The sequence below is a fragment of the Lucilia sericata genome, unplaced genomic scaffold (genome assembly GCF_015586225.1).
Source record: "Lucilia sericata isolate MDLA Ls3-8-SP2 unplaced genomic scaffold, ASM1558622v1 Contig000018F_arrow, whole genome shotgun sequence".
In the NCBI taxonomy this organism is placed as follows: domain Eukaryota; kingdom Metazoa; phylum Arthropoda; class Insecta; order Diptera; family Calliphoridae; genus Lucilia; species Lucilia sericata.
Genome location: NW_023994057.1, coordinates 765,254 through 909,432, shown reverse-complemented (window position 1 = coordinate 909,432; position 144,179 = coordinate 765,254). Strand labels below are relative to the sequence as shown.

Here is a 144,179-nt window from a genome sequence, read left to right as displayed (position 1 = left end):
ATGATTAAATTGTGGTAGCAAAAATATCGATTTATATAGTATAGGTCCACTTTCCGAAATTCACTGGAAATTTAAGACACACGATTTAATGGTGGGTATAAGAGATTCGGCACAGCCGAATATAACACTCTTACTTGTTAATAATTATAATGCAATTATTTATTCTTCAATACGTTTTTCAATTATAAATAAATGTGTCCAAGCAATTTTCCAGCCAATTTGTGGTAATTAACATTAATTTAAGGAATTTCCTTACTTCAATACATAAAAAGGATTTAAAATTCCTTCATTAATTTTCAACTGTAGTTATACTAGTTAAAAATTTCCCAGTGCATTCCTCCTTATATACAGATTTCCAAATTTAAATAAATCGTCCGTATGTACTCTTGTTTACTTTAAAGGGAGAATAAGCAAAAATCACTTTTATTTTTATGTTTCCTTAAATAATCAGGTAATTTTTTTTTAATATTGGATTTTTTATTATCTTCTGTTGAAATGACTCATAACATTTAATACTGATAAGGATCACATTAAACTAAAAGGTATGAACAATTGAACAAATTGAAAATTGGCTATTTGTTTTATGATAAAAACTCATAAAATTCTTTTTAGAACTACTGTGCTAGTTTGACTTTAAAACACAAGATCTGAGAATTCCTCATGTCATTAAAATTAAAAAATATTTACGAAATAAATTGAATGTTAAAAATGGAAATTAAATTGGTAAACAGCTATAAGCGTCAATTAATTTCCATTTACTAATTTCTCAACTTGTGTGTATTGTTATTTTTTCGAATATTTATTCGAGTTCCGCGCAAAACCCGATTTTCTGTTAATATGTATTACAAAAAAGGTCTCGATACACGAGAAGATACATACATACTATTTTTGAATTGAGTGGAGCTGACATGAGTTGAAATTTGTTTGTTAATTCAAGTTTGTATTTCAATATTAACTATTAAAAAACCGGCTAATATCGAAAAATGTTTGGAATTCATAAGAAAAGAGTAACTACAGTCAGAAACCATTCCATCTACCAGCTCTGCAAAATGAAATCCAACATGATTTAGAACTCTTCGATATCATCAAGAAATAAACATATCGACGAACTATATTATTTTTCGAGAATTAATCTTTCAACTTCTTCTTTTTTACTTTTGTTTTGTTTATAACGTCGGCTATAAACTGTGGACTGATTTTCAGACTAGGATATTCAACAGACCATATCTTCACTACACCAGTACAGATTGTAAAAATATTTATTATGGAGCAATCGGGATCAAATATGCCATGACTTTATATACCCAGAATTTAAGAAGAATGGCGAACATCGGCAATGAACTGAAACATAAACAAATTTCATAAGGACCGATCCACAATCGGCCTTACCCACATACATATATCCCCATTTTTTATCATTTAAAATAAGATATAAGATAGAATTACTCACTCTTTCTATTGACCCAAGTCCCTGTGTATAAGTGGCGAATGAATTGAATTTATAAACATTATAATTCGAAAATTATTACAACGTGAACATTACAGCAGAATTGTTGGTATTTTCCGTTATTAATCGCTTTAAAAATATGTTGGAGAATTTATTTAGCCAGCTAAGGATAAATAACGAGGATGTGTAATCATGTTTGGGTGATCAAAGATTCCCACTCATTAGCTGACTTTTTCTGGTTTAACAATTTTGTCGGTTTTGGTGTTAAACCAGAGATCACAAATCTTTTATGAAACGTGGAAATAGCTGTGCGAACCGCAGAGGAAAATTTTAATATTTTGGTGGTTTTTCTGTCAAAAACATAAGAAATTTGTCCAGTGATAAAGTAAATAATTCGATGGTTAACCTTTGCTTAATTAAGATATGTATTTTATGAACATAAAATGTAAATGCATACATATATTGAAATAATAAAAAACTGAAAAGTTCGAATTTTTAAGACATTTAAAAAAGGTAAAAAGCCATCAGTTCATTATTTCTTTTGTTTTGAATATTTTTAGTTCGCGTATATTTCTTAATTCATTTTAAATGAAAACAAACAAAAAGGAACTAATACTATGCCCAAAAATTTGTATATTCCGCGAATTTAAATATGTAGCTGAAATTAGAAGTATCCCAAATTTTAGTTTTTAACATCTGTTTAGTCAATAATTAGGAAGAATTTAGACATTTGAGTAAAATGTAATAATAAAAATGTATGTATGTAAAAAGAGGAAATATTTAAAATATGTTTTTTGTTTCACATCGGAAAAAAATATGTCTTGTATATTCCGTTCTAATGTCAATAATATAAACAATGAGCTCTTACAGGTAAATAAACGCGATTGTTGAATCTTGCGAGTAGATAGATTTTTTATAATGTGGAATCAAGGATCTATTCATCAAGAGAAATGGAAACATTTCGCCTACCAATCCTTTGCAATAAAACAATAAATCATGTTTTTCAATAACAAGCATGAAGTGGGCTTGCTCGAATGTAAAAATAAGCAAACAATGTGTTAAAGGCGAGCATTTTTTCAACGCTCTTGCCCGCACTGCAGCACACGTTATGGTGTAACTTGTGCTATAGTGTGAGTAAATATTTTTTTACCTGTCAATCAAATTCGAGTTCGAAAATATTTGCATTTGTGCGAAACTATGAATTTCACACATTTTCGAAATTGCGCTAAAGTAAATATTGAAACTGGTCACCTTTGAAACAATTGAAATTACAAACTATCGAAATGTGACAAGAGTTTGGTCACTACCGTGCTACTTACTCTCACTGTTGAGAGTGTTGTTTACCCAAAAGAACTCTCTTTTTCTATTACTCTGGCTTGTTGCACTTGTTTGATCTGTTGCGGAAAATTTCACACACATGTGTGAAATCTTTATGAAACGGAAAAGCCATTCGGGATTTCCGGTTAGTGAGATTGGAAATAGCACTGGGGAATGCCATCATTAAGACATTCCATATGGTGTTACGCATTTACTTAGAGTTAATTTTAGTACTTTGCATTGCTAAAGATGTCTATTGTCTCGCCTGTTTATAAGCAATTGCAGTAAGAGAACACTTAGGAAAGATCATTGATGTACGTCTTGTCACTGGCTAAGATTAGCAAGAAGACAAATATATGCCAAAATGCTACAGGTTCATTTAGGATCTAAATTAAAATGCAATTATTTGTACTTAGTTGTCAAAAGTAAGCGAATGTACCAAATATGCAGAGACTCTCTTATACATATTTATTTAGAACTTGTCACAGCAACATATGGGTTAATCCCAGATGTGTCGACATTAACAAGTCATGCCTCCCATTGTGTGTCACATGTAATTTCCCATTTTGCAGGTATTACTGTAGGTTTATCTTCATCAACCTTGATGATCGCCTTTGAAGTGAACATGTGACAAATATTTTTATTTCCAAATTACCGTATTAATTACAATTACATGCATCACCAAAATATATTTCATTGTTTTAAAAATTCATTATTATATGAACAAAATTAATGCTTAATTTGGCGATAAGTTAGTTATTTTGTTTAAATGGTTTTGTCGGTTTTGGTGCGGAACAATTTGCATTTATTGAACAAGGTTTCGGTTTGTGTCTTCCCTCATAACAATTTATTTCTTGCACTAAACCTTGATCAGATCATTAGGTTATTTCCTATTGATATGAAGAAAAGTGTTAAGAGAAAAGAATAAAAATAATTCTGAGAAGAACACTTTAAAAAGACATCTGTAATTGTAATCAAAATTCAAATGAAATACATATTAATAAGTACATTACACATGAAGAAAAGTCCTATGCACCCAGTCCTATGAAAAGTCCAGCACGGGTTTCCGTTATCCGGATTAACTTAAATTTAATTTAACACCAGTTTGTTTAGACTCTAATGAACAAAACTTAACCCGTCTGAGGAAAATCGATTTTTGGACTCCTCTAATGTAATACATCAAAGCGTACTTATATCAGGGAGTTTGTCAAACAAACATTTAATCCAAAGGTAACAATGTTCTTAAAAATTTTTAGCACAGACGTATACGGATTTATAAATTACTTGCATAGTTTTCCCCTTTCCGATAGCACTTAATGTATATTATTACACAGTTACCAATCAAAAGGAATGTGATAGCCTTGAGCTAAGAGTAAATAAAAAATCGTGTTCGCCTTAAGATACATTTATTATTCCTTAAAATAAATAAAATAGTCATTTTGAAAAAACTTGTAAAGAAGGAGAATTTCTTGAAGATAAAATCGTATCTGTATCTACACACATTAATATGTTTGTGTATGTTTATGTGAAAAAAACGAGGTCAATAAAACTAATTTTCTCGGTCCCTTGTTTTATATGGGTTTGTTTCATATCACTTCTGTCTTCTTTTTACTTACATTTATTGACGTAAATATATTTTGCACAAAAATCACAAACACATACCAACCATATAATAATATCAAAATACATTCATATTAGGGAAGTTAAAATTTACTTTGTAAATATGTACTATTCATAAATATAACTATATATTACATTCTATACCAATAATTTTGACAATGATTGCTAATAATATGTAAACCTTATCACACTAACCTAATTTAACGAGAGTGATAATGACCATAAGCCTGTTGTAGTGTAGCAGATCAGAGTGTCTGGTGAGAATGGAAGACACAGCTCCCAGAATGACAAGCTAACACACTACCAACTAGCCTACCGGGGCACCCCCTTCTCACACTAATTCACAATAATTATTTAAATTTTTAATTATTTGAAATTATCTTAATATTGCAATATTTCACTAATTTTAGAGCGCATTGGAACCATCCTAATGTATATGTATATTAGGATGGTTCCAAAAGAAAAGATGCTGACGCAATTAATTTAAAAGTTTAATATTAAATTCATCACAAAAAAGTTCTTTGGCATACGCTTTGCATGACGTACTTAATAATAATTCTTGTAAATTTTGGAATTTTTTAATTTTAATTTGAATTAACCGTTTCGAAAAAATTAAATAAAAAGTAATAATAAAATTGTAACAGGATCAAATTTTTAAAAATTTTATTATATCGCAAAAATACATAATGTATTAATTTAAAATTATGAAAAATAACAAAATATTCCTGAGCTTATAACACTATGCGACACTATTTTGGGGGGTGAAAAATTCCTTCGCAATTTGAAAGTATGCCATTAGTGTATTCAAACCATAGAAGCATTTTTCGCATTTTTCGGTCAAACTTTTATGCGAAATTCAGAGTCCGTCTAATGTACAATTGTATAAAACGAAGTGTAGAATAAAAAGGCGTAAACAAGCTTTTGATGTGGATGTTATAAAAATACTTTTAGTCTGTTATTGGAATTAATGTACTTTATTTAAGGGTCCATCACCATAATCATTAACACAGAACGATGTAGATTGTTTGAATTGTATTCAAGAATGTATTCGTTATAATTTGTAGTAGACATATCACATTTTCAACATACAATCAAATTCATTATGGGTATTTCAACATCATTTTCATGGACTTCATTAACACTAAGGACTTTAGCACATTGAACTTAGTTAATGAAGCTGACTTCGTCAATAAAATCAGAGAAGAAGTATTAGATATAACTATATGTTCAAAAGAGCTTATAAATGAAATTTAGGATTGGAGAGTTTCGGACGAGCACTCCTTTTCAGACAATCGGTACATAAGATTCAAAATACTATGGCTCTAAGACTAATTGGACAATGTTTGGGACCTTACTACAGAACCGTTTAGGACAACACACTTTTCAATGTCGAAATAAAGAGGATATAGACGCCAAAGTAAAAACGTTCAAAAGCGATTGAATCGTTCGAGGACAGCTGCCCTCTGCGAAAGCGGAGATCAGCCCTGAGTAACTGGATGGATCCAGAACATTGGGAAAACTCTTCGCAAACTATGTAAGGGTAAAATTTATAATCAAACCTGGAAAACCTATTTATGCGACACCTAAGTCCTTCCTCGGTTAAAAGCAGTAAAAATACTTCAAATATAGACAGCATGTTTATGTAAAGGGACGATCGTTGGAAACAGCGTTAAACGAAGTTGTCCACTATATAGGTGAATCCTGCGATAAAAAACTGTATACAATGGCGGTAAGTATTGACATCGAAGACGCTTACACTCTTATCCAATTCTGAGACCAGTTTTATGTTGATTTATGTGGATCAATTATGATCATGCTAAGGAACAGATGGATAAGCTGCGAGATATACAATATAATTATCAGGAAAAGGGAATTTCCGACGAAGACTGAAATCTGCATTTTCACAAGAAAGACAAAGTAAGTATACTGAACCCTGTTTCCTGGACAAGTACTTAGGTGTAATCCTTGACCGGAACTTAAAATGGAGACACTCCATAGAGAATATAATTAACAAGGCACATTGGTGATGGGCATTATGTAGGATAACCATAGGCATGAAATGGGGCCTTAGTCCTACTGTGACACAATGGCTTTATAAAAGTGTAATTAGACTGATTCTAACTTATGCTTCAATAATCTGGAGGACTTCTTTTGGACAAAAAGTGTAATATCAAACTACTGCAGGGAGTTCAGCGTATATGTTGCTTGAGTATAAGTGGTGCTATAAGTACTACGTCAAATAATGCTCTGGAAACGTTCCACTCATTGAAACATATGGGGAATTTCGTATAAAGTCACCCAACTTTTAAAATCGATGTCTTCCGATTTGGATAGTTAGTGCTATGGGATAGGCCAGACACAATTTCCTTTAAGATCTTTGTGGTCACTTAGTGGGATGCAAGGGGCATATGTAAAAAAATTATATTTTAACTCAAAAACTTTGCTTTTGGAGTTAAAATATTATATATATATATATATATATATATATATATATATATATAAAACGTTGAAACGATGATTCCAGATAGAATGTCTTAGACAAGAAGAACATTAGAACAAATACCCTTAGGAATCCGTTGTTACACAGATGGCTCTAAATTGGGGCGGCCATAGGGCCACATATTTACTGAGAGCCAGAAAACAATTATTGCGATATCACATGATATTTACATGGATTGTAGAAAAGCTCTAACCGAATAATCTCCCAGAGGTTAGGATTACATCTTATGGTTACCAGGCCACTTGGGAGTAGTCGGCAACAAAAGAGCGAATGTAATAGGTTTAAAGGGAAGAGTGCTCGATGTAGTTAACCTTACCTATTGTCAGGCTTTAGCCGAAATTAGACAATTATCTTAGGAGTGATATTATTTCGAATATAACAACCTTCACGAACCTTAAACTTCTTAGGTCCAGGAAACTGATTATCTGAATATCGGACGATAACACATTCAGTGAATACCTTATATGTGTATATATGTACTTGTAGTTAAATAATTCATGTAAGATCAAATAAACATTTATAAAATTTCAGCTTACGAATTTTATGTCAAATCTGTATGTGTAAAGTTCACACTGTGAACGCACATTTAGGAATGTTTTATGAACTGAAATTATAGAAGATTTTCCAAATTAAAGCTATGTATGTACTATGTCAATTAAGCGTTGCGTTTTGTGGCAAAGATTAAAAGGATACTAAGATGTTAAAGAAATGTGACATTATGTAGGGACCGTTAATAAAAATTACAATGCATGTCAGCCTTTTTCAAAGCAAACCAAAAGGAAAACAATAATTCAGTAAACGATTTGTGTAAGGTCCTCTTCAGAAACAATTTTTGAGATCTCATGAGCAATTATGGAAAAAAGATTGGGGAATAAAATAGTATAAAAAAATAGTTCAATACCTCTTACAGTTTAGTCATATTTGCGGTTTGAAAAGGGGGGGCGGGATGATATTGGGAAAATAGCAGTTTTTGTAATATTTTGGAAAATACTATTAATTCTATACTGTTGTACATTTTAAATAAAATGTTTTCAGGAAATTATAGTACAGATAATATAAAATATATTTCCGAAGTTTTATTCAAATTAGGAACTGTTAACCCATAAGCTGCGGAGATCAAATGTGAAATTTTGCAATATTTGAGAATTCTCAGTTTACCATATGGAAAAATCTAATAAAAATTACAGGAATTTATAGTATAAAGTCCGATATTCAAATATATGAAAAACACTATTAATTTAAATCCCACAAAGAGCCGATATGTAAGTACATATGTATATAATCATTGTACCCTTCAAACACTTGAAAGACAAAACTATTGCGGACTCGCGTCTTCGGCACTTCTTGCTGATACTCAAATATAAAACAAAATAAAAAACAAAAAAGCATAAAATAAAACTGAAAATATACAAAACCAATGACATATGACCAAAGAAAAAAAGTATCTATATTGGTTTTGCATTTGCAATTTGATCACATTGCGACTTCAGCGGTAGAAAATATGTGTAGAACATACATACATTAGGGTGGTTTTATCTCATATGAAAAAACATTTTTGGGAGCACCCCAGTCAGTTTTTAAGATTGCCAAAGTTTGTGCACAATTGGATGATGTTAACCGTGCCACTGCGGCCTCAAAGTTTTGAAATCACGATTTTTTGGCAGTTTGGCGACCCATATCTCTGAACTGCTAAAGCTATTTTCCCGTGTCATACATCAAATTAAAGACCATACTGTTTGCAATAATTTATATTTTACGCAATAAATCCGCAACTAGTACTGAAAATGAAAAAAGAGCTAATGTCCCTTAAAACGTGAATAGGTACCCCTGAGAGGGAAGATGCGTTATTTGTATTATTATTGCTTTTAATTTGGAATCTCATTTCATTTAAATATGTTTGCTATTGTATATCGTTAGTTTTAGACCCACAAGAAGCACAAAGGGACCTCAACCAGACATATTGAAGTGGTTTCAAAAAGAATGGTCGGCGATTAATAAATCCAAGTTCGATGTAGGCGAAAATGTTTTGGAACTACTGCCCAAAGAAAATACAACTCTTCTGTAACCAGTTTAAGCCGACTTCCCAAGGACAAGAGGCCCTAGAAGCACTTTGTGTTTTCATCGTCCACGCCCCTAAAGCGTGTTTAGCGGCAAAACAAGACCTAGACCTCATTGAAAATCTATTAAAAAACGAAAGCATTGACAATAAATATCAGAAAAAGGAGTGTACAAAATGATAAATCACCTGTAGTATCATAGTTCTAAACTTGTTGCCCTGGCATTGTTTGACCCAACAGTGCAAAACACCGTAAAGAGCCAAATGGCGACAAAAATCAATCAGAAGAAAATGAGAAGTGCTCCAGAAATATGCGACCCAAACTAAAAAACAAATGCCGAAATTCCTAGAAAAAGGTCTCTCAGCCCTAATTACAACTGAAACTTTCCTGTTGTTCAAGAGATTTAACATTTAACACGAATTTCTGGATAAAGATCAACTTGGCCGCAGAACATCAACTACCAGGAGGGGCAAAGGATGGTAATCTACTTGAATGTTGTGAACGACATGGCAGAGCGAGGATTCAATCTAGCTCATAACAGATTACAACCAATTACTTACAAAGGGCGAGCAGCAAAAACCACATTATGTCAGTCACTTCGCTCTAAGGGGTATATAGTCACGGTTTTAGGGACATTGGCTTCATTATCTTGAATTTAGTACTACTTACATATTTTTTATTGCATATAAAATATTATAAATAGTATCGGCTTCAATTTTATGTATTACACGGTCAAATATGTAAAACCGTTCTAGACATATGGGTCGTCAAAGTCGCCAAACTGCCAAAAAATCGAGATTTGCAAAACTTTAACATCTTTTAATCGTGCTCAAACTTTAACAATCTTAAAATCTAACAAAATGAAACATTTTAGGGGGGTGCCCTTAAAGAAATCAGACATCGATTTTTTAAAACTACCTTAATATACATAGTATGTATATGGTATGTGTACAACGCTTTGCAACGTGCACATTAGTGTATTCCAAAAATGGAAGTTTTTTCACTTAGTTCATTTTGAGATTCCATTTTGAAAATTTTTTGCCTTGACGTCAATATTTGATGAGCTGAATTAAAAAAATTGTCCTTTTTGGTATCCTATGAAATGCCATATCAAGCATTACATGTACATATATGTATGTATGTACGATTAGTAAAGTATTTCATAATTTCATATGCTTTTCATTGATTTATAATATATCATAACGAGTATATTAAACATAAATATGAGCACAAAAGCCCTATTCGGGAGGTTCAGTTGTATTGGGGCTAGGTGAAATAATGGAACGATTTTAACCATTTTCAATAAGCTTCGTTCGGGATAATAAGAGATAGTATACAAAACTTTATTGAATTATCTTCAAAATTGGCTTACATGTACGGACGTACCGACGGGCATATCTAAATTGATTGGAAACAAACTTATCATCTCCACTAAAGTGGTGTAGGGTATAGTGAATTTGCTTTCGATCTTTGTAAATAACATTTTGAATGTTGTTGTTTAAAGTATCCTAAACATTAGTTTCGAAAAAAAAATCAATAAACTTTTGGTATAGATTGACGAAAATTGACGATTCGCCATTTGAAACGCCTCTCATGATATCAAAACTTCAAATTATACTTTAGCGCAAACCATGAAAAAATGGAAAAACCTTAAAAAAGGACCTTTTTGTCCTTCGCCCTAGCCAACCAAAAATTGATCTCAGGACAACAATTTTGGGAAATGGAATCATAAAAACGGGGCCACCCTAATGTACATATAGTAGTAATTACTTTTGACCTTGTTAACAGTGATTGGAATAAAGTTCAATGATAAAAGTAATTGATTATTGCTGTCATATTTTCTCCATAATTTTTTTTTACTTAGTCCTGTGCGTTAGTTAGTTAGTTGATTAGTGCTTATTTTCAATGAAAGTTTCTGGAAGGATGTTTGAAAGTAATAGTATCTTGTAAATACAAATTTATTTATTTATAAAATCGCAGTATTTACCAATGAATTAATTTGTTTATACTTTAATATGTGCGTTATTATAATTCTTTCATGTTATATTTCACAAATATAGTGGGCGTGGCACTTTCCATATACAGAAAATATTAAATTTCTGAGAAAATAAAAAGTTAGAGTCCTCCAATTTTGTAAGAACCACATTAGTAATAATATGAATATTTTTGACAAAAATGGGCGGACAAGAAATAGGATACCAGATTCCCCCATGTGAACTAAGTACAAAAATGTCAACATTAGTATAATAAATTGGCGGATTAGCAATAGAGGGCGTGAAACCCTTCAAATGATTAATGTATATCTGGGAAAATATTGGAGCTGGAATAAATACCTAAAAGTCGTAAATCTGGGAATATATAACAGCTAGAAATTTTTTTATGGGAATATGGTTTTTAGTCTAGCGGAGCATACTAGGTAAGCTAGTTTAAATATAAATAAAAAAATTCCATTGTCGATATATGTATGTATGTATAAACTGCTCACTTATATTTCGTACAATTGTTCCAAGGACATTAACACTGACCATAAATCAACCAACAAATCATAAAGAAATAATTGAATATTCAACAAAAGAGAAAAATATGAAAAACAAACAAAAACAACTGAAAAGTATGAATCCCAACAGACTGAAACAACATAATGCAATCAACGTATCGTTCTTCAATCCAACCTATGAACCAACTTCTTAATTCAACAGCAAAAAGTATCTGTTCATTAAACGCATTGTTGTTTTGTCGGTAACCCACGGTAATAAAATTCATAGAATTCGCGAATTCTTCGAAAAATTAGTCAATGTGATAAAGTTTTTACAATAAAGTAAATACAATACGAAACGAAAAGGGACGTCACAAAACAAAACCACTTGTAAAATGTACTTGAAGTTACTTGAAGTATGTATGTATGTATATCATAACAACATCAGGTGGAAAACAATGAAAAAAGGAACAGCGTGGCAACAAAAAAATAAAAAAGTTATCGTATATACATACATACGTACATAAACAACTACCATAAGAAAGAATAAGTAAATAACAAACAATGGGATACAGATAGACCTGGTTCATACATATTTTGAAAACAAAAAAAAAAAAAAAACTATTCATAATTTATTTTAATTTTGTTTTTTTTTTTACATTTTAAATCAAAACAAAAATGTTATCATCAACAACAAACTGTTTAAAGTAATTCATAAATAAAGCAGCATTTTCCAAATGAGATAGAAAACGGTGTGGACACTCAAATTCATGTTGAGATGTTGGCAAGGTATTTACAGAATCAAATTAAATGAATTTTCCTAATGGAATGGTACTCCTCTCAAGTTGTATTAGGTAGGTAAGTGGAAGGTACGCCTGTCGCTTGTTTCTACCATTATTTGTTGTACTCTTTCCTATTGACATGTTGCATTTGGAATTCATGACTTTAGAGGAAATTTATTACGATTCTTGAGGCATAAAATACAACAGCACTTATAAAATTAATAATAGATCCTGGTATCACAATTCGCAGTTTTCCCTATTTTTTTGGCTTTAATATAAAAAATAATGACTGTGTACACAAATCAGTTGAAATAGTTTTCATTCAATACTACCCAGCAAAAAATGTGTGGAAAAAGATGTAGAATTTTCATCACAACTAGTAACCCGAAGTGCTTCAAATTCGGGTGTAAAACCTATGAATTTTTTTTAGCGTGTCATTGGAGGGATGTTGTTCATTTTTGTCAGCTTTGAACTACATCTGATCTTATTTTTAGAAGCAGTAAAAATCCGATATTTGGATGTCAAAAATAAAACACATTCTCTTAATAACACGCTTATGTAAATTTCACTACTCTTTCACCAAATCTTGATGTACTTCAAATATGTTATTTGTAATGACTTTTCCACATCTCTTTCCTCACTTTTAACTGGGGTTTCATTTGTAAGGAAATATTCGGTTTATAAAAGTGAAAAAATATGAAATCGCATTTTAAGATGTGATTAAGATGTAGTTTGTAAAGTATGACATCAATTATTTTTTGCTGGGTAGTTAGACATTAAGATGATAGTAATAATCAACTGTTGATTTAGAAGTCTTCAACACAAGTCAGTAAATATTAATTTTGTTGGCACAATGCCACAGTAATTGGATTCAACAGATAATTTACATACACTGCCCCAATATTCATAAACGAGTAATATTTTTTTAATAATTATTATTTTACACATTTTTATATTTTAGTCCTGTGATTAAATACTAAATACTTGTGCCTATAATATTCAATTCTTTAATTGTATAAAAGTTACGAATATTGACCGTTTCTGTCTCCAGACTTAAACTTTAATTTATAAAAGTGCATTCTGAAAAAATTTTGGACGATAGGACTACGTTAACTGGTGCCACCAAAGCTCTTAAGTGGAAAATGGTTTTGCAATAATTTTACCACTTAATTTATACTCAATTATCGTTTCAATAAGATATAAAGCACAAAAATCGGTCAAAAATTGTATATGTTATTATAAATTCCTCAGATTATTTAGTATCACAAAACACTTAAATGAGAAATATTAAAAAAAAAATTAGAACTTTTTATGAAATATTCTAATAAAAGTATGTGATTACATTAAAAATATTCATATTAACTTAAATGTGAGTTTATTATCATCATTAGATAGGGATATAGTCATTAATGGTTTTTTTTATTTTATATTTTATTAATCAATTTTTAAAATTTTGATCAAATCTCCATGTAACTTATCGACAATAAAGGGAAAAGGGAATGGACAATAAAGGGAAAAAACAAGTAAAGAAATTAGATCCACATCCCCCACAGATAAGCAGAATACTTGCGATTTGAATTTTGGGGATTTCGAAGAAAAACACTTTTTGTAATATTTTTGAAAATTAGCTTTAATTCCTTACTGTTATGTATTTTCAGAATATACCTTTTCAGAATATAAAATTCCAGATAATATGATACATATGCACATCTGAAGTTTTAGTAAAATCGAATAATGTTAACCTATAAACTGTTAAGCTCAAAATCAAGTTTTGCAAATTCGGAGGTTTTCTTGAAACCATAATGAAATATTATTTTGTTTTCAACCAATTTAAACGAAACTTAGGAATAATATATAAAAAAAGACCCGTACTTATGATGACATTGGAAAAATCAAAATTAACCCTTAAATGTAAATATATTTTTATAATTATATAAAATGTGCGTAATATATGAACCAATTATTCAATGCCATTTGCGTGCAAATGGTGGATGATAGAGAAAAATAGATCTCAGATTCGGGTGCAGCAGCTAAAAATACATTAAAACCAATCAAATTGATTTAAAAAGTTTTTATACATCTTCATTTCGTTGGCTTGTGTAATAATAAGTCAATATAACGCTTTGAAATTAAACACGTAAGTGTTCTATATTCGGCTGTGCCGAATCTTATATACCCTTCACCATAGTGTGTTTACAATTTTATTACAAGAAATCATACCAGTTGTAAAACGAAAAAGTACCAAAAAGTCCCGCATTATATGTTCTCCTTTAAATGGTATAGAAAACTCAAAAAGTACCTTTTGAAGAACGAAAAAGTACCAAAATGTCCAATTTTATAGGTCCTCATTTACTCCGGTCTGTACTTACATGATTAATTTCATGTTTCTAGACAATAACAACACACAGCTTCATTCGTAACGTGTTGTACTTACTCTGTTTTGTTTTTATAAACAAGCAAAATATGTACAAGAACAAAGTTTATCATATGATGATGCTGTTTGTTGTTGTTAATTATTTTTGTCTAAACATGCACAATAAATCTTAATTTTTGATGCAATTTTCAGAGGTTGTCTCGGATTTTTGGTCATACCTCCGTTATTTTTGGACCGATTTTGTGGACTTTAAATTGCGTTCTTCCCGAACGGATGTATGATAGAATTATTGAAGATTCGTATCTGGCGAATATCTGACTGATATATACCCTTCTCACGAAAGTGAATGGTATAAAAATCAAATCAACCCAACAAAAATACATAATTGTATAGAAACCCTCAAAAAAACATTATGACAAAATGTAACAACAACATCAAATCCATGATGTTACAACAGAATAAACGAAAACACCAAAAAAGGGTTTCAATACAATTATGTATTTTTGTTGGGTTGATTTGATTTTTATACCATTCACTTTCGTGAGAAGGGTATATATCAGTCAGATATTCGCCAGATACGAATCTTCAATAATTCTATCACACATCCGTTCGGGAAGAACGCAATTTAAAGACCACAAAATCGGTCCATAAATAATGGAGAATTGTATAGAAACCCTCAAAAAAACATTATGACAAAATGTAACAACAACATCAAATCCATGATGTTACAACAACAGAATAAACGAAAACACCAAAAAAACTCATTAAGTGGAAAAGCATCAACTCCCCTCAAAACAAAATGCAAAAACAGAGACGTCACTATAACAAAACAAAGAACGCACTAATACATTTCATAAACAACACAATTGACACCCAACAACAAAATGAGATGGCCTGATGAAATGCAAAACTTTTGAAACAAAAAAATGCCGTATAATAACAACAAAAGCGGTTGTAAAGAAAGTACAATAATAATAATATATACTTAAGAAAATATCACATTTAATATTCATGACTTCCTTACTTGTTTTTTTCTTATACATAATTGGTTACTTTACAAGATAGTGATGGGTGTTGGCGGCAGCATCGTAAACACTTTTTTGTAATTTGTACTTGTTTATCACTTAATTAATACTTTAAATTAATTTCATTTTTAATAAATTATTATGAAAAACACAATTTTAAAACGCGTCTCTATAAATTTTAACAAATTTGCAACCGCTTAGTTTAATGATTAAAAGAGAACTAATAAAAAGTAGAATATCCAAATGAAAGGGAATAGCTAAAATGTCAAAATGCTTAATTAGTTTTTAAAATCCTTAAGGTATGCTAAGGATTTTGCGTGTTTAGTTTTTATACATACATTCATGGACATTTCTGAACGATGCGCAATGTTATTATAGTTGAAGAGAATATAAAAACAGATAATGTAGCCTATCTTAAGTCTGATTTACAGATAATTTTGTACTATTTTAATACGTTTTTATATATTTATTAATTTTACTTTAATAATCATAATTAAAGAATTTAAATGATTACTGTTTTCTAAATAGAACTGTAACATTTATGTTAAAATATGTCTTAACATATACAATATGTTCAGGCAAACTTAGAAAACGATGCTTATTATATTTTAGGTTTCTCTTTTATTCGTCTTCTTCTTTTTTTGATAGTTCTCCTTTAGTCTTTAAACTAAGCAGATACAAATTGTTAAAATTTATAAAGAAGCAAGTAAATATTTACATAGTTTTTTGAATAATTTATTGAAAACAGTGTTAATTAAGTGAAAATGCTAAAGAAGTGTTTTAGTGTTTTCTCCCATAAGAAATTAAGTAGTTTCGGATTACTGCCGCCACCCACTATTACTTCGTGCAGGCAATAAAATTTACAACAAAGCGAAATGTATGTATATATGTATATAAAAAATAAGTGCGGAAAATTATTTGTTAGAATTTAGCAAATTTAACCACTTTTTCATAAACGTACATATGATTTTCTAGATACAAAACTTTCTTATTAATGTTGTTGTTGTTTTTCTCCTTCCCAATATTTGTTGGTATACATAGCATTGTTAGTGTTTCAAAGGTTTTGCATGGCATTAGGCCTTTATAATTTATAAAAAAAGAAGTAATGTTTAGTGTTAAGTGTATAAGTGTTCCTTTCCCCCTAAGAAGTTTCTGGAAGCTGTTACCACCCACCATTAAGTTGTTTAGCGATTCATTTATAAAATAAAATAATGAGAACTGTGCCGAATTTTAAACAGTCAGTACAAATTTTATTACAAAAAATCAAAAAATACCAGTTTCAAAACGAAAAAGTAGCAGAAAACTCAAAATGTACTTTTTGAAGTGCGAAAAAGTACCAAAAAGATCCTTTTTATAGGATCTCACTTAATCCGGGCTCTACATGCTTAATTTCATGTTTCAAGTTCAATAATACATATTATAGAAAATTCAAAAAGTACCTTTTGAAAAACGAAAAAGTACCAAAAAGTCCCTTTTGATATGTTCTCACTTAACACTGGCTCTACGTACATAAGTTCATGTTTATAGGTTCAATAATATAAAAAATTCAAAAAGTACTTTTTAATGAACGAAAAAGTACCAAAAAGTCCCATTTTATAGGTTCTCACTTAATCTCTAAATACTTAATTTCATGTTTCTAGGCAATAAAAACACACTGCCGTATGATTTTATGAATGTTTTGTTGTTTTTATAATTTCTGTCTCAGCATGCACCAAAAATCTCAATTTTTGATGAAATTTTCAGAGGTTGTCTCGAATTTTTGCTAATATCTAAGTTATTTATGGAACGATTTTGCTGATTTGAAATAGGAAACTTCTCAAAGCATGTCTGACAGAATTGTTGAAGATTTTGGTCCTGAAGATATCTGGAGTCTTCAAAAAATTGATTTCGAAAAACATAGAGACGGACATAGCTTAAACGACATAACTATCTATAAGACTCGGAATATATATATTTTATAGGGTCGAAAAAAATCAGAAAAGTGGGCTTATTCGTTTTGACTACTAAAACGTGCAAAAAAAGAAACAAAATTATAACGCTTTAGCAAAATTAATCAATTAGTACAAACTGGGGAATTTTCGAAAGTTAAATGAAAGTAGGCACAGGGGTCTTGGGGTCTGAATATTATGTATGTAAAGCAAGATATTGCCGTCAAATGGCTTAATCGACTCAGAAGTGATTCTATGTCGATCGTTATACTTTAAGATGTAGGATAATTTGCATAAATGTGTAAAAACATCAGCATAAACCCATAACATCCTTCCCACCGTGGTGGTGCAGTATGGTTTGGTTGGTTAGGTTGATAGGTGGATGTAACTACATTAAATACGAAGAAATATACCTAGGCCACTATCAGGCCTGTTGTGCGCTCCTTTCCATGGAAAATGTTTTTGGTAAGAACAAAAACCTTATAGTATTACTTACTAAATGTATTAGTGCCCGCAATCCTATGTGTCCACTCAGAATACGTACCATCATACTAACCTAAGACTTGTTCATTTTGAGGAGGCCCTCGCTGCTGCAAATGGGTTTTCGTTCGTCAGGTTAACTACCTCGAGCTCCCTACCCTTTTATATTCTAGCATATTTTAAAAGTTTCAGGCTTTAATATTCAAATATGTACGTATTTCAGGTTTATTAAAAATATATTTGTATGATTATCTACTTGCAGTTATCAAACTGGAGAAAATATTACCGGGAGTAGAATCATCACCAGGAGTTTCTGAAGGTAATTTTTATTTTTTTTTTCGTGATGCACTTTATGTGTTTAAATAAATTGGTTTTATTTTAGAATGGGGCTCTGGTTGGAAAGGCACAAATTTTATAGTCGAAATCGAAGAGGCTGCAACGAGTTCTCCTATAAGTTCAGATTATATCAGCAGCCGAGAAGATATTTCCAGCACAGTGACAATAAATACAACAAATATGATAACACAAGGTAAAAAACCGATTTTTAAATATGTATGTACATACATATGTATATTTGACCATGGCATCTCATAATGTCCATGGACGCAATGACACTGTTCATGTTTCGTACTTTTATCTAGCCTTCTTCGGAATGTCGTTTAATAGCTACATATAAATTTGTTATTTATGAAATATCTAGAAAAATAAGTTTCAAGCAAACATAAATCATAAATTCATTTTAGTAATAAGTAAGACATAAGTAAGTTTCCAAACTATAGTGGATTAGTTTGGAAACATACTTACTTATATGTTTATAAAAAATATTGATTTTGTTTGTATGTGTCTTATTTTGTTAATTAGTATCTTGAAGAAATCAAAAAGAGTCCTATTATTTACCTAATTTTACACTTAACGGGTTCCCGTTATTCGATTGGGCTAAAACTTAACACCAGTTAGTTTTAGACAGTAATGAACAAAATAATATTCTAATGTGCATATACATATCGTCATATGAAATCCAAAAAGCCCTAAGTTACATTGAACAAATTTTTCAGGAGAAGCAAAAAAACGTCTAAAATGATAAATAAACCAAAAATGTTTAACATTTTCTCTAGTTAAGCTTATTTCTTATTGACAAATTATTATTTGAAGAAAAAGTTGCGGTTTTACTTACGGTGATATGAAGCTTACGCCCTTGAGAATTTGTTTTTTCTGAAACCCAAAAGGGCGTAAGTTACATTAAAAAATAGTAAGTTTTAACATTTTCAACTAAATTCAAATCGGTTTTTGTTGGTCAAATAGGCCGAAACATGGAAGGCATAAGGCTTCTTTGTTTTCATAAAGATTTTCGGAAATTGGAATTTTTCTTTGAAAAAATTCTAAAACTGTTAAAATAATCTCTAAATTACAATGATTCGCTAAAAGCGCCATTTTTATTTTATTTGATGCCAACTTATAACATTTCACAGTTTCGAAGTTAAAAAGTCAAAAGAATTTTAAAATTTTCATGAATTTTAAGGTAATTTTAGAATATAACCTTTTAGAATTTCTTTGATTGATTTAATTGTATATTGATTTTAATTGTAGGAGTGTAAAATGATCAGGAACATGTATTTTGATACGGTGCATCATAATCAATCAATCAATCAATCAAAAAGTCGATTTTGATTTTTTTGTAACGTAGGGCTTTTTGGATTTCATATGACGATATGTACATATGTATAACACAACACACATGCATACTACTATTTTAAACGTCGAAAAAAATCGTACTATTTTAATGAAAATCTTTCTTAATTTATACAAAATCTATATTTTTTGGAAGAAATCCCTATTTATGTATACATATATTCTATAAATTTACGAAAATGTGGTCCCAGAAAGAAATCGAACATTTGTAACAAATTATCGAAATTAATAACTTGTTTGCTCTCGAAGAGTACATGAATTGGAAGTGTGTATGTATGATTAGTTTTTAAATAAAAAAATAAAAACGGAATTTGTATAATAATCTGATTGAAGAAGAATTTTCAAGTGATAAGAAAACTGAATGAAATACAATCCTAATAACGTTTACATATGAACGTATAATCTGTTGAGCTAAAGAAAACAACGGAAAACATCAAACATATTAAATATTTAAATATAGAGTCATCAAGACTCAATGACGGCGCCTTTTGTTCCTAAGAATTTTGGTCACGTAAAATTATTTACTACAAAATTAATTTAAAATGTTTATTTTCATCTAAATCATACATACATATACATACACATACATACTTTTTTATGCTGTTTATCTTTTAAGGTCCAAAAATTATTGTACGAACAGAAGAGATTTTAATAGTTGGCTTAGTGTTAATGCTATGGGTTGGTGCAATTGTTTTATTCTTTAACCGTTGGGGTAAAATACGCATGTTAGAGCCGTATCAGCCGAAATTTCAACAACAACATCGAGCTTCCTGCCCTTTATCCGATATAGATCCCATACCTCATCAGGTAAATCAGTAACAATCGAATGAATCCAATGAATTTTTTAACTATGTACATAGTATTTAACAAATTGAATTGTAAGGTATTTTATTTTCACACTTTGCTATTTTCGTTTACCATTTTAGCGCTCATCTGTTTCACGAATGTCAATGGGTTTTGTTAACAATGTAAATATGCCATCCTGTCAATTTTCTGCCTATAATCCAACGATATACTCAAAAGGTAATTTTCACACTTTTTCAACTATTTTACACTTAAGGGTTTGCGTACTCATCATTATCTACCAACAAAGAATGTTCCATTATAAAACAACTCATTTTTCACAAACAACAAATATTTACACAATCGTTTCCCCAACCGCAATACAGATTTTGTTTGCATTTTTGTTTGTTTCAGTGTAGGTTTGCATTAAATTTTCTTAAACAAAATGTAAAGTTAGAGTTTAAATTCAATTTGAGTGGTTAATATGTAGATTGTACAGTACAGTAGAGTGTCCCGAGGAACAGCCTTTTCAAGAATTTCATGTAGGAATACCTCTCAATCGATGCGTATTAATGTATGAACACGACAAAATTTAAAATTATTATTTTTTTTGAATGGTCCTAAGTTCCCTACTAGCGATTGAATATTCTGACCCCAGTATAATTTGTGAAAAATAAAACAACTTTGATATTTTTGAAATGAGTCTCAAAAATTCCGTAATTTTGCGCTGATTACAAGAAAAATAATTTGAAAATTTTTGTAAAGTATTTTTGGTCCACAAAATGATTTTTAGTGGGTTGGGCATATTATTTTAGCTTTTAATCAAATAGGTGTAAAAATTGTCGTAATTTTAAGTAAGAAATATTTAGAAATTTTTTGGTCCATGTCGAACTTTATGAGGATCTGTGCTTATTGACCCCATATAAGGCCCCTCAGAAAATTACTTTAAAGTTCATAACTTGATACAAAATTCCACTATCTTTTCCAACGAAATTCGGCATATACAAGTTTTATAGAAACTAAAATCTCTCTATCAAATTTTATGAGAGGTCAACAATTGACCATACCTCCCATATAAGGTCCTCTTCAGAAAATAATTATAAGCCCCAAAAACAAGCTTTAAAACCACGCATAGCAATAAAATTCAACATGAACATAGGAACTATAATCTCTTTGTCCCCCCAGAAAATGACTTTATGGATAGAAATGCAATTCAACATAACAAGTTTTATTGAAACCAAAATATTTGTCAAATTCTGTGAGTATTTGTCCATAATTGACCATACTTTCTATATAATCCCTTTTACCGAAAATAATCATATAAAATAAATCGTTAAAAAATTTATTATGTATATTATCATAATAAATGTCGCCCTGACGTTGACAATACTATTTATATACGATTTAAAAATTAAGAATAAATGAGTAACAAATAACAAAATGTTCGATTCATATAGTAAAGGACCACTTTCCGAAATTCACGTAAAATATATGGTATATGATTTGATGGTGGATGTAAAAGATTTGGCAGAGCCGAATATAATACTCTGAATATAAACCTAATATTTATCACAATAAAAAATTGAACAAAACATACAATTTTGTACTTAAAAATCAATATGTTGATATATTTCTGTTAACTGGTTTATAAACTCTATTTGACATCAATATAAACACAAGGGGTAAAAATGGGCGGTTTATTTATAGTGGGCGTGCCATCTCGTATATAAATTATATACAAAAATTCGTTTGTTTGGGAAACTATTAGAGCTAAAATTTTCAAATTTTGCACGAAAAACTTTAACGTCCATGTGAACATTTGGGGGGGAAAATAGGCGGCTTTTCAATTGGCGGCCTTTGAACCTCCTATATGTATTAAATACAACAATTCGTATATCTGTTAAACTATTAGAGTTCATAATTTCGGCACCCCCCATATGAATTAGATTATTAAAATAGATTACATTAAAATCCAAATTAATATTTGGAAAAATTGACAAACTTGCAATAGTGGGCTTGGCATCTCACATGTGAAATAAATACAAAAAATCTTTTATCTGAAAAACTATTAGAGCTAGAATCTTCATACCACAATGTACTTTTAAGGATAAAAGTGCTTTCACTATTGTGTGCACAAAAAAGGTCCTGTTTCTAGATAAAGTGCGAGCATATTGAATTTAAATTTTATTTGTATTTTGTTATTGTAGCAAAAATACATGTAAAATTTTTACTCAAAGTACTCACACGCTATCTGGAAACTACACATATAACTTGCTTATGAATACAAGCGTAAGTGTGTAAATTAAATAAATAATTACGATTAATATACCAATACATTTTTAGAACCATATACATAAGAGTAACTAACATAGCAAATTCGCAATATATTTCTGTTGAATTATGTACATATTTATATGTTACATACATCATGTGCATATTTATAAGTGTATGTATGTACATATGTATGTATATCATTTACATAAAATATCACAACAAAATATTTAAGTTTGTTTTTAATTAATTTTTACTTATTGTCGTCATTCAGTACATTAAATGTTATAATCTTTTCAGTGTAGTGCAGTGAAGCATGTGAGTTTTGTTAAATAAACTTAATAATACTAAATACACTAGCATTTATTTGCATGATGGGTCGGATGTTTGTGAATGTGGGTATTTGTAATAAATATAAAGGAACGTTTGAAAATCTCAACCTTTTAAAAAGGCAAACATTAAAACAATTTATTTTAATTCACCAGTAAAAAAATTCTTGACTCTCAAGTTCCATTATCTTCTAACTATACATATGTACATGCATATTTACATTTCATAGGGATGTAACCTACATAGTTTATATAATTTGTTAACTGTTTCAGTTCTTATTTAGTTTGAGCACAAACCGATTTTGCTTTGAAATTTTATTTCTGGCATTTCGATTTTTTATTGCGTTTCTGCTCATATTTGTAACACCTATAAATACTTGTTGAGTCGACTAATTTTATCAAGATAATTTCATAAAATTTGCCACATGTGGACGAAGCTTATTGAGAATGATTAAAATCGTTCCATTATTTCACCTAGCACCCATACAATTTAACCCCTCAAAAAGGCTTTTGAGCTCATAATTATGTTAAATATACTTGCAACTCGCTACAAAGTGGTAAAATTAAGTTTTATGCAAACTTCGATGACCTTGCCGAATATCGTTATGATAGGGCTTCATTTGACCGTAGCCCCCATACATAGCGCACTTCAGAAAATTACTTAAATGTCCACAATTAACTTATAAACACTAATATCGAAATTTAGCACAAATAAATATCCAAAAAATTTTATCGGGATCGGTCCATGTTTGCCCCTAGTTCCCATATAAAATCCCTTTCAGAGAATTTGTTTTAATAACATTAATAACATACTAACGTAACTCCGAAATTTCGCATTTAATTTAGATTTTTCGAACGTAACATTGCAAAATTCAATTACAAAATTTGTATCATCTAATAAACAAAGAGAGTTAAATACATAAAAGCTTGTAAAAATAACACCCTAATGTACATTCATATGTATATACATATGTACATACGTGATAAAGGAACATAAAAATCATTGTTAAGTTCATCATGAGAAATCTGAGATAATGCTGTTACAATTACTGGCATTTTAACAGCGCAACGCAGATGAATACGTAACTATTTGAGCACCCATCATACATTTGTCTCTGAGTTTCTAAAGTAATTTAATAGTTAAAGAATTCCCTTTTATTGCAGTAATTATAAGAATTTTTGATTTCACCATAATTTGTATACCCTTATTCATCATTATTGATTACTTCCTAACGATCACCTCATTTTCAATTTAAAAAAATCGTTATTTGTTTCGAAATAATAAATATGAATTGTTTAAAAATGGTTTGCTGGTATATATCATTCATGTACATATATTGTGTATATATCTTTCATTTACTACAAGACTGGTATAATCCAGAAAAAGTCGTTTGAGAAAAATGGCTTTGAATGTTTAATCACATTTTACTATTTTATAAAATAACTTTAAACAAATCAAGGGATATGAAAAATTAAACCAGAATCAGATAGAAGAGGTTTACATATATGTTTTTCATTTAAATTGAAATTTAATTTTTATTTTTTCTAATATTCGTAAACTCATGAGTTTTAGTTTTAACTTTTACAACAAAAAATCAATCTTACACCGAAAATAATAAACATATTTACGTATTTGAAATTTTATAACCTATGCATATGTCGTTTTTTAACTGAGTAGCCCTCGAATTTTTAATTATGGCAGTCTTATAGTAAATGAACGATATATGTATGTAGTATGTATGTATCTTTAATACCCTATAAAAAATAGGTATTATTCCACATCCGTTTCCGTTAACATTAGTTTGATACAGTTTGTATATGTATGGAGGAACTGAGAAGGGAATCTGTGGTGGCTCATCCATAACCTAATTCACTTCAAAACTACATATTAAAAATGGAAATATTACATTCAAATTATAAATTTTATTTACAATTTAGTTATTTTATACAATTTACAATTGTAATTAAATGTTGTAAAGAAAAATTAAAAGTTTACATACATGTATGTCGCATTAAAATTATAAATATATCGGATAAACATTGTCCTCCTCACTTTTGACTAAATTCTATCGAAAATCATCATTTAATAGTAAACTTGATCAGAAGTAAATTATCATTACTCGCAAACTATTATAGATATTTGGCTATGTTGTACAGTGTACATACATAGGTTGGTATGTACAATAGAGGTGTCTAAAAAATATCGATTTTATTTGGATGGGTCTTATTTTCTTCATTAGTGTCTAAAACTAAATACAATACAAACAGGCCTTTTAATAATTAAAATTTTTAATTGTATTTTTAGGTTATTCAGCACACACTAGACCGCGACAAAACTCGGTTTTTGTGGGCCCAAGCCCGAATCAATTTTTAATGCCAAAACCACCACGAAAAACTCGATCTGCCATGGATTTACATTCGATGATTTTAGATGAAACCGCAGAGCAAGTATAAAAAAGAAAGTGCAATTGCTATTTGATGTGATTATTTTGGGAATACATGTATGTACATATGTACGTACATACATACATATGTATATTGTAATAAAGGGAGCACATTGTTGTTAATATTTAAGATACCTACTCAATATTACATTTGATAACTGTAAAAGAAAGTCTTGCCAATAAGGAACCATTACTACAAGGAAAACATTTTTAAGGGCTCAACTATTTACTATCTCTATACTTAAAATTTAATTTATAATCTTTAAAATTACCTCTTTTTCTACTTGCTGTCTTTAATAATTATTAAATCTTTAAAATGAAATTTTTAACAATTAGTATTTTCTCATTAAACCTATTTATTATACACAACTTTTCTTCTATGTATATCACACTCTTCACTTATCCGTACTCAAGTATTGTACTTTACTTAAAATTAATTAATTAATTAAAAACGTTTTCGCAATCTTAGAAATCTGTTAAATCTGTAGTTGTTTTTTTGTAAACTGTTGTTATCTTTGAAAAAGAAAAAAAAAACATTTTTAAATTAAGAAAAATACCTTATACCATACATTGATACATAAAAATACTTAAGATAAGCTTAAAGGAATATGTAAAATTATTTATCGAACATTTTTTATATTTTTTACATGCATAATTTTTCGTTATGTATGTGTAATAATAACTATTTACTATATACATTACATACATATGTATCTTCATATACTTATTTATTTCATATATACTATACATACAAACATACATACATACATACATACATACATATGTATGTATGTATATGTCATTATATGATAAAAAAAACTTGTGGATCAATTATTATATAAACAAATATACTTACTATATACATATAATATATATTTACACTTATAAAGAAATACATAACAAAAAAATATAAATTAATATTGTTGTCTATTTATAAAATTTTACTCCCTGATTATATCAATCAATAATGATGGTTTCCTTCATCATATTTTTTATTAATGAATTTTTTACTTTCAACATTAAGTTGAGTTATGTATCTTCGATAAAAAAAACAAAAGATCAGCTAAAACAATTTAATTTTAAAGGGTCTACACGCAGAATATAGGTATTATAATTAGAGTAGACATTCAACAATATAAACAAATGCAATAAATATTGCAATTTATGGCTGCCGCAAAACGTATTTATTAATTGTTACAAGGATCATAAATAATATCCTTAAATTAACGCTCTAATATACTACTATTCATGTTGGGAGATGTTTATTCTCTGCGTGTATACTTGTAAAACAAAGCAAAAATAGGAATGTCTAGTAAATATTTGTAAAATTGTTTATTACTTACTTGTTTTACAAATACTTACTACTTTCCCCCCACTTTTATAATCAAATTTTTATTCGTTTTACAAACTTTGATAAAATGACAATTAGATTATGAATCATATAATTTTGATATTATTAATTAATTTGTAAAGTATTATTATTATTATTATTGTGCATAAATAAAACTATGTAATTATAATTTGAAAATAATTATAAAAACAGCACTGTTTCTATGAATTCATTCATCCATTATTTTTCTTTAGGGAACAGTGTACAAAAAAGGCAAGGGCAAAAAGCTTTACTATAATTAAAATATATACAAAACTTTAACAAAACTATTTTTATGATCAAAATAATAAAATACAAATAGATATACATATTAATAAATTAATTAACTATTATAATAAGTACATGCAGTGCCAATTAAAATATTTTTATAATATCTATATGAATGTATTTATTTGTTACACCTATGAATTAATTTATAAAAAAAAGCATTGAATTTAATAAAAATCATTTCGAGGAAAATTCAACACTAATCGAAGTTTAAATTAAAAAAAATCTATTGATATCGTATTCCAATTTATATGAATTTTACACGTTAATACTCATTTCTTTAAAACAATAAAGATAGAAAGAAACAATTTTAGATAATTATGATATTTTTTAATTAAACCATAATTTATGACACTGTATGTACGTACAAAAATATCAAATTGAAATAATTATATTTAGATAAAAAATCGAATATTATATAGCTGTAGTGTACAATGTTTATACAAATTTAGATGAATAAACTGGAAAACTAAATTCTCGTATTATTTATATTTACATATTTATACAAATGTATGTATAGCACATCTCGGTATTCAATAAATTATTGAACATTTAAATTTGTAAGATCAAAATGCATATACATAAATATGTACATGGATATTTTTGTATGCGTATATTAACTATATGAAACAAAAAACAAATACATATTTTATATACACTCGTACATACATACCTATTATATAAAATATAAATACTTACATATAAACTACAAAATAAAAATATAAATAAATAAACAAAATAAAATACATACATGTATATTCAAAATTATAAATATGGACTCATATCTTAATAGGACAAACCAATAAATAATGAATTTAAATGTTGAAAATATGCTACAATAAGACCAGAGAATGCATTCGAAAATGTCAGTCATTTTCATTAACGTCTAAACACATGGTTGGCTCTAATTCGTCTTTCGTATGAATGTATTCATTTTATAATAGAGGGAAGACAGTCCTTTAAGTGTCTCTTTTTTAAGCGAGCGCTGAGACAGTCGTCACTTTACTGTCCCCAAGTAATCTAGAAAAGTAAGTAATCTTATGAAACTTAAGTGGAAAAGTTCATTGCCATGTATTGACTCCTTTAGACTAGCTATCTGACTATATTTTTGTTATTTATGGAGTGATGATTGACAAACACATCTTAGATTTGCTAGTCAATTAAATTTGCTAGTCAGTTAAATTGCTAGTGCTGAACTGACTCCCCGAACTCCTACCAGTATTGAATTTGAGTCCATAAAATCACAAAAAAAAATAATGATAAGTTCTCTTTTGCAGTTTCTTTAAATCTATAAATTTTTTAAAGCAAAAATGCCTTATTTCAAGGATTTTCCATTATACATTGTATCTATGTTTGCCTAAGCTAATAATGAAAGCAACATTATGTCGTGCAATATAACTTTGATATAATGAGTAAAAATCTTTTGAAAGCTCATAAAACCATCAACAAAAATAATCAATGCTGCTGAATTCCAAGCCGTAAAACACATGAGTGAGTGAGTGAATGAATGAATGAATGATAACGAAAAAGGAATATGTATAAAACATAAGCATTTTTTAACGATCAAAAACAGACATCATAAAAAATTTACACTAAGAATACACAAAGTGTTTATTTTATCACAACAAATTCAGAAAGTAGAAATAAGAAAATACTGTGTATTATATACAAATGTATTAGGTCAGCTCTTGTTATTAGTAAAATTTATATACTATGTACATAAATTTCAATACGAATAAGAAAAGAGGATTTCATCTTAATTAGTCAAAAATTTCTATAAAGATCATAAAAAAATCTTATCGATTTCCTCCTTTAGGAGCCAGTCTAATGTATAAAGCACTTAAGTACAAATGGCATTCTCATGAAATAAAAAGAAAATGTATTTTTCATTTGGGTCATCAGAAAGATTTTTAAATGTATTCTATGTAACATGTTGGACATAGCATGTCCAACTCTGGTTAAATACTAACTCCCACTTTATATCATTTTGTGAATTTATTTTTATACCCTTCAGTTCAAAATTACGCCCAATATTTAAAAAAGTGTGCCGTTTCGAAATGCTAGAATAATCTCCAAAAATGTGTTATGCACCACTATGCATAGGGAAGAACATTTTATATGTATGTAGTCTTTACAAAATCACATGGAAAAAGTTATTTTATTGTTGGTATAGGTGGTATTAAAATATCGGCGGTAAGAAGTTATGTACATACATAGATGAGAAGAAACACATGTTTTGTAGAAATGTCAAACTTTTTCTTTTTGCAAAATTGAGTGCAAAATAAATCATAAAAAATATTTTTTGATCACATTTTCATTTTTGGTCTAAAAGTCGTCGTCTGAACCATAGTGTACTGTTTAGGAAATTCTACAAATACATATGTACCTATGTATGTATGTATGTACATAATTGGTTAGTTAAAGGTTTGTTACAAGTAAAATTTATTTAAATTCAGTAAAATTTATTCTGTTTTTAACTTCTTTTAACTTTGAATTCTTGCAATGAATTTAGAGGTTTGTATAATTTTATTGTCTAAATTTGTCTTTCTGAATGTTAAAAACTGAAGCAAATCTTTTTTTTTAATTTAATGACCTCCAATCAAATAAAACAGTAAAAAAACACTTTGCCTAAATATTTCATTCCCAGTGAAGAAGTATACGAAATTTTTAAAAATTTCTGGCACGTTTTCCCTTTAAAGAGCTTTTTACAAAACATTTAATTTTCTTTAGCAAATCTTTATTAAAAGGTTATTATTACACCATAGAAAACATTTCCAAACATAAATGACACTAAAATAGAATGGACAAAGTTGTCCCGTTCTTTGTAAGAAATGAAGAAAGAACCTCTTCGTACAAGGGAGGGTTTTTGTAGCATTTGTTAGAGCAATATGTTTGTGTAGAAAAAAGGTAATTTAGAAGATGACAAATGGGCTTTATCATTAAACGAGACTTATTAAAAACTTAACATGATAATACGGGAAGTGATAATTTAAAAATAAGACTCCATTTAATAATGTTTTTATTTAATGTCATTTTTACTAAAGTTAGAAAGAATAATATGCATTCTAACGTTATTAACGTTTATGGCTATAACCGTTTAATATACATATTTGATTTTTCAACCAGGGAAACATCAGAATGTCCTTAAAAATAAGCGCTAATAAATGTGTTAAATATAAAAGCATAAGTAAGTAAAATTTTTTAGATTTATTCGGAGAATTTTTTCGAAGTACATAAGTATGTATGTATGTATATCCATTAAATTTCATGTTTATTAAATTAATACAGTTTTTGGGTCTTACTCTGAAACAATTTTTACATTAGCTGTTTTCTTTTCATACATACATACATTCATATTTATTATGAACACTCAATTTTATTAAAATAAATTACCTTTATGGTCACTATAAAAACTGTCAATTCTTCTGTTTTTGTGTACCATTAGATTCTCATCTACTTAGGTATGTTTCATTTAATGTTTTTAGGTCCAACATTAGAAAAACAAGTACCATTTCATGGAGGAAAAAAGTAGCAAAAAGTTGTGGACCTATTTGAACACATTTAAATAACGAAGCCTTGGTTCAAATGCTTGTATATATGGATGTAGGTGCCTCTACTTTGAACTCAAGGTTTTAAAAGTAGATGTAGAATGTTTCTATTGAGTGTTTCAAACAAACACCAGACCAAATATGTATTAATAATAAAAAACCCCCACCTTTTGTTTATAGCGATATAGGGTATAATAAATAACTAACTCTAACTATCAAACAGACAGTTGTACATATACATACATCCATACAATTTAACCTAACTTTGAGACATTTCTTATCCCTCCTTTTTAGTGTTTGTTTTTGATTAATATGATTTCATAGTGTCAAATGTTTTTCTATAGAGTAAAATAACACAAATGCATAAATAGTAGGGCGACTTTCAATTTAATTTTGTTAAAAAGGTTGAGATCTAATTTTTATGAAGCAGCGTCAAACCATCCACGAACCATGCTTTTGGATTCAATTGAATGATAATTTTTATTTTTGAATCCAACTATTATTAATGCAAAAAATTAATTAAATGAAGTACATATTTATGTATGCTTTTAAATATTACATAATGCTTTTGAATTCTAAAACATTACTACAAATTGAATAACTGAAAAAACAAATACATTCATTCCGTTTCTGGGTCTTCAATATAGAACCCCATTCTTACTTTTTCCACCAATTATGAGCCATCCGTGTAGCAACGGATTTCTACGGGTATTTGCTCTAATGTTCGGCTAGACCAAGACAATCTATCTGGGATCAGTGTTTTGAAGTTTCCGACATATTTTGTGGCATGCGATCGGGTATGTCCGCTGATTGTGTATAGCCTTCAAACGTGTCGCCTAAAGTTATGGGCCGTTCGGCTGTAAGTGCCGCCTGTATATCTTATATATGTATGTCTCAATGGGTTCCCAGAGACCTGGTTGAGGCATTACTCATGGCATCCCTTATACCCAAGCACTTTTTGTCTAAAGAAGCAAAAGCTAGAATTGGTCTAATTACACTTTTATATGGTTCTCTTTTCACTAAATTGACACTATAGAGTTTATAATTTTTCAATAACATTCGTTGTCAAAGTATATACATACGTACGACAAAATGCCACCCTGTGTTACCGCGAAATATCTTTTTCCCGATAGTTAATCATACATCTTGTAGCTTATCCATCTGTTTCTTAGCATGTGGTGGATCAAGCTACGAAGCACGTGGTCAACATAAAGCTTCTCTAAGGATTGGATAAAAGTATCAGTGTGCACGTTATGTACGTTAATGATGCTGTGTACACCACCTTAGGTATTTTAGTGTCCTTGTCGGGCAGCTTTAGAAGCGAAATAAGCCCTACCTTTGTTCTCGGAAGAGTTTTTCCTACGGAATGGCAGATAGGTGGTGGTGACTATCTGCCTTCTCACAGCTATAGTTTATTTCAGCTGAGGGAGGGCAGACGACTGTCCACCACCTGGGAATCTTGCATTCTCCGCGGACCAAAAAATGGAAATAGACGAATAGGGAAATAAAAATGTAACAGTTACAGTGCAGGCCCTAAATAACCCAGTACCGGCGACAGGTGTTGCAATCGTGAGTAACGGAGACCGTTGCGGACAGTGCGTCAAGTGTACAGTACGCCATTGGCAAAAACATAGAAGTGAAATATAAACTCTAATAAGCTCTAAACTACCTCAGCCTTTAAACATATGCGAAAGTTCCAACTCTGAATCCTCAGATGATAATAGCAACAACATCAATCATAGCGAATTCAAAAGGGATGAAATAAAAAGTGTCCTTTAAAATTTACTGAAATAAACATGTCACGTCCGCGTACTAAGCCAACGATGTGTTATCACTGAAATAACCTAACTTCAGTATAGGAATTATAACAAGTAAGAAAGTATAGTCGGGCGTGGCCGACCATATGATACTCTACACCAGTTATGAATATTAAATGTGATTTATTTTTCATAATATCGCATTTATCTTCAATATTCCCTTGTTCCGATACATTTAAGCAATTTATGGATGAAAAACTAATTTTCTGAAAGAGGCTTTATATGGGGGCTAGGGGAAAATATGGGCCAAGCCCGATAAAATTTTGCGAATATATTTATATTTACATAATATTCTATTGTGCTGAATTTCATAGCGATATTTGTGTTTATAAGTTAATTTGGGACATTCAAGTTATTTTCTGAAGGGGACTTTGTATGGGAGCTAGGGTCAAATGGGGCCCGATCTAAATGAAATTTGGCAGGGTTATCAAAACTTCTATAAAACTTAGTTATGCCGTATTTTATCGATATATCTGTATATTTAACATAATTATGAGCTCAGAAGCCCTTTTCGGGGGGTTCTGTTCTATGGGGGCTAGGTGAAATAATGGACCGATTTTAACCATTTTCAATAGGCTTCGTCCTTGGGTCAAATAAAACGTGCGTGCCAAATTTCATTCAATTATCTTGAAAATTGCGATCTGTAGCTTGCGCACAAGGTTTACATGGACAGCCAGCCAGCCAGCCAGACGGACGGACGGACGGACATAGCTTAATCGACTCAGAAAACGATTCTAAGCCGATTGGTATACTTTAAGGTGGGTCTAGGACGAATATTTTTATATGTTACAAACATCAGCACAAATCCAATATACCCTCCCCACTAAAGTGGTGTAGGGTATAAAAATGAAAGATACCTTTTTTGAGATGTCTTTGGCCAAGAACAGGTTTTGAATTTATTATCCTTATATAAAAACAGTACTGAACTATTGTTTTAAGAATTATGAGACTATTAATTCGGGACCAAGATTAATGAAATAGGTAGGATAAGTAGTTTAGAAAATATACGATATTAAAAACTTCATGTTTTTAAGAGAAAAATCTTTAAAAATATGAGGGTTATAGGAAAAATGTGGCCCGATGATTGGCCCATTATTATAACTTGCCAATAACTAAAGTTAGGAATTTATGGATATATTTAGGGCCATTATTACAACTTGCCTTTAATGTTCGTAATAATAAAAGGTAACTTTAATTAAAGTGAGGAATAAAGTGAACTTTAAATATTTCCATTATTACAAAATCATTTTTTATTATACAAAAACCGTTGCATACTTTTAGCCGTTAATAATATTTTTCATATGAAAAATGACATTGAATTTATTTTTCATTCATATTTAAAAAAAATCCTAAAGCTTACATTAAAAGATAAAGGTAAGGTGATCTTCCCGTGAGCCTATCGGACACTTTTAGCTTAAGTTGACTTGTAATAACGAAAAATACATTATCTGTACGATAACTTTCTAACTTTAGTTATTGGCAAGTTATAATAATGGTCCTTAAAGTTCACTTTATTCCTCACTTTAACTAAAGTTACCTTTTACTATAACGAACATTAAAGAAAAGTTGTAATAATGGCCCCTACAGTATAATTTCTAGGTACATAAAACACAATTTGTCTGGCAGCATTATTTGTTTGGAAAACATGTTCTGGTGTGCGGCTTAGCTAAGCTAAGCTGCCTATGACACAAACAAATTGGCAGCACTTTTTCTATTGACCAAGCTGCCACATCATAACAAGTTATGAAAGGTTTATATTACACCGTCCAACAATAATTTTCACACATGAAAAAATCTATGTGTACACGAAACTGTGGACCATTATGCCCCTGTAAAAGGACCTTAAATTTTAAAAGACATACGATTTCAAAAGATCAAAATATTAGCATTATACACATATAAATATTTAAAATATTCGTTTGAAAATGAAAGTCCTGGATGGATAAAGTTTTTGTAGTTCCAAAGATAAAGTGGCATTTTACGAAATTAAAAGCATATGAATTATACACTTATTTAATGTCCTTTACAAAAAACCACCATTGATGTTAATTGTTTATATATTCCTTAAAATAGATAAAGTTTTTTCCAACATAGCTAAATGTTTTCTTATAATTTCAACACATAATTTTGAAGTTCGTTATAAAAAATGAAAATTGTACTTGAGGGACTGAATAAGTTGTTCGTTATAAGCGATTGTGACTGTATCTGAATGATTTTTATGTCGGGATATAGGTAGATATATAATAATTTAAATATAAAGGATTTATAATGTAATCTTAAATATCTTTCGTGTTATCAAATTTGGTATTTTATGTTTATATTATTCGAAAAGGTTTATGAAATGCTTTAGTTAAGAATTTTTTCAAATTTATTTCATTTTGCACGTTTAGTTTTTATATTCATATATAAATTGTTTGATATAATATATATGTATATCAAGTATTATTAGATTCTTTAAAAATACTATCAATTGAAAAAACACTATTCTTGACGTTTCTGGCACAATTGTCAAAATATTTGCAAGCACGCTCACCCCATGTCTATATTAGACAAATATTTATCACTGCACTTGACAAAACGTCGGCAGAAAAATTGTCAGTTTTTTGTTTATGTTAATACATAGGGGTAACAAAACGCTGATTTTATCACGACAACTCACAGATAATTTTATTGAAATAATGCTATATTTTATAAAAACAATTAAAATTAAATGCAAATTTTGTAAATAAACACTAATTTCACTAAAACTAATGTTAAAAATAAATTTTAATTGCACAAAAACAAAATTCTAAACAAATTTTACAATAAAATGACGTTTGTTATCAAGACAACGTTGTCTAAACAATTGTTTAGACAACACTGTCATAACGGCGTTATAACGCTAATAAATGCCGTCTGTACCTGCTAATTTTTTATTATGATAGACACGGGGTCAGAGACTCGCACAACGTCACAGCCGCCGTCGCCGAAAATTTTTCAGCTTTATACGGCTTGAAAATTTCGCCATATTTTGTAATTTTATGGAATTTTATGATATAAAATTAATTTTTTTTTTCATTTAAGCAAGTTTTTTTTATTTAATAATAAGCCGCTCATTGAAATTTGGCCGGTGTAAAACTTTGCTCAACGTTCGGTGTATATGATTCGCCTCAGATATTTTCGTGTTTACGCGCCTAATTCGAGTCGCTGCTTACTTCAAACACTTCAAACAAGAAAGTGTTTGCTACAAACACGAGATACGAAACATACATTGCTGTTTGACAAACCTCTTAAGAGATGTCAATTGATGTCAATTTTTCCGACTGCGAAAAGAAATTCTGCTAGAATTTTTTCGCGCTTATAAGCTGCAGTTACACACCACGCATAATTAATATATTTTGACTTGTTAAATGAAAATACACTATTTCAACTTTTTTGACAGAAGCCCATAACGCGTTGCGCGTACAACGCGTGTTGTGTACTTTCACCTTTAGCCGGTTTACAGTCGATTTTAAGTCGTCGCCGAGATTTTTGTGTCAGTCGCCGCCGCCGATAATATTTGTCGGCGCAGGGTTTAGAGCACGCTACAAAACGGAAAAAGCAATTTTTACACGAAAATTATACAAAACATTTCAGCGAAAATATAAAAAAGAATAATTAAAACGAGTTCATTTATTTTTCTTATACAATTATTACAACTCGAAAAAAGTTACTGTTCCACACTCAGAGCGGTAGGTTGAGACAACAACACCTAATTCCAACACAACGAAAGGAGAAAAAAACAAAAGTAACGCAAAAATGCCGAGTGATACAATTGCCAAAGTATGATAATGATGTTTTGTCGTGGTTAAATAATTTTTGTCCATTTGTTGCTTACAATTTATTATTTTGTTGTAATTTATTTATTATAGGTTCAGGAATATAAAGATTCTCTAATCAAAAAAGCAGAGCAATTAATAATTCAAGGCTTCCCGGAGAAAATTGTCGAACTTAATGAGCTTTTGGATACACCCATGTTCAGTGAACGCAACTTCACTGAAGTTCATCAAGATTTAAACATTCCAATCCCAGATCCAATTGTTGTTAATAATAACGGAGCAAACGCTAATGAAAGCAATGCCGCAACTGCCGAAGACGGAGGTGATGCTGACGAACCATCTGCCAAGAGGCCACGCACTGACAATTCATTAAATTCCGGCACTAAAGTTATGTACTTGCCAAGCGGTAGTGTTCCCTGCAATTCGCCGTTATGCGAGATGATTAAAATCGTTAAACCAATTATACGCAAATTGGTGGAAGATTGTAAGTTTCTAATCAGAAATAGGTACCTAAATGTAAAAACTAATGAGATATGTTTTTACAACAAATTTTGTAACTCATTTTTATAACCGCGGTTATGAATTTATCTCTTAAAATTCTATTGGAGAAGTTCTCGTGCGAAGGGTATATGTATATAAGTTTGTCTTCCGGTTTGTAATTTTTACAATTAATTAATTATTCGATTCCATGATACAACCATAGAAAGGTAGAATCAGTGGGGAGAGTTGTCAATTCTTTGCCTTGTTAAGTAAAACAAAGAAGAACTAAAAAGAGAAAAACTTCAAAATCTTCAAATGAAAAACCACGAAAAATACCATGAAATGATTCTTGAACGGCACACGCAAACAGCATTCTACACTTCTGTATCCTGTTTTTGATTTTGACTCGTTTTGCGATGTTTTTTATTCAAATTATAAAATTATTATGATTCGCTCCCATAAAATATTTATATGTAATTTGAATATATAGATATAGTGGTGTCCCTTTTTGCTATGTAGTCTGCCACACATCACAAATATCTCATATATTATACGTCGTACACGTTTTAATGTTATTATAACTTCTATAGAGAGTTAAATTTTCAACATCTTAGTTAAATATTTTTGCATGCAATTAGTTTTTTTCGAGCTGAAGTACATTTATTTCAAATCTTAATATTTTTAACGCCGATACAAGTTATGTCGCAATAATTGTTTGTAATAAAAGCTAAAGATACATCATTAATTTCTGTTATATCTCTTATCTGAAAAATGGGAAAACAATGCACTTTAGCTCGAACACAACTAATATATGTGCATATATAAAAATTAAAATAACATCAAAACGCGTAAAACGCATCATAATAAGCGATATATTCGCTAAAACCTAAGGAGAAGCTATGTGTCAATTTTAATTATTCTCATTTTAGCCTAATTATAATTAGAAAAATAATGAATTAAATATGAAAAATTAGTAATGAATTTGAAAATATAAAGACAGTTAACTTGATACCCATGTTGTATTAAAATAGCATAAAACGATTTTAAAAATGAAGAAAGTCTTCATTAATAGATTTTTCGAGAGTAAAGTTACAATAAGATTAAAAAGAATGGCACAAATTGCTATTTTTTTTTTAATAAAAATATACTCCTTGCAGTAATAAGATTATCCTATTTTCCTTCCTTTAATATTGATTTAAACATTAATATGTCAAAAATTGCTTATAAACCAAGATTTATTATTAGGAGAGAAAACTGAATTTTCCATAAGGCGCGATATCGAATACAAATGTTGCGTACAAACTAATGTCTTCCATTGTATTAAAATAAGTTTAAAAACAGGCCGTTTAGGGTCGTAAATTTTTGTAGCATCAAACATTATTGAGTAAAACAACATACATTTCCATATAATTTTTATATTTTAGCTAATCTCCTCAAGATGTGGATTTCATTTATGATTCCTAAAATTGAAGATGGCAATAATTTTGGTGTTTCAATCCAAGAGGACACATTGGCTGAAATTCAAACTGTTGAATCTGAAGCGGCAGCGTTTTTCGATCAAATATCCCGCTATTTCCTATCAAGAGCTAAGGTAGTTTCAAAAGTGGCCAAATATCCCCATATTGACGATTACAGACGTGCAGTCATTGAATTAGACGAGAAGGAGTATTTAAGCCTGTGGTTAGTTGTCTGTGAAGTACGAAATCGGTATTCATCTCTACACGATATTGTTATTAAAAACATGGAAAAACTTAAAAAGCCACGTTCCTCAAATGCCGAAAGTCTTTACTAACTATGCTGTATGCAATTCGATGGATGAAGTAAACAAATCTATGGAAGCTCGTAAAAATATTCTCAAACTCTGTGTATAACCAAGAGATCAAAGATTGAGGATTCTACATTAAACTCGTAAGAAGATATAAAACCCAACATGAAAGAAATACAGTTCTTTACAACTTTTAGTTTTAATAAAATTAAACAATATTTTCTTCAATTTAATTACAAACAAAACGAAAAATAAATTCAACATTTTAATTTTTTCCATCTTCTCCAGAATGTATTAATTGTTTATTATAATTTGTCAAGTTAAATTTGGGTCCACAATAATAGTTACCAAAAATACAAAAGGTTTTACATTAAAATTAAAGAATTTTGTTTGAATAAAATAGGAGGCTGAAGGATTTTGATGATCAGCATCTTGATCAAACTTTTCATTTTTAATTTGTTGATACATACATAGTGGAAGATTAAATGTTAAATTAGTGTCAGAATGTTGATGAATTTTATAAATTATGTTTTAGATCAAATATATTAATGCTGTGCTGTATTGCTAAATATATTGTTAAAATGTTGCGATATTTACATATTATCTAGCTCTACTTTTAAAATACACCTTACGGAATTTTCTAAATAATATATGAACTAAAAATATTAAAAAATACTAAGTTTGGTTAATTCGTACTCGTAATTTTCTTTAACAATATATTCTCGTTAAATTTTTTAGGTATTTCTAAAGTATTTCTGTCAATAGTCCTCCATTAACGTTTGCTGATCCAAAAAAAGATTATTTCGGGCGACCCCCTTTCAGCCTTATTATTTTTCCTTAGATAGAAATTAATAATTACTATTCATTAAAATTTTTCAAAATAACTTTTTTTCATCTTTTTTGAAAAAACCCGCTTAAATGTTTTTTTTACAGTAAAACGGGTTTTAAAACAACCTGTTTATTGTATATTTACAAATTAAATTTGTGACAAAAATGTCTGTTTCAGCTAAACTTTGATGATTTATTAACAAGGTAGAATATTTTGTGAAAGTAACCGTAAAGGCTGCCACATCCTTAGAAGGATGTAAGTACACATAAAAGCATAATTTGTTTCATTAAAAATAATATTAATCTATGAATCAATCATCTTTTTTCGTATTTGTTATCTATTCGATCAATATTGGAAACTAAACCATATAAGTCCCTTTTATTGTTGTATTTTAATGATTTTATTTACATTGCGGGATGTTCGTAGTATGTTCTCCATTATGTAACACAATGAGACAAAATAAATTAAAATAGAAATACTTCGGAAGTGATATTATTTTTCTGAATGGTGGATCAGAGTAGAACAAGAATTTGTTTTTGTTATTTGAAAGAAGAAGCTGAGGTCTTTATAATGACATACTTATGTATATGATTTTTAAGTAACCTGAAGAATAATATGTGCATTTCATCAACAAACATATCTTTGATTAAAGTTTTGCACCGTAATTTATAAATTGATATTTTTCTTAATACAAAAAAACTGATTTATTGAAAATATAGGCCGATCCCCATTAAATTTGGTGTTTATATAAAAGTTATTTATGCTGAATTTCATCGTGATATTAATATAACAAGAGAATCAAGGATTTGGAGTCATTTGCTGAAGGAGGATTTGCATGGGTGCTAGGGTCAAATAAGATCCGATCAATAAAAATCGATATAAATGAGTTTGCTATAATCCTAAGTCATACTGCTGATTCATTCAATAATACGGACTTATTTGTCCCTAGTCCCCATGCAATACCTCTTTCAGAAAATGACTTGAATTCCATAATTATCTTATTAATATTAATATCACGATGGAATTCAGCATAAATAACTTTTGTATAAATGTAAATTCATTCACCAAATTTTATGAGGATCGGCCCATATTTAACACTATCGCCCATATAAAGCATCTTTCAGAAAGTTAGTTTTTGAACAATTTTGTATTAAGAAAAAGATCAATAACGTAGTCAATTGCTAACGGATTTTTAAAAACAATGTTGCGTTTGTACATGATTAACATTTGGATGAAATTGGTACCAATGTTAGTACTATTAAATAGTAGACCAGACACAAATTTTCAGCTCTATCCGTCCAGAACTGCCGGACTTAGAGGGGGCAAAGTTGGACATTTTGGTCATTAAATCGGTTAAAATTTTTTTTGTATGAAACTATCAATTCAACCTTAAGATAAAATATAGCCGGACATTGAGATATTTTAATTCATCACATTTGAAATTATTTGTCATAAATCTGTAATAATGAAAATGCAGCAATAATATGTTTTTGTTTATTAAATAAATTTATTTTTATGTTTTTTTTTTTACCAAGTAAAAGTGAAACATACTATTTTTTAATTATATTACAATTAAATCAGTGCTTAAATAAAAGAAACAACATAATAATTTACATATAACTTATGTAGATAAAAAAGTAGATTAAAATAGCAACAAGGAAGGTGCTTTTTATATTAAGTAAATTAGTTAATCTAAATAAATTATAAAACATAAAAAGACACTTTGAATTTCACTTAAGGTTAATATTTACAAACATTAAACAGGCATTTAAATTATTTAACTTAATATTGGATTGTTATTTATTTTTGTTTTGTTTTTTGTTGGACATAAAACTACCGCAACACATATTTTCAAAATATTTAATATTAATGTTTGTTTTATAAAAGATTTTAATTTAATTAATTTATATAATATGTTTAGTTATTTATATTACACATATAAATAATATGTCCGTATGTAATACTTGCATTACATTTTCACAAGAAACAAATTGAAGTACGGTTTATACATACACGGTATATACAAATTTGGGTATTCTCGTATTTTAATATACAATTTTGCAGTTTTTATGTTGTAATAATCTTCAATTTCGAGTAAAAGTTAATAATATTTGCTAACACTCCTGTAAAAAATAAAAAAATTTAGGGAACTAATGTTTAAAGAAAATAATAAACTATGAAAATACATAAATTCAAATCTGTTGAATGATTCGAAAATAATTATAATTATGTGATCTCAACTGCATAATTCTTTATTATTTATATCAATTCGAAAAATATTTATTTTTTTATTAAATATAATATTATTAAATAATATAAGAAATTCCTATGGGGCAGTTTAAGGGTAATTTGTTTTACATAAAAATACATTGTAAATAAATTATAAAATATCTACAACTTTAAAAGCTTGAATTTGTTTAAATTAAATTTAAATGCAGAAACACAATCGGAATAAATCGAAGCATTAAGACATTGCTTTGGTAAAGCAGTATAGATTACAATATAGGAGATAAGTAAATATTTTTATCGATAAAAATTTCGTATTATTGAAATTTCGAGCTGCCACTGTTCAGTCAATATCAATCAATATGTATGTATGTGCTTCAAACTTATATTATTTCTACAATACGTTTTTAAATTAAAGAATTTAAGTTTAAGCCTTCTATAATTACAAAAAACTAAACTAGATTATTACATTTGAATTATGAAGTAAAACCTTTATGTAAAAATGGCACTGAATTAATTAATTTGTGTGTTCCCTACTTCTTAAATTTTTTACATACATATTTAAACGTCGCAGTCCATCGTTCCGAGTTCTGCAATCGGTTCAATATCTTTTTCAAAAGCTAAAAAAATATAAACTTTGAATGAAATTTGCTGTATATCTCTAATTAGTCGCAGGCAGATGATGTACAGATAAGTATGTATATAATTTATTTCGATTTCTATAAGTAAAATTGTTTGTTTTTAGCGCAAAGTGCCCCAATCAATGACGCAGGCCTCATCAATGTTTGTATCACAAATATTGTAGTAATAGTTGTTGTTATTAGTGGTACTGGTATTGTTATTGTTATTATTGTTGTTGATTTGATTAAAATTATTTTCATAATCAATATTATCACTAGTAGTCGTAGTCGTAGTAGTAGTTTTGCCAAAGCATTTTTTGGGTGGCTTAGGCGTTGAGTGTTTTTGTTGTTGCAATAGGTCCCACCCAACAGTCCCTTGTTGTTAGAAAACTCGTTGGTTGTTTTTAGAATTTAAAAAAGGCTTTTCTTCATTCATCTTTTCTAAATTACCACTCAATGTGGGATCAGGTCTTCTTCTCTTGAAAAATCCACACTTCCACATGGCATAGGTGAAGAGGGCCAAGACCAGCAGACCTCCAATAATGGCTAGAATTATAATCCACAAAGGAAGTGAAGTGTCTCTCTGTTGATCTATTAATTCTGGATATGCCCTTGTTTCCACCTGTAAAATATATCAAAATATAAGTTGTATAAATGCTTATATAAAGATAGAAGAAATTTGGTGGTTTGATAAAGTTGTGTTTACTTACCAGGATTGGTTCCACTGTTCGCTTCTGTTCCACTCTAAATTCAAGAGGAATTTGTACATGAGCTGTCGATATAATTCTTACTGCATCTGCCCTTGGATGTTCGGAGACAAGAGTTGAATTCCAGAGTCTTGCTTTAACATACACATAGATTTCAGCACCTGGTGGCACATTGTAAACTTCGCATTGTATTTTAATACAATTTGCTGTGGCTTTGTTACAATCCAGTTCGACTATATCCCTTTTTTTGTTCTTATTATCTCTTATGTCCATAAATCTTTCTGGTCGTATGATTCTCGTTAATGTGTCCCTTCTCAGGCGATTTAAGGATGAAGTTTCTTCAGTGTTTACCTGTTTGCTATATGAGGACTTTTCCATGAAACTTCGGTGCCCAAAGTGGGACTTATTCATTGGTCTCATCATAAAGGGTGCTGGTCCTAAGAGAAGATCATCAACAATGTGACTTGATTTCGATTTGGTTGTTAGTTTTAATGGATTAATATATTCTGATGGCACAAAACATTCTCCTTGTCGAGCGTTTTCAATTACTGGCATTTCTTCCAAATAGAAGAGCCATTTATCCCGTTTGTCCTTTTCACTGAAAACCTGATAAGGCCAATAAATTGTCAATTGAACTTTCGGAGCCTTCCAAGGTCCTTCATTATAGATCTAGAAAATATAAATAAATATGCGATTGATGTTTGGTAAAGATAATTATTTGTACAAGTTTTCGCAAAAGCTTACCTGATACGTATGTATTAATTGTGAACCAACATCTTCCATTTGCATCATGGAATTATCGAGCTTAACTTCGCCACTATAGAAACTCTGTTCTGGTCTAGCCCAACCCTGTAAAGTTAACTGGGCTCTCTTTACCACATGAACGTCTAATTGCACTTCTGGTTTGCGTTCACCAATTAATTTGGAAGTCGTATTAGCAAATATATTAAAAGTTAATTGGCGCTCATCAAGTTCTAGTCCGCTAGGATCAAAACGTATTGAAACTTGAGCTGCTGTACCTCTTCGCATGGGATTACCCAGACTACAAGCAACTACCGTTTCGTTGTAGCGATTGCAAATTGCGGTGCTCTGGAAGGTTTAATACAAACGATAAATAGTTGTATACTTGATAAACATCATAAACTTACTGTTTTTATAGCAGCTATATAAGATACACTTTTTTGGTGTACAACAAAAACTTGTGTCTCGTATGCAGAATCTGCTGAATTGGATACATTAATATTTACACGAATTTCTTCTTGATTACCTAATATCAAGGCATAGTTTTCATCTGCAAATTAGAAGTAAAAAATTAAATGCCTTCAATGGAATTTTATTAACTAGTAGTGAGTCACTTACTCTCCATATTTAGATCAATTTCGGCAGTGAGTTGCAAATTACTCTCGCAAATGTCGTCATCTCCACAATCTTTCTGGAATGTGCCTTCAAATTCGATATTAGCCTGAGTTTGATCTAGTATCGGGTTTAAGGATATCAGTGCCGAATCCGGTAGTTTTGATTCAACCAGAGTATAGTTTAATCTTAACTTAATGGGGCTTTGAATGTCACGTGTATTTTCTTTTATATACCCAGTAACTCTTTGGCAGGAAAGACGTCCATCGGTACGAACGGTAACTTCTCGTTTGATAACATTGCTTCTCTTGTTATCGCGATCAAAGAATACTCGAGAAAACTTTTTATTAGGCGCAAATGTTTCAGCTTCCACAGTGTACATCAGTTTAAGATCTTTGTTAGCAGAAGCCTGCTCATATGGATCAATTGAACAACATGCTTCAAAGGTAAAACAGGTCAGATTGGTAAAGTGATCTGTACTGCACCCTGGCTTAGTGGGATCAATATTTTTCATTTCATTACTTCTCCATTTAGTTTGTATACTAATAATTGGACGAGACAGCAATGCTACTACTGCAGATGAATTATATGCTCCTACAACAATATCGGGATATGAATTTCCATCTAAATCGGTGCCACCGGTTATTGAGCTGCCAAATGTTTTAATGGGTCTGGGAAGCAGTCCCAAATCATTCGACTGAATGCGCTGCGACGGTTTGCTATTTAAACCATTTCTACTTCCCAAATAAATATAAACAACTCCATCGTCCTCATATGGTGCTCCAATAGCTAAGTCCTCGCAATTATCTTTATTTATGTCACCTATATTGGCAAGAGCTAAACCAAAACGGCTTTCAAATGATCCTGTCAATTTGAGTGTTGGCTTATATGGTAAGTTGTCTTTAGCATTTTGATAGATGTATACAGCACCGCCTTCGCTTTTGTTGAAGTAGAAAGGCGCTGCGACTATTAGATCAGGTTTCTGGTCACCGTTGATGTCAGCCGTGGTCAATTCGTATCCAAAGCTAGATGCGAATTGTTCACCTTCAATGATCATGTGCACTGGTATGGGATTTCTATTGTCTTTATCGAATATTATAACTTGACCGTGACCATTTGAACGTGGTGCTCCAGCAGCATACGACATTCGTTCGCCAAAGTAACGACCTCCCGTCACAGCCATGCCTAAATAACTGTATTTGTCGACGGGCGAAGATGTGTCCGAATGATCACCATAATACATATTTTTATCGCGTTCCAAGTATTCGCCACCAATTTCCGTAACGAAAACAGTACCCCGCCATGTAAAGGGGCCGGGAGTACCTAAGACCATAGTGTTATCGTCCAACAGTGCCCCCGAAGTGCCCACCTGACAAAAGCCATAATCTTCATGGGCTCTAAGAAATATAACATGAAACATGTATTATTATTTGTGAGTGATTTAAATTAAGTTTTTTTTTAATTTTGTTCTGTTTTTCTCGAACCGAAAAAAATGTCCATATACAAATTTTAATATAATTTAATTTTAAGGCCTTATTCATAAACAAACTTATATTTTATAAATGAAAATTTGTTTTATAAACCCTTTATAAAATAAAAATCTGTTTATGAATATGTGGGTTAGTTTATAAAAGTTTGTATTTTTATTTTAATACATCTAATAATTGGATAATTCTAAAAACTTAAAATGTACTAATGTTAAAATTGTACAAACCTTTGAACAGTTCGGCCTTTACATGGTTCATAAACTTCATCGTAACTCAATTCATTGGTTAAAACATAACAGAGTCCTTGACCATAACGATTTTCGCGCACTTTTGTTATGTAGCGATGAGCACAGACTAAAACCTAAAAAAACATAAAAAACAAGAGTTAAATTTGCTAGTTTTAAATATCCTTCACCATCAAATATACAGCACACTTTAGTAGTTAAACAGATTTCTAGCTTTTTGAAAATTTACTAATTTGGTTAAATTGTTAATATTCATACATAATATGTCCATGTCTATATTATGGTTCATGTACATATATATATACATATATATATGTAAGTAGGTACAGAACGTATTACCCATGGCATAATAACGGTAATGCAGCTGATTATTTTTTATTTTTGTGTAGAGTATGCTTTCTGTCAAAAGTTGTTATTGTTTATATGTTATGTTGTTTACATTTAATATGATAGTAAGCTAATTCTGGTACAAAGACAAAATACCTCTTGTTATACCCTACACCACTTTAGTGGGAAGAATATATTGGGTTTGTGCTGATGTTTGTAACGCACAAAAATATTCACCCTACACCCACCTTAAATTAAATTAATTAATCGATTTAGCTAGTATGTCTGTCCGTCTGTGCGTCCATGTAAACCTTGTAATCAGACTCAAGATAATTTGATGAAATTTGGCACATACGTTTCTCGATCCAAGGGCGAGATCAATTGAAAATGGTCAAAATCGGTTCATTATTTCACCTAGCCCCCATACAATCGTACCCCCCAAAAAGGGCTTTTGAGCCCATAATTATGTTAAAAGTTCTAGTATCTCTACAAAAATCAGTAAGACTTTGTTTTATATAAGTCTAAATGATGTTGCCGATTTTCGTAATGATCGGGCCTTATTTGGCCCTAGCGGCCACACAAAGTCCCCTTTACAAAATGACTTGAACATCAAAACACTAGTATTACAATGAAAATCTGCATAATTAACTTTAATGTTAACGTAAATCCCTCTATTAAAATTTATAAGGATAGGCCCATATTTAACCTTGCCCCCATAAAATCTCTTCTATAAAATCACTTTTTTTGTCAACAAATTGTTAAAATATTTCGGAATTAAGCTAAAAACTATTTAAATACTCTATTATTAAAATTAATCCTAATAATAAAACATACACACTGTACATTCTCACTTGTATCACTTTTGTATGTGATGCAGTCGCCTATCTAAATCTGCCAGGTATTACCTATCTAAAAAAAATTTATGTACATATATGTATCATAAAATCAAAGTACATAGTTCATTTTGCTAATTTTTAACATTAATAAGTATTTGGGAATGTATTCTGTAAACGATATCTGAAAATAATTTTGGCATAATTCTGATTTCAGAAACAACATTTTTGAAATTATTTTAGTATTGCAGTAAATCGTGGTAGTATTGATCATGGTGAAGGATATGATCGAAAACTCACCTTGCCTCCCAAACCTTGACTGCGAACTGTAACGCCCAGCCATTGGTCCTCTTTGATTTCATCATATGATGGTTCGGCCAATTCCTCAATATCATCGCTATCGAATGCTATTTTCAATTTGAAGGATAAAAGAAATAAATTTAGATATTTAAATAACTAGCAAATTCAGGAGAATTTCATTAAAGAAAAATAATGATTTTTTAACATTTACACAACATTGATGAATCAAAAATAAAAACAATTAGATTACGTTATTATGTTATGTATGTATGTGTGTGTTCTTCATTTATATGTTTTATTTACAATATTAATTAAAATTTAATAAGTAATTAGTTTTTTTTATTATTAAATTGCAATTGTGTGTATCGTGGGTATATATGTATGTGTTGTTGTACATGTGATTGTTTAGATTTTCATTTTATTCCATTTACAAAATTAACATACATTCTTGTTTCATTTTGATCAATACAGTCAAATGTAAAATGTGCATAAACAAAAGATAAATAAATATTTAATTATTTTACAAATACATTCACAATGATTGTTTACATATGTACATTAGTTTTATTTTAAATTATGGTATTGTTTATTTGAAATACGCAGGTGCAAAGTTTTACAAATGAACAGTAGAAGTTGTATAAGTATAGTCTATTTGTATGCGATATTAGATAATATTTTAATATTATTATAGTAATAGTATAACTATATATACCTACATATGTATGCTAGTACCAGCTTATAAATAATTTTCTACATTAATATTTTATATATGTATATATTTATATACATTATCCCTACCACTTATTTTGGAGGGATATCTCGTAAACGACACGTTTAAATATAAAAAGCGAATGTAATATGCCTCTCAACCTAAAACTTATTTTCTGGACCAAAAATACCGTAAAACTAATTTACAATTAATTTTCCCGTAATCAGCTCAAAATGATGGAATTTTTAGGACCTAAGATCAAAATTTTCTATCTCTGGCTTTGAACTGAGTTCCCTTTCAAAAAAAATATTTTTCAACTTAGTTAGAAAATCATAAGAGTATCTATTTTATAATTTTAGGATTTGCAAACCTTCTAAGAACTTATACCGCTATTCTAAAAATGATCAATGAATAATTATGCACTTTTTCTGTACAATATTACTACTATTATAAATAATTGATTGGTTATCATAGAGTTTTGTTATACCCATCATCAAAAAGATTGGGTATATTAATTTTGTAATTTCTTTTGTAACATTTCGAAATATTGATAGTACTTAGAACCACAAAAGTATATATTCAGGATGCTTATTAAATTTTAAGACGATCTAGTCCGACCGTCTTTCCGCAAGCACAAAACGAGAGAAGCTAGAGAGTTGAAATATTTCATAAATATCTATTTATTTTGTTCCAGTTGGCTGTAGTTAGGCAAACACAAAGAAATCTGATGACAATGTTATGTTCGAAAATTCGAAGTTTTTTGTAAAACTTTTACATTTTAAGAACATTTTGTACATTTTAAGACCATATTTTGAGATATTTATTGCATATTTAATGTTATTATTTTTGATTCCCTGTATATTACTTTCATAAAAAATTTATTTTGGAAAAGGTACCATTAAGACAAAAACCCAACCCAGGTATTTAAATGTTGCTTTAATAAGAATATGTACATTAGAGGTGCCTAAAAAATATCGATTGTGTTTGGATGGGCCTTATTTTGTTCATTAGTGCCTAAAACTAATTGATGCTAAATTTAAGTTCAATCGAATAACGAGAATACCTGCCTGAAATCGATGAAAAGTGTCAAATTTTGCAAATAAGTTTTCTGCTCAGGTATCCGTTACCCGATTTGACTAAAATATTACACCAGTTAGTTTCAGACGCTAATGAACAAAATGAGACCGATCCAAGCAAAACTCACAATTTTTAAGGCAGCTCTAATGTACATAGTAAGTAACAAAGAATTCCATGAAAGCTGACACCCAGAGCAAGAACACGAACTTCTCTCAATCCACCACACAAACATCATAAACTACAGTATGGTGGATGCAAAAATGATTACTTAAATGACAATTTTGCTCTGAATGCTATAATTTTTTGTTTATTATATATATTAACATATATGTATGTACATATGTATTTATTTATTTTTTGTAGGGTCCCTTTTTATTTGTCTCACTTAATGTGTCTGATTTTGTTCAATGCCAAGGCAGAATTGTTGAAGTTTGTGCAAGAAAGACTTGAACAATACTGCCTGTTTAATGCATGATCACTTTGCTGTTATTAAAATGTGTTTTTATTTTCATAAAATTTGTTTTTTGTTAAAAAGTCCATTCACATTTCGATTCTTGTTCTTTAATAAAAAAAATGTATTTAATTTTATTTTAACTTATGAAGGTTAAAATTGAAACAAATACTTCGTTATTTGTGTAATTATAAATGTGTATTACTGAATTTGTGCAATTTAAAATGTATGCCATTAGTGCAGACAGAAACAAGAAGTTGCGATTCAGTTTTTTTTTACTTTTTGCATATCAAATTAAGAGCTTACATAGCAAAATATTTATAAATGTTTGCAAATAAATTCAACAAACTGCAGAAACCTGTCACTACTGTGTTTTTTAATTGAACCAAACTACAGTAACACATTCGGTTAAGTGGGGATTACATTATACGCATGATTTTTAATGTTTTGCCAAAATCTTTTTCTAAAAGAAAATAATGACTTTTTTTGTTTATTTATGAAAAAATTAGTTTTTAACTCAAGATTCTTCCAAATCGATTTTTTGAGTTGAAAATCGAATAAATTTACAAGAACATTTAAAACTCGATACATACATATGTATATAGAGAAGTTTTTCTAATTGCATTGTAAAAACAAAAATAAATCAAAACTTATGGAAATCCCAGCTAAACCAATGGACGGATGATTTCGAAAAGCTGGAATTTTCTTCCTGTGTATAAAAAAACCTTAAAAAACTTATGTGCAAACATTTAAAGATTTTTTTGTGCACCCAGAAGCGACAACTGTTGAATTGCATTTTTATATACATACATACATATACATGTATTAATATATATGATTAAAATGCATGCATCCAGTATGTATGTACAAATGTGTATATGCATAAACAAGTAATCGATTCAAACAATTGAACCCAGTAGGTCAAATTGTATTAACATAAGGCGATAATGTAACATAACAGCACATTATCCTCTACGTCTCGACGGTTGGTACAACTGATTTCAAATTGTTTGGCTCGAGTACTTTTTATCAAAATTATCGAAAAGTTCTGAAATTTTGACTATATATTTTAATGCCTTCGAATACTGTAAAATAATAAACATCTGCATTTATGTTGAAATTTATCATTGGACTTTTTTTCGAAAATAAATTTTTTAGTGATATTTTGAAAACGTGACCAATTGGGTATTTTCGTTTAAACTTACATACAAACTAGTACTAAAAATTTATTACCTCGTTTGGACATGAAAAAAGCTTAATATTCGAATGAAATAAGTGAGGGTATGAATGAATCCACAAAGATGGAGTGAATGGAGGGAGCTGCATTTACGGAGAGTTTTAGTTTTGCATATTTTGTTTGCGCATTTGAATTGAAAATTTATGAACTGTATTCAGTTGTTTACACAGCTTATACTCGAATATTCATATTTATGTACATATGTATGTATGTACATTAGGATGGCCACGTTCGTATAGAGAAAAAATAAGATGATACGATGTTCCTACCGAAAATGAAAGTTTTTTTAAGATATACCCAAACAAAAATTTTATTTTTTTAAAACTACGCAATTTTTGAGACCCATTTTGAAAAGATTGCAGAAAATGTTCTTTTTTTGCTTTTTAATTTTTTTTATTTTTCTCTTGTTTAGTACATTGATGGACAGGAAGGGGTAACAACCAAAAAATTTTAAATCTTGTAAAGAAATATCGTTTTTATAGCAACATTAGTTTGTATTTTATTCAGTTTTTTATCTCTCCTGTAAAATTTTTAAAAGTATTGTTACGACCTTTTGCATTTCATGTGACGATATGTATATATTGGGATTCACTACATTCTCAACAAAATTAGGGAGATAACTTTTGGATGATAACTGATTGTTGAAATATTAATTATTACTTCTGGTCCATATATTTTTTTATAAAAATTTTATATATGTATGTATGTAGATGATTCCTTTCACATTTGCACATTCTTCGATATATAAATAAATAAATAAAAAATACGTTTCAGTAGTATTTTACCCTTCACAGAACAAAGTAGATTCATTATTGAATTGTTTAGATTTATAAAATGTATACAATCGACTCAGATTTTTTTATTTTATTTTATACAAAATTCTCACATTCTTTAATATTTTCATTCCATCATATTTTTACTTCAACGAATATCATATATGTAATGTGGGAAACATTCACTTATACATAATATACATACAGTAAATGAAAATACATACATATGTATGTATGTGTGTATGTCTGTATGTATGTAAATTTTGTTTAAATTTGTTCCATACTTTAAAGTTGCTATTTAAGAATCAGAGCAGAAATGTGCACTAGTTGCATAGTTATGCGTCTACATATTTACTGCAATTTGTATATTACTTGGCATCATTCCATAAAAATGTGACAAATTAAAATGAATTTAAAAATAAATATATTTATTTGTGTCTAGAAATTAAATACGATTTAATCAAACAAAAAACAAAGAATTAGTTACAAAAAATAAAATTAAGAAGCCACTACTGTTATTGAAAAATAAAACTAAAATTAAAAAATTAATTATTTACAAAAATAAATAAATCATGCTTAATATTTAGTTGATGAGAATCGTTTCAGAAAGTGCGTAAGGTGTTAAAAACTGAAAAAATATCAACATTTTTATTAAATAATTTTTCGGGGTTAATTATGAAAAACAAATAAAGCACCCATACCACTTACTAGGTTCATAGACTCCTTCAGGCGCTACGAAATTTTAGAATAAATTTTAGATCACATTTTGTTTTCATGTTCGTAACACAAACATGTTTTTTTAATTTGTATTATTTTTAGCGATTTTAGTATTTTTGTAGCAATTGTAATTAATTGTATGAAGAGATCCATTAAATACCAAGTATTTTTTGTATGTAGAAGTTTTCATATAAAAAAATTAATATAAAACAAAATTAAAACCAAAAAGAAGAGAAAAAAAAAAGAAAAAATAACATGAAATAATATGGTTTAAAATTTAAATAACAATAAATTAAGAAAATTTAAGCAATTTTAGCAAAAAAATTTGGGCTAAGTTAACATTTGTTGAGCGTTACAGCCAATGTAAAAATGTAATTAATTGTATTTTATTGTTTTATAATTTTGAAAAAAAAATTGCTAAAATTTACTTTAAATAAAATTTAGAAGTAAATTAATACAATTTGTAAAATATTTTTAATTGTATTATTTACACATGGAAACTAAGTTATAAAGTAATAATATACGTATAATATATTGAAACTACCTAATATTTATATAAATTTAGTCACAAATACTAAACTAAACAAAAAAATTAATATTTTAAGGATTTTGTTTACATAAATTCTCAAAGGTAAGGTTTCTAAAGCAAAAAAGGAAAACATTTCTAACTACTTAATAATAAATTGACAAATATTTATATGTATATTATAATAATTATAAGTAAAGATTATTTACAAAATCTTTTTAACAACGAACAATAAAATAAATATTAATAATACTAGCACGATCTGATATAGTCGCCATTTTATCGAGCCTTAATTACATTTGTATTCTTAGTAGTTTTTATTTAATTAGCTAAATTAAAAAAAGTCCAGTATCTAAGTCACAGCTTTTATTTATTATTAATTATTATTAAATACTCCAAACCGCTTAAATAAATATTTTTAAATTCCTTCACCTAAATATCCGATATGATGCAGGGATGGAAATTAGACCAGAAACCACATTTGATGATGAAATATTAGATAATCGACTTATAGAGTTTATTTTTTATTGAATTAAAGTGAAAATTTGTTGAAATATTCATTATTTTAATTTTTGTTTTTACTCATAAATATAAGGTTTCTGGAAACTATCCACCCCAGTTCTAACAGTGTTTATAATTAATTTAAAGATTAGATTTCTAGTAAATAAATTTCTAGAAAATATACTTACATCTTCGTCCATCTGTAATTATCTGTTCACAATCATCAATATTTTGCGTAATGGGACATTTATATAAAGCACCGGAATGATTTGTACCAGGTTGTAAATTTTTATCTAAAGGTGCTCCAACCAGAAGCCTAAAATAAAAAAAAAAATTAAAAAAAATACATTATTAGCACTCATTACATTCAATACAAAAACAACTCATTTACTTCAATATGCGGGGTTACTAAACTGAATACCCCAAAAATAACTCAAAATATTTAAGATTTAATGGTTTTAAAGTTAAGAAACTATTGAAGTAGACGATTGCTATGTTCATAAAATTATGTACTCGAAAAATATACATATTTTTATTACATTCTCGTTTTGTACTAAAAAAGCCAAAATAAAAACAAAAAACCCACTTGAAGCTATTGAGATAAAACCAAATAAATAAGTTCAAATAAAATACATATGTATATATGTGTATGTATATATACATGCATATTAATTTATTTTCATCTATGAGAAATGCAAAACACTTGCATAAACTTAAACGAGTTTTGTTTCTGTATTTGTTGGGGTTTTATTTGGGCGTATGGTTAGTACTTTTAATCTAAGAGCATGAATGGCCAATGCACTTTTGACAGTTGCCAAACATCATTGAGCGTATGCCACTCAATTGTCAGACAGAAATTTAAAAAGGAATTCCTTACCCAATCATTTGTACAAAATTAAGGGCATTTTTAAAAATTATATACAAGCATGTTATTTCTAAATACTTACACACTTAAATACTTTAAAATTTAAACATTTTCCCAAAGTAAAGATTAAAATAATATTAAAATTTTGAAACTATTGATCGTTTTGAACCTGTTATCAATATTGTAGATCTTGCAAAAAAGCAAGTCAGTTTTTTTTATGTTATTTCTTTAATGGGTTGAAAATTTAATTGACGACGCCTAAAAATTCCTGTTGGCGATTCACAACTCCAACTTTTTTGTGACTAAAACTCTACAAAATATATGTATGTATGTTTCCACGTAGTTTTAAATCAATGCAGATTTCATTCGTAATCAAAAAACACAGAATAATTTATTTATAAAAAATTTATATTTGCATTCCAAACTAAAAATTGACACACGTTTTAACGCATCATGTTTCTAAAATGACATTCATACAAACATACATACATACACACACACATACATACATACATACATACATACATACATACACATACATACATACATACATACATACATACATACATACATACATACATACATACATACATACATACATACATACATACATACATACATACATACATACATACATACATACATACATACATACATACATACATACATACATACATACATACATACATACATACATACATACACAAATATATAATTGGAGTCGTAATAATATACAAAAAAAGTACTTTAATGCAACACTTTTAATACAAACAACACTCTCATAATCCATTCTTTAAATCTTCCCAAAAGAACATTAAAATAAACCAACGCAAACACTAAAACTGATTTACACAAACGTGACATGAACTGAACTTCTCAAGAGTAAAAAGAAATCAACCATAAATCAACAGGAATAAAAAATAAACTCTAAAAAATGTTCAAACAGATTGTTAATCCTAATGATGTTATTGGTAAATTGGCCAAAACTACTCGTACTTGCAAATACTATGTACAGCAACAAATGCAAATAAAGGTAAAAAGAAGAGTTAAAGAGTGCAATGGCAAATGATATTTGAAAAGTGATTGTCATGGCGACCTTAAGGGCAGAATATTTTAAGGAATAGTTCCTCTAGCTAATCTCTAAGTTAAGAATGTATGAATGTTGCATTAGCGACTTGCGTATGAATAATCGAATATACGCTACAATTTATAAATGTATTCGTTTAACATGAAATCAATGTTACAACAAGTATCGAATAATTGTGAACACTATTATGCATTCGTGTTAGAGCGTGGGCTGCCTTTACAAAGAATCAAACTCTATGCCCCCTTAAGAACTAAAACATACAAAGCTTTCGGAAGAGGATGATTTTATAACTAAAACAAAAATCAGTAGGTGCAGAACAATGCATATTTATTGACCTGTAGGTCTTTAACATTTACAAATCGTTGTTTAGTTAATGCATGGTTTAAACAACAGCCATCATGTCTTTAAGTCAATCGTTGGCCATCATTAAATCAAGTTTGCCTACTTCAGTAACACTTTGGTGTTTCTTTAATTTTTTTTCTTTGCATTTTCTATCGTAGTTCAGTTTGCAATAAGCAATTCTCTGTGCTGTAAAAGAACATTTTAGGAAGCTTTGCAAAGTACTTTATCACTTTCAACGAAAATAAAAGGAGTGAAAATTATTGTTGGTTTAATGATATCTAGACAAATTTCGAAAACATCCTGCCAGTCAATTGTATACATTTACTTTAAAATAATAAAAACAAAAATAAGTATTTTTTTTTAAATGAAAACCCATTTTCATATGAGTTTTTAATTATTTAAACCGTCATGTTTTAGTGTGTGGGTGCCACCCACCCGAGGAATATGGAATGAATACATGTTAAAGTGAGGTTTACCGTTGCATTTCAGGTTCGTTGAACCCTCAAAGTTTGACAAGTTTTCAGGTGTGTTGGCTTTATATTCGTGCCATGTCATTTTCCCTTTATTTTCTGCTATAATTGAAAAAGTTTTTTTCATTCTTCTATTTATGTTTTGTTACAACTTTAAATGTTAATGGATAATTAAATTTTCTTCTTTTGTAACAACATTGTGCAAATGCAAATTAGCCGGTTGCTGCAGATTTATTACTTGACAAGATTACAGTTTCAACGGAAAGTTTTAACTTGTAAAACGTTAATATATTTTTTATTTTCCTACGCATATTCAACAACAAAATTTAAAAAATTGACCAAAACGCGAGATGCATGTTAGTATAGTTTTCTCCTCTCAACAGGATTGTCAATTCGGATGCAACGGTGCTAAAGCAAGGGCGTGGCAACATATACCTTGTATCTGTTTATCTGCCCTTTGAATCTCCGACACTACAACCAATCTTGGATCTGATGAAACTGGTGATGAGTCAGAAAGGAATAGTAAGAAATTAATAATAGGTTGTGATGCCAACACCCACCATGGAGATTGGGGTAGCAGGGGACAAGCACTCATGGATTTCTTCAATACTAAAGACTTAATCACATTGAACTTAGGTAATAAAGCTACCTTCGTCAATAGAATCAAAGAAGAAGTATTAGATATTACTATATATTTAGAAGAGCTTATTAACGAAATTCAGGATTAGAGAGTTTCGGAAGAGCACTCCTTTTCAGATCATCGATATAAAATTCAAAATACTTCGGCTACCATCAAAGCCGATTAAGTTTCGGAATAAGTCTGAAACTAATCTTCGGGACCTTACTAAAGAACCGCTTAGTACAGGACACTTTTCAATGTCGAAACCCTGGGTATCAGGTAGGGTGATCGACTCGATTTTTCAACCGGTTTTAAAACCGGTTTTTTCTGCTTTACCAGTGTCGGTTTTTTCTTAATGTTGATTTTTCGAATATCGAATAACCCGGTTTTTTTACTTTTTAAAAACCGGTTTCGAATACTTTTATTTCCTTTGTATTCAAAGATTATTTAAATGAAATTTTTAAGTAAATAATAATACAGCTAAATTTTAAAAATATTTGAGTCGAGGAACTAGCGTATATTTTTCTAAAGCTCCTTTGGTTAAACTTTTTTGATTTTCCTAATTAATTAAAAAAAAATATTTGTAAAATTGATAACTGTTTGATAAAATTTTATCAATCTTAAGATTATATTCCAATTACAATAATTAATTTACGGCTGAAATTTTATGGAAGTGTTGGAATGCCTATGCAAATTTCATAAACAGGGCTTTTAAAATAAGCTAGGATTACATAGTACCTTATGTTTAACAGAAGTGTCCCACTTTTTTCCTAATTTTTATACCCACCATCAAAAAAGATGGGGGGTATATTGATTTTGTCATTCCGTTTGTAACACATCGAAATATTGGTCATAGACCCATAAAAGTATATATATTCCGGGTCCTTATTAAATTCTAAGACGATCTAGCCATGTCCGTCCGTCTGTCCGTCCGTCTGTCTGTTGAAATCATGATAGGGACCACACGAGAGGAGCTAGACAGTTGAAATTTTGCATAAATATTCTCTATTGTTAAGGTTTGTTTGGTATTGAAAATGGGCAATATCGGTCCATTTTTTCGGATAGCCCCCATACAAGTGGATCTCCAAAAAACAGCTTTAACGGGCATAACTGTTTTATAAGTAGGAGTATAGCGATGAAATTCGACATAAAGAAGTTTAATGTGAGCCAAAATCTTTCTACAAAATTTTTTGAGGATCGGCTTATAAATGACCCTACCTCCCATATAAGGTCCCCTTATGAAAATTACTTTAACACTCATTACTGGTCCTAAAATGCAAGTATAGCAATGAAATTCGGTATAAGTATGTTTCTTACGAACCAAAATCTATCTACCAATTTTTTTTAAGGATCGGCCCATAAAAGACCCTACCCCCTATATAAGGTCCCCTTTAGAAAATGACTTGTAACACTCATTACTAGCCTAAAAATTCGAGTATAGCGATGAAATTCAGTATAAGTAAGTTTCTTACGAACCAAAACCTTTTAACGAATTTTTTTTTAGGATCGGCCCATAAATGACCCTACCCCCCATATAAGGTCCCTTCCTGAAAATGACTTAAGCACTCATTACTGGCCCTAAAATGCAAGTATAGCGATGAAATTCGACATAAATAAGTTTCATGTGAGCCAAAATTTTTCTACCAAATTTTTTCAGGATCGGTCCATAATTGACCCTACCCCCTATATAAGGTCCCCTTTAGAAAATTACTTTAACACTCATTACTGGTCCAAAAATGCGAGTATAGCGATGAAATTCGGTATAAGTAAGTTTCTTACGAATAAATAAATGACCCTATCCCCCATATAAGGTCCCCTTCTGAAAATGACTTTAACGATCATTACTGGCTAAAAAATATGAATATAGCAATCAAATTTTACACAATTAAGTTCCTCGCGAGCCAAAATCTTTTTAATAACTTTTATGTGGATAGGTCCATAATTGGCCCTACTCTCCCTATTGGGTCCACTTCAGGAAATAGCTTTAACGCTCATTACTGTCTTAAAAATACGAGTAAAGCGATGAAATGCTACACACGTAAGTTTCTTACGAGCCAAAACCTCTGTACCAATTTTTTTGGATCGGCCCATAAATGACCCTTCCCTCATATAAGGTCCCCCTCTGCAAATAACTACAATGCTCATTACTGGCTTAAAAATATGAATGTGACGAAAATTGACGCACATAAGTTTAATGCGTGCCAAAATCTCTCCACCAAATTTAGGGAGGATCGGTCCATAATTTAATTTTCAGAAAATTACTTAAACGATCATTACTGGCTTAAAAATATGAGTTATGAAATACGGTTATGAAATTCGCTCCGAATTTCATGCGGAATGTGTTGGTAATACACAAAAGGTTCCCTTCAGGAAAGAGTTTTGGTGTTTCTTATTTAAAATACGAGTATAGCGCTGAAATTTTGCATAAACAAGTCCTATACATAATCTATGTACAAAATTTTATGAGTATCGGTTCATAATTGACGCTCACGCTTTAAGAATTGAAATAAAATATTTGTTTTTTTTTTTTAATTAATATTTTGGTAGTTCAAAAGAGCTCTGGCCATAATTGACTTAAGCCATATTCCAAATATCACCCTGATGTTTATAGGGGAGCATTCCTTTTACGGCATACGGTTTGATGGTGGGTATATGAGATTCGGCACAGCCGAATATAACACTCTTACTTGTTTTATATTAATGAAATAATGTAAATCAGATGACTAGATCTATAGTTATAATCTCTTAAACTGTTAAAATCATTTCGGGCCATGTTTTATTAATCAAATTTAAACATAAACATTAAGTTTTTCAAATTAAAATATATTTTTTTATTTATAATGAAAAACCGGTTAACCGGTTTTTTCTGAATTTGAAAAAACTCAACCGGTTTTTTTTAAATGTCAACTATTCGAACTATTCGAAAACCGGTTTTTGGAAAATGTCGAATAATCGATCACCCTAGTATCAGGGGAGATCCGTATCCTTGAGAAGACTCTTTGCAAACATTAGAGAAAATACCTGTAGGAATCCGTTGCTACACGTTAGGGGTTCTATATTGAAGTCCCAGAATCAGAAATATACTACCGTTTACCTAATCACAATACTAGCTTCCAGACAGAAGTACGAGCAATAAGGGAATGCGTAAATTGGATTAGGATAAATAAATGGCGTCAAAGAAGTTAATATATTTAGTTTTTTTATCTATAACCATATTGCCAATTGAGCGAAATACATATATTATACAAAAATATGTTATTCTTTACAAATTTTGCATTAATATCCAATGAGGCCATTTCCTACTCTATATGATATGCAAACTTTTTACTCTGCAATATGAATAAATATAATTTACGTTGTTTTGCTAATTTAATTAGCAAACACAATTCTTATTAAAACATTAAATAACAACTTTTATAAACATTAAGCTTTTTTTCGGAACCTGGCGAGCCATAGTATTATTTTTTATTTCTAATTTACTTTAAAAATAATGACTTTTAAAAAAGTTCCAAAAATTTAGTCGAGTTTTACATTCTATGTACATATGTATATGCAGAGGTAAAATGTGTTTGTTACTACCAAAGTATAACGTTACTACCATTTCCTTTTACGCTAAATTCAACAAAATATGAATGTTTTAAATATATGTATATATTTGTTTAATTATTATAAAATTTCAAGATTTGTGTCATGAAACGGCGTTTTTCTCAATATTATAATTTTTGTATTACGACTGTGTTTAAGTAAATGAGCGTTGTTAAATATTTAAGTTCCGATTATATATTTTAACTACAGGGCGTTTTTTATGATTTTGAGTTTTTTAATGAATAATCTTAACAGCAAAGATGCCTTCTACTACATTTTAAAATATTTTAAATTTCAAATCTTAAGGATGAAATGTAAGCATATTTTGTTTGCCCACCACTGCTACATGAGGTACGTACATACACAAAGTACTGCTCAAAAATATAGCGCACTTTCTGTTTATTATTTTATCTTTTTATACCAGTAAAAAAAATTTAGATAAAACATTTTATTTGCGGTAAATTAAAGCATATAGTCCAGTTTATTAAAAAAATATTAAAATTTATTTTAAAATAGCAAAATAACTGCGCTAGAAAATATTTTACGAAACAAGTCCTTAATTATTGATTCAAAATTATAGCGCATTTTAATTTAAATTTGCAATAATATATTCTTATATGAAATGTTTATCAATATTAGATCTCGGGATGATAAAATACTTCTGCCCCTATATTTTAAGACCCATTTGGTCCCAGTTGGTATTGAGTTGCCTAAGTGTAGCGAACATTTTGGGTTTTTTTTAAGAAATTCATTTTTTTGCATTTTACAAACAATTTATGCAGCTATTTTAAATTCTGAAGACATGAATCGTTAATCAGTCAATCATAATATAATTTATAAACATTGTTAACAATTTAGTCAATGTTATTTGAGAATATTTCCGTGATAGATCCAAAATTTCTAAATTTCGCGCGATAGCACTGAGCGTTTTTAATATTTGAACTAGGCCTATGTTTAAATAGGCCCAATAATATGCTCATATTTTCTACAAAAGGTTAAAATTTAGTGATCCTAGTATTTTCATATCCTTAAAAAAAAGATAATTGGCCAAGAGAAAGGATGCTAAGACATGCACATGTGCTAACTGAAACAGCATTTCAGAAAATGGAAAATAGAGGTCAATTCGAACGAAAACTATTATTTTTATTTAATTAGTATACAAATTTGTTATCAAATCGATGTAATAGGATATTAGATATTAACGGATTAGTTCTTAGATTAGTTTAGCTTGCGTAGAATTAAGCATATTCAGATCACAGTAATGATGTGTTATTATTCCATAGATGATTATTTAACATTGAAAGCAAGTTTTTTAAGGTTTTATGGTGAAATTTGATAAAATTATTACAATTTGTATCATCACAATTTTAAATCTGCCAAAAACTGACCCATGTTAGAGGGTCAGACTGTTGTTTACTTGGGAAAAAAATTTTAAAATTTAATTTCAAAGTTATCTCCAATGTCACTAGATATAATCCTCATTAAAAAATTGGACTATTGATCAATTAGGGGTATATTTTGACATAAAGTAATTTACTAGTACTACAAGTCACATTTCAGCAAAAATAACCAAAAACAACTGCTTAATATTTGTCACTTCAAATTAAATAGGACAACAGCATAGACAACTGTCCTTTCATAATAATAAGTTGCAATTTTTCAAAATTAATGAACATTTTTCAATATTGTTTCAACTTATTTCAAAGAGTGCGCTATAATTTTGAAACAGTTTTTTATGGTTAGTTTTGTATAAAAAGCTCTATTACCGCTATTTTGCCGTCTTACGCTGAATTTTGATACTTTTTACATAAACCGGACTTCGTTCTTGAATTTGCCATCAATCATGTTTTTTCTAACTTAATTAATTGTAATAACATAAAAAGAATAAGAACCTAACACAATGTGCGCTATATTTTTGAGCAGTATTTTATGTACGTTTGTAAATATGTATGTACTAATAAATATATTCCCCTATATACAGACTAAGTATTTGTTATTCCTTTAAGGCAAAGTTCCGACAATAAATTTGTTTATTTGCTTTTTTTGTTGTTTTTGTTTTGCCTATATACATAAATACATATATATGTACATCTACATGTACTTGTTTGGATCCCACACTCTGATTGTTTATTATGCAGTCATGTATTGTAGTATTGTGCAAATTTAATATGCCGCCCTTAAAAAGAAATATTGTACTCGTTCTGTATCCTAGAATTTCGAAATAGACGTTTATATGAATGTGTGTGAGTACTTGCATCTTGTGAATAAATGTTCTTTGTTATTGCTGATTTTACATGTAGTTGCTAATAGTATGAATAGTGTAAATCGTGCTTAAATGATTAGCCATATTTCCATAAAGTTGTGAAAGAATAATTCTCATACAGATAACTAATGATCCAATAGTTGATGAATACAACAATGCAATATGTATTAATTTGCAATTTCTATGAATATTACACTCTTTATCTTTGCGAATAGGGATTTTCTTAAATTACGGTATTATAGTCGATTGAGCCTTATCGAATTTCATAGTATTTTTTGAAAAATTGTATACTTTTATCTCCTAAATGTCCAGGTAATACCCTCACTCTAAATCAAACAATCAATCAGTTTTATCTACGACTGACCTTTAGGTTTATGCTTACGTATAATTATTGTTAATTATAACTAATGTTACTCATACGTTGTAAAAATAATTAAAAATAACGATATATAAAATCATACGTGTGTATGTTCATAGAGTACATACATATGAATATGACTATTGTGTACATATGTATTTAAGTAAACGTTGCGGAATCTCTGTAAATATTATCATATCAGTGTTAAGTTTTGAATGCCACAGCAGATGGAGGTGATTCGATTTGTTCATGTAATTTATTTTATGGATGTATGTATATATAATAGCTTTATTCGAGATAATCAATTACTAGTAATACATGCAAAATAAAATGCTCATAACCGCAACGTAAGAAAAAGATCTGGGGGTTATCAGTAAAAATTAATAACATTCAAATTAGAGTTTATTTATTTTAAAATTTGCAATGTTTTATTAATTTTTTCATACAAATATTTCTTGAAATACATATATAGACTTGTGTAATTATATTAATGAAGTGATAATTTTGTGCATAAATTATAATATTTGCAAAAATTTAGGAGACCCTTGTGGTCTATTTAGACTCAACTTTTTGTGTTATAAACTGTTCGAAATGACATTCATTTTTTAACAATTTCCTAATTTAAAACCTAAATACCATTCGTAACATAAACTACACAAGAATTCTTCAAAATATACAAATACTTCCTATGACCATGACCATACCAATATCAATCACAATGTTGTAATATTGATATTGGTAAAATGAATTGCAAGTAACTGAATTGAAATAAAATTTCAATAAAAACACAACGACACAAAACAATGAATGACAAAATCTCTACTATACTGAACACAATGAATGAATTTATCCATATGTATGTCTGTCGGAACGAAAATGTATTATAAATAAATGCATTGACAAAAAAAAAAAAAAAAAAAAAAAAACATTACGTACTTACTACTACGTAGTATTTTTTTATAGTTTTCGTATTATTATTACTAGACTTGCATCAATGCAATTTTTGTTGTCTACATAAGTCACCATTTAAGGAAAATTGTTGGTGTGGTGTTTAAGTCAATCACTTATGTTAAGTTTAGTAAGTAGTATACGAGCAACAACTATAATCGTAAACACCTCAGAGGAAACAAAACCAACAAAAAAAGTACAAAAATAGGAGAAAAGTTAAAACAACAATACTTGTCAACACGTTTTCATGCAGTGAATCTTATAATAACATACATACATACTTACATATGTATTCGATTCGTAATAGAGTAGACCAAAATTTTACATTTTCCAAAAACTAGGTTTCGAATAGTAGAAATTAAAAAAATAGTTTAAAGGTTTAGCCGTAATAATACTTAGAAATTAAAAAAAAAGAATTTCCAGCTGTAAAACCAATCCAACAGTTAACTATTGGAGACACCAAGTTGAACACCCTAATTCTTACAGATTACATTGCTATGTAGATATAATACTCGAATTATTTTCTAAAGACTTTAAAGTTTTATTCCACACACCAGCTCCTATATACATTAAACCGCCTCTCAAAATAAAATATTAATTTACCAGCTGACCACGGGTCGTTGGATCGATTCCCATCAGAGACTTTGGTCCGTAAAGAAGTGCACAATAGGCCCGATTTAGGTTTAGCCTTAACCATTGTTTCGTTTTACAATAATACCCAAAATATTTCGATACTAGCAATGGCTGTTCGTAAGATGGACCAATTTCAAAAATAATACCCCATATTTTATATTTTATTTCAAAAAGACACTAAGAATTCGCTTTCCCTACAAAACGAGTCGGTCTAATATACATACATACGAGTACATACATACATATGTATATACGAATACACCCGCTCAAATTTAATCGAGTTGGTGGATTTGTTGTGGAAATTATAAAAAATTGCAAATTTTTTTTAGTTTATTGACAATCAATAAAGGCTCCATAGCGTCTGCGGTTGCAATCTTGTAGCACACGTTAGTTCATACATATGAAAATATTTATGTACATGTTTATGCTCATATGTATCTAAATAATCTCCTTTATTTGTATCTACAGTATGTGTAGATATGTATCTAACATTGATTGTCTCTATTTCGTTTTGAGTTCATTTGAAATTGATTTGGCTTCCATAAATGACTTTTCTCGTTTGAAATTTTCCTTATTGTGGAGTATTTAAACTTTGTAAGCTCCAGTTTCTTGTGTACAACCGCAAGTTTATAATTGAAAAAACAAATGTCGACAGTTTTCTAACTAACTATATATGTATATTTATGTGCATATGTATATATTCGTTCCATTTTCTACGAGTTTCAAATAATTATAGGGTTTCTTAATAGACAAAAAGCTTGTCTATTTTAAATTTCTAATATCAAATATCTTATTCTGTTAAACAAAGTACCTAAAAGTTCGTAATTTCATTTTTATTCGTATATGCTTATAGCATTTTTAGACTCGAAGATTTCACTTCAGAAACCCTGCTATATAAATTTCTCCATGTTGAAAATAATGTATTATTGTAGACAACAAAATCTTTCCGTTTGCGGTTATATGGGCTAATTTGTCATCAATTTAAATAAATCAATATTTTATAATTGTAATCGAACATTAAGTTATTACTTTTAATACATATTTATAGTTACATAGACTGAAAATTAGACCCACCCTTAAAAATATATACATATATGTATGTACATTTCTCTTAAATGTTTCAAACATTTATTTTTTATTCAATAATTATATTTTTGAAGTACTCTAAAAAATACCATCGAATTAATTATACAGATGTTGGGTTATACTGATTTTGAAGAAATAATAAAGATTTATTTTTGTTGAAGTTTGAAAAATCATCTGAGTATTAACATTCCGTCGATGTAACTCAAAACAACGCACAGTGGTATAGGAAAAAAAAAAAGAGGGAAATAATTCGGTAACTTCTAAACGGTTAATCCGATTTTAATGAAATTTGGTGTGCACAAAGAGGAGGTGTTGTCGAGTTTAGGTTTTGAATTTGGACCTTATAGGCCAACCAGGGGCCCGGCGGGGGGTCATCAAATTAGGACACCTCGGCTATGTTAAATTTTTAAAACGATCCTATTTCTTCATTTGAGTTCCGATTTAAAAAAAATTTCGTATATAGAATCTCCTCATCGAGCACTATAAAAAATGTTGTCATAGCAGTAAATTATCTCTTATAGTTTAGGAGATATTCGCATTTGAAAATTAAAATTTTAAAATTTTTACCGTCCTTACTTTAGTTTTTTTTGATAATAGCAGGTCCAAATATTCCCGATTTTCGCCATTTTGTTTTATTCGCTTAACAACAAGTTTATATATCAAGCAGTGAAAGAATTATGTAAAAATCATGACTGAGTCCAAAGTTATAGGCATTTTAATTTAAAAAATTAAAAAAAGGCGATTTTTTGTCATTTTTTTGGGAAAAAAGTATCTTTTTCTTTTTAAGTTATCTAAAAAGTTTCTAAGAAGATGTATATAGAATTTATACTTTTTGGAAAGCTGACTTTACATAAAGTACGATAAATGAAACAAAACCTAAAAATTTTTGATACCGAGGGGACCAGGTCCATCCAAAAAAACCCTATTTTTTATGGAAAATTAAATTTTGAGCAAAAATTCTCAAATCGCATAGTCGATATCAAATTATAGTGACCTGTTTTATATGACCCAATATGTTCTTAATCATTTTGTAACGGGTTTCGATAACCCCGCCCCTGGTATGGATATAATAGGCAAAAAACTAAAAAATCCCATTTTTGGGATTTTTTAAAACTTTTTTGGGAATTCCGGGATTTCTAATAAGAAAATTCGAAATTTTTATTTAATTTTGGATTTTGAGTAAAAAAATCTACCTAACTGTAAAATTTCATCAAAAAATATTCATAAATAAAATTTTTATTGCAATTAGAAAAATTTGTATCTTCGCAAAAACTGAATAAAAAACATTTTTTAATTTTTTTTAAAAAAAGTATTCCGCGAATTTTTTAATTTTCAAAAATTATATACAGTTTTGAAAAATAGACAAAATTACCTTTCCATTGATATATAACATGCCTACCTAATGTTTTTTAAGTGACAAATTAATTAGGGAAAACTCAACATCTTTTAGAAAATTTGCCTAGCACTATTATTTTCATCCATAAGGTTAACTCTTAAATTTGTTACATATATACAAAAATTCGCGGAATACTTTTTTAAAAAAAATTAAAAAATGTTTTTTATTCAGTTTTTGCGAAGATACAAATTTTTCAAATTGCAATAAAAATTTTATTTATGAATATTTTTTGATGAAATTTTACAGTTAGGTAGATTTTTTTACTCAAAATCCAAAATTAAATAAAAATTTCGAATTTTCTTATTAGAAATCCCGGAATTCCCAAAAAAGTTTTAAAAAATCCCAAAAATGGGATTTTTTGGTTTTTTGCCTATTATATCCATACCAGGGGCGGGGTTATCGAAACCCGTTACAAAATGATTAAGAACTTATTGGGTCATATAAAACAGGTCACTATAATTTGATATCGACTATGCGATTTGAGAATTTTTGCTCAAAATTTAATTTTCCATAAAAAATAGGGTTTTTTTGGATGGACCTGGTCCCCTCGGTATCAAAAATTTTTAGGTTTTGTTTCATTTATCGTATTTTATGTAAAGTCAGCTTTCCAAAAAGTATAAATTCTATATACATCTTCTTAGAAACTTTTTAGATAACTTAAAAAGAAAAAGATACTTTTTTCCCAAAAAAATGACAAAAAATCGCCTTTTTTTAATTTTTTAAATTTAAATGCCTATAACTTTGGACTCAGTCATGATTTTTACATAATTCTTTCACTGCTTGGTATATAAACTTGTTGTTAAGCAAATAAAAAAAATGGCGAAAATCGGAAATATTTGGACCTGCTATTATCAAAAAACTAAAGTAAGGACGGTAAAAATTTTAAAATTTTAATATTCAAATGCGAATATCTCCTAAACTATAAGAGATAATTTACTGCTACGACGACATTTTTTATAGTGCTCGATGAGGAGATTCTATATACGAAATTTTTTTTAAATCGGAACTCAAATGAAGAAATAGGATCGTTTTAAAAATTTAACATAGCCGAGGTGTCCTAATTTGAGGACCCCCCGCCGGGCCCCTGGTTGGCCTATAAGGTCCAAATTCAAAACCTAAACTCGACAACACCTCCTCTTTGTGCATACCAAATTTCATTAAAATCGGATTAACCGTTTAGAAGTTACCGAATTATTTCCCTCTTTTTTTTTTCCTATACCACTGTGCAACGTAGTTTTTTCACTTAGATTTTAGAATTTGAAATGTTATTGCTATAGCACTGATGATTTTCTAATTCTAATATTGAACAAGCAAATTGTTATTATTTTGTTTAAATAATTATTGAAAATGCTTGTTTAATTTTTAAGATTTTTATACAAACATACAATCAACTCAGTATTTATTTATGCATTTCCATTTGTTGATAACTTTTACAAGATAAAAAAATTAAATAAACACTGAAAACATAAAATTTTTAAACAACAACTTCTAACATTTTTGTATACATATGTATGTATACATATATGTATATGGATCTAATGTAAACAAAGAAAAAAAAAACAAATAAATAATAAATAGAAAACCATTATAACATAGAAATAAAAGCTGGCTGCTCTTAAAGCAACATGCTGTTTAGTTTAATTCAGAAAAAAAAAAACAAAAAGCATTTTTTGGATTTCAAAAACGCAGTTTTGTTAATGGCACGCTTACAGATAAAACTTATTAAAGTGCAACACCACTTTACCTGCATTACTGCCAAGGGTATTCATTGTTAAAAGCACCTCAATGTTTATGAAGTATGATGCATTTTATAAAAGCAACCAACAAATATCTGATTTGGTTACTTTGCTCTCTTTTGTTGGATACTCGTAATAAGAAGTACATTTTATGAACCAAGAGTACAGTTATCTTTATTTTTATATTTCTTCTCGGAATATTGTAATTTTTGGGGGCGTTTTGTGTGATATTCAACTGCTTCAAGGAGGCTTTTGCATCGAAGTCATGCATACTTTAACACAACGAGAAAATCTAAACGAAATGAAAAACCGGGCCACCAGTTGTTTAGTTGAAGTTATTTATAACACCACTATCACCTCCAACAAACAACAGCATCTGCAGCCGTGTGGCATGTCAAGGCAAGGTAACATTGGGCGATAATTGCAAATGCACAACATTATCAGGTATTTTTTCTTTTTTCATTTTAGACACACAGCACGAGGTTTCTTAGTATTTTTTTAAGATATAAAAACAACTCACATAGTCAACAGTGTTAGACTTTTTATCTTACCACATTGAATACGAAACAAATAAAAAAGTTTAATTGTTGTAAATTAAGAAAATTAAACAAAAACAATTCAAAATAAATTATGATTTGTACATATTATGTTACTTTCTTAAACTGAGATTAGTAAACTTGATATTGTAATAGACAAGATACAAATATTTGCTAAATGGCGCCAATACCGACCGATCTATTAGGATTTTAAGAATGGCTCAATGACCAGGTAAAAAGTCATCAATACATTATTTTCATGCAAGATTCAAGAACAAATATTTTTTATTTCATTATTAATAATATTAAATTTTTTTATAATCGAAAACAGATGTAAAAAGATAGTGCTTGGGATTAAATAAATGCACAATTAATATTATTGTTGTAATTTTTTTGAAAGTATTAGTATTAGGAGTATTAAAACATAAACATTACACACATCTATGAACACACATATGTACACAGAGGAAAAAAAATATACACGCCTGGTACCAAATTGACACAAAATGTTTCAATAACATCCATTGTCAAGTATATCCATACATACAACAACAACATGTAATGTAGACCACGCAACTTTGTCAACATTGCAACAATTCGTTGTCGCAATCTAAACTTTATGCACATCCGTTGTCTAAATGTTAACAAACGTGGTAAGCTCACTATTGACATCACATTTTGAGCTTACCACGTTTGTTAACTTTTAGACAACGGATGTGCATAAAGTTTTAGATTACGACAACGAATTGTTGCAATGTTGACAAAGTTGCGTGGTCTACATTACATGTTGTTGTTGTATGTATGTATATACTTGACAAAGGATGTTATTGAAAAATTTGGTGTTAATTCGGTACCAGGCATGTATATTTATTTTTCCCTCTGTGTATGTATTGAAAATTATACATAAGTATTTATTCAATTCAATTATGAATTTTTGCCAAAAATGTGTATTTAATTTTAATTAAAAATGCTCCACCCTACATTTAAAAACCCCACCTTATTAGAAATGTTTGAATGGTCGTATTATTTATAACTGAAACGAAACATTTTGGGATATTTCAAATATGCAATGAGGCGCAACAGAACCAAATACGAATTTTAATCATTTAGAAGATATTGGTATTCAAACAAACATACTATTTAAATTTAATCGCTAATTTCAATTCAAACAAAACTGAACAAAACTAATTGCCCACATAGTATAGAAAAAAGAAAATCAACTAGATTATTGAAAAGTATGTCATCAATGCAACTGTTGAACCTAAATCTAAATAAATTTATATGTATGTATATACAAATGTACGTACATATGTATGAATGTATGGATGTGTGCAAAGGTATCAACAGCTTTCTCTTGGGTACGTAGGTAATTCTGGATTTTCAATATCTGTATATACAGAAAAGCCCACGCAAAATTTATAACAAGATATTGGAAAGTCTTAAGTAGTTTTAACTGTTACTAGTTTGTTTGTCTCAAATTAAAGCAAAAATGTCAAATATTTGTTTAAATTCGAGTCATCAGAAAGGTATAAACATTTCAACACCCAATAAATATCTGAGGTTAAAAGTTTATGTAATGAACAAATATTTATAAGTTATTTATACCCAATTTAAAATTTAGTACAACAAATGTGCCAATAACATTTAAAACAATAAAAGACACTATAATAAATATTATTAAGTGAAACACAAGCAACTAATAAACCTTTGGACAATGTAATATCGAAATACTTTTGGGATTATATTTTCCCGGATATTAATATACATCTGTGACTTTTTACGTATCCAAAACTTCCTATATGTTAGCAATATATAATATAAAATTGGTGTGAAATGGTTACCTTGAAATTCACGAAAACCAGTACAAAAGTATCAGAAATAAAAACCTCAGAAGAATTCTTAAAATTAATATTTCCAATTTTAAATGCAATCAATCTAAAAAAATCCCTTCGGATTTCTTAACGCAAATACAGGAAGATATGAAAAAAGAAAATAACATGTTGCAGTTATTTAAAGATGCAACCAGACAAGTAACCAAACAAAAAATAAAGCAAAGAACAAAGTACGAGTATTTTCAGTTAATTGCATAAATTACAATAATTTGTGGAAAGCAATAAATTCCAATCAAATTGCTTCGGGCCACAAAGATACATGTATCTATCTATGTATGTATATGTTCAATGTAAATCAAGTAGATTTAATCGAATGATATTCAAGGAATAATAAAGGTGGAATAAACTATGCAATACGAGTAATGGTAAAAAGTGTTATAAAGAGAACCAGCTGTAACTATAAAGACCGTAAAAAGGAGAACAATGTAAGTAATCTTCATGTTGCCCAATAACATGACATTTGTAACAAATGCTGTCTGTTTACATCTGTAATCTACTAGGAACACGCATATAATTTAAAATATTAAAAAATTAAGATTACTTGGTTAATTGAAAAAAAAAAAATATTAAAAAATAAGGATTACTTGGTTAATTGAAAAAAAAAAAAAATATTCCATTAAGACTAAATAAAGCAAACATGTTTACATTTCTGAATGATTCATATTTATGCAACAAAGAAAAATTTATGCAAAAATCATCATACATATTTAAAAAAAATTTTATTGGAGACAATTAGACAATCAAAATCTCATCTATGTATCCCTTTAAAATATTTTCTAAAAACTAATTTCTATAGCCACCAACAGGCTGTAAGAAAAGTTTTGACTGCTCCATAATTTTGTCTCAAGTAATTAGTAATTTTCGTGGTCGACTGTTTGTAAATATGTACATAGTGTCATGTGATAAACGTTATTGCCACAAAAAATAATTGAAAATATGCAAAACTGAAAAATTAAAGAGAAAAATGAACAAAGTCTTACTTACATTGCATCGTTCATAAATAAAAGAATTTGCAAAGACAAATAGCCTCAAGTAAAATAAACAAACATCTGAGCTATGTATGAATATAAGTATCGGCAGCAACAGCAAATGAAGATAATGACAACGTAGTTGACGAAGCTGACGATGATGCTGCTGTAGCTTCTACTTATACTTCTGATGTAAATGCTGATGCAAATGCTAATAAAACAACAAACGAATTGCAACTAATAACAGTGAAAAATATTAATTTTTTAACATATATACTCAAGCATATGGTACATATTTACTCTCATATCTATGTATGTATGCTTTATGTATGTCTACAAAAAGTCAAAGTCATGTTAATAACATTTGCAACGACTTATTAACATTTGTGTATGAACACATGTGTACAGAAAAATAAGTGTATATATTGAAATTTGAAAAAAGTAATACTTTGGAAATACATAGTAGAACAGTTAGAAATTACGACCTTAATCAGCTCAGAAAATGATTCTGAACCGATTGGTATACTTAAGAGGGGTTGGGCCATTGAGTCCAAACATCAGCACAATAATATAACCTCCCCACTATAGTGGTGTAGGTTATAAATACATTAAAAATTTATTAAATTAATAAGCTTGTGTTTTCTGTTTTTTTGTATTCCGTTTGTAACACATCGAAATATTGGTCATAGACCCACAAAAGAATATATACTCTGGGTCCTTATTGAAAACACGATAGAACGGAAGGAGCTATAGGGTTTGTTTGGTATTGAAAATGGGTCATATTGGTCCACGTTTTCGGATAGCTCCCATACAAGTGGACCCCCGAAAAACAGCCTTAACGGGTATATATGTTTTAAAAGTGTTACTATAGCGGTGAAATTCAACATAAATAAGTTTCATATGAGCCAAAATCTCCCTTCCAAATTTTATGAGGATCGGTCCATAATTGACCTTACCCCCCATATAAGGTCCCCTTCAGAAAATGACTTTAACGCTCCTTACTGGATTCAAAATATGAGTATAGCGATGAAATCCGACATAAGTAAATTTCTAACGAGCCGAAATCTCTCCAACGTAAGTTTCTTGCGAGCCAAAATCTCTTAACCAAATTTTATGTGGATCGGTCTATACGTAAGTTTCTTATGAGCCAAAACCTCTTGGCTGACCTTTATGAGAATCGGCATATGATTGATCCCCATATAAGCTTAAAAATACGAGTAAAGCGATGAAATTCGACACACATAAGTTTTATACGAATTAAAATCTCTACCAAATTTATTGAGGTTCGGTCCATAATTGACCCTAACCGCATATAGAGTCCGCTTCAGAAAATTACTTTAACGATCATGTCTGGCTTCAAAATACGTGTACAGTTTTGAAATTTAACTTTTATAGGAACTTAAATCACCTTACCGAATTTCTCTACCCGCCCATATAAGCCTCTCTCTAGAAAATTACTTTAACGCTAATTACTGACATAAAAATGCGTGTACAGCGATGATATTCGATGTAAACATGTTTATATGAATCAAAATCGGTCTAAAAAATTTTATGAAAAACGGGCAGTTAATTTGATGAGTGATCATGATGTTAGGGGAGCATTCCTTTTATGGTACAGCCAAATATAATACTCTCACTTGTCAATTTTTAAATGTAAAATTGTAAAATAAATTAAATAAGTATGTATGTATATTTTGTAAATCACCGTATTATATTTATTTTATTTTTCCCAAAATTCATAATGTCCATATGATATCAAAATTGCATATTGTTCCACTGAAAAGGTATTAAAATTTCTAGATATGAATAAACAGTGCTACTCTAATGTAAAAACGTTTTTAAAGACCGTTTTTAAGAAAAAAAAAACATTACTATTTACAGAATACACACCTTTTTAAGCCATATTTTTAATTGGGTATCTTTCATCGGCTTACCGTTTAGAAAACAAGTTTTCTTTTCATAAAATATTCTTTGGATATTTAAATAAAAATATTTATTTAAAACTACTAAAAATGATGCTACACGTTTATATATTTATTTTTCAAGTATTTATGTACATATTTATATAATATTAATAACTAATCTCCAATTTTCATAAAAACATTCCATCAACAAGAGAAACCTAACCTGAAGTTAGCTCTAACTACAGCGATGAACATTACTTAATTCTTATATAAATTATTTTTTGGATTTACATTGAAATATAAATATTTTCTGTGGTATCGAGTTCAACGATGGATGCATCTATCATTTATTTTGACATCGGGTTTCTTTATAAACTGAAAAGTATCTTAAAGACACATTTATAAAATTGTGTTTCAGAATGTACAACAATTGGCAAAAGATACACACAGTATTTGTGTTTGTATATGTGTACAAATGTAAATAAATGTAAATAAAGACAAAGAAGCTTGAGTGTCACATGAATAAAGATACAAAAGTAGGTGTGACATTTCCTATGAAGTATGAATACGATTATTTTATGAACAATCAGATCATATAACGTGATTTGAATAGTTCTTGCAGGATTAGACATTATGAAGATATTTTTAACAATTTCATTATTTCCAATTTTACAATGACAACATCTTTAAAGGAGAGTTCAAAGACCGCATTATTATTTTTCTTAAACTTTTTTACATATAAATGTCTTTGGCATAAAATTTATTTGTCATTTCAGGTATGAGAACAGGATGTTAGTTTGCAGCATCCATCGATGTAATAATCACAATTAAAAAAAAAAAACAAGTTTTTTTACGCCATATTTTTAGCAAAAGCAATAGCAACAGCAATATCACTTCAGATATAACAATATCAAGTTTTCCAGATATGACAAAGAGAAACATAAACTATTTTCAATGGTTTTTAACACACGTGAATGTTTACATACATATGTATGTACATATGTATGAATGTACGTAAAGTAACATAAATAAATCGTTATTTTAATTTAAAATTTACAAAGTTTTATATTGATTTTTGAAAAAAAAAACTTAAGAAATTTATATAAGTCTTACAAAGTTTTTTGAAGTTGTTTTAAATATTTTCAATTAAACCTGTAACTACAATTACTCATTTCCATTGTAATAAGAGCTAACCACTTAGCTAATCATACGAATGAGTTTCAGAATGGTTGTTTAAATACTAAAATTATACACTTCAAACAATTAGTAATAACATTTGACACAAATATGTCACTTACTTGTTTAAAACGGTAGAAAACAAGAAACAAATTATTTTTTTTTTCCAAAAATATGACCTATCACTAATTCAAACATTTAACTAACATTAGAGGACAAATATGTATTTCTCTCAAAAAACACATGATAAATGACAAAGGTTTTATAACAAGGTCCCATAAATGTAAATTATTTGGCAATTTTTCTTTTTTTAATCCATCAAAATATGTCTATATATATGTATATATAGAAGATCAAATAGGAGACCTTTCATTTGAGAAACATTTAAAATTTGTTAATGAATATTTTTAAAATAAGTGACAAGCATTAAGAAATAGTTTTTTTTTAAGTTTTAGGATTTTGTACATACGTTTGTAGTAAAAATCGACTTTGCGAATTTTTCCCAACTGCTCGATTTGAAGCTGATTTCACTTATTTTCTAAATACATAACAAAATGTATGTCCAAAATGGGAACATTTGAATGTTTGGCAACACTACTTATGTGGGAGCAAATAATATTTATGATGAAGTATGCCAGTATGTATGTACATATGTATGTAAGTATTGTTGTAGATACTGGTAGTGAGTGCAATATGGTTAAAATAAAAATATATTCACGTAAAGGTATCTCCACTTTCAGTTAAACATTGTCAATGTCATTATGGTCTCCTATGATCTCGAGACATTTGTTATCATTGTTGTCTCATTAGTTTTTTGTTCCTGCATTTTCAGTTTTATTTTGTTCTGAAATCGCGCTTTAATGCTTTCATACCATAAATGGTATTTTTTGCCAATTAGTGAAGAAAAAGGTAAAAATGTACACAAAGTAAAGTTTTGAAATAAAATTCTTATCCCGCAATGCATAAATGTATTTGTAAGTAAGAAGTATTTTTACCTGCCCTGCTGTTTTAATTGTAGTCATTTTTAACTTGACAAATTAACCAACCGATTATCAATATTTAGATTTATTGATTTAGACATATTATTTGTTTAAAATTTAATAAGTAGTTAGTTCTTCACTTTACAATATCTCTATTTAGCATTTAAACTAATTACTTACTAATTGTGAAATAAAACTTGAAGACGATATTAGATCAGAGGCTAAAATTAAATTTCATAAACTATAGGTCATAAAACCGGTCCAAAATTAAACTAAGTGGGTGAAAAAAATTCTTCAGATTAAACCCTTAATTGAACTCGTTATTTGTATAAATATTTGAACATAACATCGAGTCGTGCTGTGATCTCAACTTAAACGTTACTCAATGCGAATCTCATTCAAAAGATTGCAGGGTTCATTGGAGCATTGGAAACAGGAAAGTGTTTTTTGATTTTTTTTTTTTTTTTTCATTTATGCACGTAAGTAAATATGTATGTGATGCACAACGGTAGGTAGGTACTCCTTGAACATTGTTATTTCGATTTGTGTTTCATAGTCATTATTATCCACGTATGTTTTACAGATATCCCTTGTATAACTTTATTGATTCTGAATTGGACAAAAGTTGAAAAATTTAAGAGTTTAGCCCTTTTTACGCCATGTTATACGTGTATATATGGTACAATAGGAGGTGGTATGACTTCAATACAATTGTCACTGTGATTAGTTTTCAACTTAAAAGATGACGTTTGTTTGCTTCTTTCCACAGCATACGAGTTAAAACAATGAATTTAAACTGTTTGGGGAATCCTGTTCTCGTTAGTGCATTTTTAACATTGTTTTTATTTAAACTAAAAGACAATACATTAGATACATGTATAGATGGCTTAACAATATATTCCGTATCGACACGTCTGCATTTATTTTGGTCTCGTATTTTTAAGAATATTATTGCATTTTAAAATCATTAAGGTGATTCAAATTCCTCATTAGTTTTCACATTTTAACAATTGAATATTTTACAACTTCATATAAGTCAGAGTCAATTCTTAAAACTTGACATCACCTTAATTTTATATTTTTTCGGTATTTTAATGAGAATATTTAACGCCTTCAAGTGAATAAATCAATCTGTCTTAAAGAAGGACTTGTGTTGTTTTTAAAGTGCTTATTTATAATGCCACAAATGGTAAATTTACTTATGTGCCCCTTCTCAAACAAAAAAATCACATTTGGCAAAATAGTTGGTGTATATGGAGACCTTAAATGGTTATTTCGTTTAATTAAGACACTCCTTAAAAGGTTGAGGATACATCAATTATAATAATTTTATTTAGGTTTTAAATGGAAATTAAAATTAATTTGCAAATTTTGATGAATTAAAAAAAAAAAACAATTTATTCATAAGTATCCATAAAAACATATTTTAGCGCATTATGTTCTTTGATCAGTTGCGTTGAAATTTAATATAGATAACAGAAATACATACTTATACTTACTAAAGCATTCATACAAAAACAATATTTGTTCGAAGCAATTTTGCAAATAATAATAAATAAATATGTATGTATGTATGTGTTCATTGAATATGAAATATACTTTAGATGTAATTACATCTGTCTATCATGGTCCATTAGACATCAATCTGCGCACCTGATCGCACAAAGTATAAGATTACAATCGTACGTGCTCTATGCCTCAATGCGGCAAATAAGTCTCACTTAAAAGTTAATAAATTAAATATTTTGTATTGATTTTCGAACGATTAATTAAATTTTAAAAAATACACATATTTTTAATTGTATTAGCAAATTGTATAAACTGAAAAATTTTAATTTTTTATGGAATATAAGCAATGATTGAGTGATAATAAATATATGTATGTACATATATAATCATAATACTTATTAAGAAATTTGATAATATACCTGTTGAGGTCGGTTTCGACTAACTATATTTTCTTATTTTGTTTTTCAAATACATTTTTTAATTCAATTTAAACAAAAAATTGTCAATTAGTGTCAATATCTATTAACGGACAAGAAACTTACAAATGTCATTGTTAAAATTTAACAAAACAATTCCTGTAATTGCTCCCCCAAAAACAAACAACATCGACCGGCAAAAAGTTGTATTAAGCCAAATCAAATCTTGAATGATGTAAAACATTAACATTCCTTAAAGACACAATTTGAACCAAAAAGTTAAGCAGCTTGAATGTGAGATTTCCTAAAGCTCTCCACTATATTTATTGTATGAACGTTTTATATAAATACATACACATGTGAACAGAAAACTAGATGTAAAAACCTATGTATCATTGACTAAAATAAAAAATATAAAATTAAACAAATTTTTTTGTGAAACAAACACAGCATCTCCAAATTTCGGAATGAATTTGTTTTGAAACCTATATGTGGATTTGGTTTAAACTTGATTGACATTTGCATGTAAATAATCAATATCGATTGCAAAAATTTTTAATGAAAAATATAAATTGCCTTTGTTTCTACACCCCCAAACTTTATTTTTGTCCCTGAGACTTTAAAAACCAAATGCCAATACATCTTTCTAATTCGATAGAGTCTAATAAAAAGGGCGTTGCAGATATTTCTAAAATTTGAGATTAGAAAACACAAACAGTTGGTTTAATTTTATAAGATTTAAAATTAAAGATAAAACCATTTTCAAAATAATAGATATAACAGCTGCCGTAAACATTGTTTCGAAACTGTAACTAAGAGATAAATGCCCAACGAAGTAACACCCTCAAAAAACAAACTGACCCAAATGTTTGTTGTTCTGATTTTTGCACTTACTCTTGCGCACACACACCCTAACATTTGTTAACAATACAATTGTAATTGATCTCTGTACAAATATGGTTACATATGTATGTATGTATGTATGTATGTATTCACGAGAAGTTCAAATCCAAACAAATAGTATTAAGAATTATTATATTTAGTAAAATCTTAGCTATCGGGTAAACAGTCTAGAATTTTCAACAACATCTGTATATAATGGAATCAATGAAAAACATTGAGATTCTACTGTATCCATGCATTTGGTCAATACCTAAGTGCCCACTCTTTGTGTGCTTTGAAAGTAGTACTCTTTTATTGTAACATTTGCCGATTGTGTTGAAATCAAAATGCAAACAAAATCAAAACTCTCACTAATCTGTTGAGAACAATTAACATGGTTGAGTGACCTTATGTCCACGCCAATAAATGTGTGTTCCAATGGTTAATTGCATTATAAATTAATGGCACAGAAAATTTATAGGGGAAAGAGAAAGAAATAAAGAAAACTGCAATTGGATATTTGACACGTGTGTAGGAATATTTTTTATTTTTATGTCTTATTTTTAACATATGATGAATGATGGATGACCTAAAATATATTCTGGTCTGAAAAAAATATTAATTTGACCAATACACATATTGGATGTTTGTTATTTTAAGAACGATGGGCAATGCTGCCAAGTTTAATTGTTTCTGATAGATAAAACAATTAAGTAAAAGTGAATCTTAAATTTAAAAAGAATAGAAATAATAAAACACATTTATTTTAGATTTCTTAAGATTTGGACATAAACACAAATCTAGCTGGCTTCATCATCTATAGTTTTTTATCTAAAAGGTTTTTCATTATTAATATTAAATTAAAGATCTTCAACATTTAATTATGCGATAAAAATGTAAATATTTACTTAATGATAATTAAGTACAAACGTACCAGCTTAGAATGAATCTACTAACGACGTAATTACTTAGAAACATTTAATTAAGGAGTGTCACTATTTTAAATTTAAAATTTTTTTCAAAAAGAAAACAATAGAATATGTATAATAATAGAATAATGAATTTCTGCTTTAAGTGGTTAGATAAAACAGACAAAAATGTGGCCCTTTTTACACCTGAACCTCACCTTTAAATGATTATCTTTTTATTTTATAAGAATTTGGAAAAAAACCTTAAATGATTCTCTGGCATTGTCTTCAATATTCTAATAAGTGTGATTCGCTTGTCTTTATTAAATCTATGTTATGAGAGTTTGTGGTTGATATTGAATTCCATGTAGTTTGACATTAAACTCTACTGGATATTTCACGTTCATTTTTACTAGGTATATACTCTACACTTCTGTTAAGATTTAGAAAAAAATATTAACTTAGTTGAAATGTTATCTTTGATGCGATCAGTGTTTTTTGTTTGCCTCTTCTTCATTGTTATATTTACTATTCATGCAACATTATGTATATTTGCAAATATTATTTGAGACTAAAAAACATCTGTACTAAGTAAACAATATTGCCACAAATCGTCATAAGAAATCCAAAAAGCTCTAAGTTACAAAAAAATCAAAATCGACTTTTTGATTGATGTACCGTATCAAAATACATGTTCCTGCTAAATTTTACACTCCTACAATTAAAATCAACTTCTCTATCAAAGAAAATCTAAAAGTTATGTTCTAAAATTACCTTAAAATTCATGAAAATATTAAAATTCTTTTGAATTTTTAACTTTGAAACTGTGAAATGTTATAAGTTGGCATCAAATGAAACAAAAATGGCACTTTTTTTATCAGTTTTAGAATTTTTTCAAAGAAAAATTCCAATTTCCTAAAATCTTTATGAAAACAAAGAAGCCTTATGCCTTCCATGTTTCGGCCTATTTGACCAACAAAAACCGATTTGAATTTAGTTGAAAATGTTAAAACTTACTATTTTTTAATGTAACTCAAGGGCGTAAGTTTCATATCTCCGTAAGTAAAACAAAAACCGCAAAATTTTCTTCAAATAATAATTATTTATCAATAATAATTATTTATCATTTTATACGGTTTTTTGCTTCTCCTGAAAAATTTGTTCAATGTGACTTAGGGCCTTTTGGATTTCATATGACGAAATGCAACATCAAACATTTGTGCAGTGTTCAAATAAATTGGCAAATATAACTCGCTTTTGTTTCTAGTTAAACAAGATTTTAACTTTGAATTCAACGAAATCTAAGTTTGCAACCAAACCGTGGAACATGAATGACGATGTCTTCACGTGTATATCTCCATTATCATTATTACTACGAATGAACATTTAAAATAACTTTAAATTAAAAAAAATGTGCATGAGAGTTGGTAATACTTCCCGATTTTAAATTGTATTCAAATAAAAACTTTTTAATCATTTATTTATTTATTTTTGTTTTTGTTAACAATGCCATGTTAAGTTAGTTTAATGCCTATTTTGGCAGTAGTGGCAGATGCCAAATACAGATAAGTGCGAAAATTGTCAGCTTACAAAAGTTTATAATTCAAAACTTGCTTAAAAAGGAGTTAATTAGCCGGACTATAACTATTCGCCAACAAAAATGGAAAAAATCATGGGAAACTGTAAAAAATTTACATAAAAATACTATCAAAATCTAAACATGCATAAAAATTTAATGAACATTTATAAAATCTTTAATAAAAAATAATAACAATCAACAAATTGATATTGTACATTATATTTATTACTTTTATCTAAACTTTAAGTAAATTACATGCTCAATATTAATTGACTATTCATATCTCGTTTTTTATATATATTTTTTATTAACGAGTATTTAAATGTATTAAAGTTTATTTTTATCATTTCCAAAATTCATTCGTTACAAACAAATTCAAACTCAAATTGAAATAAACTTTATTACTGAAAATAATAATTTTTCTTTAAATAGTCACCCGCTGTTTGGCCAGCAATAAGGAGATGACTGCATTTAATCCATAAAATTTAAAAACTAGAACAAACGACTAATGAAAGCCAACAAAATTATTTCTAGAATATTTTATAATAAATCCAAACATTTACTCACACATTAGATGTAAATTTAATGGAAAATCAAGTACATACCTGCAAAATAAGAAAGAAATATAAATAAATATGTATTTATATGTGCATAAATATGTAATGCGATAATTTAACTAGTAGGAAATAAATTACAAATAAAGGTAGACGAAAAAAATAAATAGTTTATGATTGGATATAAATTAGTCATTGTGTACAAAGATACGCAGAAATGTTCACATGTGTCTTCTTCTTGTGTGCATTTAAATGAATTTTATGAAAATGTTTGAAATAAATATTCTTTCTTTCCTTATCACCAAACTCATGTTTAAAAGTCATTATTTTAAAAGAAGTTGAAAACGAATAAATAAATTGATGAGTTGATTGCCATGTAAAGTTTCTTAAAAAAACACATTTCATGTAATTTATTGTCCATAAAAAAGTAAATTAAACTTTAATAGATAAACTACCAACTATTACGAGAACTACTGGTTAGAAAGAAGTACATATATATACGAGTTCATAACATGGTTACGAGTAAAAATTTTTAATGGAAAATTATAAATTTCATACATTTATGTATGTATATACATACGCATACATACATAAATATTCAATATTTACACGTCTATTTGTTGAAATTAACTAGAAGGCGCAAGCATTAAAAGAATAATAAATTTGTATTTTGCAACATGGCGTAAAATTAAAGTAAATATTTTTGTCTATTGTCTGTAAATGCATTAAAACTTTTTTCATTTACAAATTGCGTAAAATACACATAAACATAATGTATAAATATATTTTTAATTTTCATTAAATATTTAAAAATGTTTTAAAATTTTGTTAGAAGTGTTTAAAAGAGGCCGGCCATTTGGCTCAACGTGTCAATAAATCACTATGATAAATTTTTCGTTGCAAACAAGCGTACAAATTATAAAATCAACCAAAACATACTATACATACTATACATACATACACATCCATCTATTACAGATTTATATACGTTTTATGTTGAGTTGATCATGCAATATCTAAATACACTCACTATAAACATAGATATATACTATATGTATGTATTTATATGCGACTAATAGTGTGTAATATTTAAAAATTTGGACACAAAAACACAAACTTGGAAGCACTCTGGAAAATTCATATATGAATTTTATATAAAACAACTCAATTTACTAAATTTCTACATCAATAAAAACATAAAACATGTTATGTATATAGATATTTAAAGTGATTTTCGGCAGGGAAAATTTACTATAGTCAGCACGTAAATTTTCTGAATTTAATAAAATAATATTTGTAGACTAGCAATACCTGGTATGCTTCGCTTCAAAAGGTACCAGTTGAAGAACGAAAAAAAGGTCCTCTTTCATAAGTTCTCATTTATTCCGTTACCTACATGCCAAATTTGAAAATAGTACTTGGTACCAGTGTTACCCCATTAGCATATTAACTGTTATTAAATATAAAAATTTTTCAAATTTTATCAAAATTGGCTCATTGAGTTTGAATAAAATCAAATATCTGGATCTATTTGTCAACTTTCTAGCTTCAATCGCTTAGACTGTACGATGAGAAATCAAGGCTCAGTTAGTTTCTACGTTCCTGGACGGATCAGCTGATTCGGCAAAAAACTCAACGGCAATCTCACGGTCGAACAATCGACTGACACAGGTTTTCGTAGGCCAAAAACGAATCAGCTGATTCATCACGGAACGGAACCTAGAAACTACTGTCAGTTAGTAACTTTAGAATATTAAATGTATAGATAGGGCAAAATGAAAATCACATACCAATTTTAATTAAATCGACTCAGAAAGTGTTTTTTAGTAACACAAAATTCATCACAAACCCACTATAATGGTGTAGGGTATAAAACCACGTACATATCGCCACCTAAAATGCATAACAACACGTGACTATATGTATGTACATATGTATGTGTGAAAATTTATATCTAGATGAAACTCTCAACAAATATCAACATGACAAAGGACTTGGTGACAACAGAAATAACTTAACTGAACGAAACAAGTGTATTTGAGGTCAATTGCTAAATAAAATGCGAAAAGTACAAGAAATAAAGACACAAAGAACACATTCATAAAATTTCTAAATAAATTTATTTCGCTGTGGGCACATGTTTCGATGTAATTTAAATGTGTGTTTTTCTTATTTTCCAAATATTCAATTCGTTCGCACTCAAACGGAAATGAAATTCAACACATCAATAAATAATTCAAAAATTTAAACAATGAACAAAAACTATTTAATATTTATTGCATTCAGGGTCATGTTGTTGTTTTTTTTTTTTCAACTATAAAAAGTTTAATAACTGGCGATAAGCCCTCGATTAGTTTAGAAGAATCAGATGTTAGTAACGGAAATTAACATTGCAATTCATAAACAAAATGTTTCATAATAACAACAAAAAATATAAGATTAAAAAATAACCATAAAACTTTTATAATTTTTAACATGTGTTTCATTCGTTTTAAACTTTGTACGGAACTTTTAAAAATACATAAACATATATACAGACATAAATATATTCTACATGCACAATGTACTCGGTACTAGTTTTGAAAACAAAACACATGTTAATTTCTAAAATCCATATGGACAAATTCATTTTCAGTCTTGCATAAATAAACATTAACAAATTATTTTGTTATCGATTTCAAAATAAATGAAGTATATCAAATACTAAATAAATTGTATAATAAAGTAATTTAAAATAGCTTTACATAAAACTTATTATGCCAACTGCCAAACGTTTTCAAATTATTGTATGGAATTTACTCTATGAAATGTATGCCTAAGAATGTTCTATTGAAAGGTTTGGCAATTGTTTAAATAAAAAACTGGTACATTTTAATGCAACTTAAAATAACCATAAATATTTCAAACAGGTGCTGGTTCACACAATTTTCAAATATTTTCATAAATAATTGTGAAAATATTTCTGAAAGCTCAAAAAATACACAGCAACCCACACAATCGAGTCAATTCCAATTAAATGAATTTCACGAAAGAAACAACAGCTTTAAAACATTTTAAACTTTACAAGTTTCGAAAATAGAAACAGAAACCTAAAACAAAACCAGTTAGACACACAGTTTCCATTAGATACTATTACAAAATATAAAGACCCCAAGAGAAATAAACCGTTGACCAAGAAGGAAGGCGTCTAAAGTACGATACTCACATACAGATATGTGAATGAAAATAATAATGAATCTATAGACTTGCAGCTATTCGTCCAGTTTTTGTGCAAAAATTTGTTCACATTGAGAAAATATTTAACTAGATGAGTTTTATTAAATAAATTTATATTACATCCCAGTAAAAACTTTCATTGAAAAGGGGTTAAAATGCTAAAATTTGCTTACACAATAGCACACAATAATACATTATTTTAATACGGGATGACATTGGAGGCACGTACTTACCACGCTCGCTTACAAATAGGGAGTTAGGTAAGTACTTACTACGATCGCCTGCAAATAGGAACTTAAGTTTTTCGTTTCGAAAGTTAATTAACAAGGCTAAAAAGTAAATGCATACTTAATATATTATTTGTAAGTCATTACAATATATTATCATATAAGTCATTGAAAAGTAAGTTGTTGAGTAAGTACAAGTTATTACCATGTATTTGCTGGGATGCTATTGTTTAGAAAGGATCATAGTAGAGCATCATTAGGCATTACAGACATCTAGCATCAATTAAATAAACTCTTTTAATAAAATATTTGATCAATGTGAACTAAAATTTCAAATAAGACGAATTACACAATTAGTTAACAATTAGGCGTCGAAAGAATTTTACAAATATGAGAAATATGTATGTATGAGTTTTATTAAAACTCTGACATTTTAGTTGATATCAATCACAAGTGTTCTTTCTAATCGGTTGCATAAGTTTCTGAATGTGATCACATAAATATGTACAAAAATGATAGACAGTTATTGCATAAACTTGGCGTATAATTAAGTTTTGATGTTTTCCTTATTTCAAAGTTAGTTTAATATTTTATAATTTTGTGCGACTGGTCTCCTCAATAAGATGATAAATAAGATTATTATAAATATGTATTATTTTTTGGTGAACATAAAATATATCATTGAAATTTATCTATTTTAAATTATTGGAAATATTTTCAAAGCATTTACAACACTTTGAGACACTTTTGCGACATTTGGGGTGTCTACATGTATTTATGTAGTGATCAGAAATATTTAAATTTATATTTTAAAGTTCTTGTGCCAAAAAATGCGGGTGTGTTTCAACTTTTGAACAAATATTAATTAATGATTCTTTCTGTCTGGTTGTTAGTGTATTTACAGTGTTGAGACTATAAGTAGCACCAACACAAGAAGTAAAGTCATTCAATAAGTTCAAGCGTAAATTTACATACATTCATACATAAGTCATATCAGTAACCGCTTTTATATACATTCTTAACTTTTGCTATTTTATTTGTAGCTACTGCATAAATATGCGTTATTTGAGGGCTTACGCACAAATTTTAATTAGTTTTTTGTTGGTTTTGCTGGGTCTATTTGTTGCCTTCAGTCATCGTGTCTGTCTATAATTAAGCACTTACATTCATGCATACATACGATCACTGCCAGGGAAAACAAAGTATTTTTATTTATGACTTTTGGGGACAATTTATAGGGTTTTAGGCTCGTGTAAATTTGTTTCTATGCCCATATGAGTGAGTCAATGTGATTGAATTTATTAGTATGCGTTTTCTTCTTTTTAATTATTTATATATGTATGTAGTTATTTAATAACTGACTCTGTGATTGACTTGAAGAAACTACTTGCAAGTGATTTATTTATGTGTCATTTTATTATAATCGTCATGGTAGTCACTTCAGTAGATACTGCTACACAATGCAAGCGGTAGTAGTAAAACAATGTTTTACAAATTAATTCAATTTCATGTAAAAATCACGTTTTAAATCACAACTGTTGTTTTAGTTTTCTTTCTCTCTTTGTTTTTTTTTTTTTTTTTTTTTTGTCATACTATTATAAAATATTTACTATAAATAAAAATGTATATTTTATGATACAGTAGCACGTGTTAATCATAATAAAATCACTGAAAACAAAACACTTGTTGATATAAAATAAATAAAATTAAGAAATTCCACAATTCATACTTTCAATCGTCAAGAGGATATTGGTTCCGGCATATAAAACTCAAATACTTAGAAGAAATAAAAAAATATTTTCGGTCATAAAAAAATTCCTATTTAGCATTTATGAATAGAAGTATTTGTAGTTTCTATTTATTTGTGGATTGCAAATAAAGTAAATATTATAAAAAGAAATACTGTTTATTTATTACAAAATGTTACAAACTCTTGGAATTATCGTGTTTGTAGTACCTTCAAAGGCTAGTTGAAATCATTGACTATGAAACTCCATAGGATCTTTGTGGTTATACCCAAGAGGCCCTATGAGATTATCTCACCCATGTTTTTAATTCAGCTTTTGTTACCTCGAGCTCCCTTTCCTTTAAAGTTATTACATTTACACATTCCGTTATTGCTCTGACTTCTGCCTGGAAGCTTCTGTTATGATTAGATAAACGGTGGTATATTTCTGTTTCTGGGTCTTCAATATAGAACCCCAGGCCCACTTTGTCCCCCAATTTAGAGCCATCCGTGTACCTACGGATTTCTGTTGGTATTTACTCTATGTTCCGCCTGACCAAGACATTCTATCTAGGGTCAGCGTTTTAAATTTTCCGACATATTCTGTGTCTGGTATGTGATCAGGCACGTCCGATGATTGTGTATAACCTACCAATGTGTCCATTATACATTGATGAGGTGTCCTATAACCGCTTTTGGCCAGTTCGCCTAAAGTAAATTAAATATATTTTAATGGGTGAAATATCTAGTAAAGTTTACAGAGCCTTGGTTGAAGTAGTACCACCGATACCCAAGCAGCATGAACGCTGAACTCCCTATAGTAGTTTGATATTACACTTTTTTCCAAAGCAGTCCACCAGTATGTCACCGGAAATGCTAAAAATATATATTTTTTTCATTTCGACAGTCCGAAAGCAATATGTTAAGGCTAAATAGTAAGTACTTTCAAAATATATTGTTTGTAAACTTCTTCTAAGTAATACATACGGTATGTAGCAGTCATTGATAAGTTAAGTTGTTAAGTAAGAACAAGTCTTACTTAAAATTTTGTATAAAATTAAAAATTATATATCAAAGTTTTATTAATAAAAATTGGTAAACTTAAATTCATTCAGGAATAATTTTATAAAACTTATAATATTATGTTGTAATACAAGTAATATGTATAACACCTAAAAATGTTGCGTATGCGAACCAGGTTTATTTATCTTGTCAAAGTTGTTTCTAGTTCCCTAAGTAAACAATCATGTTTTGTAATATAAATTTTAACAAAAATAAACACCTTTTCTAAAATACCAATGCAATTTATTCATGGGTATGTGTCTTAAAACTTGTACATGACGACATATTAGTTCGATATACTTTGTAGATATTGTTAAAAAATCTATGAAACTCAACAGATAATTTACACATCGACATCTCTACGCATTCGTAAGAATGATATATTAAATGGTTTAGATGGTTTATTATACAACCACACACGGGTCTTGAATCCTTTGGTTTCAAGATTAAACCGCTCAATATTTAGATTGTATGGATGTGTGTTGATGATGGTTGGTCGGCACAGCCTGTTTAATTGTGAAACAGAAAGAAAAAACAATAAAATAGCATAGGAAACATGGAATGGTAGAACGATGATGATTTTAGATATCTATAGGATACCTTACTTCTTATTCTTCTTTGTTACCTGTATTTCTGTTGTAGTTTTTATTGTTGTTAGTTTTGTATGCTTTGATGTGATATGATACTTCAGTGTTTGTTCTCTTTTGAATTCAATCCATTATTTATTTATTCATATTTAAATCACAACATGTGTGGCAGACATATTCCTTCTTTTCCACATACATACGATAAATTTATGGACACAATATTACTCTACGCATTTATTTTGCTGCTGCTGTTGTTAATATTATATATTTTTCTTGTTGGTTTTCATTGTTTTTTAAGTGGTATTTATGTAAATACGAATATGTCCTAAGAATATACTATACAGGTGACACTCTCTTTACGCGTTATTTTAAGCATTAACTAGATTTTGATTAAAAAAGCATACTAATTATTTAATTTACACATATACATTGTTAAATAAATTTTATATCAGTTTTAGATTTAAACAAATGGCCTATAGCCCCAACAAACCGCGTAAATCGAGAGCCATCCGTACTATAATAAATATACATATGTATGTTATTAAACATTAGCCAACAGAGATTGCTTATTTAAATCATTTGAAGGGTCCCGTTTATATACATATGTGTTTCTTCTTACCTGTCTTTCAAATTACAAAAACACTATATCGCTTGAAAACTATTTTTCGTATCGAGTGTCATCGTTTGGTTATAATATAGTAGTGTCACCAGCACTACGGGAAATAAATACTTCGATTTAGTATAAATATTTTGTAAAAACTGAGATTATTGAAAAATTTACTAATTTTCCCATACCCTTAGATTTTTTATGTATGTATGTATGTATGTCCTGACAGTTCAAATTTACATATGTATGTATGTATATGGAACCTTTTTGACAATCAAAAAATTTTAAAATTTATATTTAATGCTAATTTAAAAAAATTGTATTAAGCAATTTATTACAAATTTGTGGCCTCCGGTAGGTTAGTGGTTAGTGTTCTAGTCTGGTAGACCGGAGGTGGTGGGTTCGATTCCCACCTGAGGCCTAGGTGTATTTCTTCGGATTTGATGTATATACATCCTCCTTTCAAACAAACTAACGAAAAAGATAAAAAGAAAAAAAGAAAGAAAAGAAAGAAAGAAAAAAGAAAAAAGAAAGAAAGAAAGAAAGAAAGAAACGAAAGAAAAAGAAAGAAAGAAAGAAAGAAAGAACAAGAAAGAACAGAAAGAAAAGAAAGAAAAAAAAAGAAAGAAAGAAAGAAAGAAAGAAAGAAAGAAGAAAAGAAAGAAAGAAAAGAAAAGAAAGAAAGAAAGAAAGAAAGAAAAGAAAGAAAGAAAGAAAAAAGAAAGAAAGAACGACAAGAAAGAACGAATAAAGAACAAAGAAAGAAAGAAAGAAAGAAAAGAAAGAAAAGAAAAAAGAAAGAAAATAAGAAAAGAACGAAAAAGAAAAGAAAGAAAAGAAGAAAGAAGAAAGAAAGAAACGACAAAAAGAAAGAAAAGAAAGAAAAAGAAAGAAAGAAAAGAACACGAACGAAAGAAAGAAAGAAAGAACGAAATAAAGAAAAAAGAAAGAAAGAAAGAAACGAACGAAAAGAACGAAAGAAATAAAGAAGAAATAAATAACGAAAAAAAAAGAACAGAAAAAAGAAAGAAAGAAGAAAGAAACGAAAGAACTAACTAAATAAAAAATAAAAAATAAACTAACGAACTAAACTAAATAACTAAAGAAACTAAAGAAACTAAACTAACTAAACTAACTAACTAAAACTAACTAAACTAACTAAACTAACTAAAGAAAAAAAAACTAACTAACTAACTAACTAACTAACTAACTAACTAAAAAACTAAACTAACTAACTAACTAACTAACTAACTAACTAACTAACTAACTAACTAACTAACTAACTAAAACTAACTAACTAACTAACTAACTAACTAACTAACTAACTAACTAACTAACTAACTAACTAACTAACTAACTAACTAACTAACTAACTAACATTACAAATTTAAAATTATTGGCTACTCTAATAAATAAATTTGTTAAAGTCATTCATGGACATTTAACGTTTTAACAATGAAAAATTGTTTCAATGATTAAGAACAAATGTTGTAACAAAGCAATAAATGTTGAAACTAAAGTTTACTTAATGTCAACTTTGGCCCCAAAAATTAAAAACTAATCGAAAACATTACAAATGCGGAGACCCTCTAACTCATACTAAAAAAATTGAATGCCTCATTGATAAAGTGGCATTCATTTTTTCTTCATTGTAAATGTTAAACAAAAATTTGTCTCATCATCAACATCATTATTATCGACAACGAAATAATTATCATTATCTTTAGTTTTAAACTTGGAATAGCAGCTTATCATGCTACCAAATACATAAAATTAAATAAATTTAACAACTTTTTAATAATCCAACACATAAAATGACAAAAAATATCAAAAGAGCTTAAAATACTTGAAAGTGCTTAAGATTTTTGAATATCATCATTTCATCCTCTGCACAATTAGTTCCAAGTAAGTAAAACGATTATTTCATCATATAAAAACTTCTCAAACGTACAGTGGCTAACACTAATAAGTAAGAACAAGACAATTCGGATATCGTATCTTTCATATGGTAAAAAGTATGATCCCAACATTTAACATTTACTTATACATAATAAATAATTTATTAATTCGTTTCAAACATGTTCATTAGTTTTTGCAATGACTTTGTTATAGATATTTTCATATTTTCATCTAATCGAAAGAGGAGTAATAGTTTCTTTGTATATAGGCAATTTCGTGTCAAGTGACCCCAACTCAAAAAATCGATGAAATTTGCAATGCAATGTCCAACTTTGACCTCCTCTAAGCCCGGCAGTTATTGACCGATAGAGCTAAAAATTTGTGTCTGGCCTACTATCTAATAGTACTAACCTTGGTGCAAAGAAGGAAGACATCGATTTTAGAAGTTGGGCCACTTGACACGAAATTGCCCATATACATATGTAAATGAAGTATATACTATATATGTATATAGTAGATTATTTAGCAGACAAGTACATACAGATGTATTATATTTTTACAGAAAAATAAGGTTTGGTCGGTAACTTCAGTTTATTTATTTTTATATTTTGTAAATTATTATAACGTTTCCACAATTTTCATCACCAGTTTTGTTACGGTCTGACATTTAAACAAATTATTATGACTGAAGGTGATGAATTTCTTTTAATTTCTCCAAACATGTTTTACGTAGATACTTGTTATGCATCCCAGCAAAATATTGTACTTGTGTTGCACATTTCATAAAAGCAATAATTTGAAATTGTGATATAAATACATAAAAAAATATATAAATAAATTGGAGTAGAAGCCATTTTTTATGATTTGCTGTGAAGAAGGAAATATTTTTTGCTGGGTTATGTTGCAAAGGTGTATGTTTGTGTTAATGTGGTGTATTTTTATGAGAATGTAAATATGAAAACTTTTACTAGACATTTGTTAAATACCTTCTCCAATTACATTGTTGTCTAACTGTTGTGTTTCATTTTAGAAAAGTTTAGTTTTGTTATGGGAAAATGTTCATGTCGGTGGTTTCATGAAGTTTTTTGTTATACCATATTTTCAACAAAATATTTACTACTATGCTCATAAACGCTTGATAAAGTTCCCAGCAAAAAATAATTGATGTCATACTTTACAAACGACATCTTAATCACATCTAAAAATGCGAATGATATTTCCTTACAAATAAAAACCGAGTTAAAAGTGAGGAAAGAGATGTTGAAAAGTCACTACAAATAACATATTCGAAGTACATACATCAAATTTTGGTGAAAAACTAATGAAATTTACATAAGCGTGTCATTGAAAGAATGTGGTTAATTTTTGACATCCAAATATCGGATTTTTACTGCATCTATGAATAAGATAAGATGTAGTTCAAAGTTGTCAAAAATCCCTCCAATGACACGCTAATGTAAAATTCATAGGTTTTTCACCAAAATTGGAAGTACTTCAAGTATGTTATTTGTGGTGAAAATTCTACTTCTTTTTCCTAACTTTTTTTGTTGGGTTATTGTTGGTTTACTGTAGGAATTTTGAATTAGAAAAATCCTTTTCCTACTTATTTCAGTTCGTTCTTTAAAATGTATACCCAGAAGTGAAAATTATTGTCAATATAAAATATTATGAATTTAAATCATTAATGACCAAAACACCATATTCTCAATGTTTTATGAGTTTATTGTTAAAAAAATGAAAAAAATGATCATTTCAATTTAATTACCTTAACAAAAACGTGTTTTTCATACCAAATCCATATGTTACTTTTAACCAAAATACATTTTTTTGTTTGGTAAGACACTGCAGTATTATACTCGTAATATTCATATACGACTCAATGAACATTTGTGTCAATAACTATACAATGTAACATTTGTCATTCTTTCACCTTTTTTTTGTACAAAAGAATTTTAATGAAGTTTTTTCTTTAATGCATTTCAAAAACTCAAATTAAAAAAGCATTCACCCAACCGAAAAAAGGGGGAAAAACACAATGACAACAACAAATCGTTTTAGGTTTATTCTAAAATGTTTATTCACAATTTGTTCGTTCTCCACTCGTTCGTTTCGATATTTATTGGTTTGAATTTGTTACATCATTTTGTTTAGAGTCGTAGAATTTGTATTTTGAAAGTGTTAATAAAAATGTAGTAATAATTCGAATTCCCAAATATTTAAGTGTAAATGTAGAACATACTAAATATTTAGATATACAAACACACACTCCCATACTAGAGAAACATACATACATACGTATGTATGTACATAAGTAGGTACTTGGCCAAGTCTTAATTGACAGAGTCTTTTTATTTTTTATTGATAAGAATTTTTTTATTTTAATGAAACATAAACATAATTTTCTAACAATTTCATGAAAATTCTTGGCATTTTATGATCCGTTTCATGGCATTGACAGTGTTTTGTTTTTCTATTTTTATTTGAAAATTGTGAAAGTGTTTTTAAAATGAATTTGGTTGATTTTTTATTTTATTTAATTAAGAATACATTTAAGACAAGGTCTTTCTTGTGTGTAATAAAAATACCATAAATAAGTAGTGATTAGAAAATACATTTAAGACTTGTTTAAAAAAATAGTTTGGCAAACAATTTACATCAAACTCTAATTAATGTCTAATAAAGAAATTTTATTTTTAATAATTAAATTATTCTAAAATCTAAAAGAAAAATGTCTGTAAGGATTCGAGTTCGGTCGGACTTTGGATGAAATTTGCGAAGGATTAAAAAGTAGAACTTCTGAATAAATAAAAATAATTTCGGCGAAGAAAACTCTTTATTGTGATAAAATATATACAAATGTATTGACCACCTAAACATATCAAAAGTTTATTTAAGTTTTTTCTATTTATGTAAAAAACACATATAATAAAAAAGCGCCAGCATCAAAAATAATCATTAATTCCCAATTTAGAGAAAACACTATTCTTTATACATTAAAAATTGTGTAATTGGTTAATGTGTACATACATACATACTTTTTATTTTAGTCTTTTCTAACGAAAATAATTAATCATTAATATTTTATTCATACATGCAAATATCTACGACTATTAATGATTTCTTTTTATTTATTCATGACACATACATTCCATGACGTTTAAAAATAACTGGTAATTTATTATAATAGGAATTGTATTTTTCTTTCTTAATTTTAATTAATTTTTCTAAAATTTATCAAAGTCGATAGCAGAATTTATATATAAAGTCTCTTGACATAAGAAGTGTTATTTTTGATAATAACCTACCATAACCTATGTGGCTTTATAAACAGAACATAAAAATAATAATAAGAAGAACTTATCAAACTGAGCTATTCAAATTAACAATACATAGTAAAACACCTTTCACTAAAGATAGCTGATTGAAAAACAATATTTGAATATGAATCATTTTTGCATAATTACAAAAAATTAAACAATAAAGTGTTGTCAGCTTTTAAAAATATTCAAATTCAATCACAAAAATTTGTTTTGTTCTTTGTTGGATACAAAATTCATTAGACAACTTTAAGAGCCACAAATTTCTTGAAAAATATTTTTTTTTTCAAATGTTTAAACAATTATCGTGAAACTGGTTGATCATTATGTTTTCTGTGGAGCAGAATTTTAATTTAAAATATGCATTTATGGCAAAATTTGCTAAAAAATCAAATTTAAATATCAAATTTAAATATCAAATTTAAATATCTGACATGAAAAATCAAATTGGCAACATAAACAACATGCTGTTGTTTGTGGCACGACATTTAACAAAACAACAATAAAATCATAAATACTTAAAATGAGTCACAACAGAAATAAAATAAATTTGAAAAGTGTTTGGAAAATGAATGAAAGAAAGTTTTTAACACAAATAAACATTGTTCGTCTAGACATGTTGGATACTGGCAAACAATCAATTTATTATGGTTCGTGAAACAACAACACTTTTTCAAAAAGTTTATCATTTATTTTGTCTACAAAAACTAGTACTTTTCAACTTTTTACGAGAAATTATTTTTTATTTTTGGTTTGATTTAAAAATATAAATTCACATACACACGTACATGCATACATATGGATAGAAATATGAATGAATTGAATGTTATTGAACTGCATCTAAAACTGGAGTTTTGGACTTCTCCCTCTAAAAAATAAATTGTCGATAACAAAGTGATACAAACTCAAGCCAACGTACTTGTAGTGAAAAATTATAGATAATTGCGGTTACTTATCGTAATGGTAACAGGTGTTTTTATTTATAATGTGTTCTATTAACCTATATTTTGTTTTTTTAAATTGGAATAACTAAAATGGAATTTGAGCTGGTCTCAACCGAGAGGCCTCAATGTCAACTCGGCGAAGACGAAAATCTGTCTTTCTACAAGAATGACAAATATTTCTGGGCAAGAAGATAGCGGTAATGGACAGAGTTAAGTACATAGACATCACATAGAAGATAGGATCAACATGGCACATCGGTGTAGGTTGTTATATTTTCCAGAAAAAAGAGCGCAATTGATGTAGTTACAACCTCCATCCTCCTATCGACGTAACCTAACCTATCACCGAACGATTTCAACAGGCTTGAATCAAAATAAATAGTTCTACAAATTTCGTCCTGTACTTTGATGAGAACATTTAGATGGACTTTCGTTAAAATGACTCGAGATGTGATTCTTAGTCGATTAACATTTTAGTACATTACAAAAAAAGATTTCATCAAGCTAGTATTAAAAATTTATGATTAGGCATGATCGGCAATTGATGTAATTAAAAAATTCAGGACATGAAATTACTTTCATGTTTTTTATACATTTAAGTTAATTTATGTAAATAAAAACTGTATTTTTGTAGCTACCAATTGCTTGCCAATATGACTCTATGTACATATATGTAGCATAACATGATATAAAATACGAGATTTATAAAAAAGGTGTCAATTGTTTTTATAAATAATTATAAAGATTTACTGTCAGATGCTTATAAATTATAATTCCCCCATAATTTGTATTTTTATCTATAAAGTTCAATATTCCATATCAGAGAAAAGAGTAAAGCGGAAAAAAAACTTATAAATGAATACGAATTATTTACATAATGATAATGAAAGTTTAAATGTAATTTTGTTATCTTTGCGATAAAATATAATTTTCTTGACTACAAACGAATGTTGTTTATACATATATGAGTGAGAACAAGGCTGCTAAAATAATATGTTTTTCGATCTATTCGATTTTGCTAAAAATATTCCATAATCTCAGTAAAATATTCATATTAATTTCCAAAAGTTCTTTCAAACAGGCAAACACCCAATATTGTTCACTTTGAATTACGTCACTCGCAAAATAAAGGGTAACCCATTAAGCAAATATAAATACATACATAAATATGTATTTATGATGTATGTATGTATTGGTGAACATACGAGTATGTTTTTAGCCTTTTCCATGTGTAGATATTTCAAGTTTCATTTTTAGTTCATATTATATGCTTTCGAGTACTTTGGAACGTTATCTATAATTCTTCAACATAGTTTCTTTTATTTTTTGTATAATGTATTAAGCCATAAAATATTAGAAAAAACAAATCGTCTATACTCGATCTACGCCCTGTAATAAATGTATGGAATTTTTAAGCAATTTCAATGGAATGAAAAAAGAAGGAAAAATAAAGAAAATTATATGTTATAAACTTGTTCATATTAGAACTGCTGTTGCTGTTCGTTGTTGCTATCGATGTTACATCATTTTTATTTAATTTAAGTTTGCCACCACATGCCCAAAAAAGCATATATCTCATTAACATAATGTTTTTGTTTTTTTGTTTTTATACAACAGTTTTCGCTAGGCGCCATGTTGATTTTTTATTATTTTAAAGTATATTTCCTGTAAATCTATAACTTCCTTATTTTTATGGCAAAAATTTTAAAGAACCGATAATAACAAGTACTATGCCAGTTTTCTTTTCTTTTGTTTTTTATTTATGGCTCCTAAAGGGCACTTAAATTTCGGCACTTTAAGACATTCAATACATTTCTAATATTTATCTTGTTTATAAATCTTTTATATATTATTTTGCTACTCGTCTTATACCTGTCATGTTAAATGTAAGTATCGTAATTATGAGATTGTTTGTGTGTTCATTGTTGTAATGTCAGTGTACGTGATAAACTTTATGTCCTTCCTGTTTACCTGTCTAAAGCCTAATTTAATAAAACTACATAGATAAGAGAAATAAACATTACGGAGATATTTTTACTCGAATTCCAGCATAAATCCATTTGAAATATACAAATTGAAACATTAAATATTATTTAAATAGGTAAAATTGTCTGCATGTAAAACATTTTTTATGAAAATTTGATTTATAAACCTTTGATAAAAGTTTATGAATAAGACTCTTAATATGTATATTTTCACAAATATATTTCCTATAAAAGCTATATAATAAAATTTGTTGAACAATATTTCTAATAATGAATCTTAGCATTTATAACACCGTGCAACAGTCATTTTCACACATGAAAATATCTATGTGTACAGGAAGCTGTGGACCATTAGTATTAACTCTGTATACTCAGTCAGCTCTTATGCCCCTGTAAAAGGACCTTAATGTTTGAAGGACATACGATTTCAAAAGATAGAATTCCAAATTTATGTAAAAAATTTGTTATTAATATCAAATGAAGCTGAGAACCTCTGCTTATAAATAATATTATTTATTTCATTTCATTAAAAAAGAAATGGAAGCTTAAAGAAAACTTGCCACAAAAAAGTTGTTAAAAATTTTAGATTCGAAAATGAGAACTTTTTTAATTTTATTTATTTTCCAATTTTTTGTCTAAGTGAGTCAAAGAAATGATATAGATAGAATATACAGATTCGCAGCTTTCATTTGATATCCTTATTAACATCATACAACACATATAAACAATTAAAATATCCGTTTGAAATTGTAAGTCCTTTCAACTTTGAAGTGCTTTTATAAGGACATAAGAGCTCTAAAATGACTCTAGTTTCATATGCGTAACGATTTTATTCAAAATTGTTACATGGTGTAATTTATAAAATTGTTCGACCTATTATGACTGTGTACTTTATTACAGGCAAATATGCTGCTAAAATAAATAAAATAAACCTAAAATTTTGTAGGGCCAAATAGGTTAATTCCATTCTTTTTCAGTTGTTTGTCTAATAAATGTCAATGGTCCAAATAAATTAAAAATATGATGGTAGGTGATAAGATACACAATTATTGGACTTTTTGTTTAAATTGGTTCATTTGCCAAATAATTATCTATCTATCTATCTATCTATCTATCTATCTATCTATCTATCTATCTATCTATCTATCTATCTATCTATCTATCTATCTATCTATCTATCTATCTATCTATCTATCTATCTATCTATCTATCTATCTATCTATCTATCTATCTATCTATCTATCTATCTATCTATCTATCTATCTATCTATCTATCTATCTATCTATCTATCCATCTATCTATCTATCTATCTATAACTATTATTACTAGTTATACATTAATCCGAAATAACTTCTAATCAAAAACTAAAGCAACTAATCAATTAATAATTAATAAATAAACTTTTATCGCAAATTAAACACTTATATTTATAAAAGGAAGAACTGGTTCCAGAATCGTTCAATAGAATGGCTATCGTCTTCAAAATCTGAATAAATACTAAAATAAAGACTTAAAAATTATAGTAAACATTATTTGATTAATTCGCGGAATGAAAAAAAAATGAAAATTAAAAATGTTTTAAGCAATACAAACATACTTTCACATGTACATGAAAAAGTAAGCAATTAAACAATTTCAAATTATTTTACAAAAGTTATTTTGTACTTTGCAAAAAAAAAAAAAAAAAAACACTTATAAGGCTTAAATAAATATATTGACTTAAATATTTATTAACGGAAATAACTGAGGCATAAAGTCAATGCTACATTTTTTCCTAAACTTATTTTTTAAATAAATATTTGTTTAAATTATAAACAAGTTGTAGTTGTACGGCATTACTTTTTAAGCGATTTTTACTCACAAATTAAATGATAAAAACTTGAAAATAAAATAAATGTAGCATATGACTTCTTTTCAGAAAATATTTTTTTAAAAAAATTAATATTTCCGTACAATTAAATTCTGAATTTCAAAACTAATTACATACATATATGTAATTTTGGTGGGATGGATGACTAATGGGTAAATGCGATATGTACATGTGTATATTGTTTACACAAGATATAATTGCATCTTTAAGAATAATTTGCAAATGAATGACTAATGTTTTCTTAAAAAATAAATGATGAAATATGAAACAAGAAGGAGGAAAAATGAAAGAATATTTACCATTTTGTATTATTCGGCCAATTGTATTCACCTACTGTATGAGTGGCAATGGAATATCCAAAGTATGATGAAGGGTTTGCATTGAATTTAACAATGGGCAGACGATTCTCCAGATTAAACGAAGTCGCAGAGTAGATGTACAGGAATAGAAAAAGTCCGAGTGGAAAACTTCTAGAGGTAGTTGATAGCAGTAACATTTTGTAGTTGTTATTGTTGTTGTAAGTACTAGTATGTATATTTGATTTTTTTTATTAAATTTATTTTTAACAAGTATTCATTGGGTCTTCATATTTTTTTTTATATTTCGTTTAAAAATTGGGGCGCTAAAATGATTTTAGCATTCTTGTCGTCTACTTTTAATTGTGTACGTTTTATTTTAGGACCTTGTTATTTAGGCCTTAATGGTTTCCGTATCTGTGAGTGCGTGTGAAGATTTGTTTGTTTTAAATATCTTGGCAGAAATAAGTAAAAAGTAAACCAAAGAACAGAACAGGCACAAAAACTAAGCGCAAAAACCGGTCAGTGGTCACGTTGTTATTCAGTAAATTTTTATTAGTTTTTTAATTTTGTTTTTCTTTTTTTTGTTGTTATTGTTGTTAGTTTAATTTTTGATTTTCTCCTCTAATCGTTGTTCTCTCACTCTCGTGTTCACTGAAACGTGCTTATTTTTATTTTTTTATGAGGAAAAAACCAAAAGACAACAAAAATACTCGTAGATTTGTTAAATGTTTTTATTGTTGTTGCTGGTGTTGTTAGTGTAACTTTTTTATTATTGTATTTTTAAGTTATTTTTCATCAGTGTTTCTTTAAAGGTGTATCTTAAAGATATCACGGCCGGTCGTTTGGTTGTGTTGATGTTTCTTTATTTTTTGTTATTCTTTTAGCTGTTGTTGATGTTGTTTATTGGGTTTGTTTTATTATTTTATTTAAAAACAAAAAATGAAATAAAAAACTTGAAGATGAATAAAAAGAAGCTAAAGTAGTAGAAGAATTCCTAGTAGTAGTTTGTAGTAGTTGTTGACGATCGTTATTGTTGTTGTTATTATTTGACATTGACATACACGCTTAAAGCATTTCGTAGTATTTTGCATTTAGTTGGAAACATAACACGAATGAGATCGTTTTAGTAGATGGATGAGTTTTAGCGCATTCGAAAAAAATACTCGTTCGTTACTTTTACATAGATTTAGGATCGTTTGGTCGGTTAGTTGCACTTTTTTCTTTTATACTTTTGTATCTTTTGAGTTATAAACGCAAAATAAAAACACTTTTCTTTTATTTTTGTAATTTCGTTGTTAAACCGTGGCTAAAATTTAACCTTCGTCTAAAATACGTTTAACACCTCACAACAGGTACTCAACTCACTACTCATTCGCTCATTTACTCACACATCAAAACAAAAAAACAAGTGGAAAAGCACTGCATTCAATAAATAATTCATACAAACTACTAAGTGCACTGATGTATCTTGTATCTCGTGGATAGAGAAAATAATAACAACAAAATGAGAACAAATACACTTAAATATTTCTGTTTAATTTGAATTTCAATACAAACAATTTAAGATTATTATAAATGCAGGTAAATCGTACCTACTACAACAACAAGTAGAACAAATTCACTTCTTTCGATCGGCCGTTCGTTCACTATTTTCACGTGGTTGTTTTTTATACGTTTAAAAAACTACGGAAATTCTTTATTAAATATCAATTTGTTGTATAAATAAATTTTGGCGTCATTCACATAAACTTTTTATTATCTCTCCACCAACAAATATCAGATATAATATACACCTATATGTATATGTAGGTACATAGGTTGACTGATAGTGTGTACATAAATTATGTGGAGAGTGGGGAACAAAAGTAGTTTGTTCGTTATCTTATTTCACTTTGGCTTGTTACTTTTCATAAAGGGTCATTTAACACAATTTGCAGATTTCTTTACACTTTTTATACCTACTTATGAATTTTAAGAACTTGCTTATAGCATTATTGTAAATACTAACATTTTTAATTCATTATAATTTTTTTGTTTAACACAAGGCCGTAAAATAATCTTTTATACATTTTCTTTAATAATATAGGTATAATTTTTTTAATATTCGCTTTCCTACTTTTAATCTTCTTAACAATTTTTGTACTATACGTGCGCGTTCCAACGTTTAATGTTCAAATGCTCAAATCAAACTAAAGTTCACATCGTGTTGGCTTCGTTTGCTACACAGCATGTTGTTTACATGTTGTTGGATTTTGTATGTCAGACCAAGTTTGAAAGTAAATAATTTAATTTAAACAAACATGTTTGATACAAACAAAATGTAAGCAGTGGCTTCGAAACTGTCGAAATTATAATTTAACTGTTTTCCACCAAAAACGGCCCGTTAAAAGTAACTTATATCGATTTCAGCTAACTTATTTCTCGCCAAAAACTGTCAACTAAAATATTATGCTAGGATATCGACATACTATTTAAGTGACAGCTCCCCTACGTTTGTATAAAGTGATTTCTAAAATAAGGTTAGAAATCAATTAAATTGTATTTTGAGAATTAATGCTAATATTGACGTTATAGTTTTATTTATGGTAATTTATATAGATTTTATAGTAGGTATTTATAATATTTAGTTTTCCTATTTCTAACATTTAATAGCTGTCAATATGAAAACATTAAATTACGTAAAAGCCAATTAAAAGTTTAAAGTAGCAATAAAATACTATTATCAAATACATAAACAAAAACAATGCAAACAATTCTTGTCCATCAACGGAGACACTAATAAGTTACAAACAGTAAATTTGTAAAGTAAAAATCCATCGAAAATGTCAAAAACTTGAAATTGAATTATTAAAATGTAGGCGTTTATTTATTAACCGCCAAAACAAAAAATAAACAGAAACATTTTTATATTATTTCATATCGGTATCTATGTGCGGATAATAAACTCGTACCAGTTCTCTACAATTGTATTGAAATACTTGTATCGGAACACATGTACAAACAAACGTACCAGCCACTTAAATTATGTGTGCATTAAATCGCTATATAAACCGTTATACAAGAGTTGTACCTACAAATATGAATATGTAACGAGTTTAGTATGATAGATTGTTGAAAACTTTGCAGGACATCTGCATAACATCCCAGCTAAGCATACAAGTGATATTAGAGTTTACTATTTTTGTTCGGCGATTTTCAAAAAATAACTGGTTACAAAATAACTTATTCAAAACAAATAAATTAAGTTTATGTTTTATGACGTAAAGTATATGGGAAAAATATGTATGTTATTTTACTCAGCCGGAATTTATACCCGTTTGCTCAGTTATTTTCTGTGTTTCTTATTCTAAATGCTTATTCAATGCACAATTAACAAGTTATTTTACTGTGCTTTTGGGACCCCCGGGGCATGTTACCTTCATGATAGACCCCATCATGGTGTGAATGCTATCCCGTGGGGAAAAGTTGCTACCAGTACCTATAGGCTGTCGGGACTATAAACTGGGTCTTTTGAGGTGCATGTGGTGGCTGTGGTTTAACCCAAATCCACGCGAAGAGAATGTCGGTTAAAAGGCTGATACACGGTGAAATCTATAATTCTGGGACTAAGCGTTGGAAATGAGTTTGTGTATATGATACAGGATGAGTGTAGGGGTATGAGGCCATCCCATCTGCGTGATTGTAAACGTAAGTGATGTTTTTGAATATCGAAAGTTATGCAACGGAGCAGCAATGATCAGAGATTAAATAGCTCGAGTGCTTGAGCAATGGTATATAATATAGTTATATTCTTTTCAAAAATAATTGACATTAATCAGGACCACTACCACTCATCACCTAGTAATGTATGAAATAACTACTGGCCATTATCAAAAATGTCACATTTTTTGCTATGATGTATTTAATAAGAATATACAGTGCACTCGCGGTAACGTGAACACCGTCTAACGTGAACACCGCCTAACGTGAACACCGCCTAACGTGAACAAGATGTTTTTTACATTGACTACTCTGTAACGTGAACAAACACAGAAAGCTCTATAACGTGAACAATTTTTTTCACAATATATGTTTTCTAAGCATGTAGACAACATTGAAATACATTCATTAAATTCGAATTTTAAAATTTTGGGAATCTCCTTATATAAATGAATGTATATCCCCTAAATTATTTTGTTTATATGGCAAAGAAATTTGAAGTTATGAGTGTAAAAAAATCTAAATGTTTGCAGTTAAAAGAAAAGGCAGACATTTTAGATAGTTTGCAAAGAGGAACAAGTGTGACTAGTTTATCAAAAAAGTATAATGTCGCTAAGTCAACAATATGCAGTATTAAAAAGAAACAAGTAAGAAGTTATAGTCGGGCGACGCCGACCATATATTACCCTACACCTGTATACGAATAAAATGTGATGTGGTTTTCATAATAAAGCATTTAAGTTGAATTGTACCTTGCCTCAGATATACTAAAGCCATTTACAGTTTAATAAAACTGTGGATATTTAAGTAAAATTTTGATGGGGCTTTTTAGAGGGGCTAAGGGTCAAATGAGGCCCTATAATTAAAAATTTTATCAGGGTCATCAAGACTAGTATAGAACTTGGTTTTGCAGCTTTTTGTCGAGATACGAGTATATTAAGCATAATTATGAACTTAAAAGCCCTATTTGGCGGGTTCAATTCTATGGGGCCTAGGTGAAATAATGGACCGATGTTAACCATTTTCAATAGGCTTTGTCTACAGTACCATAAAAGATCATGTGCCAAATTTCATTGAATTATCTCCAAAATTTCGACCTGTAGTTTGATTACAATGTTTACAACCCTTTTTGGGGGGTACAGTTCTATGGGGGCTAGGTGAAATAATGGACCGATCTTAACCATTTTCAATAGGGTTTGTCCCTGGGACAACTGAAGATCATGTACCAAATTTCAATTATCAATTATTATTCAATTATCTTCAAAATTGCGGCCTGTAGTTTGATTACAAGGTTTACATGGACGGACGGACAGACGGACATAGCTAAACCGACTCAGAAAATGATTCTAAGCCGATTGGTATACTTTAAGGTGGGTATAGGACCAATATTATTGTGCGTTACAAACATCAGCACAAACACAATATACCCTCCCCACTAAAGTGGTGTAGGGTATAAAAAGAAGCAATTTTGAGTTGTGCAAACAACACATACCAAGGACCGGGAAAAAGACAAACTTTAAAATCATCAGAACTTCCAGTTAATGAAAAAACTCTTTACCGTTGGTTCCTCCGAATGCGTGATAGGAATTGGCCTGTAAGTGGTCTAATGTTAAAAGAAAATGGATTTTAATAAAATTTTAGTTTTATATTATAATAATATAAGTAATAATAAAAGAATATCACGCTCAAGTGTGTAAAATACAGATTTATAAATTAAAATTTCATATTTTTTTCATGAAATTTGACAATCGCTAACGTTAACAATTTCGCTAACATGAACTCCCTTGGTTTTAATTAGTTCACGTTACCGCGAGTGCACTGTATTGAAATTATTGACTTATGATCTTATAATCACTATCAGAAGGTGATGTCGTTTATTTTAGGTTTATTACGCACATACAAATTCCTACAATAAACCATCAACAACTTTATTACGCACTTAAGAATATGGGCGTTAGTATCTAAATCTGATCTGTTGTAAAGTTGAAATTGCTGAACATTTGTATTTTGTTTAAAATATAAAGTGTCAACTTAAAATTCTGACTTTAAATGAAATCTTGGGGAAAAAAGCTATTAAAATAAATTTGTTTAATGATATTGCTTTATTTTTTATACCCACTCTATTTTGATTTTGTCATTACGTATGTAACACATCGATATACATTATATATTATCAGAACACTACTGGCTACTACGTAGTGATAGGGCCTGATTTCGGTTATAACCCTAATGTACATAGTATATTCTGGATCATTGTAAGATTCTAAGACGATTTAGCTATGTCCGTCCGTCTGTCTGTTGTTGGCATGATAGCGTCCACAAAAAAAAAAGAGATAGGATGATGGAATTATAGCAAAATATTTTTTAATGATCAGAAAATTTTGATATTGCAGATGGCCAAAATCGGTCCACGATTTCACATAGCCCACATACAAATATGCCCCTGGAATATAGTGTAAAAAGTTTCAAACAGTCATAAGTTGATTGATCAGAAATTTAATTCTGAATTATGACGGACATCGCATCATAATTGACCCAACCCCCCATATATAGTTCCCTTCAAAAAAGAAAAGAGCCCTTTTCAGTATTGTCCATTTAAATTAATTTTTACAGTTTTAAAATTTTGAATTTTGGGTGTTTATTATTTCCAGATTAACAAGCCCTGGTCTTTAATTCTTACTAATTGAAATGATAAGCAGATATAAATTTTGAAAATCTTCATTTGCATTTTTCACTAGCAGACCAGACAATATAATTTTAGAGAGGAAAAAAAAACAGTATATTACCTGTACTCATACACACTTACTACATACATACACATGTAAATGTGTTCATAATGATCCACTGATTAAAGTAAAAAAAAAACACAAAAGTTCTCATAAGGAAATTAATATTTTCCTACAAACAAATGAGTTTTGAAGATTTTATAATCAGTTAAAAAATAAAAATATTGATGCCATATGTTGTTGTATTCGTACGAACATTTATTGTTTTCCGATGCGGATGATGCAAATCTTGCTTCATCGTTAATGTTTTCGAGTTCCCCTCATTTGACGCATACTCGTTAAGATAAACAAATACAAGGAGAAATAATATAAATTGCATCTTTAAAAGCGCGGGCGCAGTTGTTTAAATATACTGAAACAACATTCAACGGTCAGAGCCAAATCCAAAACGAAGATATGTATGTGAGTGTAAAAAAGATTTCAAACGAAAAATACAACAAAAATGGATGTCATTAACTCATAAACTGGTCTTTTTAATGATGAAAATAATAATTTCCTAAATATGCATTTCAAACACAAACAAAAAATCAATAAATAAATAAATAAAAAATAATTGAATGGATCTGGAACCACACTAAACAAAGATGTATGTACGTATGTACATACATACATATCTATATGCTTATTAACAAATGCATCCATAATGTTCCGTAAAAATTATGTGGCGCAACATATAGAATATTCGAAGCATATAAGCGTTTATTAGAGGACAATTTGTGATTCTATGTTGAGAATTCGTTCGATTCTGATTCGAAAGACTGTGTTTCGCCTAATGGAACACTACTACTAAATTGTTGATTGTCGTTTGTAAATTTTATTCAAAGTACATATTTAAATCAAGTGAACAACTAACCTGACAAGACATACATATCTACTGGTAACACTCGATCGTATGACGATTTAACATTGTAAATCTTGAAACTTGCAAGTTGCAACATATTCACTCATTCATTCGTCACTCAACATCGGCCGTCAGTCAGCACAAGCGTAATCGTACTCAAATTTAATTTTATTTTATGTTTTCAAAATGCATACATAATAATCAAGAAATCTTATGTGGGAGCTCCACATATCAATGTCTATAAGTTTTGGTAGATTAAAAAAAGAAAACAAACCGCATGCACTAAAAATTGTTATCCACATCTACATGTATGCACATATCTACATACATATGTATGTATGTATGTATGTATGTATGTATGTATGTATGTATGTATGTATGTATGTATGTATGTATGTATGTATGTATGTATGTATGTATGTATGTATGTATGTATGTATGTATGTATGTATGTATGTATGTATGTATGTATGTATGTATGTATGTATGTATGTATGTATGTATGTATGTATGTATGTATGTATGTATGTATGTACAGTGGACGTCCAATAGTACGTACACTCTTTATTACGAATATCCAATAATACGAATGGCAAAATTGTTGCATTGTCTACTCTATAGTACGAATAAAGTCACAATTTTTCTGTTCGATAGTACGAATAACGCATTTTTTATGGGAATTTTGGTTTTATTTACGTATGAATGAAGTTTTTATTATGTTTTTATTTTATTATTTCGGTATCATTCACCTTAAGCTCAGTAATTTTGAAGTTTTTTTTGTATTTATTACAAGTGTTTTGTATTTTTAAAAATCCTATACACACAATTTACTGCATGTATATTTACAAATCAACAATTATTTAGTGTTATTAATTTATTTTATTGGAATTTTGATGACCCAAGAGAAGAAATTAAATTGGATGATAACGCCAATGAGGAAAGTATTTTATTAGTTCCCGACAATAACTCTGCTGAGAACAATATTGAAGCCTCAAAAGCGCTGTTATTGAAAAAGCCGTAAGAATCATTTTACAATGTAATAAACATCGATGTTAAATGATGGATTTTTTAATAAGTAAAATGATATTTATATACATATGTACATATGTATGAACTGTTAATTTTGAAAGTAGTGTGACTCCACATTCCAAACAATGGGTTTAAGGATAACTATTCTAATTTTTAAGAGAAAATTATAAATTAGAGAATTGTGGTATATTCCTTTCAAGTTTCTAATAAATGTTTTATGTAATCTGAACATTTTAATACATTTTAGAACACATATGTAAATTGCAAATTGTCTTTGGCACACATATTTTTAAAAACATTAAAATTTAATACCTTCTACATATATCTCATTTCAACCATTGGACTCACGATACTTCCAAAATTAACAATTCATATACGTAAATATGTCCCTTTTATGCCTGTTTATGTACAAGAAATTTATTTAAAATAATACACATTTATTATATTTTGTTCCGTTATGTAATTTTTCATGAAAAATAAAACAAAAATAAATAAAATCCAATATTTTATGTGTATTATTTGAATTTAAACATACAAAATGTGTTGTTCAATAATACGAATTTTTCGGTATTACGAAAGGGCCTGACACTATATAATTCGTACTAGTGGACGTCCACTGTATGTATGTATGTATGTATGTATGTATGTATGTATGTATGTATGTATGTATGTATGTATGTATGTATGTATGTATGTATGTATGTATGTATGTATGTATGTATGTATGTATGTATGTATGTAGGAATACTTGTCTGCTCTAATGAGCTTGTGTGCAACATCAAGTTTTCGACTTCTTTAAACTTTGCTTTGACGGCAACACTTTTGCCAAAAGACTAACTTATTGGTACTGCTTCCAAACAAACTGGTGGAAGTTGTGGCAGTAAGAACGCAAGCAGTGTGTGAGGCACATAGATACACAATTGTTGGAATAACATTTCATTTTGATTAGCAAGGAACTTGTAAACTCGTATGCAAAAGAAGGATGTATGAGTGAGTGTATGAATACATATATTGCTTTTTTGTTACATTGGGATAGTTGCCACATCAAAATAATAACTAATATTTAATTCCAAAGTCGACAATACAAAATACTGCATAATATTGTGAAAATTTACAATACTTTTCGCTCAATTAAGAATTGGTCCATTTTTTCACCAACTCAACTTCATATTTGTAAATGTATAGTAGGGTGCCCCATGGACCAATTTTTTTAAGGAATACCTCTCCAATCATGCGTATTAATTTACAAAATATGAGAAAAATTAAAGAATAATTCTGCAATCTTAATTAAATTTTTATTAAAAATGGACCAAACCAAATGCCAAACAATTTATTTAAATAAAAATTACAATTTTGACACCCACTTTAATAAAATAATATATTGTCGCATATCAAACCCCAGAAAAATCAGTAAATCCAAAGAAAATCAAATCTGGCAACTACGAGAATGGCATATTAGAATAATGCATGGCGGCAACAACATTATTGACTCCAGCTGCAACATGTTGTTAACAACATGTTTCATTTGTCATTTACACTTTGTCCACATCTAGTATTTAAATTTTAACTCTGATTCATTTATTTTACCAAGCCAAATAATGAAATTTAAGAATATAAGTATTAAGTTATAGTAATGGCAATAGGTGAAAACCCAAGTATAACTTTAATTTCTGTAAACTAGCAAAAATATTATTTAGTTACTCTGTATCAAAATATAGAAATTGAGGGATAATTAAATGACCCAAATTTAAAATATGATTGAAAATTGCCCTATTATTTTAAATGTTTTTTTGATATCTATTAAATACAAAATTGATATTTGTCCATAATTATTAACGTATAGATACAAATAAAACGCACTTATTAATGTGAAATTTTGAAGTACTTTAATGTATTTACATATGTATATTGGAATGGCTCCGATTATGTGAAGCCTAACAAATGCAGCCGATATCTTCATGTTCCACAATTTCAGATGTTGTCACAGGTTATGAATAAAATTAAAAAAAATATGGTCCTAATCCACATTTTATGAGTATGTACTATATAAAATTGAAGCCGTAGTCTGACTTACACGTCACAATTATGACGTGAGACTCTATTGAAAATTTCGGATAGACAGACATTGCACGATGCTGTGATAAGTGGTATAATAGAAATTATCAAAGATCTGAAAAAATGTGGCATAATTTGTATCGGCGTTAAAAATTGTATTATTTAAAATCGTCATTGCAATGAAAAAATAATGAACTATAGCTCGAAAACATAATTACATAATTATATTAAAAAAAACAGATTTTCTTGACCATTGACGGTCAATAACTCAGCGCATACGATCTTTTTAGGGTGAATTTTAATACCTTATTAATAATGGTAATAAGAAGATACATATGTGTCAATTTTTATTTAGCTAACTAAAATTCTTATTTTTCTGAAATATCAAAACTTGAATAAATGTTAAAAAAAATAAAATCTCATTTTCATTCTTCTATTTAGCATTATGAAATCTCTTTATGATGTATTTAAAAAACGGGAATATCAACCTTTTTTCATGTCACCCTAGTTCGTAAGTATTAAGAGAAGTTTATGATAATAACAATATTTTATTTATTAGAAGCACTTGTTATAACTGATCAAAAAGAATCAGAAAAAACATTTTAAAAGGCATAAGATTTTACAATTAAGCTTAAAGTGTCAAATATATCTGGCCACAGTTTCTGGTTAGTATCATGTGCACACAATTGTTGGATAAATGCAACAGCAAGCTATAAAATTAACAACCTAAAATTTCATTTGTATTGACTGATATGTGAATAAATAGATAGAAAAACAACCAAATATGATTTTGATGTATGTAAATAATTGCTGTGGTTTGCTTTTATATCATACCTCCCTATCATTTGAACAAATATAATGTTATATACATTAGGGTTCCCCAAAAAGTCCAGCCTTAAAAAAATATATCGAGGGACTATATTCAATAGTCTCTATCTGTCATTTTCATGAAAATAAGATTTTGATGGCTAAATACCCAGCAAACTATCCCGCATCAGTGACATAAATTTCAAAGAAAAAAACTATTTTTTGACAATTTTATAGCAATTTTTAAATTTCTCTATCTTAAAAAAAGAAAAATTCTGAATGCAAAACTCTCTATATTATCCAAAAATTGCTTCAAACTCAATTATTTTGGATAATTTTCAGTTGCAAAACAAATGTTTTTACTACATGCTGAACACAAATCCGCCAAAATATTTAAAATGGGTTTAATAGTTTTCGAGATATCGCTCATTATGATACTAATTTGATAAATTTTGTTGCCGTGTTTAACCATATAAAATTGATTTTTGACTAAAACCTTATAATCTGTTGCTTTTTCAACAATTTGATTTTTATTACATCATTAAATTGCATAAAATATAATATTTATTGCTATTAAATCAAATAAAAAATTTATATTTCTATGAAAAACTCTCTATCTGAAGGTTGTAAAAACAATTTTGTAGAAAAAAAGCTCTATCTGATATAAATTTGTGATAATTTTGCAAATTATGCAAAATTTTAAATTCTTTTTATATAACGGTTTTGAATATGGTCGTAAAAATATATGTATTGTAGAAGAAAAAATTCAAAAATCTTCACGAACTAGCAAAATAAACAGTTTTTTTGCTCTCCTGAAAACTTGTATTATTTTAGATAGAGACTATTGAATATAGTCCCTCGATATGAAATTTATTTGATTTAGACATTTTATTATAATTTTTCAAAAATCATTTTCTACCCGATCTTGGGTTAGCTATTTAATGTGCATATCAATATGTATAAGCTTTTTATTGATATAAAATATGTACTTTATATTCACATTAAATAAATATGCATATAAAAACATTTAAAAAATGATTTTTTTTTCAAAAAATTTTAAAATTTTCAATATTTTTACATCGTTGAATGCGGCCCTCGAAATTTCATATCATTCCTTTGCGTGAAGCAAGAAAAAATATTGTCACCAGGACAAATAAAAGATTTAATTCACGCATGAAAATAACGGGTTTATTTGGTGAGAGGTTGAATATATCCTTCGGGTCTAGTGATGCAGGACCTAAGATTCTTGCTCGACGAGTGCTTTGTGTTGTACAATCGCACAGTGTCTTCAGAGGTTTCCTCCTGACAGCAACAAAATCTATATAGCTTCGATATAGCGTTTTCTAGGATGAATTGATGATATCTGTACACACGGACCACGTCCCGTGTGTACACCCGTATTCGAAGATCACTTTTGTTAAGCGATAACATTTAGGATTTCCCTTTGATATCGTAATTAATTATTATAGCGTTTTCTAGGATGAATTGATGATATCTGTACACACGGACCACGTCCCGTGTGTACACCCGTATTCGAAGATCACTTTTGTTAAGCGATAACATTTAGGATTTCCCTTTGATATCGTAATTAATAGATTTGTCTTTCTAAGCCCTGTTGTAGCTTCCCAATGGCGAGCAAATTTCGATTCGGCCTACTATTCGTTTCTTTGTCTGACGTATCCTTGTGGGATACCAAAGAATAGTTAAGTAAGTGAGCTCAACGCCCACTTATTTTCTAGGCAGTCCGCCCGTTCGTTGAGCGACCTCCATAGGTATGGGTATCCGGGTAATGCGTATTAATGTACTGAACACGAGAAAAAGAAAATATATTTTTTGGGAATGGTCCAGTTTCCTACCAGCGCACTATGGTTCAAAACACCAAGTGTTCCGTGCGCAAATTAATAACGACTTAGTTATTATAGTTTTTGAAGCTTAAAATGGAGCAAAAGCATACATGCAAAAATTAAACCTTTAGTGGCCATTGACACATTGACTACCAATTTTTAATTTTCGAAGGTCTTGTCGGACTCGTGAAAGTTTTTGTAGTAAGCGTCAGTTTCTTTGCTTTCGAGATGATGTTGCTACTGCCCGAACTAATAAATCAGTTTTAATTTATTTTTTTTTTTTTTTCAACTTATCTGGTGTGGGTATCATATAGTCGGCCACACCAGAATATATGTACATTCTTAACTGTTATAAATAGAGTTACAAATGAATATAAATTGTTTCATGAAAGGACTTAAACAAATTTTTTGAGACATGGTCACCCTGTTGGATAGGTATTCCTACGTTACTTAGTGAACTTAGAATACGTACGAATTAAAGTTTTGTGAAAAATAGTTTCAAATAACCAACATATTTTCGTTGTTAATAATAAATTATATAGTTAAACATTTTGAGGTTTTGTATGAAGAGTTAAAGTTTATTTTTAATTCATTAGATGTGCCGAACAAAGTACTCACACTTATTTATGTAAAACGATATCATATTAAAAGTGAAATAAACCAACAGAAAGACAGATAAACAGTGGGTTCAAACTCACTATCTGACTGTCATACACACATATATACATACATAAGTAGTATGTATTTAGTAATTATCTTTGGCATATTGCAACACCATCTGTTTTAAGATCATGCCTCATTAGTTCAACTAAATATAAACACATTCGTATACATTTACACACTAAACTATGTAAATACACATGCGTGTACCAGAGTGTATGTTACAACTAAATAATTATTGGGTGTCGTAATAACAATATATTAATTCACTGCTAATTACATACATATGTACAATATTCATATTTTAATATTAAATAACACAATAATAAGTTTGGTTTCAATTAAACCTATTTTGAATCAAAATTTTATATTAAAATGTATTTTAAAAGTAAAGAAATACTAAATGAAATGATTCCATGAAATATCTGGTTTCTGACAAACCTTAAAACATATTTTAGAGGAAAACAGCAGAAAAAAATAAACCACAATCACCTCACAATAATAACGAGGCTTTTCCTATAGGCTGTGGCAATGCAACAGCGTTTTAGTTGAATATGTATTTATAAAGCAAAGACAAAAAATACACAAAAACTTTAAATTAACGCAACCTAATAGGCGCCACTAGGGCGTAATTATCGAACACAAAAAAACTAAGTATGTATGTATCTCAAAATATCGTTTTTATTTGCTTTGTACTAAGAGTTGCAACAGCAGTAGCAGCTTTATTGGAAATTGTAACCACTAACAAACCAATTTAAAGTCAAATGTCAACTGTGTAGCAATTTCATGTAAGTAGAGTTTTCGAATTTTCAACAGCTCTGAGTTTTTTTATTATGACTGTCAGATAATCAATGAAGCATAGCAATTTAGTCGTTTCTTTCACCGTCTACGTCATCTCTTTAAGCACGCAATTGTTTTAAAACACAGATCTTTTTGTCTCAAACATTTAAGTAATACCAGCAGTATATACTCGTGATATTTGTGGTATGACTTTAAAGGAAAGAAAAGAAACTGAATTAAAAAATATTAAATAGGCAATATTAGGGCGGGTAACTGCATAACACAGACAAAACAAACCAGGTGTGAATATCTATTGTAAAATTTATTGAATTGAGACAATTGAATTTTTCTCTCTCAGCGAAAATTAACACATTGTCTTTTTTATATATGTACATACGTGTTTGTATGATTACACTTAAAAAATTTTCATTCTAAGTATATGGTTTTGTAATTACATTTCAAATGAAGTCAAAGATTGTGATCTTTATGAGAATACATTGTGATCACTAAAATATATTCACACATTTATGCAGTTCGTTTCATTTTTAGACAAGATGTCAATAAACACCTACTAAACTCCTAATTATCCCCTCACACTTAAATACTTGTAATAAAATTAAACTGTGAAGGGGAACTTTGTGTTTCTATTTTGACACATTGTTGTTGAATGCACTCAAAAGACATGCAGTGAGAAAATTTATTATGGTTTTTCTTTGTGCCACAAAAAATCAGGGAACTTTAAGAAGAACGTGCCAAAATGGTAGTCATGCTTAACGAAATAAAAATAACAACGTTCTCATGGACTATGAAAATGAGTCCGTGTGGACCATACAGGGGCGTTTTCAAGTGTGTCAAATGCATTTAAAAAATAAAACAAAAAAACTCGAAATATTCTGACAGGATATGGTTTAAAATTCATATATTAAGTATATACATGTGTATACATTTAATGTTGGTATTCTGTATATTATTTTGTATTTATAAATTACACTGTGCGACAATTTAAAGGTTATGGTAGATTAAAGTATTTAAACCCCCAAACAAAATGTTTATGTTATCCTTTAATAATAAGTTTATTAAAACTTTATAAATACTTTTAGGATTCATTTTAAAAACATATTTTTTGTTTATTTATCAGCAGAACAATTTTGCAAGGTATATTTCTTAACCATTTTGACCTCAAATAAAATAGTTTTCCTAAATAAATGTTAAATTTGACCATTTAGTTAACCGTTTAAATACAACATTTTCGATGAAAATAAAACTTACACAATAGCATTTTAAGTTATTATTTTAACATTACAAATAGAGAGTGAGGTAAGTACTTTTTACGATCGCCTGCAATTAAGGAATTAAGTAAGTAGTTTTGATTCTAAGAAAATAATTGCCTACGAGAATACGTCCATTGTGCTTATCAAGGCTAAAAGCACTGGCTAAAGTAGTACTGTAGGTACTTATTTTGCACTTCAGAACAATTAAAATTATTATCTTATATGTATATTCTGTATTTATATTTCCGTTTCGATATTTTCAAAAGTTGTGTAAAAGTTATACCTCTAATATTTATAAAAAAGTTTCTTTTCAACCTCAGAGTACAAAAACTAAAGTTATTATATGTAATAGATTACTTAAGGTTATTTAGGAAAATATGGATAGAGATTGTAATAAATAATTGAATTAATATTCTTGTTCGCAATCTACACCTTCAATTTGTTGCACCCATAGTTCTGGTTTATAATCATCTAATCGATGGCTGCCAATCGATCATTCGAATTCTCTTTTGCTTTCATAACCATCGTTCATGGTTTAATGAGTTTCACTCAACAATTTTCTGCATTTTAGCTACCGTTCATAGTAAACTCTTAAAAAAGACTGTATACACAAACATACAAGTCGACTTTCATTGAAACAAAAACTAGTTTTTTTTAATATACCACAATTTAGAAACAAACCCAAACTCCTACTCGTATTAATATCCACGGTGCTGCTTTTAGGTTGTTCTGTTTTTCCTCATTTATTCACACAACACTTTTCTAGTTCATCTTCAAAATCAACTTTTTATAGAGGTGCAACGCCAGTCAGTCAACCCAGGCTCATTAATTATGACAACATGCGTTTACGGCTTCACTTAATCTTTGTACAAATATGTATATTCAAAGAGAACCCCAGGAACAATATATGTACATACTTATATATTTTGTATTCTAATTCATGCGGCTGTCTGTTAGAAATGTCCATAGTAAGCAAATGTGTTATGAAATTTATGAAAATACAAACAACATTTCCTTCTTGCCACAGATACAAGTTATGCACAGTTACATACATATTAATCGTTCCTGTGGGCCAAGGTAAAATGTCAAGAAACTCATTTGTATCCATATTATTCGTTCCATTTTTAATGATTTATAAACATTTATTAAAAATTATAATAAAATTAATAAAAACAAAACACAAAGGTGCGCTTCATTATACATACATAAATACATACATACATACATACATATATGTATATCAAATAACAGGCTAATATAGTATTTGAAAATTTGTATAGAATATCCAATGAATAAGTATCTACATTTATACCTGAAATATTGAAGAAATTGTTATTCTTAAGCTGTTTCATAAGAAATACATACATATCTCCTTTTAACCCTTATATAACCGCGCCCTTTTCTATTTATAATTTATCAAAGAATATACAAACATAAATACCTTAACCACGTGGTAAATTTAAATATTAATATCAAGGAAGAAAACAAAACGGATATGGATATTAATGAATCTATAAAAAATACGACATATTAATTGGAAAAAATCTACTTAATATGCCAAACAATAACAATAAATACAAATTATTTGGGTGGTCCTTAAAACTGGAGATGACGTAAAACAAAGTAATTTATTGTTTTAACGCATTAAAAATGCAGTAGTGATTAAATCGGCATATATCAATCAGTTTGAGTGATAAATATTTATTAAGTTATGATATTCTTCTCTAACAGTCGAATTAACAATTACCTCCCAATACCTAAAATAAGAGGTTAATATACGTGGGAACGCTTTGGCTTGGTTGTGCTTTGCTGTAGAAAATCTTTAAAATCTCAGACAGACGAATATGCCCGACTATACTTTCTTACTTAGTTCACTTGTTCATAATAATTCAATTCCTGGTTTTCTAAAGACGGCTTTATATGGGTGCTAGAGTCAAATAGAGCCCGATAGTAACAGAAATGATGAGGGATATACATATGTACATATCTTTATATATTGTAGTTATTCTAAATTTCATTGTAATATGTACTAGCGTTTATAAGGAAATTAATGGCGATCAAGCTAATTTCTGAGGGGACTTTGTATAGGGCTAGTCATCGATCATCGGTGGGTCAAAAGAAGTATATGTTCCAAATTGCATGATATTACAAAACAGACGGACGGATAAACCCATAATAATAATAATGCATATGAAGAACTTAATGTTTAGTGTCCCAACTTTTGAAACCGACGTCTTCCAATCATGGATATTTTTGCAAAACATATGTTTATTCTCATCAATTACTAGAATTACGTTTGGATTTTTTAATTGCATTTTTTCTTTTGCTCTTATGCATGTTTTTTAGTGCATCCAAATTCTGTCAAATTGATTTAAGATTCAATGAAACCCGTTTATAATGAACTCCAGGGGATCATTCAAACTAGTTCGTTATAAACGAAGTTCGTAATAACACCATCTGTCTTTGTAGATCAAAAAATTTAATTTTAATATTATTTACCAAAAAAAGTACCATTAATTTTATTTGTTCATTAGAGCGTTCCTAGGAATAGCATTCATGTAGGGATACCTCTCAATCGAACCCGGGAAAAATAAGAAATATTTTTTTTTCCAAGGTCCTCAGTTTTCTACCAGCGATTGAAAATCCTCAGCTCAGTATAATTTGTAAAAAATAAAATATCTGCAATTTTTTTGAAATGCATCTTTAAAATTCCATAATTTTGAGCTGATTGAGTAATTTTGGTCCACAGAATGATTTTAAGTGGGTTTAAGAAGCATATTAAATTTGCTTTTTATCGAAAAATAAGTGTAAAAATGGTCGTAGTTTTTAGTTTATACAGAAAAAAATTAAAAAAAAGTAGTTTGGTATTTAATTTGGTCCATTTCAGAATTTAATTAGAAATACTCTAACAGTTGTATTTATTTTTCCCGAAATAAGCACGGAATTCGTTATAAGAGATGTCTTTATACGAAAATAGTTACCAAAATGTCGGAAAATTGTTCGAAATAATCGAGAATTCGTTTTAAACGACTTCGTTATATACTGTATTCCTATCTTCAATTCCTATTTTTTCTGGTTACCCTGATTTTATTACATTCTAGTTCGTATTAGAGATCCAAAAACCTTCAGCAAAAACAAAATAAACAATTGTAAACTCTCTCTACTCAACAAGTCCATTTAAAGTCTAAATTTCAGACAAACCACATTTTTCTTTTTTATATAAATCGCAACAGCAAAATAAGTAGCAACAACAATAACTGCACCTAGTTATTACCTTGCAACAAGTGTAGAAGTGCAATACATTTTTCCATAGACATAAAACTTTTCCTGCAATAAGTATGTATGTATGTATGTATGTACAATGTACAATGTACATACATAAATATTTATAGCAAATGCATTTGAACGCGTGACATAGTTCTTATTTTTAGGAAACATGTTTCTCTGTCCGGTGTATATAAATAGTAAATGTGTATACATACATAGTTACAATGTACATAAGAATATAATACTTAATACATATTTAGCAGATGTATCGAGAGCTTGTTCAGTTTTTATAATTTTTATTTTATAGCATTTTTATCCAGGCTATTTGAAGACTAGTGTTTTAGGCCGTAATCGGTTTGTTTGTTGAAATACTATATGACGGAAGGATCTCTATTAAATAATATATTTTATCTAGAAAATGAGAATTCCGAATATAAGGCCCCCTTAAGATATATAAATAAAATCTATCTATCAAATTGCATAAGGATCGAACCATCATTGACACCCATATAACCCCTCTTATAGAAAATTTATTATCACTAATTCGAAATTGGATAAAACAGTTGTTTAGAAACGTTTTTTTTTAATTGCTCTTAGAATATTTAATGGTCTGAAATTTATGATCATAATGGAATTTTATTGAAAAGATCTACAAAAAGTACGTTTGAAAGATTTTAAAATTTAATTTAATTCAGATCATTCCAGGTACGTAGTCTAGCTAGTAGCTACACGTTTAGTTATGACTTGTGAAATTATTTGTGAACCAAATAAATCATTACACAAAAAAACCTCACTAAACCACAGTTTGTGTGACCGTATTATTTAGAGTTAATTTAAAATACAAGTTGATTGCTGTCGTCTGGAGTGTGATTTCTATGACGAACATCACTATTATTCAGCTTTTATTTTACTTCCACTAATCCACCGATTTTTGTGCAGCAATTGTCACGTAATTTATGCAGAATTAAAGCAGAACTCTAAATAGTATTGTATGCATGTATGTACTGTACATATATTTGCCGCAAATATAAGAACTTAGCAAAATTCAAGATTTCATCTCAACAACGCCAGAAGCAATTGGCAGATCGTATGTTACACATGCAACAGTCTTTTTACATGGAACGTGAATTCAACAATAGTGTTTATGTCACGTCTGTAAAAATAAAAAACTCAACTTGCAAGTTATTTACATGTTTTAAGAGTTAAACAACAGTGACTGACAAACTGTTTCAGAATTTTCAGAAGTACCTAACACATGCATATTTTTATTAAAAGTATAAAAATTAATTTTAAATTATAATTGGTAACATTGTATACCAACGTATACAAATATGAATATACATAAATATACATACATACATTAGACCGACTCAGTCTGTATGGAAAGCAAAAACGTGTTTTTGTTACCCCTCTAAAAAAATTTACCTTGCTTTGTTTTATGATGGTTCCCAAAATCTTTTAAGTCTAGCGATGACCGTTCGTGAGCTGGACCAAATTAAAAAAGGGATTTTAAAGCCGCGTCCTATGATGTATTAATCATAAATAACCGTGTGCTCATAATTGTCATATTCCAAAAAATTTAAAATTCTTAGGTTTTATATTAATATAAATAAAATGTATGTAGAATTTTAAAAATTTTCTACACCTCTAGACGTGGCTTCAGAATTTAAAAAAATAACTAAAAAGAGACTTTTTGTAAACGGTCCAGCTCAAGAACGTCCATCGATAGACTAGAAATGTTTTGGGAACCATCATAAAACGAAACAAAGATTTTTTGAATCTGGGTAAAATATTGAATTGAACATGAAAAATCGTGTCCCCCATAGAATATTTTCTTGGGGAGGTAACTCAAGCACCATTTTTTGTGAGTCGGTCTAACATACATATATATACATATGTACATATATACCCAGCAAAAATAAAGCGAAGTAGTTTCAAAAGAATAACATTTACCACCACTTCAAAAGTAGCAATTAGTGAATTTTTTTACCTTCTGTGAAAGTGATGTTTAATAACTCCCGAAGAAGCGAAAATAATTCTATTTTTTCAATGCTGAAGATATTGTTTTTATTCTTACATTTTTGTGAGATAAAAAAAAAACTTTTGGGCTTCTGTTTTAAATTTTAGTTTTATTCTATAATTATACAATTTCACTTCCATTTAGAATAAAATAAAAAGGACATCCATCCCTCCTATGACAAGCCTGTGTTAAAATCATCACTTCTTCAGCTCTTTTTCAGGACTACTATGGAGTAAATTCCACTTTTTTTCGCTTCTTTGGAAGTGCTTTTTTGCTGGGATATGTATAATGTACATTGTACATACATACATATGAATGGATGTGTGTATTAGAATCCAAATCAATGGTCATAAAGCCGATACTAGAACACAATTGTCGCTTAACAAAAACAAACTTTTTGACATGTTCCTAAGTCCACTATGACAGGAGAGTATGAGTGATGTCATATCTTAATTGTTTTCCTTTACTTCTATTTATAATTATTCTATACAAATGTGACATGAACTTAATCAAGTTGTTCTTATGCTTATTTAGATTTTTACACTTCATTTGTCACACATAGAAATGAAAACAAAAGCAAAAACTAATTGAATAAATATATCAAATTACCGCTTAATTTCAAAAAATGAAACTAAAACTTCATTGATTTAAACTGCCGTATGTCATGTCATGTGATTGTTTAACTACAACCCAAAAAGTAAATACATACTAGTTACACGAGTGAGTATCTTTTGTTTTAAAAAATTATTCAAACTGATCTTTCATTGTTTTATTCATTTTTATCGTTCTGTTTTATTCATACATGATGCAGTCGCGTGTCAACCACGTGCCTTAAAGTTGCTAAAACCTTTCAGCGTGGCTCTCTAACTTAATGTAAGTTTTCGAAGTAAACAACACAAAAACTGGCTTTGTCGCATATTTTGCCAAAGTACAAGTTGTCAGCGGAAGTGTTGATATATTTTTTCATAATTCAAATTTGTATTTATTCTCTCCAAATTACATGGTTTCCAAATTAAAGAATAACGAATTTCAAGTTGACTTCTATGAATGTTAAGTATGTGTACATGTATGTATACGGGTACGGAACTACAAATGATTAAATATCATGCTTACAGCTTAATAACAATTGCATTTAGAATAATTGCCAGCTTGTTTTATTCATTTATGTATTCAATTATGCAATACAGATGATCGCAACTAATTAGAAACAAAATTATAATAATATCACTCATTTACTTCAATACTGGCATAATCCAAAATTCTGGTTTTTGAACCGGTTAAATTTCAATTTAGATGACAATCGTATTAAACTCTACTAATAGAAAGTTTCCAAATCCCTCATGAGTATACATATCTTAAATTTCGTTATGACATAAAATTTAGTTTTGCCGAATTTCGTCGAGATAAAAGGAATTAGCGACGTTCAAGACATTTTCAGAGGGTGCTTTGAAATTATGAAATTTTGCAGTATCATTTATGTTTATATAAAACGTAGTTGTGACTTTTTGTAGAGAGAAAGGCCATTTTATTGGGTATGGGGGCTAGGTGAAATAATGGACTGGTATCAATCAAATCAATTGGGTCAAAAAATATATTTTTTATCGAATTATCTTCAATATTTCGACATGTAGTTACGATGATTTCTAATTTGCTGTCAGCAGCTGTCCGTATAAATAATGTTCCTTTAGGTTAAGCTGGGTTTTCTTTTATCCATTTTTTTTATTTATTTCATGGATTTCTAATGAACATGTTGCTTTGACTCAACTTGACTTGACCGTCCTTCTTTTACCGCCTTGACATTGATTGACGTATAAATGGAAATGTTTGTGAATAAAAAAATATTGGAATATGAAAAAAAATACCAACGCAAGTGTTAATTGATGAAAACAGTGTAAGGGAAAACAATTTGAAGTTATTTTGTTGTTTATGTCTTGAGGATTAAACCAAATACGTTGTGGGATGTTATTTTAAACATTTAATCACAATATATGTATGTATGTTCATATTATCATTATCATAGAATGACTTCATTGCATATCATGATATCGTTTCATTTGAAATCATTTTTTATTACTAAATGTAATATAAATAAATAAATAATAAAAATTACTGTATTTCGGTCGTATTTAAATGTGTCGACAAATGTTAATCTTCTTTTCAGCATGTGTTTTACGTTATGCAACTTGATTTATAATTAATTTAAATAAATATTTTCCATAAGTACACAAATACAATAAACATTGAAATTGTCATTCTTTAATTTCATTTTATTTTTTAACTGTAATTTATTTTATAAAAGTGCGACGATACGCTTACCAAAAGCTGCCAACATATGCCATTTCTTTATTTTATTTTATTTATTTTTGTTGTTGTTGTCTGCTTTTGCTTCCATGAAGCAGTTTTCTTTCATGTTTGCAGCCTACTTTTTGATAAATACGAGTATGGAACACAACAGGAAGCCAATCTTTTTAGTGAAAACAAAAATATGTGTGGTTGTATGTTACATGACACGACCAAACCTCAAAATGTTTATTATCTAAAGGATTTGTTTACAAAAACAAAAACCTTCATTTCTTTCAATACATTCTTTATAGACGGAGTTAATGTGGTTATTTAAAGTGTAAAATTAATAAACTTTCAAATAAAGTTAACTACATATTTATCATGCACAGATTTCAATTCAAATTTTGTTGAGAAATATATGCCAAAAAAAAATGGCTTTAAATGTTTAATGACCTTTTTACTAATTCTATAATACTAAAATTTCACTTCCAAATAACATCCAAAAACCAGAGTATAAAAATTACTTCTTGAGAATGACTTCTGAACTAGTGAATTTGGAATCTAATAAAAAGGACAACCCTCCTATGACAAGTCTGTGTTAAAATCATCACTTCTTCAGGTCTTTTTCAGTACTTCCATGGAGTAAATGCTACTTCTTTTTCGCTCCTTTGGAAGTTCCTTTTTGCTGGGTAAGTGACCAATGTAACTAAAAACACCACTCTTAGTTTGTTTAAAAAAAAAAAATAATTTCAAAATTTCTAATTATAGTTTTAGTTACGTGACCTTAGATCACTATAAATCACTTAAAAATATTTATCTTGACATAATCTTTTAAATGGATAAAATAGATAAAATGACAATGGTGTGAAAAATTTTTCTTGCATTGATAAGTTGAAGAGAAACTCGTATTTATCTTCTAATCAAAAGGAGAAAGAAAGGTCAACACTACACAAATATACCACACACATTCATACATCTGAAACTAAATAAAGGAATATATCATTGGACCTTTCAATTGTTCATTAATATTAATTTTAAGTCGACTTGAGAATATAAAATTAATATTAATGAAAGGTAACGATTTCAATGTCACACTTTTACCCCTTTTGTCTTTTTTATAAATATTTATATGGTTAATAAATAAACAATTAAATAAAGGGGTTGTTACTAATATTTAGGTATTTACGATCGTTGTGATCATAAATTTATATTGTTAAATATTCCTTATTTGTTTTTTTTTTTCTTTCTAGAATATTATTGGAATGATCAAGATCTATATTTTATTTCAAACCTTTAGGTGAAGCAAATGCATACTAAAATATTTAAAACCTAAGTTCAACTTAAGTGGTTCACAATTAAATTGTAAAAATATTTATCTATTCAAAATCATTTAATGTAAGAGGACTATGGGACAATACATGTTATTTAGAGAAATACATAGATATGTATGTATATTGAAAATTAACCCCCAAGAGAGTATGTGTGAGACCAAGATAGTTTTCATTGCCACTACAGTGGTAAAGCACGCTTAATTGAAACATTTTAGCATTAAGAATCACAATTAAAAAAAGAAAACATTACCTAAGCAAGGGGTTGTATTGCCAGGACTAAATAATTATTTACTTATCTTTATTTTCGTGTATCAATTTCTTCTTTTAGTTGTTATTTCATTCGATTCATTAATTTCATCCGCTTATTAAAGAGAATTCGAAAACAACTCGATTTAAACAAACCTTTTAGAAAATCTAAGAAACCAAAAAACAACAGGAGGTAATTAATTTTAAGTTAAAGGATGAAACCGATACTCTTTAAAAACGCCCATAAGAAGTAAAATATTTATGTGAAAATAATAATTGAAAGAGGCCTTTAGGTATTTTTTACAACATTCCTTCCATTTTTTCAACAATGAGCACGTGCATTATTATTTTAATTTTTGCAGAAACATACTGCAAAAATTCCTACTAATTACTATTCTATTATTTATCTGCACATAATATGTGCATAAGGATGTAGAATAAAAAATCACAATAGGACTCCTTGGAAAACAAAGTAAACAACCCACAGTAAACCACAGTCGTCTCCTAGAGTGTATAACCCGCCGATTGTCGTTGAGATAAGAAGAAGGTAAAACCTAAATAAACCATTTACATAGACCCTGTAACTGATATGAGGAGCCAATGATGATTTGCTTACGTTATACATATAATATACAAATAAAGTATAAAATTTATCATATTCGTGTTTGATTTTCTCTTTCAGAAATGATAAGAAAACATATGTTTTGACACCTGCCTTTTGACAACCACTGGTAACTTTCTATCTTCAGATAATGGAAGGATGTTTTCTTTAAAATATTTATTTACAAAAATATATTTATTTTGTTACTTAATAGAAATATGATATTTTTGCTGTGAATCTCGAAAGCATGGACTTGGCTTGTTGATTCAAAACATTGATTGGTTTGTGTCAAGAGCTCTTCAATTTAAATTGTATGAGAGAAAAAAAAAATACATATAATAAAATAATGTGTTTAAAATACCATAAATAAGTCACTTAAGTCAATGAAGTTCCCAATGTTAATTAAACTATAGAAACTGTAGAAATAAGGGTTCGTTCTTGTGTTCTAAATGATTTAATTGGTTTATGAAAAACCCTTTTAATTACATACCCACAAATATGACAAATTCTCACACAATGCGCCCGTATATTTTACTGGAAATTTCACATAAAATTGTAAATATAAAGAAATAAAAAAGACAATTTATATTTGGAAAATATTTTATTAAATTTATCATCATTTCATCTACAAACTAAAAAGTGATCTAATGACAGATTTCAAAAATCAGCAATTATTTGTTATTAATTTAACCTTCAGAGAAAATAGTTTGAACATTTATGTAAGTTACGAGCTTTGAATATTCAACGTGATCGATCGATCGATCCATCAATCGATTAAAATAAAAAATTGAAGAAAATAGTAAAGTTATAGACTAGACTAATCTATGGACTAGTCTATAGACCAAACTATTGACTGGTTTGTGGACTAATTTATTGACAAACTATGGATTTCTTCGCAAAAATGTATACATAGTAATATAGAAAAGTACTAATATATCCCCATCATAAAAAGTATTTCCAAGAAGCGAAGTAGAATTTACTCTATGGAAATACTGAAAAATACCTGCAGAAGTGATGATTTTAACACAGGCTTGTCATAAGGAAGGTGTTATTTTTATTTCATTCCAAATTCACTACTTCTAAAGTCATTCTCAAGAAGCAATTCTTATGTCCTTTCTTGGAAGTGAAATGGAACATTGATAAAGGAAATAGACACATTTAATACAAAAGCCTAAAAATAAAATTTTTTAACTCATAAAAACGTAAGAACAAAAACATATTATCTGCAGCAATGAAAAAAAAATAATTATTCCCGCTTCTTCGGAAGTCATTAAACATCACTTCCACGGAAGTTAAAAAAATCTCTTAAAGCTAAGCTAAAGCTGGTAAAGAATAACATTTAATCTTTTGGAAGTACTTCGTTTTATTTTTGCTGGCATCATGGAGGCACTGCTGTATTTTCGATGTCAAAAAGTACTAAAAAATATACAATATTTATACTATATTGTATATTTTTTAGTACTTTTTCAATTGTATATTGAACTTGTAGTAGTACACTAACAATTGTTAAAGATTTACCAAATTTTAGGAATTGAAATTCTTTTGAGTTGCATTTGTTTCTGTCGAACATATTTCCATTAATAAAAACTAAAGTTGTTTGAAGACAACATGTTTGATTAAACTTACAAAGCATTCATCAAACAAGACTCTACCACAAGATTTTAAATATTAAATTCGAGTCTAATTGTTTAAAACTTTAACTGAAATGATGACCGAAAACAAATGAAATTATGGCCGAAAACAAATGATAACGTTATTTACATTGTAATTACACATTTCTGCTTTTGTTCTATACATTCTGCACGTTTTTCCCATATAATAATTACACACACACATTTGTTCATTAATTTATTCATTCATAACCTTACCCACCATAATAAAAATGAACATTAAATGATGAGTCCTTTTTTAACACCCTACAACAGGCGATATTTGCTTTGATATTAATAATATAAAATATTGGAAAGAAGTAGAATTGCATATAATTGATTTATAAGCAAGTATGTACTTGAAATATTTTCAAAGTTTAATTAGATTGATTCAAATATATTAAATATATTCATAAATGATTGATAAACTTATTGATTGCTTAAAACAGGAATTTTATATGGAAAAACTAAATTTATTGAATTTTCAAACAAACCAGACTTTGAATGTTTTATATATCTACTTTTATTGTACAGTGCCATTGTACAGAGATCAAGATTTTCAATCTCTGGTAAGGAATACATTTCATTTTTCTCGTATTCAGAACATTGGTACGAAGCGATTGTAAGGTATTCCTACATGAGATTCATGAAAAGGCTGTTCCTCAAAACAATATCATGTAATATTATGTAAGTATAAATATAACTTATAGGTAACTTTTAGCGTCGGCTTTGGAGATCAATGGAAAATATACAGAATGGTGGTCAACACGATAAAAAGTGCGTTATTATTTTTTTATTACTTATTTTAAATAAAACAACATTGTGAGGACAATGAATGAGTTGTGTGTTTGTAAAAGAAAAAATAAAATTCTAAAGAACACACCTTCATTTTATGGAAAACAAAAGAAGACAAACTATGTTTACAAATAAAAACACAAATAAAAGAAAAACAAAACAAAATACAATATAATGACAAACGCCACACCTCGTATAAATATGGGACTTTTGACTCTTTTTGCCTTGGCATAAATTTGACTTAAATTATGATTAAAATTAAAAGGATACACACAAAAACATTTATTTATTAAAATTCATGTTTAATTTAATGAAAATAAAACAAGAAGAAAAAAAATAATTAATAATCCCACAATCAACTGCCTACAATCACACAAGACGAAAAACTATTTAAACTACTCATCCATGAACATAAATTGGCCACAATGTAAGTTAGTTGTTGGTCGTTTAAAAAAACGCCATTATTAACGCTCCAATATCGTTACAATATTGAGTTCGTGACACGTTTGAGTAAATCAGTTATTTTTTATTATTAAACCAAAAAATATAGAAAGACTTAGTGATTGTAACGAACTTTTTCATGGCTGCCAAACATATTGGATTTTTTATATTTAATCTATTAAATTTTAAGTTAGGATGGATAATAAGCTGTTATTTGTATAATTTAAATTGTAAACTAAAATGTTTAAAAGTCTCTAAAGAAAAAAATTACCACGCAGCCTAAGAATATTTTCGTCATAAAGTATATTGTATTTAAACTGATTTTTATAAAAGGGGCAGAAATTTAATGATTTTGCTTAGTCTTTTTAAAAATTAAAAAAAATATATATATGTATGTACGTCAAAATATTTTACCCTGAATAATTAAGTACACATATATTTTTAATATAACAATGGTAACCCTAACTTTTAATTTAATTTTTTTGTGAGAAATTGTCGTGTTCCAAAGTCATTGCAGAGACTGCATCAACCAACAAAAAGTGAATGAACAAGATCTAAAGATGCCTTAATTGGAGTAATAATCTAAAAAGATTACGTTTAATAATAAGTATAATCTTCATGCGATCATATCTTATACTAAATATAATAGAAAATAATTTTCTATTGATTTAAACCAATGCAAAGAAGAAATATTTCTTTGAAAAATTGTAACCGCTTATGGCCTATAGGCTAGGTTATTGAATATTGTTAAATAAAATAAAAAATAAATAAAATTGTGTCTAAATAAATGATTAAATGGTTACATACATCTCAATACATATGTATTTTTTATTAATGTTTTGATCATTAAACAATTTATTTTGCAACATTTTATAAAATTTGCACATATTTGTCCACTTTATGTACAAGAAAAAATGATTCCTTTGGATACGAAATTCCTCAAATGTCTAAAATTAAAAATAGCGAATTTGGTTAAACTCAAAAAAATATATCAAAATCTACTTCCTTACGTCACAACAGAACCAATTGGAGAAATTTAGAAATATTTGGTAGAAATATTTAATAATTTTGTTAAAATTCCCTACAAATATCTAATCATTTGCCCAGAAATAAATACAACTGGTTGTAGAGGTAATAGACCAAATCAAGGGTACTACTGTTAAAATTTTTTAAACAAAATCAAGAAGCAATGAAAGAAATTACTTACAAATTTTATATTATCTATGAGATTAATTTTTGATAAATTTTCATATCGAAAAGTTTTTAATCTATTTACAGTTGATAACTAGTCTACCGATTTTATTATTTGGAATTTAAACAGTTCATTCTTAATGTTTTCTTTAATAAAAAATCGAAATACATATTTATTAATTTTTTAATGAACTGCCAATAGCAGTTCTAAAATATTGAACCTAGAAACATGAAATTAAGCTTGTAGAGCCAGAACTTAGTGAGAACATGTAAAAGGGGATACTTTTTCCTTTTTCAAAGTGCCCGTCTGCAGGAAATTTTTTTTGGGAAACTTTTGATTTTGCGTGAGAGAGAAAGAAATATTATTCATCTCCCTCGCGGTACGGAGTTTCTCGTACTCGGAAACTTGTTTTGTTTTGTTATTCTTCTGATTCATATAAAAACAAATCAATGCAATTAATATGTAGTTTCTGAAACAAAAGTGTCTATGTGTAGAGTCTACACTGTAGACATTAAGACCTGGTCCACAGTGGAACATAAAAGTTCTTTGGGTGCCCCAGTAGGCTAGTTGGAAGTGTGAAAGCCTGTCAGTCTGGGGGTTGTGGGTTCGATTCCCACCAGAGACTCTGGTCTGCTACAATTACAACGGGTGTATGGTCATCGTCACCCTGCTCGGTAAATTAAGTTTGAATATAATTTGTAATTGTATTGTAATGGACAAGTAAGTAAATAAAAGTCCATTTTCTGGCGAAACTAGAGGCACTAGGGCAAAAAGAAAGAGCATCTGAGATTACTATCATTTGCCATCAAAAATCGATTATTTGAGTGAAAACATAAAAATCAATTTTCTGGCTAAACTAGAGGTGCTAGGGCAAAAAGAAATGAAATCGGTGATCACTTTAATTTCCCAACAAAAACCGAATCATTGAGTGATAACATAAAAGTCCATTTTCAGGCTAAACTAGAGGCGCTAGGGCAAAAAGTGAGAAATCTGTGATCACCAAAAATTTATTTATTGCAATTTTTTAATAAAAAATATTTAGCAAAAAATATTAATTATTTAGAAATATATAAAAAATTCACAATGTTAAAATTTTAACATGGGGAAGTCAATCATCGTCATGCCATAGATTACTTAAACACAGTCTAACGGTCAAAGGAGTCTGTGCACAGTGGAAATTGGTGGACAAATCAATAACGTGATTACTTGGGGAACTAAAGTGAGGTTCTCTTTACTCTGCCTTACATATGTATAGTACATTTTGGATGCATTGACACTTTAAAGTTCATAAAATGTATGAACTTGTACATGACGGTTTGTTTTTTTTTTACTTATTTATGGAATAAATGTCCATTACCTATTATTAGATAATAGTAATCATATAAATGTTGAAAAAAATCTGAAATATGTAAAAAACAACTCTAATAACTTTATTCAATAAATACAACGCATTATATTTATTTTGAAACTGCTAAAAAATCTAATTTTAATTCATTTCGATATCGGAAATCTAATGGGCTTTCAAATAAAATTCACGTGAAAAATCCGAAAATCAAAATCCTTGTTTCCAGTGCCATGAACTGCAGGGTGGTTATGAATAAGCATATTTTCCTAGTAAAATCTAACCGCAAATGAGAAAATAGCGTTCATTGTGTTGGTGGTTAAAGAAACGATAAAATGTCTATTTGCTTAAATGCCAATTGAAAAAGGCGCCCCATTACATACGAACATTTCAAATAATATTTCCTTAATGCACTTTTTGGAAAACGAGAGAAATTAAAATAAACCATGACTACGACGAAAGTAGTACGAAAGATGTAGGACGGAGGCTTTGCTATATTAAACTAATTTGTACAAAAACAACAACTAAAACTGAATCATTATTAAGTTTGCGTGTTTGCACAATGTTTCTGTTAGAGATTCTTAAACAAATAGTGGCATTTTGCAAAATTACCCTTAATAAATGCAATACGTTTCTGTCTGACGGTTTAAACTATTATTTTTTTTAACATGAAGGGCTTATTAACACGAAATCCAACATCTCCAACTAGAATAAAGATAAAATGATGTACTGAAACAGTTCTCATTAATGCGTAATATTTAAGAAATTAAAATGATCACAAACTTAATGTAACTTAATTGTAGCATAATTCTATTGAAGTTCTTCTATACTTCCATACTTAAGAACTCTTAATGGCCTTTTAATTTTGTTTAAGTTTTATTTCCAAATTCATACTCAAATTAGATTTTTATTATTTAATTACACCAAAATAAATCACGCTAATTTACGGGATTAGAATATCTGGAATTACAAGATTTATCTAAAACATTCTTTTTATTTTGATAGTGGTATCAGTCTTAATTTAAATATGAGTAGATTAATTTAAGTATTTTATTTTAACCTATATATATAAAGAGTAGCGTTACTGACTGACTGATTCATCATCGCACAGCCCAAACGGCTGAACCTAGAATCATGAAATTTTGACAGTAAATGTGTTTTTGGTTATATAGATCCACTAAGGACGGATTTTTGGAAATTTGTACATTTAGGGGTAAAAAAGGGAAAATACGGGTAAAACAGGTTTTCTTTTCTAAAATATTCAACCAAGGAACATAAGTTTTAACATATATGGTCTTGACTGAATAATATTCTGTAAATGGGTACTCTTTGGTCCTTTTCCATTCTTCAAATGGTACCTTTTGGTTTCTCTATAATGGTTAACCGGAACACATCCTTATTAAATGAGAATTTATTGAGAGATTTTTGTACTTTTTCGTTTTTCCGATGGTACTTTTTTGTATTTTTACGATATTGAACATAGAAATATAAAATTTAAAATATAGGGACCTTAGTGAATGAGAATCTACTGAAAGGGACTTTTGGTACTTTTTCATTCATCAAATTATATTTTTTGAATTGTCTATAATATTAAACACAGAAACATAAAATTTTTGATTACATAAGAGATATTTTAAAGTACTTTTTTCAAATTTCGAAATTTTCTATAATGTGGAAGCTAAACGAATAAAACTAAAAATACAATCTTCTTCCTGAATGCGAAAATTTTGTATGTATTTAAATTTGGTTAGGGTAGCGAAGCACCCAGGGTATGCTAGTATGTATATGAAATAATGATATGTAATCCCGAAATCCCAGGATTACAATTTTCAAAATCTCGAATCCCGGGATTTGTAAAAGTCCTGATTGGCAGCCCTATTCTAAACTGACAACCATCAAAACAATCAATGAAAGTTTGTTGAGTTCACTGCAGTAGTTGTTTTATTCATTTTGGGGAACTTAATTATGTATGCCTGATCCGTATCTACAATCGATTGTCATGTAACAAGTTAATACCATTTTTAGTATGTCGGAGTTGCCTTTCAACACTTCGAAATTGGTTAGCGTTGCGTGAACTTTAAACAAGAAATTAAAATCCAAAAGCATGTACATACATATGTATGTAGTAGTTAAATTGTTAATAGTTTGATTTGATTACCAAATATGTAAAAAAATAGTCTCCAACATGTCTGGTCAGATTTTTTAAAAATGTAGAAATATAAAAAAACTCTTCAAATTTATTTAAAACTTTATAAATGAAAGAATGAGCTTACCATTTTTAATGTAAAATAGGTAGTTAGTTCATATTATATTATTTTATTTAATAAAGAAAAAATCATACATTTTCAGAATGTAATACTCTGTAATTTAAATAATTTTTTCCACCCGTATACTCAGACCATTGAACTTGTTTATTTAAAGCAAAAGTTCGAGTAGAAATAATTTAAAACCACTTCACCATTGACGTCATTAATTTATAGAAAAACAATTGGAATGTTAAGTTTTTAATACAATTTTAAATTCATTATATTGAATTAACAATATTATTTCCAGTTTTCATTTTATAAAATAAATATTAATTAGTGTTTGTGTATAATGAAATAAATGTTGTCTAGTTATACCCTACACCACTATAGTGGGGAGGATATTATGCGTTTGTGCTGATGTTTGTAACATTAAAAAATATTGGTCCTACACCCACCTTAAAGCAGGCGCGGGTCCAGCTCAAGCGTTTGGGGGGGGGGGGGGGTGGAAGATAATGATATCATCTTTATATTAAAACTATAATCAAGGATATATCAAAAAGGTACCTTCCATTTTCTGTATTCCTTCACATAAGATTGCTTATAGTGTACTCAACAATAAACGATTAAAATCGGATAAATAGTTTAGAAAATATAAGAAGTCAAATTTAATGCTTCTTGAAAAAAAAATCTTTAAAAATGTGAACTTTGAACATTAATAAAATCTAAACCGTGAAGAATTTGGAAATTTTGGAGAACTTTAAACTTCGTATTTATAGACAGAATGGTTGTACCAAGTTTCATCAAAATCAGAAAGGGTAAGGTACAAAATCTGTTCGAAAATTTTTGAAATGGCCCAAAGATATATAATAACGTCATTAATTTAGAACCATGTCAAATTTAATTTATACCATGTCAAAATTAAAGCTTGCTGAAAAAAATTTAAAAAATATGAACTTTTAACGTCGATAAAATCTAAACCGTAAAGTATGTATTTGAAAATTTTGGAGATTTCGGAGAACTTTAAATTTCGTATTTATACGAAGAATGAATGTACTGAATTTCACTGAAATCGGAGAGAGTCATGTTGAAAATCTCAGTTTTTCGATTTTTTTTAAATTACCCATAGACAACATTTTTTCAAAATTTATTTCAAATGGTTTTTAGCGACTGGGTTTTTTACAATCTTTAATTTATGAACTTATAACTTATTTTTCAAAGTTTTTACATAAAATGAAGAAAATTTACAAACACTTCCTTTCAAATCAGAGGATAAATAGTGAATGACTGTTTTGGTCCACTTGCTTGCAGAGCCCTGTGTAAGTACGTCTGTTAAATTTAAAAATTGCAATGAGTTTCATATTTATTTGATCATACGCAAATGTATTTAAGGCAATTTTGTGGACATTATATGTATAATCCACGATATCAACGTTGGTGGTGCGGATAAAAAGCATAATTTCCTCAAAATTTTAACTTGCTTTGTAAAAGGTAAATGTATTTACAAAATTTTTTATTTAACTTTAATTTTTATAAATAAAAATTAAAGTATTTTTTACTTTCAGTAAGGAAAATCGACATCTTTTATTTTCTCCAGACAAACAGGACCACCCAAATATACGTAACGACAATATTCTTTATGAACTTTGAGGATTTTTAATAAAAATACAATACATAAACAATTTATCTAATTCCCCCTTCCCCCCGTGGGTCCGCGCCTTCCTTAAAGTATACCAATCGGCTCAGAATCACTTTCGGGATACATTTGACCCTAGCCCTCATACAAAGTCCCCTTCAGAAAATGACTGACCGATTGGTATGCTTTAAGTGACCACCTCAAAGGGTGTAACAAACATAATTAATTCATATTATGCTCGTTGTTATACCCTACACTACTATAGTGGTAATGTTATTATGCGTTTGTGCTGATTTTTGTAATACCCTTTGAGGTGGTCACTTAAAGTATACCAATCGGCTCAGAATCACTTTCGGGATTCATTTGACCCTAGCCCTCATACAAAGTCCCCTTCAGAAAATGACTGACCGATTGTTATACTTTAAGTGACCACCTCAAAGGGTGTAACAAACATCAGCACAAACGCATAATAACATTACCACTATAGTAGTGTAGGGTATATCAACGAGCATAATATGAATTAATTATGTAGTCAGTCGTTTTTGCTAAAAATTTATTTGTGAAAAGAAGATAATTTTTGAATCGTTATACGATTGGACTAAAATTGAACAACAGTTAGTATTAAACATTAATGAACAAAATAATAGCCATCCAAACAAAATCAATAATGTATGAAAGAAAAATAAGGTGTCGATGTTTTCGACTAAAATTAAAGTTTTATTGATTATAACATAGCGTTTCTCAAAATTTTTGTCCTGAGTCAGTATTTGGCGAGCTGGATCAAACGATAAAATTATCCTTTTTTGAGGTTTTTATGATTTGTTTCATATTTTTTCCAAACGATAATTTCAGATTTTTTACATTTAGACCCTATGTACGCTACCAAAACATTGCCAAATAATGTAAACAACAACATACAAACCGTTATTAACAAAGCAAGCATAACAAACAAGTAGATACTTAGGATAAATTGAGTTCATATTTTAGTTAAAATTAAAAATTTAATCTAAAATATAGGGGTATGGTACCTCCCATGTTCACATGAATATCAAAGTTCTTAGTGCAAAATTTGAGGATTCTATATCCAAATATTCACATGTCAGAGCTGTTAGCGCAAACTAATAGTTTCCTAGATAAACAATATATAATTCCTATTGCTAGTCCGCCAATTTTTCTTCCAAAATGTTCACATAGATGTTAAAGAGCTTCGTCCAAAATTTAAATATTCTAGCTCTGATAGTTTCCAAAATAAAGGAATTTGTGTATTTAATTCATATGGGAGGTGCCGCGCCCCCTATTGCTAGTCCGCTAATTTTTTGTTCAAGTGTTCACGTTGATATTAGTGGCGCCGAAAAATGTAGAGGACTCTAGCTGTTATATTTTATCAGATATACTAATTTAAGGTTTTCTTTATATGGGAGAGGCCACGCCCACTAAGCTACCCCGCCCATTTTGTCCCCATATGTTCATGTGGATGTCAAAGTTGTCCAAACTGAATTTGAGGACTCAAGTTGCTACAGTTTCTGAGATATGTGACTTCAAATACTTATTTTGTATGTGGGCGTGGCACTTTACCCACATGAAATTTTAAAACAAAAGGTAGCCTATAGTTCTTTCCAGACATACAGGAAGACACTATGAAAGGTACATACAAACACACATTCATTTTTATATACATATGTACATATAATAGATAGCAGTGTTGCCAAAACCTAATTGCGAAAAAGTGCTAGATAGTTTTGAAAAAAATGCGAGAAAGTGCTAAAAATAAAGAAAAAAAATGCTGGAAAAAGTGCTAACAAAAATAAGGTTTTTTATCGTAAAAATATTTAAATTTAAATTTTTACAATAAACTACATAAATAATATTTTTATCTCAGTACGCAAATGGACAAACTCACTTATTATGGGTCGATTTTAATACAGAACAAAATGTTTATAATAACTAGTTTTAGAGTTTTTCGATTCTTACTTTATCCCAAAAAGAGGATTTTTTATATGGCTCCCCTAGAAATTTTCTAAAATATCTTTATTTTTTGGTAGTTTTTAACTGCATAAATAATGTTTTTACCTTAATACGCAAACGTACCAAATCCGCTTATTATGGGATGATTTTAGTACGGAATTAGAAATGCTTATTCAATAAATTTTTTTGAATTTTTTTCATCGGAATTCTGGAACTGCGATATTGCAACTAATAATATCGCCATTAATTCTCGAAGCAGTTCTGTCAAAAAGGGTGTGATTAAAAAGTTCCGATGAAATCATTTCTTTCAATATTTCTATTGTTACAAATATTTACATTGGGATACTAGTCCAGATTTTAAAAACAACTACTTTAAACCATTAGAAAAATATCTCGAATTTATTGTAAGACATTTTAATTATAATTAACGGTTTCCAAAAATTGATCTCAATCTCAACAATTTAAATCATAAATCGCTGTAAAAAGACCTAGTTCTAAACAAGGTGTATATGTTCCCTAAAGCTTCTCTAGAACTATATCTGAGGATAGTAAACTCGAACTTAAATCATTGATTATAGAACTAGTTACAGAAACGTTCCATTGAACGTTTGTTGATGCGTAACGCAAAAATTTTTTAAATTGAGTTTACAATTATAATGATATTTTTAATTTAAAGTCTAAAGGGAAGACACGAATGAAATTCTTTGTAAAGAATATTAATAATATTAAAGAATATTATTAATTCAAAAAATTTTTGGAAATGTATATTGAATATAACATTTTAGTTTAGCTTGTGAAATTTTCCATAGGAAGTGGCCCTTTTAAAATGTAACTTAAGCTCATCAAATACGAACCGATATTTCTACAGATAACCAGTAAAAATTAATTTTTATGTTGTACATAATTAATTAATAATATTTCTACAGATAACAAGTAAAAATTAATTTTTATGTTGTACATAATTAATTAATAATTAATTTTTAACCATATTTTTACAGCAGACCAATTAAAATTGGCATACAAGAAAATGTGTAAAAAATCCTAAAATGTCCTAAAAATAAGTGCCAAAAACCATTTGAAAAATGTTAAAAAAGGTGTTAGGTGCTAGATTATATTTTTGGGTGCTAAATGATTTTAAAAAGTGCTAAATCTAGCACTAAAAGTGCTAAATTGGCAACACTGATAGATAGATAGAAGATATGTATAGATTACTTACCTTTATTTTTGTTGTTATTGTAGTTGTCTCCTTATTTCACAGCTAAAACACAATAATTACATTTTGCTTACATACAACTTCTTCTTTAAATAATTGTAATAATGTAATAACAATGTAATATAACCCCTCTTACACTCCCACTTAACAACACTCTCTTTCGTATTTGGCAGCTTAAGAATGGCCGTGGAAACCGAGAAACGATTGCCTTGGCAAATGTGCAATTTATTATTATTAAACACTTTTTTAACTAATTTCTTAAACTTCTTTCATCAATATTTTTATATACAGATATATACATTTGTTTAATATTATACAACAAAAATATTTTATTATTAACAATTAATTAACTTTAAATAGCATCATTTACCCTAAACAACCGAACACTTTACAAATATTAAGAAAACTAATGATATGGAACAATAACAAAAAGGCATCAATCACTTATTACAGTTGTTGTCAGTGTTGCCAATATTTTTTTCACCATTTCCCGTAAAACTATGTCACAAAACCGCTAGAAATCGCCATAGACTAGATTACAGACTAAATTACTTGACAATAGTCTACACTATATACTACGCTATAGACGACACTATAGACTAGACTATAGACTAGACTATAGACTAGACTATAGACTAGACTATAGACTAGACTATAGACTAGACTATAGACTAGACTATAGACTAGACTATAGACTAGACTATAGACTAGACTATAGACTAGACTATAGACTAGACTAGACTAGACTAGACTATAGACTAGACTAGACTATAGACTAGACTATAGACTAGACTATAGACTAGACTATAGACTAGACTATAGACTAGACTATAGACTAGACTATAGACTAGACTATAGACTAGACTATAGACTAGACTATAGACTAGACTATAGACTAGACTATAGACTAGACTATAGTATAGACTAGACTATAGACTAGACTATAGACTAGACTATAGACTAGACTAGACTAGACTATAGACTAGACTATAGACTAGACTATAGACTAGACTATAGACTAGACTATAGACTAGACTATAGACTAGACTATAGACTAGACTATAGACTAGACTATAGACTAGACTATAGACTAGACTATAGACTAGACTATAGACTAGACTATAGACTAGACTATAGACTAGACTATAGACTAGACTATAGACTAGACTATAGACTAGACTATAGTCTAGACTATGGACTAGACTAGACTATAGACTAAACTATAGACTAGACTAGACTATAGACTAGACTAGTATGACTAGACTATAGACTAACTATAGACTAGACTATAGACTAGACTATAGACTAGACTAGTAGACTATAGACTAGACTATAGACTAGACTATAGACTAGACTATAGACTAGACTATAGACTAGACTATAGACTAGACTATAGACTAGACTATAGACTAGACTAGACTAGACTATAGACTAGACTATAGTAGCTAGACTATAGACTATAGACTAGACTATAGACTAGACTATAGACTAGACTATAGACTAGATATGACTAGACTATGACTAGACTATAGACTAGACTATAGACTAGACTATAGACTAGACTATAGACTAGACTATAGACTAGACTATAGACTAGACTATAGACTAGACTATAGACTAGACTATAGACTAGACTATAGACTAGACTATAGACTAGACTATAGACTAGACTATAGACTATAGACTAGACTATAGACTAGACTATAGACTAGACTATAGACTAGACTATAGACTAGACTATAGACTAGACTATAGACTAGACTATAGACTAGACTATAGACTAGACTATAGACTAGACTATAGACTAGACTATAGACTAGACTATAGACTAGACTATAGACTAGACTATAGACTAGACTATAGACTAGACTATAGACTAGACTATAGACTAGACTATAGACTAGACTATAGACTAGACTATAGACTAGACTATAGACTAGACTATAGACTAGACTATAGACTAGACTATAGACTAGACTATAGACTAGACTATAGACTAGACTATAGACTAGACTATAGACTAGACTATAGACTAGACTATAGACTAGACTATAGACTAGACTATAGACTAGACTATAGACTAGACTATAGACTAGACTATAGACTAGACTATAGACTAGACTATAGACTAGACTATAGACTAGACTATAGACTAGACTATAGACTAGACTATAGACTAGACTATAGACTAGACTATATACTAGACTATAGACTAGACTATATACTAGACTAGACTATAGACTAGACTATAGACTAGACTATAGACTAGACTATAGACAAGACTATAGACTAGACTATAGACTAGACTATAGACTAGACTATAGACTAGACTATAGACTAAACTATAGACTAGACTATAGACTAAACTATGGATTAGACTATAGACTAAACTATGGATTAGACTATAGATCTACTTATAAGCTTAAAATTTTCAGAAAATAATGTAGGTACCAACTCCATTTCACCATGTCTAGTTATTTTTTTAACTTTAAGATATATTAAAGTTTTCATACGAAAATTGTCTTAACTGGATGATAAACTACCGGTTAAACGATAACTGGAGGTGGTCAAAATGGGGGTTAATATGTGAAATATTCAATGATTATTACAAAAATGGGCAAAAACGCCAAAAATCTCCAAACTTTGGTTAAAATCTCCAAATTTCCCGCTAACCACTAAAACACATTTTTTCCCTCAATTGTCAATCGTCAAATTTGACAGGAAAAACATCAAATTGGCAACAATGGTTGTTATTAGATATTTGTTCTTTAAATGGGGTACTAATCAAAGTATATTAAACTCTTCCAAAAACAAAATGCATGTGGTTGTTGTAGATGTTGTTGTACAACAACTTTGGTACTAATAATAACAACAACAATGGCAATTCTTATTATCATTTGTTTCCTTAAGTATTTGTCATCTTTAGTTGCTGAAAATTTCTAAAGTGTTCGGTTGTTTAGTGTAAATAGTCCTGTTTGAATTAATCTAATTGTCTAATTGTTAATACATAAATATTTTAGATACAAATTGTTCCGTTATGGAAAAATGTTTTAAATATTAGTTTAAAAAAGTGTTTTAAAATTTGCAAAAAATTCAATGTAATTTTGTTAGGCCGAGCACCGGTCGATGGTTTTCTTCTGTCGGTTTGTTTAGTGATGAGAAAGCGTTAATCAAAGAAGTAGTGGGAAATTCTGGAAAGAAAATAATTTGTATGAAAAAGTCTGAAGGGAATAGAAGGGTGTTGCAAAATGGAAATATTGTTTTTATATGCAAGGAAATACAGACGGTAGAATATCGTTATTTGAACAACAAAAGAAAAAGGTAATTTGAAATTACTAGTAGGTACTAAAGTAATTACATCCTTCACCACTTTAGTGGGGAGGGTATATTGGGTTTGTGCTGATGTTTGTAACGCACAATAATATTGGTCCTATACCCTTATACCTTATAGTATACCAATCGGCTTAGAATCATTTTCTGAGTCGATTTTGAAATTTTTGAAATTTGGCGGATGATCTTCTATGGTACCGGAGACGAATCCTATTGAAAATGGTCAACATCGGTCCATTATTTCACCTAGCCCCCATACAACTGAACCCGACGAATAGGGATTTTAAGTTCATAATTATGTTTAATATACTCGTATCTCGACAAAAAACTGCAAAACCAAGTTCTATACTAGCCTTGATGACGTTCATGAATTTTATAATTATAGGGTCTCATTTGGCCATAGCCCCAATACAAATTCCCCTTTAAAATTTGACTTAAATGTCCAAAATTTTGTTCAACAATAAATGGCTTAAGTATAATTCAAGGCAAGGTACAATTCAACTTAAATGCTTTATTATGAAAACTAAATCACATTTTATTTTTGTAACAGGTGTAGGGTATTATATACTTTAATAATAATCATCCAAAAATGCATTTTTTTTTAAATTAATATTTTGTCTTTTTTTCATAATTAAAATATACTTTTTGAGTAAAAAGGTGGCAAAATTATTAACCCTTTAGTTGTGATGATACTTTTAATTTTCTGATTTTAAACTTTATTACGCTTTATTACGAAAGCATAATAAATATATTGTATATCATGTAACTTAAAACTATGGGTATTTCATGTCAAGTGACCTGAACCGATGTCTTCCGGGATGAAATTTGAGCCAATGTTAGTCATAGTGGATAGTAGTTTAGACTCAATTTTTCAACAAGATCGGTCAAGAACTCACTGAGTTGTTATGGGTCAAAGTTTGACATTTTTGCAAAACATTTGTTTCTTCTCATCTCATTGGTGAAAATTTCAAAAGACATCGGTTTCAAAAGTTGGGTCACTTAACATGGTATTTCAAAGAATGTGTTTGAATAAGCATGGTTGCATTTTTTAATTCCCGACTAAAAACCGAAAAAGCCGTTGACGATTTGTTCCGGATGTCCTACATTTACTTTCCAGGACTTTACATTGTCATGCATCCATCATTGGTGATGTCTTAAAGGAGTGGTCAACTGGGTTACTTAATACAGACATCAACGATATCAGAAAATGAAGAGAAAATAGCACAGCGCATCAATATCTTCTATTAATATTAATGGACACTTCCTATTGATGTTTGCCAAAATTAAGGAAGTGAAAACAAACAGCAAAGTACTACAAAAACCATATCAGTGAAACATATTACAATACATACAAACATACATATGTATGTACTACATATACATACATACATTGTATGTATGTATACCCAGCAGTTCGGTCGGACAGTCCCAAACTAAATATAAAACCTACCACTTAGCCACGGACTGCTCAGGTGACTAGCTATTTAAACATGCGATTGCAATACGAGGAAGTCAATCGTCACCCTATACATTACGAAGAGACAAAAAGCTTAAGTTTGTTTTTTAAGTGTCCACTCTCTCGATTACAAAGGGGACACTAAAGTGACGATTATCTTCCCCCTCGTTTACAAGGAGTACATCCGTGACGAAAGACGAATTAGAGCCAACCAGGTGGTTAGACGTTAGTGGAAATCAATGTCTTTTTCAGATGCAATGACTCTTTGCCGAACTGCTGAGTACTTTCCCAGCAGTTCGACGGGACAGTCCCGAACTGACCACTTAACCTACCACTTGTGGTGGCCCCTAGCCACCTGACTACCCAGGTGACTAACCATTTTAACATGGGCTTGTCCTACGAGGAAGTCAATCGTCACTCTACACCCTACAAAGATACAGTAAAGAGACGATTGCCTCCGCTCTCGCTTACAAAGGGGACACTAAAGTGACGACTGTCTTCATTCTCGTTTACAAAGAGTTTATTTGTGACGAAAGACCAAAAACATACGAATTGGAGGTGGTAAGATATTAATGGAACTAAAATTTAAAAATTTCAAGTCATTTCTCCAAAAGATGGGTAAAATAACTACTTTCGGAAGTACAACAAAAAAAAACAACTTTTAAGAGTATAATCTCTAGGTTACTTGAGGACAGTAAAGAGACGACTGTCTCCGCTCCCGCTTACAAAGAGGACACTAAAGTGACGACTGTCTTCATTCTCGATTACAAAGGGTACATTTGTGACGAATGACCCAAAACATACGAATTACGATCATCCAGGTGGTTAACTATTAGTGGAAATTACTGTCTTTTTCGTATGCATTGACTCTTTGTCGAACTGCTGGGTTGGGCAAATATACATATGTATATATGTATATACATACATATGCATGTTAAAAGCATTTTCTAATTTAATGGATTTTTTTGGGGAGTATGAAAATAATTTCAATATCAATTTATAAAATTGTATCTGGTGTCCGCCACGAATTGTATATTTTTAATGATAACAATCATCACAAAAATGAGTAACAAGCTAATGGGAAATCTTAGCAAATGAAAATAGAGAAAGAGGCGCCAAATCTCTGCATTTTGGATTTTCAAAAAATGAATATGTACATTAGAGATGTCCAAAAATATGAATTTTGTTTGGATGAGTCCCATTTTGATTTTATATAATTAATGATTTTTTGAATACATACATATGTACATATATGACTTGGAAAATTGTCAATAACTTTCCCAACAAAAACTTCAACAATTTACATTTCAATGAGTACTGCGGAAGACTTATCGTCGTTTTTTGTTTCAAAAACAAAACTACTTACTTAAATCCTTATTTACAAGTGATCGTAGTAAGTATTTTCCCAACTCTCTATTTGTAAGCGAGCGTGGTAAGTACGTGCTTCCAATATCTTCACCG

General features: G+C 28.9%; 4 protein-coding genes across 9 annotated transcripts in view; 2 read left to right on the top strand and 2 right to left on the bottom strand.

Annotated features, from left to right (window-relative positions):
* The window catches only part of LOC119607073 (zinc finger protein 37 homolog), a 111,850-nt gene extending 96,057 nt beyond the window's left edge, over positions 1 to 15,793 (bottom strand). For all 3 annotated transcript variants that reach the window (XM_037960848.1, XM_037960830.1, XM_037960840.1), the window contains exon 1: positions 15,598 to 15,793. The gene's annotated coding sequence lies outside the window, so the exon portion shown is untranslated. The remainder of the gene's footprint in view (positions 1 to 15,597) is intronic.
* Positions 15,794 to 16,264: 471 nt separating this feature from the next.
* Positions 16,265 to 26,183, top strand: LOC119607094. The gene is made up of 6 exons (XM_037960875.1): positions 16,265 to 16,475; positions 18,269 to 18,325; positions 18,389 to 18,535; positions 20,312 to 20,502; positions 20,622 to 20,718; positions 25,384 to 26,183. The coding sequence occupies exons 3-6, from the start codon at positions 18,523 to 18,525 to the stop codon at positions 25,530 to 25,532; spliced, it is 450 nt and encodes a 149-aa protein (XP_037816803.1). The 5' UTR covers positions 16,265 to 16,475; positions 18,269 to 18,325; positions 18,389 to 18,522; the 3' UTR covers positions 25,533 to 26,183.
* A 9,869-nt stretch (positions 26,184 to 36,052) lies between these two features.
* Positions 36,053 to 38,876, top strand: LOC119607049 (proteasome activator complex subunit 3). The gene is made up of 3 exons (XM_037960783.1): positions 36,053 to 36,345; positions 36,435 to 36,825; positions 38,246 to 38,876. The coding sequence occupies exons 1-3, from the start codon at positions 36,322 to 36,324 to the stop codon at positions 38,611 to 38,613; spliced, it is 783 nt and encodes a 260-aa protein (XP_037816711.1). The 5' UTR covers positions 36,053 to 36,321; the 3' UTR covers positions 38,614 to 38,876.
* Positions 38,877 to 40,919: 2,043 nt separating this feature from the next.
* On the bottom strand, positions 40,920 to 138,305 carry LOC119607025 (integrin alpha-PS1). Of its 4 annotated transcripts, none has more exons than XM_037960771.1 (10): positions 137,936 to 138,305; positions 53,693 to 53,820; positions 52,462 to 52,492; positions 47,514 to 47,620; positions 46,036 to 46,169; positions 44,328 to 45,718; positions 44,117 to 44,259; positions 43,713 to 44,057; positions 42,972 to 43,637; positions 40,920 to 42,883 (listed from the first exon to the last, which is right to left on the bottom strand). In XM_037960771.1, exons 2-10 carry the CDS (start codon positions 53,702 to 53,704, stop codon positions 42,644 to 42,646), a joined length of 3,069 nt encoding a protein of 1,022 aa, XP_037816699.1. In that variant the 5' UTR covers positions 53,705 to 53,820; positions 137,936 to 138,305; the 3' UTR covers positions 40,920 to 42,643. The 4 variants fall into 4 exon arrangements, with proteins under 4 accessions (XP_037816699.1, XP_037816689.1, XP_037816674.1 ...); XM_037960761.1 differs by lacking the exon at positions 137,936 to 138,305 and adding an exon at positions 99,937 to 102,121; XM_037960746.1 differs by lacking the exon at positions 137,936 to 138,305 and adding an exon at positions 99,937 to 102,121 and having other exon boundaries at positions 52,469 to 52,492.
* Between the last annotated feature and the right edge of the window lie 5,874 nt (positions 138,306 to 144,179).

Excerpts from the sequence above, each read along its gene's own strand:
- LOC119607094 (XM_037960875.1), top strand. Across the intron at positions 20,503-20,621 it reads TAGATCCCATACCTCATCAG|CGCTCATCTGTTTCACGAAT; the intron begins GTAAATCAGTAA and ends TTACCATTTTAG. Across the intron at positions 20,719-25,383 it reads TCCAACGATATACTCAAAAG|GTTATTCAGCACACACTAGA; the intron begins GTAATTTTCACA and ends TTGTATTTTTAG.
- LOC119607049 (XM_037960783.1), top strand. The coding sequence starts at position 36,322 with ATGCCGAGTGATACAATTGCCAAA. Across the intron at positions 36,346-36,434 it reads CGAGTGATACAATTGCCAAA|GTTCAGGAATATAAAGATTC; the intron begins GTATGATAATGA and ends TATTTATTATAG. Across the intron at positions 36,826-38,245 it reads ACGCAAATTGGTGGAAGATT|CTAATCTCCTCAAGATGTGG; the intron begins GTAAGTTTCTAA and ends TTTATATTTTAG.
- LOC119607025 (XM_037960746.1), bottom strand. The coding sequence starts at position 100,133 with ATGTTACTGCTATCAACTACCTCTAGAAGTTTTCCACTCGGACTTTTT. Across the intron at positions 44,260-44,327 it reads AATTGATCTAAATATGGAGA|ATGAAAACTATGCCTTGATA; the intron begins GTAAGTGACTCA and ends TCTAATTTGCAG. Across the intron at positions 44,058-44,116 it reads ATATAGCTGCTATAAAAACA|AGCACCGCAATTTGCAATCG; the intron begins GTAAGTTTATGA and ends TAAACCTTCCAG.